Source organism: Bolinopsis microptera, chromosome 2 (genome assembly GCF_026151205.1).
Source record: "Bolinopsis microptera isolate Bmic1 chromosome 2, MBARI_Bmic_1.0, whole genome shotgun sequence".
Taxonomy (NCBI): domain Eukaryota; kingdom Metazoa; phylum Ctenophora; class Tentaculata; order Lobata; family Bolinopsidae; genus Bolinopsis; species Bolinopsis microptera.
This window is the reverse complement of record NC_087073.1, coordinates 4,014,803-4,137,052: the sequence shown is the minus strand read 5'-3', so window position 1 is coordinate 4,137,052 and position 122,250 is coordinate 4,014,803. Positions and strand designations below refer to the sequence as shown.

The following is a 122,250-nucleotide window of genomic DNA, read 5'->3' as shown; positions in this document are numbered from 1 at the left end:
ACTTTGTAGCGCGATGCGTTACTGAGCCGAGCCGCGCACTCAATGAGGCTTCTCACGGCGAGATGCGCTATTGACCATTTAATTGTTAATGATCTGGCCCGGCGCGGGCTACTTCGAAGAAATTTAGACGAGTAACCTCCGTCAAAATGCGCTACTGTGCTGCGCCGAGCTGCGATGAATTGACATCGTCAATTAAGTTTGCACTATATTGACGGATGTTACTCGTCTAAATTTCTTCGAAGTAGCGCGCGCCGCTTTCTTCTCGAAATGGCCCGATGGCAAGTGCTACGAAGTAGCGCGCGCCGGGCCTGATCATTAACAATGGTCAAGGCACTTTACCGAAAATTCAGTCCCATATCTCTTCATTAAGCCGTTCCAAAAACAAGTGCGAATATAATAATTTAATATAAAATCAAAATGCACGGTCTACCTCGAATAAAAGTGTTTTTCGTGATTTTCTTTTTATGTATTTTTACATGGCACGCCAGTCACTAGCGCTTTGCACGGCGCTTTTTTCAAGCTTCATGAACGTCGCGTAACAAGAAGAAAAATACGTGATAGGAGCAAACAATGAACTATTAAGCTAGGTAATGTCTTTTTTGTTCAACTAAAATCGAAATGTTACTTTTGGCACGAATAAAATTAAAATTTAAAATAATGGAAAGCACGATTAAATTTACATTTCCACACAAAGCGTCAAAGCACAATCCCAAACTTTTTAATTGTTAATGAACTGCAGACCCAGCCACTTGCCTCTGGTGGAGATCAAAAGAAAGCAGCGCGCGCTACTTCGAAGAAATTTAGACGAGTATAATTTGTAAATCCCAAAATGTATGCATTGCAATTTTTTGTAGATTTATAACCTACAAAAACGCGTGCCGGACTCGTCGACGGTCTTGGAACAAATATTTTACCAGTATCACCCTTCAAGGACGTTGTCGCCTCGTACGCCGCGCACATTCATGTGCGATTAGGAAACACTTTATTGTCGTTTATAAATATAAGCATTAATAACAAGCGTCAAGCATTGAATATGTTACACAATGGAACGTCGCGTATTTTGCCAAAAATTTTTAAATCGAGCGCTATCGATCGTACCATTTTTATGAAAATATTCACACAACGGTTGTTAAATGTTTCATAGTATAGTACCTGGTACTCAGGGGTCGTTCACATATTTCGTAATCAGCCGAGGGGAGGAAGGTTTCCAAGTGATGACGATAGTGTAATTTTGACACAATAGCTTTGTGTTACTGGGCCGCGCTCAGCCTGTCATTCCGCCTAATCTCTATGTTAATGAACATAATAGCCTGGGGTCCTCAGGTAAGCTTTGTGTAAAACTGATTACGGAGGGGAAGTAAAGGGGGGGGTTAAAAATTGTCCAAAAACTGATTACGTATTATGTGAACGACCCCTAATAGCTTTTTGGAGTCGCTTGTACCTAACAGATACTCCTTTTTTTCGGCGTGTGGTAACCCTGCAATGTGTTTTGTTTGTTTTCTTTTCCTCTGTAGTATATATATTTAAGGAAAACAAATTTTTAGGAAAACAAATTTAAATTTTGGTATTTATTAATAACAATCAAAACATATCATACAAGGGAAGCTAAGTAGTGTAGTGTGCACAGTACACACCCCTTTTGATGAGTTTTCCGAGGTAATTTCCAAGCATACCGTATGTGGCGTGACACGGTAATATGTCAGAATATTTTTACATAGCTGAAGGTACCTGGTTCGATCCCCAGCCCCGCCCCATAAGTATATATACATTTATTGTTTTGTAATTGACACTTGACAGATATTTGCTTAATTTAAGAACCAAATACAACTAAAGTGAATTGATAAAAATTTGGCTTTCTTAAAAGAAATACGTGTCAACAGAATGTAGAAGCTGATAAATATACAGTGTACTCGGTCACGTATTATACTGACTGTTTGATATGAAATGTAATTTTTAGAGAGTACTTACAGGACGGTTACTTTACAGCCTCAAGAATAATACCATAGACCTAGTACAGAATAGTCACGGTAGCAGCTGTGCAATGTATTTGACTCAAATTGAATCTCTTGTCAGGACTGGTCTAGACTCTAGCTATTTTATATTTTCTACAATTATATCAGAAGATCTCAACAAATTGAACAGTGTGCGAGGAATTTTTAAATATAATAACCAATGAAAGATAAAGCTAATTCTTACCTCAATTAGAAGACCGTCCCTCAAGGCTCAACATTACAGCTCAGTGTTTGTCTTTGTTAAATATCTTGATAAGGTATAATTGCGAGCAGGTGCGTGTTTTACTGGACAGTCTCTCTGCGCTCCTGAAACTTTGTTTACACTATCATTCAGCGTTCAGTTGTGTGTTGTGTAAATTTTGACTCTGCTTCAGCTTTAATTGTTTTTATCTTTAACTTTATGCTTAAGTTTTTAATTCCTTTACCGTAGTCGGTCACGTAACATTGACTGTTTGATATGAAATCTAAATTATAAAGAGAACTTACAGGCCGATGCTGATGGTTACTCTACAGCAGCTCAAGAATAATACGTCATTGTATAGCCGTAAACCTAGTACAGCATAGATACAGTAACATCTGTGCAATATAAATTTGACACAAATCTCTAGATATTTTCTACTTTCTAAACTTTTAATTATATCAGATCTCCATCAAGTAGTAGGACGTGATGAAAAAAGATACAACTGCCAGTGCACCATGTTAATTACAGTTCCCAATTCTTTAATCATACCCATAAATATTTGCTCGGTATCAGGCAGCAGTTCATCGATTGATGTTCCGTGTTCTGTTTCCTGGTATTTTGTGAGCGGAATATCTTCTTGAGTAGAATAAGGTGAAATCCGTCACCTTATCCTACACAATAGTAATACTGAATACTGAATGAATACTGAATACTGAATGAATACTGAATGAATACTGAATGAATACTGAATGAATACTGAATGAATACTGAATGAATACTGAATGAATACTGAATGAATACTGAATGAATACTGAATGAATACTGAATGAATACTGAATGAATACTGAATGAATACTGAATGAATACTGAATGAATACTGAATGAATACTGAATGAATACTGAATGAATACTGAATGAATACTGAATGAATACTGAATGAATACTGAATGAATACTGAATGAATACTGAATGAATACTGAATGAATACTGAATGAATACTGAATGAATACTGAATGAATACTGAATGAATACTGAATGAATACTGAATGAATACTGAATGAATACTGAATGAATACTGAATGAATACTGAATGAATACTGAATGAATACTGAATGAATACTGAATGAATACTAAATAAATACTGAATGAATATTGAATGAATACTGAATGAATACTGAATGAATACTGAATGAATACTGAATGAATACTGAATGAATACTGAATGAATACTGAATGAATTCTGAATACTGAATGAATACTGAATGAATGAATACTGAATGAATACTGAATGAATACTGAATGAATACTGAATACTGAATGAATACTGAATGAATACTGAATGAATACTGAATGAATACTGAATGACTACTGAATGAATACTGAATGAATACTGAATACTGAATGAATACTGAATTATATACTGAATACTGAATGATAATTATGATGTATTATTTTAAAAGTTATAATGTAGACAAGGAAACACATGTTTAGATTTTTAAAGATAACTTTAACTAAACTATATTCAATAACTCTATATATATCCAAATACTTATCTCAATAATTATCAACTTTTTGGTTATAGAGTTCAAGAATCTTGCTGACGATATATTTGTGAAAGTTTAAGAAGCTTGATGATAATATTTTTGTTCTCGTTCATTAGTTTGTTGACATCAGATAGACTAGTAGTCGTGATAACTGCAGTCAACAGAGCTTGTTCTTCCATACTTAAAATTGTGGCGATGTCTTGTCCACAGTCAATGAGATGCTGCTCAAATTTCGCAAACATTTCCGTTTTCATTATGTAAGAGAATAAAAAGTCCATACATTTGTTTTCCTCCTTGCACAATTTACTTTGTAACAGGACATCTAGAGATTTGAGTAATTTCGACATATCATTTACCTTTTTATTTATTTGCTTGATTGCTACGCCTTTCCGCTTGCCTTTGTGTTGCCGAACTGAGTCAGATTCAAACTCATCACTACTTGACACACTTCTAGTATCACTATATGGTGTTTTTGACTCATCATCAGCACTTGTTTCCTCAGAGTTAGAACCGTCTTGTTGAGATTCTTCAGATATTATCGTACGCGTATCAGCATCTGAATATGTAGAAGCAGGATAATCCAGTTTTACATCAGTCGCATCCGAGTTAGCTTTTGATAGTGGTTGAATGTTAGAGCTTGTTTCTGACTCTCCGTTCTCTCGATGATACCGACTTTTGTGTGAGGACAGGCTATATTTATTGACAAAAGACTTGTCACAGAATGAGCAAGATATTCAATGAAACAAGAAATTTTTCAATGAAACAAGAAATTTAATTTTTAGCACATTTTACAGAGTAAAGAGATGTAAAACAATTTATAAAAATATAATGCTCATTTGGGGTATGACTTTTTGTCCTTGACTGTTAGTTTGATTTTGAAGGGACAGGCAACTAACGGGGCAGGGAATGTGCGTGCCTGAAAGCTTTTGCACACACCAAAACGCTAGTTCAGTTGAGTTTTTAGAGACAGGGCTCATATGAGGATCAGAAGAAAATTGTTAGCAGACGTTAGGGGTTCTGTTTGTGTTTGTTACTATGGGTTACAGTCTTGTTGTGACAGAAAGTCTACACTATATATATGCCTAAGTTTAAATTGTGTAGTTTGAGGATATAAGATGCAACTTTAAGATGGATATTGGAGAGCTGTTGAAAAATTATGGTCGTTGTATCAATGGTTATAATAAGCTTATATAAATATCTTAAACTATACAGTGCTAATTAAAAATTTCTTTATACTGCATTATCAAATTAAATGTTAAAAATTCAAAAATATACATTCATTTTATTTTATTAAAGACTTTCTCACACATACTTTACTCAAAGAACAAGACTTGGAAAACACTAGACTAGGGGAATTTCGCTGACATGTGTGTGACCAGCAAGTAGACTCATGATATTACAAAGGATACGTTTAGATCGTTTTGCAACAACAGTCTTCAAATATATTATTCAATCTAACGGGGATGATTCAAATTTTTTAGAGTAATTAACTCAGACCCACGTGCTATTTTATACAAATAAAAAACAACTAATCTGCTTTCCCTGATCGACGTGTCTTTTTCTTAACCAACGGTTAGGTCCCATTGTATTTGTATGTACGGGTGTTAAGGACTTCGGGCTCCCTCCCTCCTTTCCTACCCTCCCTCCCTACCCTACCCTCCCTCCAGGGGAGGGAGGGTAGGAAAGGAGGGAGGGAGCCCGAAGTCCTTAACACCCGTACATACAAATACAATGGGACCTAACCGTTGGTTAAGAAAAAGACACGTCGATCAGGGAAAGCAGATTAGTTGTTTTTTATTTGTATAAAATAGCACGTGGGTCTGAGTTAATTACTCTAAAAAATTTGAATCATCCCCGTTAGATTGAATAATATATTTGAAGACTGTTGTTGCAAAACGATCTAAACGTATCCTTTGTAATATCATGAGTCTAATATCTTGCTCATTCTGTGACAAGTCTTTTGTCAATAAATATAGCCTGTCCTCACACAAAAGTCGGTATCATCGAGAGAACGGAGAGTCAGAAACAAGCTCTAACATTCAACCACTATCAAAAGCTAACTCGGATGCGACTGATGTAAAACTGGATTATCCTGCTTCTACATATTCAGATGCTGATACGCGTACGATAATATCTGAAGAATCTCAACAAGACGGTTCTAACTCTGAGGAAACAAGTGCTGATGATGAGTCAAAAACACCATATAGTGATACTAGAAGTGTGTCAAGTAGTGATGAGTTTGAATCTGACTCAGTTCGGCAACACAAAGGCAAGCGGAAAGGCGTAGCAATCAAGCAAATAAATAAAAAGGTAAATGATATGTCGAAATTACTCAAATCTCTAGATGTCCTGTTACAAAGTAAATTGTGCAAGGAGGAAAACAAATGTATGGACTTTTTATTCTCTTACATAATGAAAACGGAAATGTTTGCGAAATTTGAGCAGCATCTCATTGACTGTGGACAAGACATCGCCACAATTTTAAGTATGGAAGAACAAGCTCTGTTGACTGCAGTTATCACGACTACTAGTCTATCTGATGTCAACAAACTAATGAACGAGAACAAAAATATTATCATCAAGCTTCTTAAACTTTCACAAATATATCGTCAGCAAGATTCTTGAACTCTATAACCAAAAAGTTGATAATTATTGAGATAAGTATTTGGATATATATAGAGTTATTGAATATAGTTTAGTTAAAGTTATCTTTAAAAATCTAAACATGTGTTTCCTTGTCTACATTATAACTTTTAAAATAATACATCATAATTATCATTCAGTATTCAGTATATAATTCAGTATTCATTCAGTATTCAGTATTCATTCAGTATTCATTCAGTAGTCATTCAGTATTCATTCAGTATTCATTCAGTATTCATTCAGTATTCATTCAGTATTCAGTATTCATTCAGTATTCATTCAGTATTCATTCAGTATTCATTCATTCAGTATTCATTCAGTATTCAGAATTCATTCAGTATTCATTCAGTATTCATTCAGTATTCATTCAGTATTCATTCAGTATTCATTCAATATTCATTCAGTATTTATTTAGTATTCATTCAGTATTCATTCAGTATTCATTCAGTATTCATTCAGTATTCATTCAGTATTCATTCAGTATTCATTCAGTATTCATTCAGTATTCATTCAGTATTCATTCAGTATTCAGTATTCATTCAGTATTCATTCAGTATTCATTCAGTATTCAGTATTCAGTATTCATTCAGTATTCATTCAGTATTCATTCAGTATTCATTCAGTATTCATTCAGTATTCATTCAGTATTCATTCAGTATTCATTCAGTATTCATTCAGTATTCATTCAGTATTCATTCAGTATTCATTCAGTATTCATTCAGTATTCATTCAGTATTCATTCAGTATTCATTCAGTATTCATTCAGTATTCATTCAGTATTCATTCAGTATTCAGTATTCATTCAGTATTCATTCAGTATTCATTCAGTATTCAGTATTCATTCAGTATTCATTCAGTATTCATTCAGTATTCATTCAGTATTCAGTATTCATTCAGTATTCAGTATTACTATTGTGTAGGATAAGGTGACGGATTTCACCTTATCCTACTCAAGAAAATATTCCGCTCACAAAATACCAGGAAACAGAACACGGAACATCAATCGATGAACTGCTGCCTGATACCGAGCAAATATTTACGGGTATGATTAAAGAATTGGGAACTGTAATTAACATGGTGCACTGGCAGTTGTATCTTTTTTCATCACGTCCTACTACTTGATGGAAATCTAATATAGTTAAAAGTTTAGAAAGTAGAAAATATCTAGAGATTTGTGTCAAATTTATATTGCACAGATGTTACTGTATCTATGCTGTACTAGGTTTACGGCTATACAATGACGTATTATTCTTGAGCTGCTGTAGAGTAACCATCAGCATCGGCCTGTAAGTTCTCTTTATAATTTAGATTTCATATCAAACAGTCAATGTTACGTGACCGACTACGGTAAAGGAATTAAAAACTTAAGCATAAAGTTAAAGATAAAAACAATTAAAGCTGAAGCAGAGTCAAAATTTACACAACACACAACTGAACGCTGAATGATAGTGTAAACAAAGTTTCAGGAGCGCAGAGAGACTGTCCAGTAAAACACGCACCTGCTCGCAATTATACCTTATCAAGATATTTAACAAAGACAAACACTGAGCTGTAATGTTGAGGGACGGTCCTCTAATTGAGGTAAGAATTAGCTTTATCTTTCATTGGTTATTATATTTAAAAATTCCTCGCACACTGTTCAATTTGTTGAGATCTTCTGATATAATTGTAGAAAATATAAAATAGCTAGACCAGTCCTGACAAGAGATTCAATTTGAGTCAAATACATTGCACAGCTGCTACCGTGACTATTCTGTACTAGGTCTATGGTATTATTCTTGAGGCTGTAAAGTAACCGTCCTGTAAGTACTCTCTAAAAATTACATTTCATATCAAACAGTCAGTATAATACGTGACCGAGTACACTGTATATTTATCAGCTTCTACATTCTGTTGACACGTATTTCTTTTAAGAAAGCCAAATTTTTATCAATTCACTTTAGTTGTATTTGGTTCTTAAATTAAGCAAATATCTGTCAAGTGTCAATTACAAAACAATAAATGTATATATACTTATGGGGCGGGGCTGGGGATCGAACCAGGTACCTTCAGCTATGTAAAAATATTCTGACATATTACCGTGTCACGCCACATACGGTATGCTTGGAAATTACCTCGGAAAACTCATCAAAAGGGGTGTGTACTGTGCACACTACACTACTAAGCTAATCAGTTCTTCAAGAAATTAGCGGATAAACTATCTAGGAAATCAGGCCAACGATATAGTGAGGCAATGACATTTATTAGGAAGAGAGTAAGATTTGACCTATTGAGAACAACAGTCATAGCTTTTAGAGGAGAGAGAGGGTTAAAAAGTAGAAGTGCAGTAAAAATAGCAGAATTAGATGTAAATTTGGAGCCAGTTCTTTAAACTGGCTTACTTATACTACTTAAAGGGTGTTTATAAATTTTATTTAGTTTTCTATTGAATTTACATTGAATTTTTATATAGGGTAATTGTTATATTATGTGTATATTGTTTGAATAATTTATATTTGGGTCATAAAATGATCAATTGAAAAAACATATCATATCATGAAAATAAAGCCGCGCGTTGGTTGACTGCCTCAGTAAGGTGAATAATTTAAGCTTGAAGGTGCCCCGCGCATTTACAGAACCTTATGCAGCGATCACATGATCACAAGGACCTGTGAGCACCAAATTTAATTTAAAGTTTCTAGAAATCATACATCACTACGAGTTACTCATACTTTTGGATTATAAGAGTGCGGATTGTTAGGTATTTCATTCATTCATACTTAATCGGTTTAAAGCTGTATATTTAGAACTCACTATTGTTTAAACTACGGAAGCAGAACGTAGATAATGGACAATATACCGACGACAATACCAAGGACCCGAGTGCCGCATTGACTTTTCCGGATCCGTTTTTACCGAAGGCTTATCCACCAGTTACTCATGCTGCATGTATAGTCTGATAATATTTTGTTTTATCTCTAGCAAGCATTCTGTAAATTGAAGTGTCGTATTTATTATAGAAGAGCCAGCCAACCTCCGCATTATAATCTTTTGTGTGCCAAGTTCGTTTATAAAATCTAATCATATAATAAGATTGATCCAATAATCTAAGATGAACGGTATATCATAGCTCATCGTTATTAAAATCCGAATGGATGAATTAATCAAATAATGTTCCCTTTCAACACAACTAAACAACAAACAAATGCTTGCTCACCAGTGGTGACGCAATCGTAGGGGCATGCAGTTGGTTCAGATAACTTTCACCCCGACAACGGCGTGAGATGTTGTTGACACTGTACTTGACCTCACAAAATCGACAATCTTTGCACACAAGTACTACTTGTGCAAAGATTGCCGATTTTGTGAGGCAAATTGCCTCAAGATCTTTTTTTCCAAGCTTCAGGATCCAATATACATGTTATTGGATGCTATCTTCTCGTCAATCGTCATACGACCAGACCATTGTAGCTTGTTCAAACACATTTACTTCAAGGGTAATATTCAACCGCTTGTGTACATCACCATTTGACACGTAATTTAATCTTTGGGATTCTTCTCGAGCACTTAAATGCACAAGCTTTTACTACTTCGCTCGCCCAAACATTATCACGTGACTTTGGTTTTTATTGTTTTGCAGCCGAACAATACGGTTTTACATAAACCCTAATCAGCATCCAAAAATACACCTAATTAATCTTTTGACAAGCTCCCTCCTGTTCTGTTCTTCACCATATACTAGCATACACTTGCAATTAAGTCTCGGGCTTCAGTCATTAATGGGTCTTTATACTGACAAAGTCATTGTCAAAGAATGTCACCCCTTCACAACATCATCCCTAGCTGAAGACGATTTACACATGTATTTTGAAAGCTCCTGCTAAAACAACTTTTCGTATCACTTATATGTTTTAAACAAATCCCCCTCCAGCTGACAAGAATTAGAATGTACATAAGTTATTTAGAACTCCTTCCCAGGAGCTATTTAAGATTACTTTGATTTGTGTCCAGTCAAACAGTTGTGATTTGAGTTTGCATGAAAATAAAGTCACATAGTAAACGCTGTAATCTCAAATTATAGTCATTCATTACTTAAATTTATCATTATTTGTTTTCACCATTATATAAATCTTAAATTAAGTTGTTATGGAGGATGGAGAACACCCCAGCCCAAACGGCTCTCTCTTTTGCAATTGAATCAGATAATTTATTCATTGATAGATTGGGGAGACCTAGAATGAACTTGTTATCGGTTTTAAGAAGTGATTTAAGTAGTAGAAATTTGCAAATGGATAACTTGCATGAATTGAACGAAATTAGAGATATAGCTGCATGCAACAGATGTTGGGAAAATCTTTTTTAAGGGTACAGTTTACCGCATTAAGGTATTTTTAAGAATCATTTTTGTCGGTAAGATCCTGTTTTATAATAATAATAATAATATAATTAAGAGTTTTTAAAGTCACATAGTAAACGCTGTAATCTCAAATTATAGTCATTCATTACTTAAATGTATCATTATTTGTTTTCACCGTTATATAAATCTTAAATTAAGTTGTTTATATAATTAAGAGTTTTTAGCATTACTCTTATTTAAGATATAGAGGTGGTGTTTTGGGTTAAGCTTCATAAACCAAGTTATAATACTTGTATTATAAAGTTAACTGTTGTTCTGATAACACCATTCTCTCAGATTTAGAGTTTTATATCATGAAATTGGGACACAATGCCAAGTTACTACTATGTTTTATAGGTAAGATGGTGATACATTTAATTCAATCGACCATTACTTATGTTAAAATATGTTCAGTAAATCAGTATCTGTGTCCATGTTAAGATTCCATCTATCTAACCAATTGAGCGCTTTAATGGCTCACTCAAACAGATGACATTACTTCATAACAAAAATTCCCTGAAATTAGATAGTTCAGTTTAAAACTTACTTTTCAGGAATATTCTGTTGCTACTTCTACTACGGCATAGTCCAAGAGAAAATAACAAGAGGAACATATGGGGCTGAAAATGAGAGATATTTCTACACCATGTTTCTTGTGTTTTGCCAGTGCATCATCAATGCTATGTTCGCCAAAGGTATGGTACTACTTAATCATGTCTAAAATACCATGTGACTATTATAATTGGCTATTATTTTAGAAGCCAAATAGTGATCATGTAACTGAAAGTGATCTTAAATTTTTTCCTACTATAACTAGATCATTAACACTTCATTTCATTGTGTCTGTAAATACACATTTAATTACAGGAATACTTCTGGTGACAGACTCGCCTCCGGACAAGACACCAGCATACCTGAGTTTTATCTGCGGAGTTACTTACGTTGGAGCCATGTTGGCTTCCAATGCCTCCCTTAAATGGGTCAACTATCCTACTCAAGTGTTGGGAAAGAGTTGTAAACCCATTCCCGTGATGCTGCTTGGAGTGATATTAGCGGGTACGTTAAAACAAAGCAGATGTCTGGTTTTATGGTGTAAAATTTGAACAAGAGAAGCTTTGCTCCTTGTATCACAATTGTGAGTTAATTGAAAATAACATGACATTAATGTTAAGTGACGATAACTTTGGTTTATTTTCAAATTAACTCAGGAAAAAGGTATAATATTGTCAAGTACCTGTCGGTGATGTTGATAGTAGTTGGAGTTGCTCTGTTCATGTATAAAGACGGTAAATCTGACGGCTCTGGATTTACGATTGGTTCTGGTGAAATGTTACTTCTCACATCCTTGACACTTGGTGGGTACACGACAAATATAACTAACTTCTTATCGTATCAGTTAGCTTTTTGATTTATGTGATTGACTTAACATTTTGATCAAATCAGTATAATCTGCACAGATTGCCGTCGTTATACTTATAATTAAACCAATTTGATTAAAATGTTAAATACTTTGACCATAAAATACTTGGCCAAGCAGTACAGACTTCTCATCGCTGACAATATAGCCTGCTCCTTGCATGGCTATGTTTCCATGTCGTACTCACGGATTTCCACTAATTAATATTCACTTACAGACGGTCTAACTGGTGTGGCTCAAGAGAAAATGAGAGGACACGGAATGAAAGCTCACTACATGATTTTAATGATGAACCTGTCAGCGTTGGTAAGATATTTCAAACTTTATATAAATCCTAGCTGTGAGTGTTATCTCTGAACATTGGTTGATTAATTGCTGTCACGTGTCCATAGATTAACTTCCCGTGGCTTCTTAAGTTTATAAATTACAGAGATGTATATTGTATAATCAATTATGAAGTTATGACAATATATTTCAGGTTGTCATGACGATATCTCTGTTGGCCACTGGAGAGATCTGGGAAGCCCTCACATTCTGCACAAAACACCCCGAAGTCGTTCCCGAAATCATCACTTTCGGATTTGCCAGTGCTCTCGGTCAAAACTTCATCTTCATCACCGTGTCTGAGTTCGGGTCCCTGATGTGCTCCATCATGACCACTACCCGGAAGTTCTTTACAATCCTGGGATCTGTCGTTTTGTTCGGTAATGCACTGGCCACCCGTCAGTGGATAGGAACTGCTGTTGTCTTTGCGGGACTAGTCCTGAACGATAGGTTTGGTAAAACTGTCAAGGTTGAGAAACTCTGAAACATTTAATTTAGGTGTTAAATGGGTTTAAATTTTCTGTCTCCACAGGACTGATATAACTTCAATGAAACAAGAAATTTTCAATGAAACAAGAAATTTAATTTTAGCACATTTTTACAGAATAAAAAGATGTAAAACAATTCATAAATATAATGCCCATTTGGTGTATGACTTTTTGTCCTGACTGCTAGTTTGGTTTATGAAGGACAGGTAACTAACGGGGCAAGGAATGCGCGTGCCTGGAAGCTTTTGCACACACCGAAACGCTAGTTCAGTTAAGTTTTTAGAGACAAGGCTCAGATTAGGACTAGAAGAAAAATTGTTAGCAGACATTAGAGGTTCTGTTTATAATTGTTACTATAGGTTGCAGTCTTGTTGTGACAAAAAGTCTACACTAAAACATGATTTAGTTTATATTTAGGATATAAAATGCAGCTTCAAGGTGGATATTGGAGAGCTGGTGAAAGATTATGGCCTTTGTATCAATTGTTATAATAAGCTATAAATATCTTAAACTATACAGTGCTAATTAAAAATTTCTTTAACCTTCATTCTCAAATTAGATTTTTAAAATTCAAAAATAAATATACAACGATTTTATTAAAACTTTCTCACACATACTTTACTCACAGGACAAGACTTGGAAAACAGTGGCCTAGCGTAATTTTAATTGAGATGTGTGTGGCCAGCCAGTTATGTTTGGACAATAACATTTGTGCAGTCAAAATCTTTGACGGTCCAATCAAGCAGGGCGTGATTATGTTGATTAGCTAATAGCGCACGTTTTAACTTACCTCGCAAGCACATTACACTAGTAGTAAAGTCAGTCATTCTGAACTTTGGGGTTAAAATGTTAAAAATTTTGGTTGATCTAGTGTTGTGATTGTCAGGTGGGTCTGCCTGACAGATTAGAAGACAGGGTTTCCTTGAGGAACATGTGTAACCCTCATGTAGGGATATTGGAGCACGGAATTTCATTATCTTGTAGAGCTCGAGGTAACTGTGGTATGTATAGAGATTTTGTATAGAATTAGATAGAATATTATTATGCTTAAATATCGGTTTGGTGTGCTCTTTTATGAAAAATTTTTGGTCAAGTTTCTGGTGTCCTATGGGCCTAGTACGTGCACAAGTCTTGAACTTATCAACTCTCGTTTTTTCATAAAGAATTGCAACCAGTTAGCTGTATTTTACTTTTAAATTCCCTTAAATTTCATCTTAACATTAACAATAGTTTTTGCTGACAGTTTCTGATAATCATATTTTATCTATTCATAACGTTATTTGATTATTAATTATATTGAAGTTAGTTTAATAAAATTTAAGTTAGTTTCAGATGTCTTTTGTTGTACCTTTTAGCTCAATCGGTCTGTTTTAGGGATTTAATATTTAACTATTCAAAATTTCACCTTGGACCCCCTAGACTTTTTAGTTATATTCTCGACGGGATTCAAAATATTTATTTATAGTTGATGTTAATACATTTATTTGTCAAGAACATGCTACATAACAGACTACGTAAAATGATGGTTTGGGTAACCGATATGGTAAGTATTTGTGGATGTTAGTATACGTATGACCAACTATATATATCCCTCTAATTACATTTTCGATGTTAAAACAGTGTGATACTGATAGTGTGAACTCGCTTTGTTCCAAATACACTTCAATATAATTCTTAGTGCCCCTCACTGATGATTTTAATTTTCATGTTGTATCCCTTACATTTCCTCACAGTAACATCCCAACCGAGGTTGGCTACAACGTTTTTTCAAGTCAAGTTCTTAGATATGGTAATGTTTGCACTAGATTGGATATCTTTACCTCCCATCTTCACAAAATATTCAAAATTCTAATTGATAGAGGATATAGCCGTGATAGACTGATTAAAGGCATTAAACGTTGTCTGAGGAAATATGATAACGTTTTCAGGAAGTTCGGTATTCTAGATGACCGTAACATTATTAAAGAACTCCCCTGATATCTTTTGATTTATTGAAACACGGGTACTAACTCTGCTAAACTGAACAAATTCTGAAACTTAGGTGAATAAGTGTACAACGTGCTAAACCGAAGTTCAGACTGACCAGTGAAAATGGGCGAGCGTACCAAGTGTCATTTTAATTAGAAGTTTTAGTCAGTGATTTATTATTGAAGCTTGTAATTACAATATCTAATGCTCCTATAAATACTTTAATTAATTGTTTGTCCCGTTATTCTTTTTCCTTCCTCTTTTCCTTGTCATCCCCTTTAGTTTTAAGATTCTTGCTATAAATGGCTACAGCTAACACTATTAATGCTAAGTACCAAACAACAAGTGGGAGGTGGATCGTTGGTACCATTAAATCGATTTAACACCGCAATTCCAGTCGCAAGCCTGGGACCACTACTAGCATAGTCACAACATCTACAAAGCTGCCATATAGCCTGACTGACAATTTTCTCGACTGACTGACAATGTTTCTTCTTTTTCCCCATTTACAATACAAAGATTAGTACATTTTAGCTTATGATTAATATTATATTTTTACCTATAGTTTACTTAGATTACATATTACGTTATATAGTTATACTTGATACTTGATAGGCAATATTGACTGGGAGGTGGCTAGCAGTTTTGTTGGGAGTCCAATCGACGGACTGGGGAGGGGAGGGGGTGGGGGACTTGGGGTCAGCCCAGTTAGTAGTGCATCACGCTACAAAAAATTTTTCACAGAGATCATGCGTGCGCTTTCATTCGAACGTTTGAGTGAATAAAGAGCTTTATACTGCAATAAGATATTTCCGAACACTATTACTAAGATCACTATTTCTATTTTTAAACACCAGGCACCAGATGTTCACTTACTGCATGGGCCGGGCCGCGCTCAGCCTGTAATTCCGCCGAATCTATATTCGGGCTGAGTGAATTACGACCTCCATCACCCTGAAAAAAGCGCGGATGCTCATTGGATGTTAAAGCGCACGTGACCAGCATTCACGTGATCGTTTAGAACCAGTCACAGCCGCACACGAAATCACGTGCACTTCAACTACCAGAATAAAACAAATATTCAGAATAAAACAAATTACAAATACCAATTGGAAAGAAGTGACGTATACACTACAAGAGCTGCGCACTGAGTTAGATTGTAAAATCTGATTATTTGATTGTAAAATCGCATAAACGCGCTTACTTGCGCGTTTGAGAGGGTTCAAATTCGTCAGGCTATGTTTATGAACATAATAGCCTGAGGTCCCCAGGTAAGATGTTCACATACAACATAGCCATGATAGCCGCCTCTGAATATTGAGATCCACTGCTAAATTACCTAACTATATAGCAAATATCTTATGAGGGGATAAAGAGCGAAAGAGGGAGAGTACTGAGACATTTTTATATCACATTTGGGTCACAAAATGATTAATCAAACTACTTAACACCGACCGATTTTAAACACTTTATTCATTTGGCTTCGTCAAAGTTTTGTCGGCACTTTGTAGCGTGCTGCGTTACTGTGCCGCGCCGCGCACTCAATGAGGCTTCTCACGGCGAGATGCGCTATTGACCATTTAATTGTTAATGATCTGGCCCGGCGCGCGCTACTTCGTAGCACTTGCCATCGGGCTACTTCGAAGAAATTTAGACGAGTTATATCCGTTACTTTCTTCGAAGTAGCGCGCGCCGCTTTCTTCTCAAAATGGCCCGATGGCAAGTGCTACGAAGTAGCGCGCGCCGGGCCTGATCATTAACAATGGTCAAGGCACTATAGTAAAACAAAATTTTAAGTAAAACAAAATTTAAATTTTATTGCCATTACAATGAATAATAATATCAAAATAAATATAAGTAGACATCCGATAATAAACTTGTTACATCCAGTACAACAATAAAGAAAGCTAGCATGTTCATTGTTGATAGTTTTTCTAACGAGCATACTTAGGCTGTATGGAAATAGCTTTAATGTTTAATTCTACGTCATATTAAAAACATTACATCATTTTTGCTAGATACAAAAATAAATTTTAAAATAAATAACTCTTTTGCTGCTAAGGCGCGGCACCGCGCTGGGTCCACATGTTATACAGCGTGTAGCAACACAGCGCTGAAAATATAAAATGATTGAGCTATAACATATAAGCGGTGCGCCGCGCCTAAACCTAAAACCATAAACTTTAAATTGTAAATATTGTCTTGTATCACGTTGCGACCCCCACGGTCGTTTCACTATGTAGCGTCTTCGACGCTACAGGGGGAGCCGCGCACTTCGTGCGCGGCGGGTCATACAACGTATGACAAATATTGTCAAGATATTTAAACGAGTTTTGCGAAATAATATGACATGCTGACTTCGTAGGATATTACAATTATACCCGTGCCAGTTCCAAATGTGAGTCAGCGCTTAAACCAAAAGCATTTTAATAGAGTTTTAATACTTTCAGCGCTGCTATATAACAAATAATTTGAGTTCAGGGATAGCATGTACTAGTACCCCCAAAGGGGAGACGTGAGTTATTTGTTGCTTGATTTGTTTGCTGTGCTGTCTCTATTAGCTGTGTGTTGCTTGGCTGTGCGATGTCAGGTACAGGTATAAAAACACCATCTACCGGAAATAGACGAGGCTCTGTGACAGGAACAGGGCCAACCGCTAAAAAAGAGCATCATAATGTTGATAAATGCCCATGCAGCCAATCAAATGCTGGAAGCTTCAAGCTAATATGCACAGGATGCAAACAGAACTGGCATGCAGATTGTCTGGGACTAAAGGGTATCACGAAGCCGTCAATAATGAAGCTGGAAAAGTGGTTATGTCCATTTTGCTACGTTGCACCCGTACCAACCACCATCAAAGATATCTCATACGACAACTTCTGCTACAAATGTCGGAACACCCTGAGTCTACAACAGTCCAATAGTGATTATGAGGTGCACTCTGCCTGTCAGAATCTCAAGGACATAGAAACCTTGACGAAATCACTATCAACAATTGATGTTGATAAAATGAAAGAGTCGATCCAGGTGATCCAAAACCTCGACCTTCACATGCAACACCTGCTAACCAATGAACATGGTTTGAAAGACCATCAAAACCGAGTCAAAAACATAGAAGACCATTGTAAAGGAGAACTAAGTGAAGATGTAAGTGGTGTCAAAAAGGCTATTAAAGACCTTCAGAAACAAATCACAGATCTTTCCACCAAAGGTCTTGTCTCATCTACTGCTCCCAAGCTTGACACTGAGAAATTGATACATGATATCATAGACCAGCTTGATGAACATACTCGGCAGGAACCGCATATTTCTCTTGAACTGAAGGGAATCAAGCAGTCTCTAGACCAACTATCTTCCCAACAGACGACAATTCCTCATGATCAGCCATCATCTGGTTCTGCATTAAATGATAAGCACCTTCTATCAAAGACCACCTTTAAACCACTTTTAATTTATTGACCTATTATACTTAGTGGTAGTTTTATAGACCACATTTAATTTATTAACTTATCATACTTAGTATTTTTTTTTGGTGACTGTATCACCCAGTTTTAACATTTGATAATTGTACAGTTTATTGACGACACATTGACTGAATGTTATTTTATATTCTAATTTATATTCTAGATATTTTATTTATTTTACAACAGACGACAACTTCCTGTTTTTTCTTCTATATTAGTTACTCATATCTCTTGTACAGACTTTTTTACAAGGACATTGACAAATGATACTCACATTAGGCATTCATTATTGCATCTAAATTATTTCACTTGCATTAGGCTTAGAAATTTATTCTCTGGTCAACAGATTTCAAATGTTTAATTAATTTGTAGTATGACAGTAAGGTATATAAGAAGTTATTTAATTTTGCTTGGGCTATTATATTGACTAGGTATTGAGGTTTAATGATGATATGGAATTTGAATTCTATATAAATTTACACTATGTGGTTGGGGCATTTTGCATAGTAAATATGGTTACTACTCATATATATCATATTATTTGATTGGTATTCGATTTCTGATTATTTCTCTAGGAATATGATTATTATATCTCAATTTGGCTTTAGGTAGGGTGCCCCGCTAAAAGAACTGGATTCTTCCAGGAAGCATCCCGTGCACAGAGCTTGGTCTACATATATATTAAATTATTAACCATTCATTCTGTATGTGCACGAAAATTTATTTCAATCAAAACATGAGGAAAAACCTGTGGTAGACACCGTGGAAGAATTCATCGACAGTGATGCTGAATCAGACCTTCTCCAATACTGCGAATCTCTTCAGTTCAGTCAGGAGAATGGGCATTCAGTATGTTCTTTTGGAGAGAGGTACAAGTATAGCGGATCCAGAGATGAGAATAAGAAAACCGTGGAGATCCCTGATAAAATTGCTACACTTGTCCTGAAAATCAATGAGGAGTTCTGTGCAGAAGGAAACCCTGTAATGAACAGCGTGTTGATCAACCGCTATGAAGAAGGCGAGGGTTATCTGCCTGAACATTCAGACAATGAACCGGTGATACATCCAGAGTCTAGCATATTGACTCTTTCCATTGGAGGTGAATGCAAAGTCCTCTTCACTGAAATGAACAACCCAGTTCACACGCACAAGTGTACTCCAAGATCAGTTTACAGGATGACCAGAAGGAGTCAGGCTCACTACAAGCACTCTATCCAGAAGGGGTCAGTCACTGGTGCAGTACGATATAGTTTCACCTTCAGATCAATAGATGGAAAGAATCGTGCCAGTACTTGTATCTTCTCTGATTCAAATGGAGCAGGTATGAAATTTGGAGAGGATCACAAAAGGAGCTTTGGTAAGTGGCTGCCTGGTCGGAATGTTTGGACTCCTACAATAGATGACATTAACCCATATCTTGCATGTGGATACAAGAACATTGTTATTATGTGTGGTATAAATGATGTTAGAAGACCATCTGTTAAATCTCAGCGTGAAATTTTTGCTATATTTAGTCATCTAGAATTCAAGATTGAGCAAATTCAAGAGGCCAATCCAACTGCCCAAGTATTTCTTTGTCCTCTTTTACCAACTCGAAATGCTGATTTAAATAGGAAAGTTCTTTACTTTATAGAACTTATTCGTCGTGAGCTACTCCCCAAAAACTTTGGTGTCCAGTTCGTTGATGGCTTTGATGACTTCCTTGACAATAACACTGGCTTACTTTGCCTAACCTTGTCCAGGGAGTTTGACAGATATGGCCGAACGGATTACCTGCACCTCAATTGGAAGGGAGTGGCCAAACTTGCTACTTTAATCCGTAATACTGTCCTTGTTAGGATGCATGGAGGGACTGATAGGAGGAAGAGGGGGAGGAGGGACGGTAAGGTAGGTTCAACACTTTATTCTCATGCCGCCGGAGGACAGCCTCATGTTGAAGGCTATCAGCCTCCAACATGAATGTTCTTAAAAAAGAGGTCTGTGCCCACTGTTTAAAAAGTATTTACTTAGGTCAATCTATAATTGAATGCTACCACTGTAATTGTCCCATTCACTCTAGATGTTTTAACACCAGTGACAAACAAAATAAAAAAGTTGACTTGTACTGCAATAATTGTATCCACCTAGCAGTAAACCGTTATAACCCATTTAAGCTTCTGAATGATGACAATGATGACAACACTGATGCAGATGATGTAATACGTAAAATCTCTGAGGTACTTGAAAGCTGTGACTCATATTCTGTAAAAGACATAAACCGCACCTTTGCTAACGAATTACAAGTGCAAAACTCACTAATATTTCAAAATCTTGATGGCAACAAATCAAACTTTGACTCGCTGGCAATTGAAATAGCTAGGTTTACTAACAAATTCTCTGTAATTGGTCTTGCTGAAACGAATGTAGGCCCTGAAATGAAAAACTTGTACGAACTCACAGGCTATGAGAGCTTCTATCAAGATACCTTCGACTCGAAAGTAAAAGGCTCAGGAGTAGCTCTATATGTCCTGAACTCCTTCAATGCTGTCAAAAATAACAACCTTTCACAAGTAACAGAAAATCTAGAAACCCTCTTTGTAACTATAGGTAGTCTAGGAAATTCTACTTCTATAGGAGTAATATACCGCCCTCCAAGTGGCAATGCTGAGCAAGCTCTCCAAGAACTGTCGTCAATACTTGATAAAGCACCAAAACATACACACATTGCAGGTGATTTTAACATTAATCTCCATAGTAACCACAGTAGCATTATTGCACAGTATGAAGATGTCCTATTTAGTAGAGGCTTCTTTCCATTGATATCATTAGCAACTCATGAAAAGCCTGGATGTAATGCCTCGTGCATCGACAACATCATTACAAATGACCTAGACTCTGTTACTGCCTCTGGAGTCATAACTGATCACATATCTCATCACCTCCCTATATTTACAATATTTGACTGGGAAATTAGCAAGACCAAAAATATTCACAAGCACACTCAATATTATGACTATTGTAAATCAAACACTGATAAATTTGCTGAAGTCTTGGGTAACAAACTAGACAATGAACCAATTATAGATTTTACTAACTTTCATGATATCTTTAAAAACAGCATTGACGAAACCTGCAAACTAGCTGTACCCAAAACCACTAAGCGCACTATCCAGAACAACCCATGGATTACTGGCGGGATTATAGCCTCAGTAAACCACTGCCATGGGCTGTATGATGACTGGGCGAAAGTCAGGAAAGTTAAGTGTAAACAAGGCGAAACTGACACAAAAGGGGGCACATGCCTGTGTTCTATCTGCTGTAATAAAAGAAACCGTTATGATGACTACAAAGAATATAGAAAGGCTCTAAAAAAGGTTCGTAAAAAAGCTGTATCTGAATATTATTCTGACAAGTTTCTTGAAACTCAGGGAAATTCCAAGAAAACCTGGGAACTGATAAATAAAATTCGTGGCAAACAGAAACGTGATATCAGACCTATATTTACCATAGACAATGAAAAGATAACTGATCGCAGAGTTATAGCTAATGAATTCAATAAGTATTTTGTATCCCTAGCATCTAACCTTAATGCAGCCTACACAGAACTAGGAGAGATACAAATAAATCAGCTTCCAAGTTTCTGTGACTTCTTACCTAAATCGAATACAGCTAATATATATCTACATGACTGCTCACCTGAGGAGGTGGCTAAGATCATATCGGAACTTAAGAATGGCAAGGCTAGCGACATACCAGTACATATAGTAAAGGCAGTATCAGGCAAAATTAGCCCACTACTATCGGTATTGTACAACGAATGTATGCAACAGGGACTTTTTCCAGACGACCTAAAAGTAGGTAAAATAAGTCCAATATATAAGAAAGAAAATGCTGAGCTTCTTGAAAATTACAGGCCTATCTCAACCTTAGCAATATTCGGTAAAATACTTGAAAAAATCATATTCTCCAGGCTTTACAGTTTCTTTCAGTCGCAAGGATTATTATATGAAAATCAATATGGCTTTAGAAAAAATCACTCGACAAGCCATGCACTCAACTTCTCTGTCGACTACATTGAAAAATCTTTAAGAGATAAAAATCACGTACTAGGCATCTTCATTGATTTAAGTAAAGCTTTTGACACAATCTGTCATGATAAACTGCTTAAAAAACTGAATGATTATGGAATTCGGGGGACTGCAAATAAATTGATAGCCAGTTACCTTTCTAATAGACAGCAATATGTTTCAGTACTTGGAGAAGAATCCGAAAAACTGTCTGTAATATTTGGTGTTCCTCAGGGGTCAGTATTAGGTCCCTTGCTTTTCATTATCTACATCAATGAAATATACAGAGTATCAGACCTAGGTAAGTTTATACTTTTTGCCGATGACACCAACATATTTGTTGTAGATAAATGTATAAAAACACTTTACTGCAAAGCTAATAAAATTCTTAAACTTGTTCATCAGTATATGAAGAGTAACTTGCTGCATATCAACATAAAGAAATGTTGTTATATCCACTTTAAGCCGAACTGTAGAAATGAACCAGATTCAAACACCAATGAATTAGAACTGACACTAAATAATATAGTAATTAAAAAGGTGGAGGAAACTAAGTTTCTTGGAGTCATTATTGACCAAAAACTGAACTGGGATGCTCACTTAAGAGCGTTAAACCGTAAATTGAAATGTGAGATAGGTAGACTATGTGGAATTAGACGCTGTGTACCTAAAAAACTATATAAGGACCTGTACCACACCCTTTTTGAATCACACCTATGTTATGGAATATCTGTTTGGGGAGGTGTATCAAATAATAAACTAGAAGCCATATTTAAAACACAAAAGAAATGCATAAGAATTCTCTTTGGTGATAATGATGCATACTTCAATAAGTTCAAAACATGTGCCAGAGTAAGGCCTATCACTAGGGATAAGACCGGTAAAGTTATCAAGCAGATGTTAGGCAAAGATTTCTTTGAACTAGAACACAGTAAACCAATCTGTAACGAGTATAACTTCCTGACTGTCCACAATCTTCATAAGTTGCACTGTTTACTGGAAATGTTTAAAATTAATAAGTTCCAATCACCAGTCTCAATGTTCTCTTTATTCAACAGGTCACCAAGACGAGACAACTACTTCATCCCACCCACTCCATCCTCACTATTCATCTATCAATCAACTAGTATTTGGAATCACTGCCGTAAGTCAACAAGTGAAATAGACTTCTCCACTCCCATCAGTATATTCAAGAATAATCTTAAGAAATCTTTGTTAGAACTACAATCTAAATATGACCGACAGCTTTGGTGCAGTTACAACTTTGATGCAAATGAATTATCATTGAAATAGGTTGATTTAGTAAACATAATCATATGAGTAAACCACGGTGTTATTGCAAAAAACCATGACAAGGGTATCAGACCTATATTAATCTAAGAGACGACAAAAAACGAATCATCATACAACAAATTTTAAAATCCTGCGGCACAGGATCCTGTTGTTTTCCTACTCTACCTCTCCCAAACCCCTCTCTCCTTCTCCTCTCTTCAGGTTTATTCTTCAATTTTTTTAAAAATTAGATAGCAGATATATTTTCTTTTAAATGAAGTAATGGCATTATACATTGTTTGTTATCGTATGTATGTTGTGTATAGTGTTTGCTGACTGGGTATATGCTATATATTTTGAGGCTCACGACGTCTCGTCCCATGGGTGGAGTTGTAGGCTGAGTATGTGTTCAAATCTCCTTACTTCGTATGGTGAAACACTGAAAGGTTTGCCTTAGCCTTTGGGTCGAGTGTTTGCCCACCGGGGATCCAAATATATGATTATCATGGACATTACTTTGACACATAAACTAATCAAACGACTTTAATGATTCCAGAAAATTTTACTAACTGCATTTAGCTAGTTTATAGTAAATACACACGATCGCAGAATAGAGGAGCACAATTGGGTTCCTTGTTCTGCGACTGTGTTTCCTCGGTGGGCCGACAGGTTTTTGTTGTGTAGTAGTGCTGGGGAAAAAAACGCTTTAACTATCAATGAGTCAATGAGAGTACAAATTTTTAAATTCTTGACCTTAGTGCCACAGTTTCTGTGGTAAAAACAAATTTATAGTTAAACGTGATATATTGTAGAAGGGCATGATTTACTCACATCACTAAGCATCTGGATGGATAATTAGCACACAAAGATAAACTGACCTTTAAACATGACCACCAGCTATACCACGTAACCATAGCTCCGAAATAAATAAATTGCTCTACATAGAAACATCTGGCCTGATCCCATCACATTGTGGTCCCCAGGGGTTCGGTAAAGCCCTTACAGGCAACTGGGTCCTTTTACCAGCCACAATAAAATTGATCATGCCAGTACTGTCATAAACTGTAACCAACTATTTAAAAATTAGATATCTTTTGCTAAATTTTAAATTTTAAGTCATAGAGCAATCTTCTCAATTTTAAAATTTTTAAGAATTATATTTTACCCTAACTATGATGTGGTGGCATTTCATACTTAACTAAATTTCAACTTTGAAAGTAAATAGATTATTAGTGACAACAAAATTATAGTTTAAGACATCCATTCTGCATTGTGTTTCCAATATTAGAATTTATGATATGTATTGATTGAATAATTGGTAATAAATTTAACTTTTGTTTTATTAACTTTTGTTTTATTATTTGGCAAAAGGAGCCAGTTGCCTGCAAGAGCTTTACTAGCACCCGATTTACCACTTTTGGAGCACAAACTCAAACCTAAAACCGGCCAAGCACAAAAGTATGTTATCGCCACGATTGGGTGGATTGATTCCCAAAATATTTATCAGCACGCGGCACTAATAATATGAAGTTCATTATCGAATTTTAGATATGCCATCGATCGTTTAACACATATATAAAAGGTTATTAAAGAATAATTAATGTTTGGTTGTTGGTATATATCGATATTAATCAATTATTTAAAATAGTATTTGTGTTTGTTATTATTAACTATTGAGTTACGTTCGATTTAAATATTAAAACACTACTACAATACATTTCACAAAACAAAACGACGGGGACACAGAAAGGAGAAGGACAACACATCACACGGACGGAAACTGCTGCTGTTGATGAGTATCTGATTATATTAATTATGGATCTCTTGTTCATTAAAATAGGTGTGATCATACTTCTAGAGTATATTGGGCTGGCACAGTTGCTGCAAGGTTAACATTGGGGTCCAAAACCGGGAGTGTGATACAACTTATTTTCGCGTTACGTAGTAAGAGATACAAAATATAAAATATAAGATATAAATGACTGCAAGTTTACGGATATAGCGCGGCGCCATTTCATTATTCTGGCGCGGTAAATCACGCTGGGTAATGAAATGATAAAGTTATACAATGTTTAAGTTTTGCGCGCTATACCTTGATTGACAATGTCAATCCGTCCAGATCGTTGCTCTGCGAAGCAGAGCAACGATCGACGACGACGACGACGACGACGATGACGCGCATCGAAGATGCGAAGCAAGAATGCTAGTTCGCGCGGCGCGTCGAAGCGGCGAAGTCCTCCAACACTATACCAAAAATTCAGTCCCATATCTCTTCATTAAGCCGTTCGAAAAACAAGTGCGAATATAATAATTTAATATAAAATCAAAATGCACGGTCTACCTCGAATAAAAGTGTTTTTCGTGATTTTCTTTTTAGTTTTACTTATTTTTACATGGCACGCCAGTCACTAGCGCTTTGCACGGCGCTTTTTTCAAGCTTCATGAACGTCGCGTAACAGGAAGAAAAATACGTGAGAGGAGCAAACAAGGAACTATCAAGCTAGGTAATGTCAAAGCACAATCCCAAACTTTTCAATTGTTAATGAAATGCAGACCCAGCCGCTTGCCTCTTTAGTAAAACAAAGTATTTTTAGTAAAACAAAGTATTTTATTTATTAGCAGTGCAATCGATTCATATGATATAATTATAAGAATATAATAGTATGTCACACCTATTTAACTGTTACGTTCGAGTAGTCGTGCCATGGCTAAATTTAACTAGGACCAGTGGTGTCGATTAACATTTTAAAAGGTGATTCTAAGTGACACAAATGGAAAATTTTAAGAAAAGACGGATCAAAACACAGATCCAAGGACAAGGAGACCCCACTGCAGGACCATACATGCTATTGGCTTGTGCATGGCCCAAAAGGTTCCAGTTGTCCAGGAAACTGTACGTAGCTGGTCAACTAGTTTTGAATTCAGACTAGGCTTGATGAGTTCTGGGGTTTCTAGAGTAGGATTTGATGGTGCCAGGTTTGTTCAGGCGGACATGGAAATTATGCGAGGAATATATAGGTATATAAAAATCATATCAATATAAAAATAGATCCAAAAATAGATCCAAAGATTCACACGGCAGTCAGGGAACTTCCAGACAGGATGCTTTTGAAACAGGTATAATTAGCGCTTTTGTAATTAGTTGTATGCAAGGGATGGGATGCTGATTGACTAAGCTGGTTCAATGCCCCAGCTATTTAGGGGGAGCCACTCAATTTCACGCCCAGGTGTTGTCAATTGCTGGGTTTCAAGTAAGAGCTTTTTGATACGGCTCTTGATAATTGAGATGGGGGAAGAAAGGTCGGAAAATTTACTAGAGCCAGGGACCATGACATTGTTTTCTGGTGGAGATCAAAAGGAAGCAGCGTGCGCTACTTCGAAGAAATTTAGACGAGTATAATTTGCAAATCCCAAACTGTATGCATTGCAATTTTTGTAGGTTTATAACCTACAAAAACGCGTGGCGGACTCGTCGACGGTCTTGGAACAAATATTTTACCAGTATCACCCGTCAAGGACGTTGTCGCCTCGTACGCTGCGCACATTCATGTGCAATTAGGAAACACTTTATTGTCGTTTATAAGCATTGATAACAAGCATTGAATATGTTACACAATGGACCATCGCGTATTTTGCCAAAAATTTTTAAATCGAGCGCTATCGATCGTACAATTTTTATGAAAATATTCACACAACGGTTGTTATATGTTTCATAGTATAGTACCTGGTACTCAGGGGTCGCTCACATATTACGTAATCAGCCGAGGGGAGGAAGGTTTCCAAATGATAACGATAGTGTAATTTTGACACAATAGCTTTGTGTAAAACTGATTACGGAGGGGAAGGGGGGTTAAAAATTGTCCAAAAACTGATTACGTATTATGTGAACGACCCCTAATAGCTTGATTTTGGAGTCGCTTGTACCTAACAGGAACTCCTTTTTTCGGCGTGTGGTAACCCTGCAATGTGCTTTGTCTGTTTTCTTTTCCTCTGTAGTATATATAAAAGATGTTGTTGACACTGTACTTGACCTCACAAAATCGACAATCTTTGCACAAGTACTACTACAAGATTGCTTCCCAGGAGCTATTTAAGATTACTTTGATTTGTGTCCAGTCAAACAGTTGTGATTTGAGATTGCATGAAAATTAAGTCACATAGTAAACGCTGTTATCTCAAATTATAGTCATTCATTACTTAAATTTATCATTATTTGTTTTCACCATTATATAAATCTTAAATGAAGTTGTTTATATAATTACCAGTTTTTAGCATTACTCTTATTTAAGATATAGAGGTGGTGTTTTGGGTTAAGCTACATAAACCAAGTTATAATACTTGTAATATTATAAAGTTAACTGTTGTTCTGATAACACCATTCTCTCAGATTTAGAGTTTTATATCATGAAATTGGGACACAATGCCAAGTTACTACTATGTTTTATAGGTAAGATGGTGATATATTTAATTCAATCGACCATTACTTATGTTAAAATATGTTCAGTAAATCAGTATCTGTGTCCATGTTAAGATTCCATCTATCTAACCAATTGAGCGCTTTAATGGCTTACTCAAACAGATGACATTACTTCATAACAAAAATTCCCTGAAATTAGATAGTTCAGTTTAAAACTTACTTTTCAGGAATATTCTGTTGCTACTTCTACTACGGCATAGTCCAAGAGAAAATAACAAGAGGGACATATGGGGCTGAAAATGAGAGATATTTCTACACCATGTTTCTTGTGTTTTGCCAGTGCATCATCAATGCTATGTTCGCCAAAGGTGTGGTACTACTTAATCATGTCTAAAATAACATGTGACTATTATAATTGGCCATTATTTCAGAAGCCAAAAAGTGATCATCTAACTAAAAAATGGTCTTAAATTTGTTCCTACTAGATCATTAACACTTCATTTCATTGTGTCTATAAATTCATATTTAATTACAGGAATACTTCTGGTGACAGACTCGCCTCCGGACAAGACACCAGCATACCTGAGTTTTATCTGCGGAGTTACTTACGTTGGAGCCATGTTGGCTTCCAATGCCTCCCTTAAATGGGTCAACTATCCGACTCAAGTGTTGGGAAAGAGTTGTAAACCCATTCCCGTGATGCTGCTTGGAGTGATATTAGCTGGTACGTTTAAACAAAGCAGATGTCTGGTTTTATGATGTAAAATATGAACAGGAGAAGCTCCTTGTATCAGAATTGTGAGTTAATTGAAAATGACATAACATTAATGTTAAGTGACGATAACTTTGGTTTATTTTCAAATTACCTCAGGAAAAAGGTATAATATTGTCAAGTACCTGTCGGTGATGTTGATAGTAGTTGGAGTTGCTCTGTTCATGTATAAAGACGGTAAATCTGACGGTTCTGGATTTACGGTTGGTTCTGGTGAAATGTTACTTCTCACATCCTTGACACTTGGTGGGTACACGACAAATATAACTAACTTCTTATCGTATCAGTTAGCTTTTTGATTTATGTGATTGACTTAACATTTTGATCAAATCAGTATAATCTGCACAGATTGCCGTCGTTATACTTATAATTAAACTGATTTGATTAAAATTTTAAATACTTTGACCATAAAATACTTGGCCAAGCAGTACAGACTTCTCATCGCTGACAATATAGCCTGCTCCTTGCATGGCTATTTTTCCATGTCGTACTCACGAATTTCCACTAATTAATATTCACTTACAGACGGTCTAACTGGTGTGGCTCAAGAGAAAATGAGAGGACACGGAATGAAAGCTCACTACATGATGTTAATGATGAACCTGTCAGCATTGGTAAGATATTTCAAACTTTATATAAATCCTAGCTGTGAGTGTTATCTCTGAACATAGGTTGATTAATTGCTGTCACGTGTCCACAAATTAACTTCCCGTGGCTATTTAAGTTTACAAATAAGAGAGATGTATATTGTATAATCAATTATGAAGTTATGACAATATATTTCAGGTTGTCATGACGATATCTCTGTTGGCCACTGGAGAGATCTGGGAAGCCCTCACATTCTGCACAAAACACCCCGAAGTCGTTCCCGAAATCATCACTTTCGGATTTGCCAGTGCTCTCGGTCAAAACTTCATCTTCATCACCGTGTCTGAGTTCGGGCCCCTGATGTGCTCCATCATGACCACTACCCGGAAGTTCTTCACAATCCTGGGATCTGTCGTTTTGTTTGGTAATGCACTGGCCACCCGTCAGTGGATAGGTACTGCTGTTGTCTTTGCGGGACTAGTCCTGAACGATAGGTTTGGTAAAACTGTCAAGGTTGAGAAACTCTGAAAGATTTAATTTAGGTGTTAAATGGGTTTAAATTTTCTGTCTCCACAGGACTGATATAACTCTCGTTTATTCATAAAAAATTGCAACCAGTTAGCTGTATTTAACTTTTAAATTCCCTTAAATTTCATCTTAACATTAACAATAGTTTTTGCTGACAGTTTCTGATAATCATATTTTATCTATTCATAACGTTATTTGATTATTAATTATATTGAAGTTAGTTTAATAACATTTAAGTTAGTTTCAGATGTCTTTTGTTGTACCTTTTAAGTTTTAGCTCAATCGGTCTGTTTTAGGGATTTAATATTTAACTATTCAAAATTTCACCTTGGACCCCCTAGACTTTTTAGTTATATTCTCAACGGGATTCAAAATATTTATTTAGAGTTGATGTTAATACATTTATTTTTCAAGAACATGCTACATAACCGACTACGTAAAATGATGATTTGGGTAACCGATATAGTAAGTATTTGTGGATGTTAGTATACGTATGACCAACTAAGCTCTTAATTTTTAGTTCATGTTTTTATTTCGCTGATTAATGATCAGAATCGAGTTTTACTGACCACATAAAGTTGGCAATATTCTAGATTAATCAAAGCTTTGGTTATTTTGCACGATTCATTCTATTATGTGAAAGCTCTAAATTTTCGTTCCTGAATTGTTTAATTCATCTTCCTACAGACTCTAAACCATCTAAAATATCCATTGTTTATACAATATCCCACCCTGTAGCAGAAATGTCGAAGGGTTCAGTATCCCCCCAAGCTCGAGATCGCCTGGCTCCAAAACTCCGAGAAAAGAGCAACAAGTTAAAACAACTGGACTTGTTCTACAAAGATCCATTAGAAGATGGTCACGGAGGCAGATCTGAGCAGAAACCTGAGGACTGTGTGCCCGACCTGCCGGAGAACAGCGAGGTGAAGAACGTGTACAAGTTGTTTATAAACATACAAGTGTACAAGTTGTTTATAAACATACAAGTGTACAAGTTGTTTATAAACATACAAGTGTACAAGTTGTTTTAAATACGTCTTTTGATTAATTTTATATTTGTGGCTATGCTGGTACTATTATTTCGAGTAAAATGTTTTCGAGGGAATAAGTTATGGGCACAGAAAATTGATGTTTGTTATTGGTTGCAGGTGCGAGAATTTCTGAAGTCTGCTCCAACAAAAGGGCTGTGGATGCCACTAGGGAAGGAGGTAAAAGTGATGCAATGTTGGCGATGCAAACAGTATGGTCACCGAACAGGAGATAAAGAGTGTACTTTAGCCTCTAAAGGGAACCTTCAGAACGAACAGTTTCGTAAGATGCACGAGGATCCAATGTATCACATGATGCGGCAGAAGGTATGAAATTGCTTTGAGTTAGAGATCCTTCGTTGGTCTACGTGTAATTGCTAGTTTTAGAAGTGTCGTTTAAAATTGTATCGACCGATTTGCCCATCAGTAATGAACGATCAGTATTCTTTGATTCAGCTTGCACATTTATTTTTGAAAATCCAATCAAGCAATAAAAATTGATGTTATAACAATTATCAATTAATAATTAAATAATTAAAATAATTCCTCAGCACGATGACCAGGATGAGGAGGCACACCAAAAAGAGTTGAGGATAGCTCAGATGAAAGCAATGTTGGAGGAAGATACTAGTGGTGGCAGTGATGAAGACTCCGAAAAGAAAAAGAAGAAGAAGAAAAAGAAGAGCAAGAAGAAGAAAAGGAAAAAGTCAGATCAATCCACGGAGGAGAAAGATACAGATCATGGTAAAAAGAGGAGTTCAGAAAAGAAAAATAAAAAGAAGAAAAAAAGGAGACTCCATCCGTCGGACAGTGAGGATTCAAAAGATTGATCATGAGTTTCTGAGTTTCTGAACTACGATTTAATCTTAAAATACTGAAAAAGTATTTCAATAAAGTACAGTCAACTAGAATGTTATCGGGATTACAAGAGTACACTATGATATGGATATAAAGGTATTAACTCTTGAATTAAACAGTTTATTTTGCTACAAAATCTCAAACAGGCTACTGTTTTTTGACACAACTACGACGGAATTACAGTTTGACAAATATTATTTGACTTTAACGTCTACCACAGCATATATTCATATTTATTGTGAGTTTTAAAGTGCGAACTGATTTTATAATGTTAAGAAGATACGAACAGATGTAATTTTCTGTGTTTTATTGAAGGCAAAAATTAGAAGTCATATCATTACTTTTTGAGTGCATAATCACGATACCATGCTTTATATCCCGGACCGTTATTATAATATGATCTACAGATAGCATGCTGTAGACAACAAGTTATTAAGAAACACAAAGCACAATGAAGAAGCCCAAAAGATGTCTCAAACTAAACAGCCTTCCCTTCGACATCATCTCCCATCCGACCCAGGACCTCACAGCAGTCAGCACCATCGAGGGTGAGATCGTCTTCCTCTCCCTGCAAGATGATATCTCCAAAATAGATACTGTTCTACAGCACGCGGACTCTTGTCGGCGTATTTTGTTTTCAGGCACTTCACTCCTGTCCATTTCAAGTGACAAATCATTTTGTGTGTGTGATATTGAGACTAGGAAAGTACAGCATAGGTATCAAAATGCTCACGATAATCCGCTGTATGCACTGTGTGAAGTCAGGGATGGGAAGGTATTCGCTACTGGGGATGATGAAGGGGTAAGTTTGTTTTTACTTTCTTTAGTTTTTAAGCTCAATTATTACTATTGAAGGTTTTTGTCAGTAATTCTGAATATCTTGCTGATTCTCATCAAAATATCATTCAATCTTTGCTAATTATAGCCTTGTGCATTTAACAAACTTTATCTAATGCTTTTCCAATTTACAGGTTATAAAATTGTGGGATCTGAGAAAAGAAGAACCCATCGTGATGATACAACCAGAGCACGACAACTTCATCTCCTCCTTCTCAGTCGACTCCACAGGATCCACCCTGGTAGCTGCATCTGGAGATGGCCGCCTCTCTGTCTGGAACTCACGACAACGCAAACTCATAGCACGTTCTGACGAGTGTGACAGTGAGCTGTTAACATGTGACGTGGTGCGTACCAACAGTAAAGTTGTGTGTGGGGACGGAGAGGGGGTGTTGAACATATTTACGTGGGACAACTGGGGGGATATATCAGACAGGATATCCGTTCAGGAGGAAGTGAGCGTGGATACTGTGTTGTGTTATTCTGAGGATATTCTAGTTTTAGGATGTATGGACGGTGTTATCCGAGCTACCTCCCTCTTTCCTCACAAACCCCTGACCCACATTGGGGATCACTCTGATAACTCTATAGAGGCCTTGTGTTTGTCGCATGATGAAGAGGAGATCTTGTCAATAGGACATGATTATTTTGTTCGGGCGTGGTCCGTTGAGAAACTGGATGAGGATATTAAGAAACTTTCTGTTGAGGACAGTGATAAGGATAGTGGTGATTCAGAGGATAATGATGATGATGAGTCAGATTCGTCAGAAGATGAGCAACCTAAGAAAAAGAAATTAAAACATATTAGTTCGAAGGAAATTAAGTCGAACGAGACTGCTGATTTTTTCAGCGACTTAGCTTAGCTTACTTTTGTAGAACGTTTTAAGAGAATATTGACTACCGGTTTACTTTTTATTTAACTTATTTCTTTTTCCCGTATAATTGACTATAGTATGGTATTTTTACTGCCTAATTAACTGTTCTCAATCAATTTGATTTTATATACTGTATATTGAACGAATAGTTAACAACATTCAGCACAGTTAATTTCCATCTTTATAGTTAGCTGAAACAATGGTTATCTCAATCGGTTTGGAAGGAAGTGCAAACAAGATAGGAGTAGGGATAGTGCGGGATGGTGAAGTATTGTCCAACCCCCGACGCACCTACTGTGCTCCCACGGGTCACGGTTTCTTACCACGTCACACCGCGCAACATCACCGAGACAATATCCTCAAACTAGTCAAACAGGCTATCGATGTAAGTTGCTGTTTTAAAACTTAACATACTCAATCTCTGGACTTTCACCGAGCCATACTGAAACTTTTTGTGTAGTTTTGTATGGAAAAACGTGCAGCTTAACAACGTATCCTCTTCTTTTCAGGAAGCAGGTGTATCAATACCAGATATAGACTGTGTGAGTTATACTAAAGGACCGGGGATGGGAGCGCCGCTAGTCAGCACTGCAATTGTAGCGCGCACTCTGGCGCAACTCTGGAACATTCCTCTCATGCCTGTTAACCATTGTATCGCTCATGTTGAGATGGGGAGACAGGTCTGTATTACATGTTGTTGTGAATTTAATCTTCATTTTCTTCAGAATGATAGTTCTCGTGTTTTGGTGAAAACAAATTTCAATCCATTTCTCAGTTGATTGAGTTGCAGCCTTGAATTATTTGTTTAAATCTACAAATAAATAAAAAGATATTTTACATACTTCTGCACATGGATAAGGAAATCTATGACAGTGTAAATTATTCCGGTATCAAAATAATAAATGTTTAAAATTGATTATAATGCAGATTGATGTGTAATAAGAAGGGTAATCAATACAATATAATCATCTGAGGTATACTGAATACAATATAATCATGTGAAATGTATACTGACCAGGTAACAGGTGCAGATAACCCCACAGTACTCTACGTGTCGGGAGGCAATACACAGGTTATCAGTTACATGAATCAGAGATACATGATATTCGGTGAAACCCTGGATATAGCTGTCGGCAATGCTCTGGACAGGTTTAGTTTAAACGTTTAATCTAATTTTAAAGATGTAAATCTCCGCTTTGTATTTCGTAAAACTAGTTTTTGTTAGCCAAACTTTGTATCTTTGTATTCTAACATTGGATTCTGGCCGTACTTAATCCAAATAAGACGCTTTCATGCAGGTTTGCCAGAGTGTTGAAGTTGAGTAACGACCCCTGTCCTGGATACAACATTGAGCAGCTTGCTAAACAGGGAAAAAAGTTTATTGAGCTACCTTACTGTGTCAAAGGAATGGATGTCAGCTTTTCTGGTTTGTCAAGATGTTTATTCGTTTATTTGATCAATTATAGATATAACTCGGATATTGTTGCATGTAATATCTTATTTCATTACAATATACATCCCATTCTCGACATTCAATTGGCGTCTTTAATTAAGAATTTGCTGCTCATGACAAAAGTGGTGACCCTGAGCCGCTGTCACCCTGCTATTTTCCAGGACTGTTATCGCACATTGAAGGGACTGCTGTAAAGATGCTTGCGGCAGGAGACTGCACTAAAGCTGATCTTTGTTATTCTTTACAGGTTTAGCCATAACAAAATCATCTGTGCGTAAAATTAACATGAGTTCACTTATTAAACGACACCAGTTCAAACTTTCAGTTTTGTGGAAACTTGGCCGGATAATGCATTTATCTGTTGATTAAACAGTAATAATACTTTTATTTCCAGGAAACAGTGTTCGCGATGCTGGTGGAGATAACCGAACGAGCGATGGCACATACCAGGTCAAAACAAGTTCTAGTTGTGGGTGGAGTTGGCTGTAACTTGAGGCTCCAGGAAATGCTCGCTGTCATGGCACAAGAGCGAGGTTTGTTAGATTGATATCAAGTCTCTGGTAATATTCGGGTTATGTTATGTACGACAATAGCAAATATTTCATCCAAAAGATCTTTATCATTGCTCATAAAATACTTGTAACCTTTATCTGTCTTGACTAAGTATTTATACCACTATTCCTTCCTTTTAGGTGCCAGTCTATGTTCGACAGACGACAGATATTGTATCGATAATGGCGCAATGATAGCACACACAGGAAACTTAATGTTTGTTCACAACATGGATACTTCAATAGAGAAGTCAGGGATAACTCAGAGATTCAGGACTGATGAAGTTCATATTGCGTGGAGGGATTAATAAAAGGTTTGTTCTGATAACCACTTTGAAAGACGTACACAACACTTTTGAAATTGACTCGTCGTAATGGTACTGCTTATAAAGACTGTTTAGGTAGATCGCCTTGTAAATCAGTCATGTAAAGTAATGGCGCGCGTATTGTTAGCGCTTTGCACAACTTGTTTCCCCCGTATTTCGCGCTATTATGGTTTATTTATTGAACTATCCAACGTGTCCTGATAGGATTGATTGGGTCTATTTTGATTGACCTGTTTGTCTCCATGTTAATCAGTTCGTTGTGAAACATGGATCAGCCAGGCTTGACATCACACAAATATGGGCGTTCAACGGATCACATCACTTCCTAGGTTTGGCACCGCATCCAGAGGATCAAATCACGATTCTTACTCATTCGATCGCATGCTCACACAGATACCAAATTTTTGCTTGTTGACACCACTTTTCAACCATGTATATATGTCCCTAAACGTCATTCACCATATACATTCGTTTCATCTACTCATCTTTCAACTAAACAACTGAAACCTCAACCATGAAGCTCAAACTGCAACTACCCAAAATTTTCCGCAGGAAGAAGACCACTATGAGGAAACACGAGAGTCAGCCAGTCCTTTCCACTCAGAAAACTACCGTTATACCACTTCGCAGGAGTCGCTCCTCTGGTTCCATGGACTTCGCCACAGCACCTAGAGTCAAATCCTTCACTACCAACAATGGTGTCTCACTAGAACCTTTCATTCTCCCTCCCTCCACCCCCATTAGATTGACTCTTCTTCCCACTACACTTGTTCGGGCAAACTACAGACAATCCTTCACTTCTGTCACACGGAAACGGATAACACGTGGATGTCAAAGCTTTGTGAGGAAAATGTACCACCCAAGATCATTACCAAACCCTCCGAAAAGACATAGTGACACTACACTGATGAACGGAACATTTAGACGCAGTTTGCCTGAGCTCAGCAGCAACTCTGTTATGATGTAATTTTATTGAATAATTTATTGATGTATTTAATTTTATTCTTACAAATTTCCGTAAATACTTGTTTTAATGGTGAACAAATAAAAGACAATTTTTGGATAAAATTAAAAACATTATAAATTATATTCAGCTTGCAACAGCCCTTGCTTTGGCCCTCTTTAACAGAGCGAGTGTGGCAGCACGTTTGGCAATCTTGGCGTAAGGATTCAGTCTGATCATAACGTTGATGTTCTTCAGAGGATTCTTCTTGATAGCGGGTCTCCTTTGGTTCCTGAAAATCAGAATGATTAGCTTCTTCGAACGAAAGATCTTGTATATAAGAAAATATTTTCTTTTGTATGAAATAACGGAAAGAAAAATAACGATGATTAGCTTCTTTGAATGAAAGAAAATAAGATTATCAATTCTATCTGAGCTCTCATTTGAGTTTAAGCTCAAGTGTTCTATCCATGGTATAAATAAAATCAGAATATGAAGGTGGGTATTGTTGGACTTCGTCGAAAATGATTTAATTCTTCTCACGTTCGGTCAAAATCCATCTGTGCGCGGCATCGAAATTTTGTAAGAAAAGTGTTTGCTCTCTAGTGGTTCGAATAACATAAGACAATTCGCGCGCTCCGTGATTATATGCTGTAGACCCTATCGTATCTAAAATTCCGCACCACAGGAATCTCATGTATTTTTCATGTAATACGATGTATTTAAATTTAACTGGGTGCTGGACTTAAACAAGACACCCAGTGTATGGTTCACTGACAAAAATACAGTCAATGAACCATATATATCAATGGGGAAGTTCCCTTCGGTTAATCTTTGCCAGTTATGGTCGTTCTTCTTGGATAATAGCTTTCTATATTTTCATAACACTGAACATTAGAAGTGAGCAGATTTGTGAACGTGACCACGGTATAGTATTAGAAAAATAAACTACGAAGTTTGCGTGCGATATGATCGGCATAAAAATCCGTTATTACAGAGAACCATTTCTTGGTAAAAAATAGGATATTAAACCGTCCTTCTTGCAGCGATAGAAGTAGATATTGTAGCTACCAAAAATAAACTGCCTACTTTTTGACAGCTACAATTATAATTGCCGGCCAAAAACCGGTGGTCAACAGCCGAAAAAGAGTGGATCCTATGACTTTGATGGCAGGCGTGTTAAGCTAGGAGACAAGCTGAAGGAGACCAGCTAACAAATTTAAGCTAGAATTGTGGAGGCGTCTAAAGGAGTGACCCTAAATAATGATACATAAGTGGATGGACCCTGCACATACGATAACTTTTACTCCCTAATCCATTATATAATTTTATAGGAGAAGAAACACGACGCACTCTTATAACTTTTATATCATGTGTTCAACAAAGGAAAAGAGAAACTGTAACATTGATGATTCTATTACTTGCCCAGTCACACGCAGGATTATCATATACATTTTTCATTTTCATTCAATTTACTTGATCGTTCCACCTTAGCAATTGGGATATGGTCCTTTGTTTATATTTTCAGTATTTGTAGTCGTTCAATCCATACAGTAAATTTGTGGGATCAAGTTGATATTAGGATTTTTACTCAAATAACTAAAACTAATCTCGATTTGAAGCAACAACTTTTTTATCAACTTCTTTTTTGGGGATTCGTCAGATAGTCAGCTACTCTTCGTCCACCTCCATAGTGATAGTAGAATCAGAGTCTATAGTAGACATTCCGTTCACTTCGTACGTGCACCTCTGTGTTTTGTGTCTCCACACTTGCTCGTACGGTATCTCCATCTGGTACATCTCTTGGAAGGCTTTACAAGTCACCTTCTTGCCAGCAGCAGCTACACAGGGGAAGTTGAAGGACACAGATTTAGTGACTGTATTTGACTTAGTGAAGCTGTTTGTGTCTGACCGGGACCGGGACACTGAGATAGAACCACTAGCGAACTTAGGGATATTCGCAGTGAATGTCACCCCAGAGGAAACGGTCATTCCTTGTTCGTGCTCGAAGGAGAGTGTATCTGAGATGGTAGTTGCCAGATTGATGGAGGAGGTTTGAGAGGAACTGCTGTCTCTAGCATCCACCGTGATCTCTCCAGCTTTAATCGTGCTTGTCGGGTGCACGATACCTTTATCAGTCTTGTAGTCCATCTTTTCAAGGATCCAGTTATCAGAACCAACAGGGAGGTAGCGATAACATCTGTTCTCACACAACTTCAGTTTACCGTTGTGCGCAGACAGAGGAGTCTCCTCCTTGTTTTCCATGTAAGACCAAATATCAGGCATATTCCTGATACTCCTGGTCACGTAGACGTAGTCCACTACGAGTTCATCAGATCCTTCAGTCTCCAGGGTCACGCAGAGTATCATGCCGATATCTTCGTATCTAAAGAACGAATGTTCGTCGACGCTTCCAGGTTCGAAGTCATCGTACCAGTCATTGTCGAGGAGGTAGGGCGCGGTGATGCCTCGGGTACCATGTATGGTTATGTAAACTTCGTCGTTGGTTCCGGCGTAAGTTTCATCTTTGGTCTTGATCTCAACTTTGTAATCCATTGAGGAGCACAGAGGTAGAAGAAGTAGTAAGAGGATCATGTTGAAACTCGGATTGAACTTAACAATGAAAGTTTTAATTTTGTTGTTTAGAGTTTGGAACTTTATAGGTGGAATAAAATGGGCGTAGTTATTTGTGGATGGTAAGTTTTGACAGGTTGTCCAGATGTTCTTTGTTCAACTTCTGTGAAGTTTTCGAAGCCACCGACGATTTTCTTTCAGCCATGAATGTGGCAAATTTGTCACTTTGTCGGAATCTAATGAAGACACAGCTGTTTCTCTGGATCTTGTTTCAAGGCCTCATCTTATAGTTGAAGAAAAAAGTTTTCGTGTACCGTTCGAATATAACGCATTCGCCTAATAAATTATGTTCATCGTAAATGATGTAAAAGATGCAAGCGACTTTTTACTTTAAAATGAAAGCACATTCCTTTCTTCATGTTCAGAATAATATTAAACAATATTAAAGGTCGGACTTACCAAGCACCGTAATAAATACGTAGTTTTTTTGTATTAAATTGTTGCAAGACGTTAGCAGTCATAGCTATTATGCAATCAACTAAAAAGCGAGAAAATGACAAATCTGGATGGAACTCATTTTATATTAGAAATTGTCATCGGTCATTAATTTCGATTTCTTCTTCAGTGAGCGGATCCGTCTTATAGTCAGGGTTAGTCAGTTACTCTTCGTGCACCTCCATAGTGATGGTAGAATCAGAGTCAACAGTAGACATGCCGCTCACTTCGTATGTGCACCTCTGTGTTTTGTGCTTCCAAACTTGTTGGTACGGTATCTCCATTTGGTACTTTTCCTGGTAAGCTTTACAAGTCACTTTCTTACCGGCTGCAGCTACACAAGGGAAGTTGAAGGAGACAGATTTAGTGACTGTATTTGACTTTGTGAAGCTGTTTGTCTCGGACTTGCTTTGTGAGATTGATATAGTCCCACTCACGATATTGGGGATATTCGCCTCAAAGTTTACCTCTGAGGACACAGTGATTCCTTGTTCGTGCTCGAAGGAGAGTGTATCTGAGATGGTAGTTGCCAGATTGATGGAGGAGGTTTGAGAGGAACTGCTGTCTCTAGCATCCACCGTGATCTCTCCAGCTTTAATCGTGCTTGTCGGGTGCACGATACCTTTATCAGTCTTGTAGTCCATCTTTTCAAGGATCCAGTTATCAGAACCAACAGGGAGGTAGCGATAACATCTGTTCTCACACAACTTCAGTTTACCGCTGTCCTCTGGATCTTTGGAGAGAACGGTCTCTTCCTTGTTCTTCATGAAGAACCAAATATCGGGCTTGGTCCAAAGGCTACTTGTCACGTAGACGTAGTCCACTATGTAGTCGTCAGTTCCATCAGTTTTCAGGGTAATACACAGTATTTTACCAACATCCTCGTATCTAAAGAACGAGTGTTGGTCAATGTTCCCAGGCTCAAAGTCATCGTACCAGTCAAGGTCAAGTTCGTAGGGAGAGGTGCTTCCTAGGGTCGGGTACCATGTATGGTTATGTCAATTCTGTCGTTGGTTCCAGCGAGAGTTTCATCTTTGGTCTTGATCTGAACTTTGTAATCCATTGAGGAGCACAGAGGTAGAAGAAGTAGTAGGAGGATCATTTTGAAACTCGGATAACTTGACTGAGACAATTTATGATGACGCTGCATTGAGTTCGAACTTTAATAGAGGATAAAATGGGCAGAGTTATTAGAATATGGCAACTTTGTCATGTTGTAAAGATGTTCTTTGTTGGTCAACTGGTATGAACTGTTCAAAGTCACCGACGATTCTTTTTAGGTCATTAATGTGACATATTTGTCACTTCGTTGGAATCTAATGAAGATGCAGCTGTTTTGTCGGATATTGTTTCCAGACACATCCTGGAATTTTGAAAGAGGGCTTTTTTACGCAATGCATTCGTCTATGTTAATACTGTTGACCGTAGATGATAATTATCTTGGCACTGACAAAGTGGCTTTTTAAATGGAAGCACAGAACTAGAACCATTTTTGGGATTTTCGATAGTTCAGATCTACCAACCCCTGCGCCGATACCTTGAAGACCCCTTGTCAGATTGATGTCACCACCATGAAAAGATCGGTTCTGTGCAGTCTTCAGAGTCTCACGCATTATTTTATCAAAGAACTTGTGTTCTTCAATCATAATCCTCTTACTACAATGGTAAGAGAAGTTGTTAAGGCATCATGTAGGAACTCTAATTAAACTCCACAATGAAGGTTTCTGAAGCAGCCATTTAGAGTTAGAAACTTCAATAGGTAGAATAAGATGGGCGTTGTTATAAGTAGGTGGCAAGTTTTCAGGTTGTCAAATAGTTCTTTGTTCAACTCCTGTGTCAGGAAGTCAAAGGTTTGTCGTTTCGTCCATCAACAGCTGTTTCCCTGGATACTGTTTCCGGAAATAATCTTATAACTTAGAGCAATTAATTTTGACAAAACTTCTCTATTTTTCATTTCTCTCTGAGTAGAGCAGAGTAAGGAAAGGGAATAGCAGTGTTAAGTGTTTACAGTACACTACAATGTAGATGTACTGAAGGGGTACCCTAGTAAGAATTAGATTACCAGATGAATAGACGAGACTGAAAAACTGACACTAGCTTTATAACAGGGTTAGTAATTTGGTAGCAGAATTATTTAACGATGATAGGCTGTAAGCGCAGATATATCACATGGAATGACATGGAAAAAAGTAACATGTTTAGTGGAACAGTAGTTGTTAAAGCAGATGCGTCTCTTACTCATATCAGCGGGAGAATCCCAACTGATCATGATGGCTGTGTATTTCAGAAAATATCAGACAAATTCGCCCATTCTCATTTACAGCTTCTTTACGGATATAACAACAATACTATGTATACGGAACTCATGATGTAAGGAGATTATCTTATGTTACAAAAAACGAATGCTCATTTCACTAAATTGATTGGCGGATGGAGCACCATGCAGATGGGGGGAATGCAACGTCAATTAATGTCAATTAATGTCAATTAATGTCAATTAATGTCAATTAATGTCAATGTCAGTTTTGCAAAATTTTGGAATACTGACATTAATTGACACGATATTTTTCGACCAGAGATTATGTAGTTCTACCATATTTTTAGCACTTTAGAACGTTTATATCATCAATTTATTCACTACTATCACATATGGAAATGTGAAATGTGAAAAAAATTCAGATCATTAAACAATAAAACTAAAATAATACGGTTTTCCGAAATTTAATTTTCTTAAATGGGCGTGGCCATCCAAGGGCGTGGTTCTCAACATCATCAGAACTTAAAACCCACATTAAACGAAATGCCTTGATGACATTTATGTTTGAATAACGAATCTTAAACAGCTAACATTACTCCTTCATACTAAAAAAGCCGATTCTAGATATTTTACCTGTATAAGAAACCAATAAAATATGGGCGTGGCCGGTGGGGACCGAAGATGGAAGATTTGGAAGCTGAAATTTTTTTTGGTGGTCTTTGAACCTAAGGATCAACAGATAAGAACATACTCATAATTATTCAAGGATATTTTGTTTTTTGAACCGGTCTAACTACATAGACGTGAATATCTTGAATATCTATCGAATAATGATAATCTCAAATTTCAAGACAAATTAATGTCAATTAATGTCAATTAATGTCAATTAATGTCAATTAATGTCAATAAATGTCAATTAATGTCAATTAATGTCAATTAATGTCAATGTCAGTTTGGGGTTTTTATGGAATACTGACATTAATTGACGTTGCATTCCCCCCATGCAGATAGAGGAGTTAAGTAGCAGAAGTGATTACCTTCTAGCCGGTTATTTGGTATTTGCGCGATACAAATTACGCATCACACGGTAAACTACACGATTTGCAGTCCCCTATAATGGCAGCCGAAAAAACATTTGAATAAGGTTTAAAAACATTGCAAGACTCTTACTTGGTAGGTCGGACGACTCTCTGGATCTCATCAGAGTTGATAATCCTGGTCAGGTCAGCGTTCTTCATCATGTCTCTTGGCAGGCTGGAATATAATGGCTTAGAAGACGAACAAAGCACAGAGTATGAAACATGCATAAAACAAAAATTGATTATGACACCCAACTCTACCCAGTTATTATCCAGTTATTACGCTGTTACATACATGTTGGAAGGATAGATCTCTCCGAGAGCTTTGAAAGCGGGCTCGGTCCAGATACAGAACCGTCCGAGGTGACCGCCAGGGGCCAGATGGAGGAGGTTCATTCGGCTCACGTTCAGGAGGGTGACTCCTGGGAGATTCCTGAAAGCTTTGGTGATTCCGTTGTCTTCTTTGTAGATCACGAGAGGTCCTTTCCTCATGGTGTGACGCCTGTTCCTGATCTTGCCGACACCGGTCCTGACCTATGATAAAAGTGGGGGTGTAAGTCACAAAATAGTTTAAACAAACTGAACAAGCATACCACAAAATTGTTCTCGAAAATTGTATTAACTAAGGTCATTAGATATAGATATTTTATTAATGTAGATGTATAGACCGTAAAAGCATGCAGTCAAACCCAGATTTATCAAGGTGGGTGATGCCTAATTTTGACCAAGGCTTGTATTGCTAAGTTTTAGGACGAGAGTCACAAGAGACTAAATCCGGGGGGAATGCAACGTCAATTAATGTCAATTAATGTCAATTAATGTCAATTAATGTCAATTAATGTCAATGTCAGTTTTGCAAAATTTTGGAATACTGACATTAATTGACACGATATTTTTCGACCAGAGATTATGTAGTTCTACCATATTTTTAGCACTTTAGAACGTTTATATCATCAATTTATTCACTACTATCACATATGGAAATGTGAAATGTGAAAAAAATTCAGATCATTAAACAATAAAACTAAAATAATACGGTTTCCCGAAATTTAATTTTCTTAAATGGGCGTGGCCATCCAAGGGCGTGGTTCTCAACATCATCAGAACTTAAAACCCACATAAAACGAAATGCCTTCATGACATTTATATTTGAATAACGAATCTTAAACAGCTAACATTACTCCTTCATACTAAAAAAGCCGATTCTAGATATTTTACCTGTATAAGAAACCAATAAAATATGGGCGTGGCCGGTGGGGACCGAAGATGGAAGAGTTCGAAGCTGAAATTTTTTTTGGTGGTCTTTGAACCGAAGGATCAACAGATAAGAACATACTCATAATTATTCAAAGACATTTTAGTACAGGGAAATCCGTCTGAAAAAATTGATTTGCCGACACACAAAGCTTACAAAGGATTTTTGACGTTTTTGAGTCCTAATAGGTGTCCTTTATGGCTGACCAACTTTTCCAAACTTTTCCACGTGTCTTAAGGCCACTTTTTGCCACTTTACCACTTTTTACCACCTTTCTTGTTTGTCAAATATCTTTAGTTGTGAACATCGTAGAAAGTTGCAGATTAAACGAGGGTGTTCATATTATCAAGAAGAAAAACTTTTGTTGAGACAATTTTTTCCTCAGATAATCAATTAATTGGATAATTATCAATTAGCTAATTAGCAAAAATTTAAAAAATTTTTATTGGCTCAAAATGATTGGAATAGCTTAAAACACGGAGAAAAGTAGTTTTTAGAAAAACTTCGAAAATTTTTCACTTACATTTTTTTTTCAAGACTTAGAAAATTTTTTCGAATTTTCGAAATTTTTTTTCGCCAAAAGTTATCAAATTGCATGAAACGTAGAGAAAAATGCTTTTAAAAAAACTTCGTGAATTTTTCTTTTAAAGAATACTAAAATCACTTATATATTTTGCATACGCCATCTGGGAGCCGTCAGTTGAGCTTGCTCTCTGACTCGTGGGTTAAAAACATCGTGTACAGTACTTCGTGAGTAGTACAGTACTTCACAACGATAACCCGCCTCCCCAACCAAATCTCTTAAATTAAAAACATTACACACAGCTCAGTATGCACACTCACAATTATGGCAGTGAGTATCCCAGCTGCATATAATGCAGTGTACTAATAGCAGCAGATATGAGATAACAACACGATTGCTTACTGATAGGCGTGCAAGAAATTCCTGAGCTGAATAGGGCCGGTAGCTCAATTGGTAGAGCACCAGGCATGTAACTCGGAGGTTGGCGGATCATACCCGCCCCGGCACTATGCCGGCCCATGATTTTCCGAATCGCTTACCAGTGGAAATCTAGTCAATTCAAATATCTGCTTGCTTGGTACTCATGGTCGATACAATCACAGCCCAACCAACTATACTTGATCAGACCGATTCACCTACATGTGCATACGCCATCTGGGAGCCGTCAGTTGAGCTTGCTCTCTGACTCGTGGGTTGAAAACATCGTGTACAGTACTTCGTGAGTAGTACAGTACTTCACAACGATAACCCGCCTCCCCAACCAAATCTCTTATATATTTTGTAGTTGGAGTTCAGTAAATCTCGGCAGATTTTAGTAATCAGGAATTATTAAATCGAAATAGATAAAAGGACTGAAACTGAAAAACGTTAACCACAGGATACGAGAGTTTTATAATTAATTACAGTATATCCTTATCGATTTTTACAGAAACTGCACCAAAGGCACATTTAAGATCGAGCCGATAGCCTGCTGTACTACGATAATATGTAATGAATAAAACATCTCTGAGTCTGTACCGTCAATCGTGCTAATCTGAACCAGCCTACCTGGATTACCATCTACCTCTTCTTTTGATCATCAATAATTAGACCGAGTTGTGCAAGAAATGTGATTTATCATAACTCATATTGCATTTAGTGGGTGATGTAAGTACTTATCGAGCTGTATTCAATCACAATAGTAATATACGACACAATACCTTTGTATTAAATGGCCCTTAATGCGGTATATGAAACGCTTTATACCTCGATAGACCCGGTATAGTTTATCACGAAAACGTCTACTTGGCCTCATGGCTCATTTACAGCTCGAAGAAGGCAAGAAGAGACCATGGATACCAAGGAAGAGCTAGGAAGTAGGAAACAAGTGTAAATACACCTTCCAACATCTATTGTGACTTGTTTTCTATTGTTCTGCATACCACTTCATTCGCTATGCGAGATACCTCATACCTCAAATCACCCCCATATGTCAGGGTTGGCTAAATTCAAAAAGAGTAATATACGGGCAAAGATAAGATCTAGATACGAGCGTCGGACATGGGCAAGAGCCGTGGGGTAGTCAAAAAACGGTAATGATTATGCTGGTTTGCAATCCGGATGTTGTGAAGTAAAAAGACAGGTTCTTGCCGCAGGATATTTGGGGGCCATGATGATAAGCTCGGGATCAATGTGGGACGGATCGAAGAACATTAAAATGAGCGAGTTGACATTTTAGGCTTTCTGATGTTTTCTTGCCTTCTTCGAGCTGTCAATGAGCCATGAGGACAAGTAGAAGTTTTCGTGATACAGTAAAACCTCTCTATACCGGCCTTTCGCGGGAGAAACGAGAAGTGTACGGTATAGTCTATAGATTTATAGAAACACCTCGATAAAGAGCGTTTCATATACCGCATTAAGGGCCATATGATGTACACGTATTGTGTTTTATTGTGATAGTGCGATTGAAAACAGCTCGACATTATTTACAGACCCATCAAATGCGATATGACTCATATTGCATTTGGTGGGTGATGTAATTATTATGAGCTATAATAAATCACATTTCTTGCACAACTCGGTCTAATTATTGATGAAAAGAAGAGGTAGATGGTAATCCAGGTAGGCTGGTTCAGATTAGCACGATTGACGGTACAGACTCAGAGATGTTTTATTTATTACATATTATCGTAGTACAGCAGGCTATCGGCTCGATCTTAAATGTGCCTTTGGTGCAGTTTCTGTAAAAATCGATAAGGATATACTGTAATTAATTATAAAACTCTCATATCCTGTGGTTAACGTTTTTCAGTTTCAGTCCTTTTATCTATTTCGATTTAATAACTCCTGATTACTAAAATCTGCCGAGATTTACTGAACTCCAACTACAAATATAAGTGATTTTAGTATTCTTTAAAAGAAAAATTCACGAAGTTTTTTTAAACGCATTTTTCTCTACGTTTCATGCAATTTGATAACTTTTGGCGAAAAAAAATTTCGAAAATTCGAAAAATTTTTTTAAGTCTTGAAAAAAAAATGTAAGTGAAAAATTTTCGAAGTTTTTCTAAAAACTACTTTTCTCCGTGTTTTAAGCTATTCCAATCATTTTGAGCCAATAAAAATATTTTAAATTTTTGCTAATTAGCTAATTGATAATTATCCAATTAATTGATTATCTGAGGAAAAAATTGTCTCAACAAAAGTTTTTCTTCTTGATAATATGAACACCCTCGTTTAATCTGCAACTTTCTACGATGTTCACAACTAAAGATATTTGACAAACAAGAAAGGTGGTAAAAAGTGGTAAAGTGGCAAAAAGTGGCCTTAAGACACGTGGAAAAGTTTGGAAAAGTTGGTCAGCCATAAAGGACACCTATTAGGACTCAAAAACGTCAAAAATTCTTTGTAAGCTTTGTGTGTCGGCAAATCGATTTTTTCAGACGGATTTCCCTGTACTATTTTGTTTTTTTGAACCGGTCTAACTTACATAGACGTGAATATCTTGAATATTTATCGAATAATGATAATCTCAAATTTCAAGACATATTAATGTCAATTAATGTCAATTAATGTCAATTAATGTCAATTAATGTCAATTAATGTCAATGTCAGTTTGGGGTTTTTATGGAATACTGACATTAATTGACGTTGCATTCCCCCCCTAAATCCAGGTAAGATAGGAACTTATTGTAGCTGTATAAACTTGTTATCATGACATAGTACCAAGATAACTATGGGTACAGCATTTCAAGATCAAATAGAGTGAGTAAGTCCAGATATACCTTTGGGGGCCGGGGGATGCGACGAATAGCTTGAAATCATTTTAAGAGCAGCTAAACAGCGAATTTTGTTTTCATTGGACATGGAGATTTGGGAAGCAATGTTTAACAGTGTTTAAGGGAAGATATTGTTTAAGGGAAGATATTGTTCATAAACACCAGCTTACCTTTCTGGACTCCTTGGCCTTCTCGACATCATCGTAAGCTCCGATGGCCTTCATCAGAGTGACAGCCTGCTTAGTCTTGGTGATGGATTCTACTCCAGCTTCAATAACACAGGGTACCTCAGCGACCTAAGCAATGAAGAGGTTATATCACGCACACAATACAATGACGTTAAACAAGTTCGATCGCTTGTAGAATGAAGAAGTTTTAAGAATGTTTCTGCTTGAATCTGTTCATTACAAACCGATAAAACCAACCTCCCATGTTTGTTAGTCGTATACAGCCATTCACTAAATATAGACTCACCCGCAGAATTAATTATTAAAGTTGTTTTCTCTTACCTTGTCGACCTTGTGTCCTCTGGCCATGAGAAGTGAGGGCAGAGCAGAAGCAGCGACAGCAGAGCAGATAGCATACCTTCTCATCTTCCTGTTTACACGTCTGTGCCATTTCCTGAAGGTCTTGGTGGGGGCGAACATGCGTCCACTCCTGCACATGTTACCGTAAGCTCCCTGACCGGACCTGTGGGTACCACCTCCTCGGACACGAGGAATACGAGCTACAGCACGACCTGTACCCCAGGATTCAGCACTAGTTTGGTGACCGGCTTCTCTAGATACGGCATATGCCTGAAACAAATTGGTTGTAAGAAATGGAGCACATCAGATTAGCTTAGGTCAGGCTGAAAGACAGGTAGAAATAAAAACAGCAATGTTATCAAGTGAGGTAATATCTCAATTCAATGAAGGATTTCACATCGAAGAGTACTGACCTGTCTGTGATTCTTAGCGATATTAGAGTGAACAAAGTGTACAACATCTGGTCTGATAGGTGCTTTAAAGATAGCGGGGAGTGCGAGCTGTCTGCTGATCAGAGCTCCATCCTCACAACCGTGAATTGAGACCTGTGGTCTAGCCTGAAAACGTGATATTTGAAGGCAAACGACAAATTTAGCAAAGTTCGTTGAAGCACGATTGAAAGGTCACGATTGAAAGGTCACGATTGAAAGGTCACGATTGAAAGGTCACAAGAGGGGAATTAAACCAATAAGAGAGGAATAAGTATTGTTCATTCGAACAATACTACGGAACAGTTTAGATATCACACTAGTCAAAGAGACAAAGATAAGTCAATAGATGTACAAACAACATATTCGTGGACCGGACTTACCATTTTGTTATCAAGGCAGTGTAAAATGAGTGTAACTAGTTTTTCGTTCAGAAGTCGGACTAGTATTTATTTGATTGCGTGCGGAGTAAACCGCGCAAGATATATCCTGCGAACGAAAGCTATCATTTCACTGCGCGGCGTAATAAGTTTGATTTCAATAAATATCTGAAACAATTTATTTTTCACTGAATTTGTTAGTTTTTAAACATACTTCAATTTTTAAATAAATTATATTGTATTCTCCATTCAAATCATTTTCAGACTTGAAAGAAGATTAAACTGTCCCGCACTTTTTTGAAAAGGTGCCCAGCTATTGTATTTTGATTATTTTTTATTCTCCGTGACCTTTCTCAGGTTTTATTTTGCATTCTGTCAATTACAATATCGTCAATAACAAACATATGTTAATGTCATTGTCAATTTTGCAACACGCAATAAACATTTTATTTATAGTGGTCGAAAAACTAAATTGAACCAAAAAATTTAACAATGACTTTTATGCTGTTGTAGCTTTTTATGATTATCTTTATTTAAATTAATTCCTTAGGCACTTGCAAATTGGGCATTTTCAATCCATATTTTAAATGGATTTTATCCATTTGCCACCTTTTCCTTCATCTTCACATACGTTTTAATTCTCGGTATCCTCTTCTTGGAGGGTTGTCATACCACAGCGGCAGGTAGTAAAGCATCGTCATGCTATTCAATTTTATATTCTATTGATGATTGAGGGCCAGTTATTACTGTCACCAAGATGTAAATCAGATCGAACGAGAAATTAGATCGAACGAGGAATTAGATCGAACGGCGTCTCAATTCGATCTGATTTACATCTTGGTGACAGTTAATCTTGGTGACAGTAAGGTCAAGCCTTTCTAAAACATAAAAAGACTCGAGAGTGGAAAGGAATTTAAAAGACGCGCGCGGGTTTAGTAAAATTTTGACGGACAAATGCCACTTGAAATCGAGCGCTGAGCCAGACAATTTTTTGAAGTTTCAACTGCAATCCACGGTTTTCCTCGTAGTTCGATATTTGCGGAGTTCAGACTGTTTATTGACTGTGTTAAAATGAGGTGAGTATGTTTTCTTAAGAAGGTTGTCTTATCATATAGTGTCAGATCAGTGTCTTTTGTGACCTGCCTTGAATTATTAAACCAGAACGATGTTCAATCGCCCAACAATTGGCCAAATGACGGTTAATCACACTCTGGCTTCTGTCCTACTTTGTGTGAACAGAAAACAGTCGTAATATCATCATTAATTATGTTAAATTCTCTTCAGTTATTCTGGTTACTACAGAGGAAGAGGTGGTGGCCCTCGAGGCCCACCCCGTGGTGGCGGACCTCGGCAACCTGGCGGATATGGACCGTGAGTCTCTTGTGATTATATGTTATGATATGATCAATTGGACTTTTAATTACCATCAGATTATCATTCTGTTACAATATAATATGAACTTTTCTTATTTCTGACCTCTGATTGATCTCGCAGACCCCCACTACCACCTGACATGATATACAAATCATTTGACCCTCTAGAGGTATGTTGTATTCTTTGGCAAGTCTTGGGGGGTTTCTCATCTAACTGCATCATTGGCCGGTCATTGCTTTTCTCAGCCCTCTATCGCATCAGTTTACATAACAATAACATACTACGTGGAAAATTAATTATGAACTGCGTCAATTATTTAAAGTCAAATTATTCTATATTTTATTGTGGTTCAATCTTTTGAGTTCGAAATAAAAATTGTCCGCTAAATATAACATTCATAAGTTTTTAATGTGGATTATAAATAAACAATTAGATCACTTTAATATTGCACTCTTCCATTCCCCTGATAAAAGTCCTTGTCGATCATCCCATTTGGCTACTTATTTAGAATGAACTTGGCATTCCTCACCTTCTGATCATTGACTTGTGTTTAGACTCGGGGTTAAGCTTGCCAAAGAATACTATTTTTTCTACGCGGAATATCGATTCGGATATGCGACCTCGGTTTTTCGTTTATCAAGATTAATTCTGATTTTCTTCTGTTTTAATCCTTATCTATCAACAAATCTAAGACCCAAACCATCTTAGTCAAAGCACTTGTTCCAACGGGTAGCACCTGAGAAAGATGACACAGAACTGTCTCAAGCAATCATCGCCAAGAATCTGGAGCTCACCCCGCCTCCTGAAGAGCTTGCTAAGCTGCAAGAACAGGTTTGTACTTTGTTAGCACTGAACAGGTTTGTACTTTGTTAGCAATGAACAGGTTCGTACTATGTTAGCACTGAACAGGTTCGTACTATGTTAGCACTGAACAGGTTCGTACTTTGTTAGCACTGAACAGGTTTGTACTTTGTTAGCACTGAACAGGTTTGTACTTTGTTAGCACTGAACAGGTTCGTACTTTGTTAGCACTGAACAGGTTCGTACTTTGTTAGCACTGAACAGGTTTGTACTTTGTTAGCACTGAACAGGTTTGTACTTTGTTAGCACTGAACAGGTTCGTACTTTGTTAGCACTGAACAGGCTTGTACTTTGTTAGCACTGAACAGGTTCGTACTTGGTTAGCACTGAACAGGTTCGTACTTTGTTAGCACTGAACAGGTTTTTACTTTGTTAGCACTGAACAGGTTTGTACTTTGTTAGCACTGAATAGGTTTGTACTTTGTTAGCACTGAACAGGTTTGTACTTTGTTAGCACTGAACAGGTTTGTACTTTGTTAGCAATGAACAGGTTCGTACTTTGTTAGCACTGAACAGGTTTGTACTTGGTTAGCACTGAACAGGTTTGTACTTTGTTAGCACTGAACAGGTTTGTACTTTGTTAGCACTGAACAGGTTTGTACTTTGTTAGCACTGAACAGGTTTGTACTTTGTTAGCACTGAACAGGTTTGTACTTTGTTAGCACTGAACAGGTTTGTACTTTGTTAGCACTGACCGGGTTTGTACTTTGTTAGCACTGAACAGGTTTGATGAACATCTGTACATGATAATGTTTGAGGATGCAGGGTTACAACAGTCTCCTTACCCAGCTTTATCGCAGGTTACAAAGTTAACGAGTATAGTCGACACTCTGGTCGTCAGTCCTGCACCAGAAGTCGATATCGGTAAAAGACCTACATAATATGATAAATCACTAAATTGTATTGAAAATATTTCACCTCATGATCTTCTCTGACTCAAGTAATGGCGTTTATTGAGTTTTAACTTTCACAGAGGAGATGCGTGTAGTGGGTTCCTTCAAGAAAGGCACTATTCTAGCCGGTCATAAGACAGCTGATATCGTACTGATCATCAAACATCTTCCTACTCTCGAGGACATCACCAACATTCAGGTTCGTAGATTTACATTGAAAACCGCGCCGTACATTGACCCTACTTTGAACATATCGTCAAAATCACTAGATTGTCCCAAAACAGTTGCATTGATGGTCACCTCACAATCATTATTTATTATCTTCTCCAGAACCTGATGAAAGAGAAGATGAACGCTCAGCAGCCAGAAAAGAGCGAAAGAAAGCGACCACTAAGTCACATGAGTCTGGTTTTAGCTATACCTTCAATGGATCCACCCTGAACGTGTTTGTTACGACCCTTCCCAACAACACCAAGGAAACAATCGACCCTGAAAAACATCGTGAGTTCATTTTAATGTTCAATTATGCTCGTCCTAGGATTTCACCGATATTACAACACGAAGTGAAATACCAACCCTTGGACAACCCAATCCTGGACTTAGTTTATCCCAATCAGCCTAATTCTAGTTTTTTATGCAGCAAATTTAGATCAAGCATTAAAAAAACTTAATCCCGGTTAATATTAGATTTGTGAGGAGTTTGAAGAACTATAAGTATTGTCATTTTAGAACTTCCCTTATGAATCCTTGACTCCACTCAGTGAAATTAGAAAATTTAAAGAACAGTTTGGCTGCAATTCGTCACGCAAGATGGTTTGAAGAGAATGCTTACCAGTCTAGTATCAGAATCTTGGTGAGAATACTCAAAGACTTCAAGAAGAGGATCCCCTTCTTCATGAATGTGAACCCTTGGACTATCGACTTACTAGTAAGTAGGGGGGGGGGGGGGGGGCAACGTTTTGTAGATTAAGGTAGATAAAAGTAGAATGTCATCCATTTTTTTTGCGAATTCTACTCTACTTTATTCTACTTTATTCTACTTTATTCTACTTTATTCTACTTTATTCTACTTTATTCTACTTTATTCTACTTTATTCTACTTTATTCTAAGTTGGCCCCCAAAGTTTTTTAGATTCAGGTAGATAAAAGTAGAATGTCATCCATTTTTTTTGCGAATTCTACTCTACTTTATTCTACTTTATTCTACTTGCCCCCCCCCCCCCTAAGTAGGGATGCAATTTTTGAAACCTATTAAAATTCTAGTTCAGCATCCAAGCCACACGTTGCCTGCGCCATTCCTGGAAACAGCATTTAAGTGGCGATATTGAGAAATGGGGCATGAGGCATGGAAAGCGCCCTTGTATAGATCTTGATATTTTAAATGACGTCACGATTCAGTAGCTGAGTGGTTTAGGAACCGTCAGTTCGAATTAACCCGCCAATGTTTTCTTTAAAAATTTGTTAAAATATAGCCATTTTCAAATCACATAATGTCACTTGGTGTACGAGTATGAAGTTTTTACTTGCAATAGAAATGATAACAATTAGGATAGAAGAATTTAAAATTATATTGATCATTCATCATCAAGTTCGATGCTTTAACAGTATTAATTCTAAAAAACTGCTAATATCTTATTACGTTAGACAAAGGTTCCAATGCATTTAAAAGTCCTTTCATGTAACGTATATCACTCAATCTACAACCCCTTTCTGGGTATATAAAAACAGAGCACTTCACCCTTGCTCTGGATATTGAAAGGTAGAGTGAAATCAGATTCTTCTCATAAATCTCTTTCGACATTCGACATAATACAATAACTACAGGCCACTCAGCTGAGAAGCTATGGTTACAGTGACACATGGTTATCTTATCAGTGTCATTGTCATGTGCGTCAATTATAAATCCTGATATCCCGTGATTCCCGTCATCATTATAAACTACTGCTATTTTAATACCATCACATATTTTTCTTTGTAGCTTAACCAAATCTTCGTTTATAATATGGCAAATGGAATCAAAATCATATTCACTAAAAACATGCAACTGTGTAATTACACCTCGAATAAAATGACCAGGGTCTTGCTTCGGTAAAATCATATTTCTAATGTCTGAATCATTTGATACTAATTCTATGTATTGATTTCTAATAACGGATAGAACATTTGAAAGATCGTAGGTGTTCCTCAAATTCATAGTCAAAGTCACAAGTTGATCTGAAGAAAGTGTTTTGGAAAGTACCTCAGAAAAATGCACATAATTTACTGCATCAGAGCGCCAATAACTCTGTCCAAAATCACACGCTACTATTACGGTACTGTTCTCTGAGAACAATTTCAGTATGTCTAAAAACGCAGACATATCACGAGGACCTCTATTCCGCCAGCTGCGTCTTATCAAACACTGAATATCATCAATTAACACATGACAAGCATTTAGTAAGAGAAGTGTTTCTATTACCAATCCTGTAAAAAAATAAGAGCCATGTATTTCTGTAATTCCTGTGTATATATGCACCTCTACGATCACTACTTTATGTTCACTGTTCAATATCAATTTAGATAATTTCGAGGGAGTGTGATGATAACGGTCCACATACTGTAACACTGTGAACTCCACAGCAGCTTTCTTACAGGTGTCCTGATATGTTGTTGAGTTATTTTTAATTCCACCAAATTTAAAAACGACAACTTGCTTATCTGTATTAGATTTGGCAAGTTCTATTAATTTCCCCAATAATAACACAGTTTTACCACTCCCTGCTGGGCCGTTAATCCAAAGCAGTTTTTCATCTGATTCTGAAACCCTCTTCTGTTCTGCTGTTAGATATTTGACACCAACATATTCTCTGATGACATCACAAGCTTGAACAACTCCAGGATTGAAGCTCTTTTTACATTTAGAGTTTTTAATTCTTTGCTCTAAAGTGATTTCTCCTTCCCTCAATTCTTTATCTATCCTCATCACAGTTTTCGCTAGACTGAACGTAGATTGGTCAGGTATATCTACTTCAGTACATGATATTGTTAACAAAATGTGTTTCACCTTGTCATGCTCATGCTCCGATTTCAGTAGTTCTTGACTCAAATTTCGGCGTCTTTTAAAGATCCTGTTAAATATTTTGACGATGAAACTTGGCCGAATTTTTGCTGTAACGTTGTTGTGCCACCACTTTGGAAAGTCATCAATATCTTTTTTATAGATTATTGAATTCATCTGGTCACTGTCCATGTCTGTTATTGGTGATCGACCCAGAAAATCACAGCTTAAACTTGGAAATGCCGTGAAAAGTAAAATGTTTGCCTCTGGACATAAAGCGTGTATGAGTTTCTTGACTCTTTCTCTTTGTAATAATGAATTCTGAAATGCCACAGTTGCAGTTTCGTTAAGTATCGTGTTCTTGACCTCAATAACGATAAAAAAGTCCTCTCCAATTATCAAGAAATCACACTCCTCTGAGTTCTTGGAGTTGTGGCACTCCTCACAGGTCTTCTTGTCGTGGCTACTGTCACACATAGCAAACTGGAAATGTGTAAACTTAAACCCGTGAAGAACTATCATTGTTTCATTCACTTTCTCCAAAACTCTATAAACTACAACTTCGGCTTCGTAATTGTCTCGCAATATTATGTTATCTGCAATACGAGAATCCTCTTGGTGAGCGTTGTCAGGATACTTATCTTTGTAGGTTTGTTGGGGTGCTGGGGGCGACATCACAGGTCGTCTTTCTTCTGATAAGCAGAAACGAGCAAGGATTTCTTTTCCTCTCTGTTCGTAGTCTGATAGTTTAGTCATCGGCTCTGTGGATTCATTTTGTTATATTTTTGAGATTAACATCTTAAACTTAGTAAGTGATTTAGTAAACTCTATATTTACTATAATGTGTGAGGACTGAGGATATCAAAAATATAATTTTTGATTTTACGTGTCAAAAACATTAAATTTTCGGCCCATTGGTTGGGATTATTTCCATTTAAATATTTCTGTATCAAGTATGAAACAAGACATAATTACAGCAGAAAAACTAATACGCTGAGCGAGTCGAGTGATTTATTACCCCACATAGTTGCTAGAGGATTTTTGTCAGAGTTTATCAGTACAGCTTTTCTCTCTTCAAGAATGTATCTTAACTCGTGGACAGTGCCATGAAATTTTGTCTCCAAGATCCTCATATCGTTTCTAAGTTTCCAGTAACCCTGCTTTTTTCCTTTGTTCCACTTAATGGTGTTATCGTTGAGGAACTTGATAGATGCTTTGGGTGTTGCTCCATCATCTGCCCACTTCCACACAGTATCTGCTAGGTCAGGAAACTTATACCAGGTCTCAGCAGGGGCATCTGAGGGGTATAAATAGTTTAGTTAAGGTATTATTCTCTAACAGAAAACCTGTGCAATGCGATCGGGAATAGGAAAAATAGACACTGTGTAAGTTCGAATTAGTAAATTGTATCTCGGCTATGGTTGATGTGGATAAAACAAAATAAAACAAAATGTTTGTACTTTGTGATACTCACAATCAATTTATATTTAGTTCAAATATTTATAGTCAAAATAACCACTTCACAGAAGTGTTTTTATTATAATAAAACTATTTGTGATAAGTGTACAAGTGATAAATTAATAAGTTAATTTACACTAAAAATGTACAAATGAAGACACAATTTTTACTTTCCGGAAATAGTAAATACTGAATGTTCTAACCTTTTAGTATTGAACGAGACGAAGTTGTTGGCTTTTCCCCGTCCATTTTAATTTGCTTTTAAAACAATGATTTTATGCAATTTAGCTATTATATTTAACGTTCCAGCATTTAATATTTTCTCGTCATTATCGCTAATATGATACATACATTTAATAATAGTTAATGCATTATATAAAGTTAGGGAAGTTACGATATTAATTGTCGAAGTGCGAATTTAAAGGGAGCCCCTGACATAACTGGATCGAAAAAGGATGGCATGAACGATTGATAAAACACAATGAGGTACAGGTGATCCCATATTTAGCACAGAACAGTAAAACACAAACAGAGAGAGAGAGGGAGAGAGAGAGCGAGGCAGTTAATTATGTGCAGAACTCGGGACGGGAAATATGATCTTGCGAATTACAAACATGTGTCACCTGTGTGTTATATGGCGTTGTAAGCCGTTGGAAATTACCATTGGGTGGTATACCACTGGCCGGATTTCTGGTATTAACAATGAATATTGATTTAGCTCAAGGTAGTTCAATATTGACAAAAAAGAAGCTACAAAATTCCACAGATCATTCATAAAGGTTCTGGAAAATCTGGTTTGACGCGGACGCGTTATTTCGAGTTAGGGGTCGTTCACATATTACGTAATCAGTTTTTTGCCAATTTTTAACCCCCCTCCCCCCTCCGTAATCATTTTTACACTTAGCTATTGTGTCAAAATTACACTAGCATAATCATTTGGAAACCCCTCCCCCTCGGCTGATTACGACATATGTGAACGACCCCTTACTGCTAAAACCTTTTCGGTTTTGAAAAGTTTTGACAGTGGACATAATTAGAATTAGGACAGAAGAATTAAAAATTATATTATTCATCATAAAGTTCGATGAAGGTTCTGGAAAATCTGGTTTGATGTGTTACTTCACTTACTGCTAAAACCAGTTCGGTTTTGACTTTTGACAATTGAAATAATTAGAATTAGAATGGAAGAATTAAAAATTATATTTATCATTCATTGCATCATCAAGTTTCATGCTTTAACGATCCTAATTACAAAAAACTGCTAATATCTTATCACGTTAGACAAAGGTTCCAATGCATTTAACAGATCTTTCATGCAATACATATCACTCAATTTACAACCGCTTTCTGGGTATATAAAAACAGAGCACTTCACTCGTGCTCTGGATATGGATAGGTAGAGTGGAATCAAATTCTTCTCATGATTCCTTTCCGACATTCGACATATTACAATAACTGCAGGCCACTCAGTTGAGCAGCTATGGTCACAGTGACACATGGTTATTTTATCGGTGTCATTGTCATGTGCATCAATTATAAATGGTGATATAGCGTAATCATTATAAACTACTGCTATTTTCATGTCATCTGATAATTTTCTTCGTAACTTAATCAAATCTTCGTTTATAATATGGAAAATGGAATCAAAATCATATTCACTAAAAACATGTAACTCTGTAATTACACCTCGAATAAAATGACCAGGGTCTTGCTTCGGTAAAATTATATGTCCAAAGTCACAACTTGATACCAATCCTCGGTATTTATTTCTAATAACCGATAGAATATTTGAGAGATCGTACGTGTTCCTCAAATTCTTAGTCAATGTGACAAGTTGATATGAATAAAGTTGTCTGTAGAGGTGACCACTAAAAGCCACATGAAGCACTGCATCAACATGATAATAACACTGTCCAAAATCACACGCTACTATTACGGATCTCTTATTTTTGAACAGTTCCAGTATGTCTAAATACACAGGCAAATCACGATGAATCATAGGCAACCAGCTGTGTCTTATCAAACACTGTATATCATCAATTAACAAATGGCAAGCTTTTAGCAAAAGGAGTGTTTCTATTACCAATTCAGTAAAGGAATATGATATCTCTGTAATTTCTTTGTATACATGCACATTTACGATCACTACTTTATGTTCACTGTTCAATATCAATTTACATAATTGCGAGGGAGTGTGATCTTTACAATCCACGAACTGTAACACTGTGAACTCCACAGCAGCTTTCCTACATGTGTCCTGATATGTTGTTGAGTTATTTTTATCTCCACCAAATTGAAACACAACAACTTGTTTATCTGTATCAGATTTAGCAAGTTCTATTAATTTCCCTAATAATAGCACAGTTTTGCCACTCCCTGCTGGGCCGTTAATCCAAAGCTGTTGTTCAGCATACATATTATATGGGTATTTTGGATTTCCAAAATACCCATATGATTCTAAAACCCCCTTTTGTTCTACTGTTAGATATTTGATTCCAACATAGTCTCTGATGACATCACAAGCTTTGACCACTCCAGGATTGAAGCTCTTTTTACACTGAGAGTTTTTAATTCTTTGCTCTAAAGTGATTTCTCCTTCCCTCAATTCTTTATCTATCCTCATCACAGTTTTCGCTAGATTGAACGTAGATTCATCAGGTATATCTACTTCAGTACATGATATTGTTAACAAAATGTGTTTCACCTTGTCATGCTCATGCTCCGATTTCAGTAGTACTAGACTCAAATCTCGGCGTCTTTTAAAGATTCTGTTAAATATTTTGACGATGAAACTTTTGGAGAGCATGTTTAATACTTTGTAGAAAAAACTTGGCCGAATTTCCGCTGTAGTAACCGCTGTAGTAACCGCTGAAACCTTGTTGTGCCACCAATTTGGAAAGTCATCAATATCTTCTTTATAGATTATCGAATCCACTTGGTCACTGTCCATGCCTGTTAATGGTGGTGGACCACCATTAACAGACCTGTTAATGTACTTAGAGCTCAAACTTGGAAATGCCGTGAAAAGTAAAATGTTTGCCTCTGGACATAAAGCGTGTATGAGTTTCTTGACTCTATCTCTTTGTAATAACGAATTCTGAAATGCCACAGTTGCATCCTGGTAAAATATCGTGTTCTTGACCTCAATAACGACAAAAAAGTCCTTTCCGATAATCAAGAAATCACACTCCTCTGAGTTCTTGGAGTTGCGGCACTCCTCACAGGTCTTCTTGTCGTGGCTACTGTCACACATAGCAAACTGGAAATGTGTACACTTAAACCCGTGAAGAACTATCATTGATTCATTCACTTTCTCTAAAACTCTATAAACTACAACTTCGGCTTCGTAATTGTCTCGCGATATTATGTTATCTGCAATACGAGAATCTTTATATCGAGCGAGGTCAGGGTACTTATCTTTGTAGGTTTGTTGGGGTGCTAGGGGCGACATTACAGGTCGTCTTTCTTCTGATAAGCAGAAACGAGCAACGATTTCTTTTCCTCTCTGTTCGTAGTCTGATAGTTTAGTCAGTGGCTCTGTGGATTCATTTCGTTAGATTTTTGACATCAACATCATAAACTTACAAGCGATTTGGTAGACTCTATTATGCGAGCGTGACACTGGATAAGATTGCTACAAATGTCCAAAACATAATCACAGCAAATAAAACTAATGTGCTGAGCGAATAGAATGGATTATTACCCCACATAGTTGCTAGAGGATTTTTATCAGAGTTTATCAGTACAGCTTTTCTCTCTTCAATTATGTATCTCAACTGGTGGTCCGTTCCATGAAATTTTGTCTCCAAGATCCTCATATCGTTTCTAAGTTTCCAGTAACCTTGCTTCTTTCCTTTGTTCCACTTAATGGTGTTATCGTTGAGGAACTTGATAGATGCTTTGGGTGTTTCCCCATCATCTGCCCACTTCCACACAGTATCTGCTAGGTCAGGAAATTTAGACCAGGTCTCAGCAGGGGTATCTGAGGAGTGTTAATAGTTAATTTTACCTCAAATAGCCCATTTTACCTTTTTTATCAAGACACTTATTTTACTTCGGAGTATTCCAACAGCCACATTGTTACACAAGTGCAACCAGCCAATTACAGGAAGCCGAAGGATTTGTTTTTAGCCAGTGACGGTTAAGGTAGTGTATACCATACTTTCTTCGCCCGAGACTTTGCTGCAATGTGCTGCTCCTCATTTAACCCTCACACCCGATTTCTCGAGTATTCGGCTGAGTAGACCGGGGGCTGCATAGACCATTCTTGATCCTTAGCTGAACGTCAACGACGCTCACCCCACGACCAGGCAGACAGTGGGATTTGAACCCGCAACCTCACGATTGCAAAGCTGGCGTTCTAACAACTGCGCTACCTGGCCGTTCAAATTTCAATTTTGGGAATGGGTTTTTTTGAGGTTTTTCTTTTGGGGTTTTTTGATTTTTTCGCCATTTTTATAACTTTTTATCTAATTCGACTACATTGAAAAAAAAACCCCTAGGCACTCTTTTAAATTTTGTCTAATCAAGATAGAGTTCACTGACCTATACTGGCCCCTCCCCTCCCCTCTTTTAACTTACGTATTGATTTTAAGGGAATTGTTTTACTTCCTTACTGTAGTAAATAATACAAATGACACATATAATTATTGGCAATGGGTATGACCGATGATGGAGGATAACATAATACATAAACATGGTCTTAAATGAATGTAGGTGTAAATCAATTCTAACAGTTTTTCTTTAAAAAACCCAACTTTACCTCCTGAATTTTCATTTTGGGAATGGGTTTTTGGGTTTTTTTGGGGGTTGGACACCCCCCAGTTAAGGTATCATTGCCTAGCAGAAAACCTGTGCAATGCGATTGGGAATAGGAAATATAGACACTCTGTAAGTTCGAATTAGTAAATTTGATCTCGGCGATGGTCGATTTGGATAAAAGAGAAGTTCCAATACTCCGATTCAGTTGAGTAAAGTATTGTTCAGTATTAGAGTGGGACGTTTCAAGAACTCTCTGAAATAGTAAATACTGAATTTTCTTACCTTTTAGTTCTGATTGGAACGAAGTTATTGGCTTTTCTCCGTCCATTTTAATTTGTCGTCTTCTTCAAACAATGAGTTTATGCAATGACGATTTAGCTATGATATTTTTACGTTCCAGGATTTAATATTTTCTCGTCATTATCGCCAATATACATAAAATAGTTAAATACATAAGTTACAATATATAAGTTACACATTAATTGTCAAAGTGCGGACTCAAAGTGAAAAAAAACAGAATCGCCGAAAAGAGCGATTACATACACGGTTGATAAAAGACAATGAGACACAGGTGATCTCATATTTAGCACAGAACATTAAAACACAAACTGAATTAAAACATTAAAACACAAACATTAAAACACAAACAGAGAGACAAAGAGAAAGTTGGTTATGTGCAGAACTAGGAAGAGAAATATAACGTTTAAAATAATGTAATTACAAACATTTTTCACGTGTGTGTTATATGGCGTTGTAAGCCGTTGGAAATTACCACTGGCCGGATTTCTGGTCGTAACATTGAATATTAATTTGGCTCAGGTAGTTCAATATTGACAAAAAAGGGGCTAAAATATTCCACATATCATTCACGAAGGTTCTGGAAAATCTGGTTTGATGTGTTATTTCGAGTTACTTCACTTACTGCTAAAACCAGTTCGGTTTTGACTTTTGACAATGGAAATAATTAGAATTAAGATGGAAGAATTACAAATTATATTATTCATTCATCATTAAGATTGATGCTTTAACGATCCTAATTATAAAAAAACTGCTAATATCTTATCACATTAGACAAAGGTTCCAATGCATTTAACAGATCTTTCATGTAACGTATATCACTCAATCTACAACCCATTTCTGGGATATAAAAACAGAGCACTTCACCCTTGCTCTGGACATTGAAAGGTAGAATGAAAGCAGATTGAGCTCTTGGAGTCTTATCCGACATTCGACATAATACAAAAAGCGGTTAAAAAATTCAAGTTCAGTTCATTCACGAAGGTTCAGGTAAATCTGGTTTGACGCGTAATTTTGAGTTACTGCTGCAACCTGTTCGGTTTTTAAACTTTGTTCTTTTCAGGCGCATCACTCTGCAGTTTCTAACACTAATGGGAACACACTATCTGTGCCTCAAGTTTTCAGGTAATAAGACGATAGGGACAATTTAGTGACATACCCATTATAATAACCCAATTGTCGTGATATTCGAACAAACATCTTTAAAAACTAGCAAATTTTGCGAAAATTTCCCAACAAATTCAATTTTGCGCGCACGTTTCGAATCGTCCATTCCATGCCTTGTCAAGGTATTGAGCAGATGTTTGACCTTGATTATCAAATCTCAAGATGTGATTGATATATTTCTATTTCAGACGATGTTTGCAGTTACTGGCAGCTGGTATTCTTCTCCCTGGCTCAGCCTCTATCTCAGACCCTTGCGAAGTGAGCATTTACTTTGAAATCTCTCATATAATACCCATTTTAAGGAATCAACTTCTCAAATTCTATAATATGAAGTATTCCATGTCCTTGATAGAAAATCAAATGAAATTTCATTATGAATGAGCGTTTAACACTCCTGTAATTCAGCCCGGTTTCGTGAAAGCACACTCCTTCATGAGTTACGAACATCAAGATGAATTGGCCTGCGGAGCTCAAACCCTACTCAGAGCCCTCTCCCACGGAGGCTACAAAGAAATCCTGGCCATGAAAGGAGCTAGGAAGATTACCTTTGAGAATGCTGTGATGTTTGATGGAATAATTGTTACCCCCTCCAAGCTGGCTTACGAGAAACCTACAGAACCTGCTGGTAAGGAAATTAGGATTGTTCGAGGAATTTGACGAATCGTTGTAAAATAGTGGCAACTAAATTATGTCGTTGCAGTTTGATTGTTGTCTCTAATTTGAAAGTTTGCTTGCTTTAGTACGGATTTATATTACTTAAATACTGTTTTCAGAGGCTATGGAGACGAACGGCTCATAGTTTCCACAACCAGAAGAGATTTCCAGATAGGAGATGTTTCATCAACAATTAATTGTTACATTCAGTGGTTCATTTAACCTCAGAAAATCGTGGACTTCGCGGATCTATTTTCTGATGTTCAGCCTACATTTAAATATTTTATCTCTGCCATTGTATTGATGACTATTTCATTGTTATTTATTTTATTTCTTCTAAAAATGCGTGTCCATGCTGTCCTTTTACCGTTTTAATCGTCAAAGCTGTTAAAATTGATGATCGGCACAATGATCCACAGAAAATACCAGGACTAATAGACCAAATGTAACACTTCCACCTGAAATCGAGGACATCTTTGGACCACTACAATTATAATATAGAGATAGCAAGTTGACCTAGCCTATGATATAGTGAGTGCACTGGTTATGAACATTTAAAAATTAGCCGTTGTGTGAGTAATTTCCGCTAGCTTACACGTTACCCCCTTATATCTATGGTCACTTTTTATTCTAGGATCAACGCCCAGAACAGGTTCATGTTGTTCATGGAATAAATGTAAACAGATAATTGTAAAAATTTTCTGCCAAGAAATGTTGTGGACTGGTATACCATATACGACGCATCAGTGATTAAATATCAAGGTTTGTTTCAAGGCACTCATACATGATAAATGCAATTTAATAATAAATTGGGCAGGTGCAATTTCCACTATGCAACTTTTTATGTCTAATATCTATAATCACGTACAATGGAGGATGGATTTAAATACTGCCGAATGCCGATATTTCAAGCTGCGCTGGTGGCGTGGAAATCGATCGTACGTGCGCGCGTTACGATGGCGCGTAAATTACCTTAAAATTTGATGCATGGCGTACGCGCGTTACGTACAGTCAGCGTTGCTAATGAACCAACACAGAAGTTTGCCGGCATTCAATTTGTTTAACAGTACAGGGTAGTAATTACTGAGAGATTTCATGGCAAATATCTATTCTCAAGAGAATTGAAAGAGGAAATTGATGAAAAAATTGAACAGGTAAATACATTCAAATTTCAATAAAATGAAAATAACAGCCTACGTAATGCAATTGTAAATAAATATAAGCAGAGAAAATACGGTCTCTCAAAGTTTCAAGAGAGTAAAATAATAGTTAACAAAAGCAAATCACATTTAATTAAAGAACAGTTTCATTAATCATTGATAAGTAATCGTTTCTTGTTTTAAAAATTAAAAACAATTCCAACAAGCCTACAATCAGATACAGTCGCATAACAGCGTGAACTGTGAGGTCGCTGATCAACGTACAGAGCGTTAACATAAATTAGATGTCCGTATTAGAACTTCATAGATAGTCCTTGGTTGTAAAATGTAGAGATAAAACATCTTACTCGAAGATCTCAAAAACTTGGGTTAAAACTCTATGTTTGCTATTTTCTAGTGCTGGGGTTCATATTTCCCGTTTGTAGCTGTAGGTGTCCAGACTTTCCATGCTGCCGAATTCGGTGACGTCGAACGTCTTAACATCAAGTGATGTACTGAACCCTGAAAATGTAACATAAGTTTAGAGATTTAGGTTATTGTAATATTTCATGCATGCATACACGTGTCTTGATAGTCATTCAATATCCAGATACACATAAACTTCTCTAAAATTATACCTATATTGAGGAGGTCTGGACATGCCGGACCTGGACCAAGTTTCTAACTTAATCAAATCATAGATCCATGAGATTTAACGTACTTTGGTTACAATGACCACGATGAAGTAATATAATCATTGTCATTGGTACACTATGAAACAATCTTTAAAGTTCAGAGCGGCAGATCGAATTTCGGTCGGGCCTAAAGCGATCAAGGGTACAGTCTACAGCGTGAAAACTACACGTGTCTTGATAGTCATTCAATATCCAGATACACATAAACTTCTCTAAAATTAGACCTATATTGAGGAGGTCTGGACACTGAGATCTTATCAGTACAGATTCTTGGAGTAATTAACTTGGAAGAGGGTGGTAACTGGTAAGGGTGTCATTGTAATTCGATAGCCAAGTCACATTTCAGTGCTAGAGCCACGTGTTCTCCAATAATTGAACGATAATTACATTCCACTCACCGAGTTCCACACACCGCATGAACTCTCGTTATCAGTTAATTTAGTGCTGATGGTATTCCCTAATTCCCAGTCAGGTGTACGTGAACACATGCCTATTTCCGTACAAATTTGCAGTTTTCTCTCGAATAAAATAACCGATCTGTATCGCAATTTATCAGCCTCAGTATTAACATAAGGTAAAGGACTGATAAGTAATTGAATAAAGCTGATAAGTTAAGAAGTACGGGGTTTATAGTCCATCAATCCTTAATTAAATCCACGAGGATCAGTTGCAGAGCAAGATTTAGAGTACTCAATCAGGAAAGCTTAGAGTATTCAGTATTGTAATACGGACTTTATTATATCAGCTTAAAACTTTCAAAAGTAAGAGGAAATCTCCAATATTCCTTAATGTATGATTACATTATTACACTAAACATTATCCGTGATCCTTGAGTGCTAATATGCGAGAGCAAGCTTACAGCATCTCCAATCTGCACTGTGCATTGTTCCCCACATCAAGTTTAAGAGTTCACGCACTCTTCCTGTCTCTGAATAGCACTCTTTACACACTTTCGGTGCCTACTTTGTGTTCAGAAAATTAGCCTTACAGCTTACGTCTTCTACGTGTAGCTTGAAGATATCATGTGACTCAAGTTTACAGAGGCCTCACTGTAAATACAGGTCTGAATTTGAGGGCCATTGTTATCAGCCACAGTTCTTCAGCCGTACAATACAATTCAGAGCCAGTAGGGCTGGGTCAAATCATAATCTAACATTTAAATCTGAATTGCTTCAGCATCAAGAGTTGTCTTTGTTCTAAGAATAGCACTGAGATCTGAATGACTACTCACTTTAAATGCTACCCGGATGTACGAGTATGAAGTCTACAGTACGACAATTTCTTATAAATCTACATAACAACCAATAGTAATAACTGCTGTTGTTACAAGGACTAGACAGGGCAATTTGTTAGGTAGCGAAGAAATGCAGTGAAATGTACCGGAAGTCCACATTCTGTTAATATGGACCTGGATTACGCCGTTATATCGTTACAATATTATAAATATCGTTACTAACCAGACATTTCACTAATTATACTTGTAATTGCAGGATTAATACTACGAACTCTGCCTGATCGACCGTTAGTAAATTATGAATCGATCACTATAACAACAGTTACTTTATCTAAGTAACTCGTAAACGGTATGACTCAACCTAATTGTATTATGTCAGCTAGACTATATATTCAAATTGTGACTTTATTGTTACAGATTGCAAATTTCATAAAAATTTCATCAGAAATTATTTAAACCATAACATAAAACTGAATCATCCAAGAATCTAACCTACATTGTGGTCTCTAAAATAACCACAAGAATCTAATCTACATTGTGATCTATAAAATAACCGTAAATAAAGCAAACCTGCGACAAAGTATCCCAGAAGAGAGCAAGCTATGGCGAGGTAGAGAGAGTACCCAGGTACACAATCCCCCAACACAAATATCTTGCTGCTCTTACAAACGTTTGTTACCCAGTCCTGCTCCCAGAGGATCGGGAATAGGAACACCCCTATCAACACCAACACAGCTGAGGGAGAAAGAGGGGTTAGTGAGGGGTCAGTAGTTAGTGGGGAGGCGGTGATGGAAAAAGAAGAGAGTCGATATATTTGGAAAAGTAAGGATTCGTTAAGCAAAACAAGATATGTTTACCGACAAGACAGTTGATAAAAAGATTTAACATGACATGTCCAGAACAGTTTGATTGTCCAGTGAGCGGTGAACGTCTGGATTTGATAATATCACACTGTTGAACGTTGACAAACCAACTTTTAACACTAAGTCACCAAGTATGTCATGAGTACATTAAGATAACCCTTTAAACTGTAAAACCCTAGAAAACTGTCTTAATTTCTTCGGTGTGTTGGCCAGGTTTCTTATTTATACTGAATTGCACTTGTACACAAGTTGAATGCTGAATACATATACTATATACTTTCATGATAAAATAAGCTCACTCAAGTATTTAGCCGAGAGAGATTACACTGGACCTATAACCAGTACACTCGAATCCAGAGTACTGAGTCTGTCTAGAATCTAGATAATAGCCAGTAATGCCGTGCCCAGTGCTACACCAGGATCTAGCCACTCAGAGCCTTCCCCGCATGTCACATGACTCTACTCCAGAGAGATAAGTTTCCGCATACTCTTAATCAATCTATAGCTCTTCAAAAAAGTTTCACAGTCGTGAGTCGTTGAATGAATAATAGCGTGTAGTAGTCGAGGAAATATCCTACTCTCGAACGAGTAAATATATCAACATGCCAATACCATATTGATACACGCTCAGTTTAAACAACTCCATCCTACAGCATGATCATAAGCACCACCATTAATTTAAACCGTGTTATTTTGCGACATGCACACTGTAAACTGTGCACGGTCTTGTTTAAGTCCAGGTTTCTCAGTTGATCCAAAATCAGGTACAAACCCCGGCGGTAGACAGGTAATCGCTCATTACGCAGACGACCTGGACTAAGTTTCAACCTTTTAACCTTCTTCTCTTTGGTATAAATACCCAGGTAAACGGCACATTTCTCCCTCTCCCTAGTCTCCTTTAGTTGAACTGTGTAGATCAGAGAGAGAGAGAGAGAGAGAGAGAGAGAGAGAGAGAGAGAGAGAGAGAGAGAGAGAGAGAGAGAGAGAGAGAGAGAGAGAGAGAGAGAGAGAGAGAGAGAGAGAGAGAGAGAGAGAGAGAGAGAGAGAGAGAGAGAGAGAGAGAGAGAGAGAGAGAGAGAGAGAGAGAGAGAGAGAGAGAGAGAGAGAGAGAGAGAGAGAGAGAGAGAGAGAGAGAGAGAGAGAGAGAGAGAGAGAGAGAGAGAGAGAGAGAGAGAGAGAGAGAGAGAGAGAGAGAGAGAGAGAGAGAGAGAGAGAGAGAGAGAGAGAGAGAGAGAGAGAGAGAGAGAGAGAGAGAGATTGCTGCTTGAGGGAGAGCTGCCAATGTTCAATGATTGGGATATATTTGAATAACAGATGTGTGAACTCTGAGATTATGCATACTATAGGTAGGTAGGCGCTGCGGGTGTGTTATTGCAGGTATGACAGGGACCTAATGACAAGTGTTTAGCAGCGCACGGTATCTAACTGTCATAGTTGCTCTTCACAAAAGGAATCATTGCTCAGGCGAGCAGCCAAGTTCAAGCTCAGCTGACCTCCCAAATTGCGAGCGGTAAGATTTGTGAATTACTATAATTCTGCGTACAAGATGTTCTTTATAGTATTACATTATACGCACAAGACTCCAACATGGCTGAGTTTCTATAGAGCAGGCAATTTAGGAGAAGTAAACCACGCCCACATCAGCATGGATAACAGCTGACTCAAACACAAAATATCTATTAGGAAACACGTTATTGTACAGAGGCCTGATATTTGTTGGGAGCTAACTGATTGGAAAGCAAATACTACCTTGTGGTTGTGTGGCAATGTGGGCAACGTGGCAATGTGGCAACGCCCATATTCTTGTAGTTTTAGGTGATGATAGTTTTATCAGAGTGTTGAGATTTTGCAGGTGGTTATGATTGGGAAATGCGGGAACTATTTACAGAGGTATTTAACAGATGATGGAGGAGAAAATATGAATAGTTGAACAACACATTCTATATAATACACCAATACACCTTAAAAATGTCTCTGGTAACTTATGATGACTGAATACTGAACAGCTAATCGTACTAGAGAGTTAAGACATGACGTATAGAATCATTGCATAATATATAGCACTATAATTATAATTTAAATATAATTTTGAGGTTATACTATACTATACAGCTATACTACTAAGTATGGTTAGATTTACAGCATGGAAGTACCATTGCATGGTACTGGTACGTGAATTTATACTCACATGATGTGGCTTGCCAGATACCAGCAAGGGTATGGAAGGAGCGTCCACAAGCGGTCAGCTGATCACAGAAACAGTAGACCAGAGTGAGGATGGTCAGGAAAAACAGGGACAATATCCCTACTCCTAGTGTAGCGGTCACTATCAACAACATCTGAGGGATATAGCGGTCACTATCAACAATATCTGAGGGATATAGCGGTCACTATCAACAACATCTGAGGGATATAGCGGTCACTATCAACAACATCTGAGGGATATAGCGGTCACTATCAACAATATCTGAGGGATATAGCGGTCACTATCAACAACATATCATCTGAGGGATATAGCGGTCACTATCAACAATATCTGAGAGTCTGAGGGATATAGCGGTCACTATCAACAATATCTGAGGGATATAGCGGTCACTATCAACAACATCTGAGGGATATAGCGGTCACTATCAACAACATCTGAGGGATATAGCGGTCACTATCAACAACATCTGAGGGATATAGCGGTCACTATCAACAATATCTGAGAGTCTGAGGGATATAGCGGTCACTATCAACAACATCTGAGGGATATAGCGGTCACTATCAACAACATCTGAGGGATATAGCGGTCACTATCAACAACATCTGAGGGATATAGCGGTCACTATCAACAATATCTGAGGGATATAGCGGTCACTATCAACAATATCTGAGGGATATGGCGGTCACTATCAACAATATCTGAGGGATATAGCGGTCACTATCAACAATATCTGAGGGATATAGCGGTCACTATCAACAACATCTGAGGGATATAGCGGTCACTATCAACAATATCTGAGGGATATGGCGGTCACTTATTATAGTGGTCACTATCTAAAACATACTTTATAATGGAAGCGCGATTTGATAATTCATGCAAAACGTTATCTATTTTAAACATCTGAGGAATCTAATAGCTGTCCCCAGTCCCTGTTAATGCATAATATGACGTAATTAGTCGTAATGTAATGAATAATGATCATTACTGAATCAGTCAAGTATTTCAATTCCAGACAAATAGTTCGGACCGTGATTGGTGGCGAAATCTAAGATTTTGGTCGTTGTAAGAATTCGAACAGGTATTTAAAATATTTTATCACATGCTGCCTGTTGCTGAGCATGTGTTTGAATTTCAGTGAGTGTGATTGGTCTGTGTTTCGAAGCCATTGTTTCAATTGCAAGGTTTCAATAGTCGGTAGAAAGCCTTTAACAACTTTAGTAAAAAGTGTTAAAAAGTATTAAGGTAATGGCACAAATACCCCGACATGTGATAAATACAAGGAATGAAAACTATTTACATACCAAAAACCAGCCTGATGGCGACTAACATTTAACACTTGAAAAAATAATTAAACTTAATACTTAAAATATTAAATAAATTAAAACAGGAGGACCGATGACTTACAAGCGACTGAAAGTCCGTCCTGATACCATTACAACGGAATAAGGATTGAGTGAGCTCAGTCCCATTTACTGTTTTATTAACATCTTTAACTGAGCAGTCTTGGAAGAAGCCGATATGTGTAGTTTCTCCGTCTGAGTCGGGAGGTCCTGTAAAGAGATAATCTTAAATATACAGTTATACATTTCAAGGAATTTACCTATGCTATTAGTACCTAATATAATACCTATAGGCCTTGCGAAGAGATGATCTTAAATATACAGTGGAATTTACCTAGTATAGTGCCTAAGGCAGCTAGCAGAGATCTTAAAGTAAATTGTTAAGCTAGACAACAGAGGAAACTAGGTGAACAATTAACTTAGCCGGAATGTAAAACATGTTTCTTTTTACACGTGTGACAATGTTCACTGTGAGTATTATATAATAAAAATAGTGTACCCCTTCCCAAAGTGTGTAAACTCGGTAAAGAGCACTGAGAATAGACACAAAAACAGTGTGTGCTCCCTACACACTGTACAGTATGAACTATGAAGAGGGGGTAGTGTGTAAACTGTAGAGTGTATAGTGTAGAGGGGCCGGGGGGGTGTTGTGTAAACTGTAGAGTGTATAGTGTAGAGGGGCCGGGGGGGTGTTGTGTAAACTGTAGAGTGTATAGTGTAGAGGGGCGGGGTGGGGGGGGGGTGTTGTGTAAACTGTAGAGTGTATAGTGTAGAGGGGTGGGGCAGGTCGTGAAGTGCAAAGTGTGCAGTATTAACTGACCTACAAGCCACCAATTAGTACACGCACTGATTAACAGGCCTATAGTAAGTAGCCACGTGAGTAGGAACCAAACTACACTCTTCCACGTCTTGTAAGGCAACATTGCTGAAATAACAAGCGGTTAGTTGTTGTTAGTAACAACTTTCTAGCAGGGCGTGGTTAGGTGCTGTTAGTAAGACTACAAGTAACGCCTGAGTGAGCTCAACTTGTGAGAATCAACAGGTTTCCTGTTAATTTGTTAAACTTAACTTGATAACTTCGCACTTTTATTAAATTAATCACACCTTATTATGCTAATATTCACGATGACTTGTTACATACAATTTTGTCACCAACTACTTATTATTGGTTACAGAATATTACACAACACCGAAAATAGTAATTTACAAAAAAAAAGAAGAAAAGGAATTTGTCAACTTCAAATAATTATAGGTGAGTATACTGAGTAATTGTAACTGCTTTGCATATCTTGTTTACTGCCAGATTATTGCACTAGGACAGCAACTAATTTAATGGGATTAGCTCTAATTTCAGGGCAATTAAGAACAACCGCACACCCCGTTTTATGTTAACTTACACCATCTGTAATTCACGTCGCTCTTGCAATCGTAATAAAAGTAAAGACAGCTGAGAGGAATCTCGTAGGGACACTTCATATTCTCACTTTCACTTTCGCTTTCGCTTTCGCTTTCTCTTTCCCTCACACTGTCTCACACATCGATTTTCGTTTCTCGCACATTTAAGCACAGTCTCACATTATATTTTTGCACGCTAAATGAGCTACATTGCAGAATTAGACGTATAATTAAACGCACAGTAACGTTACTGTTAATTACAAGGACTGGCTAAAAGAGGAAAACAGGTTTCCTCGCACTACATTCTGCTTACACTGTACTGAGTTAGAGTGGTGATTATTACAGTGTACCCACACATTCCTATACGTGCTGTAAGTACAAGATCAACCAGTGGCCTTGCCTTGATGATTTATTATAGAATAAAATTATTAAATTACAAGCTTACAAGCGTGATACTCAACAGTGAAAATCGTAGGCTATCGATTGATGTCTCAGCAAGGCTCATGACCAATAACTTTAATAGTTAATGGCTGACGGACAACTAGGAACCTTTCAATTTTACCTAGTTAACTAATTAACATGCAAGCTTGGGAAATCCAATCAGCTCCGACAACTAGGAACCAATCATGACATGTCCCCGACAACTAGGAACCTCTGGAGATACTTTAAACTTTCAGGTGTCCACCGATTTCACAGCTGTGCTGTATATATTTCTGCACTCATTAATTAAGACAAAGATTTTTTTCAAGATAATGATAGTTCAAACCAAACATAATAATTACATACAGAATACATTACTCAATATCAATCTCATGGCCAAAGTATTTGGCAATCTCAAACAGATAGTCAACCTTGCTAGAGCAATCCGAGTATTTGGAACAGATCTGGAACAACTGGTCATTGGAAGTTTTCCTTCTAATCCTTTTCTTAGAAGGGGTTTTTCCAACACCCAGTCGATCGATATGGTAATCAGTGATCACCTGCTGCTCCCGAATAGCACGGAAGTACTCTTGCACGGTCGGCTTGGGTCGATTCACCCTGGATTTAAATCCACGATGAAAACCCTCGACCATGTTAGAGGTCCGGGGAAACTCCGGATCCTCCAACGTCTTGGAATAGTGATTCCAAAACGTCAAAGGAAACTTGGGAGGAACCCTTTCCTCACTGTCGACAGTTACTGACCCAAGGTAGGTTTTCTCGAAATAATTTACCACAACCATTAACTGAGGATAGTTAGCTTGGATGTAGTATGTTATTTGGTAGAACACCTCCTCAACATCAGCAACTGGGACAAAGGCGAGAAACACAACCAGCCTTGCGGCTCTAGCAAACATCTTATCAGAATAATATAAAACTTTAAACTTCTTCGAAATGTTCTTCTGAACAGCTTGACAGAGATGGAAGTAGCAATTGCTGATATCCCACCCTGGCAAACTGTTCTGAAGCGCATTCATCACCGCTTTCTCAAAGTCAATCATTATTGTACCAGTTTCAAGCATGAATCGTATAGCTCTGGGTGAATATATTCGGGGCGACGTAAAACGTGCCGTCTGCAATCCAGTTGTTGTACTCTGCCAGCGTAGCAAGGTTCCGGGCTGTAGAGAAGGCAACGACTCGTACGTTCCGATCTGTCTTTCCGTCGAAGAGAACAAAGGGCTCGTCCCGTCTCGTGGAGGTGCAGGTAGATGGGAGGAGGAATTCTTCTGAGGTCTTCGCTTCAGAGTGCTGTGCAGATCCGGACGCCTTGGCTCTACTGCGTTGTACCACCCGAGCGAGGGATTCCATGTTCGGTAGCGTCTGATTAGCTTCTGAGGTTGAATCTGCTAGGACTTCAGAGAGGAGGTTCTGGGTCACCGACAAGGGCTGTTCAGCAGCTTTCCGCTTCAGTGAGGAGAGGACTTCACGCTTCTGTGGTGCAGCGTTGTCAGCAGGGTGGTTGTGGAGTTTGGAGCCAAGGGATAAAGCGTTATCTGACAGGTTGAGGTAGGCATGATTGGGACACTTGGTAGGAGGGTTGTGCTTCCGGCATCGCCAAGCAGAGTGGATGGCTGTATCTTTAGCCTTCTTTCTGGAGTAGATGTAACCGTCCGTGTCCACCAGCTGTTGAGATCCTCTCTGTCCTTCGATGAATTTGGAGAAAGCAGGCATGTTGAATTGAAACCGATACTCTTCATGTTCACGTTTCAGTATATATACCAGAAGTGCGGTTGTATATTAACAGCTGATCAACTCCCGCACTTGTGATTTTATGTCTCGTATCACTCCCATTGCATGCTCGGCTCACATCCTTGGATACGAGAACCAGCCCCTTTCGGACCCGGCTCACATCCTTCGGACCCGGCTCACGTCCGTAATGTGAACACATACCGAGAGCTCAAACACTTCTTAATATACTTCATAATACACAGCTACTTACTAAACTGACATGTGAACCCTACCCAGGTTCTTGGTTGCCCGGCTGTTAGGATGGTTATAATATGGATCACATCACAAATGATACGTCACTGATTGGGCCATGTGATGTGATACCTGTGGGAGGCCGAAATGAGAGGTTCCTAGTTGTCGGTCACCGACTTTAATATGTAATAATGATCAATTATTTTACTCATTAACGAACTACTCAGCCTCACAGTTAATTACCCCTACTAAGGAGGCCACTTACTTGCGTGATTTCCTGGTTTTCACTAATAAACACTTTCAGTTTTCTACTAAAATCATATTTACGATCATCAAAATGGACTAACAGCAAATAAATTGGACGACACGAAACTGGATGTAAGTGATCTGATTACCGGTTTTTAATTACAGTACGGTTAATGATTAGCAGCACAACCAATGACGTTGTTGCAAAGCTTACATTCCAGAACTCAGCTCAAATTCCAGACTTAAACTCAGGTAAGATAGATGTGCAACTAATGATAATAACTACCAGTAAACAAACTCCTCAAGGATTGCCGCTCCAATTTCTAAGTAGACTGTATCTTGGGGTAAGAGTTGACCAGGCTGTGCCATAACAATGAAAACTTAACTAAACCTGAACACTCTTGAAAATGAACTGAATTGAGACAACATGAAGACAGATTCTTTACTTCAGGAGAAAACCAGTCCAGGAACAAGCAACCTAAAAAGACGAGACTAGGAACTACCTAGTAAAGATACCCTAGACCGCTAACTTTAGTGAAGAGTTGATAATTTGTGCCATTAACCTGAGAATTTACCCAATCAAATTTGAGCAGGTAGCTACAATTGGCAGGTATAAGTCTGGTCTAAAGTAGAGAAGTAGAGAGAAGCCAGGCTTGTTCAGCTTTACTACAAATTAGTAAATGTTCAACTGTCATCAAAATACGTAAAACCTTTTATTTGCACTGTTGCAGTCATAACATGCCCGTCCTGAATGAATATGCAGAAAATAAACTCCTGCCAACCCTCAAAGGAGGGCGTGGTAATTACATAAATTGGGTACAATCTAGCTGGATTATAAGTCTATTTAGTGTTTACTGTCTACCTGTATTTACTTCAGTATTCTATATCTGTCAGCGTCGTAGTTTTGTTTCTGATGGCAAAAATGTGGCACTTTGAAACTATTTAACGCTTTTAAGCGGATACAGTCACGATTTACCGAGCATACCAAATAACAGGACTGTTCGTTATTCGCAGTAATTGTCACGTGTCATGTCGTGATTGTTTCACAACATCTGTTAGGAAAACTGTTCCTAGCAACGACTTGGCGACAGAGAGTTATCCGATCGTAGTTACAGACAGTAACTACAAATAGTAATTACGATTACTATTCAGAGTGTTAAAGATAGGCTTGCTAATCAGACTTCTCACCACACCGTTTAAGAAATTTAGTGCCAACCTCTTTTTTTGCGTTTTTGACTCAAAACGAAGACAACTTACAAGGCAATACCTAGCAACGACAACTTATAATGATATACAGTAATTACATAATTTCACACCCAATTCAATTGCAATGACTTTACACTTTTACACACGACTCGATATTGTGAACCATATAGACTTTCCGGGTCAATTCAATTATGTTAGCTTGTTGTATCTTGTATCTTTGTTGTACGTGGCTATTTTCGTTTGATACTTCTAATCTGCAATTATTCGATTGAAATCTTGATATCTCTTAAAAATGTGTAAGACAACTTACACGCCCAAAAAATCTACACGCCCAAAAAAGCAACGACCAACAGAAACAACATCTCCGATAAACAAAACCCTCAAATAAGCAAAATCTCTCAATCAACCACCCTCTCTCTCTACACTGACACAGATTACAAGGAGCACAGAAGACAGACTACACCGACGACACACGAGCATGTCGATTAGAATATGGAGCGCGCATAATAGCAGTTGTTGACGTGTAGGAGCTTAGAACGCGTCTTTAATCTACACGACCAGCCTCAGTCCTTCATATCACAAGATGGGATATATACTTTATATAATCGGCTTAACGATATAGTTTAAATTCTGTTGCATTGTTAACAAAACTAGTTACGAAGAAGCTGAAGAATGCTAATTATGCGGAACTGCAGGCTGAATACCAAGGAATATGGACGGGAAATTTTCAGAAAGTCACGGAATCTAATAATGGCCAGAATTTATCTGGGTTCATCAACTCTCAAGAAAAACGCACGAACGAGTACGAAATGGATATCCAGCGGATAATATCGTACTGAACGTTAGAAAGAACCGAGACGGGAAGTAAGCTAGTAGTGTGAGCGAGTAGAAAAGAATGCGCCGAGCAAACCCAATTCCAGGCAAATTCAGTACACTGAACTACACAAAACACTGCAAAAAACATTTACAGTTGTCTCAGAAGTGTGTAGGTTGCCGACTGAGCTCTCGTTCACAAATAGAAAGCTGGAAAGTGTCAAACATTTATTTATACGTGTCCGTATATAACAATGTGTCACGTGGCCAGAAACTACTTATGTCACACGTTGTACAAGTTAACTAGCGACATTAAAACACCACGCTAATTTAAGACAAGGCTAATTTTGAGGTATATGAAATAATTCCACCGTAAATATATGTGAAGTAGACAGTATTACGGTTGTGTGCGTGTATCCTGCCAGCAATCAGCAGCTGCCGGTCAAACTGATAATATCAAATAAGTTAATCTCATATGTAAGGAATGTTAGAATTGGTGGTGTTGTGACGTTTTTGTTGTCTAGACGCTGTGGTAGGTGGTTGAGTAGGCGCTAACGGAGGTGGCTGAGGTGTCAACCCCTCTACTCCTCTACAAGTAGCGCTAACGGAGGTGGCTGAGGTGTCAACCCCTCTACTATTCTACAAGTAGCGCTAACGGGGGTGGCGCTACCCCTCTACAACCCCTCTACAAATAATGGCTGCTCAGTAAATCTGACCTTTTAACATTTCCTAAAAACACATACATCCAATAACTAACATATGTTAAGCCTTCAAATGTCACATACCTACCGCTTTAAACAACCTATAAACGACATACTTGACAAAATATTATAAACGTTTTATATAAGGCTTGATGTTTTTTAGCGTCTCGGCATGCTCCAGCTTACTCGCAAGTCGCGACTTACCTGTAATACCAGCCAAAATTGACACCTGTGTCCTATATCTATCGCTTTGGGTAACTGTACATTTTTGCTCAATTAGTGGGTCATTTCCAAATCATACATCAAAGTCCCTCGCTACTTTGCAAAAACAGCTGAATCAAGCTTGGGCGTCGTGAAGTTGTTGAAATGTCCGTTTTTAGCTTGCTGTACACTTTATATTATATATTATATATGTGATATTAATTATGCCATGTATATTTACTGGTTTGTCAACAGGACCACTATTAAAGACCAGAATAAACAGCGCGGGAATCGTTGTTTGACAACACGTGTGTATTGGTGGCGCGGCGCTAAGGACAAGGTTTCGAGCCGTTTTAAACTTAGTCGATGCTGGTGATGTGTTAAAAAACTTATTAACAGCTCACACGCGGTAGGTTGTAAGTTTAATTACTACCATTTAATATATCACATACAGTAACTAATGTAATGGGAGTCTCTAGTGTTTATATTTCTTGTAACTTTAAATCTAGAGAGAGACAAATAAAAATATCAACAGATGAGTAGACACTAAGTAAATAGAAACTAAACTTTAATCAGTTTATTGACATTAATAATGGTTTGTGTGACGCAGTTTGTTGAGTTTATACATGATTATTTCACCACGTTTAATATTACAATAACATTGCAATAAAGGCAAACTTTAAAAAGGTAGTTAGGATGTTGCGGCTTATTCTTTTATTTCAAACTTACTGGGCAGTGGTCGGGAAGCACAGAACTGCATAGTAGTAACTCTTAAGGTTTTCAAGTTTAAAAACAAACTGTTGCAACTTCAGAGCTCAAGTGAGAGTTTTCTTAATTGAATACTTCATTGTACAAAGACTACTAAATTTGACGAATACCAAAATAATTTAATAATCGCTGCGCCACAAAACCTCAAACTGAAGTATAGAACATGCGAATTGCTATTACAATAGTACCTGTCTGTGTTCCTTTGTTTAGCGATGCTTTGTTATCATTAAAATAGACAATTAACGGAAACAATGCCAATACAGACAGCCACATTGAGGGGTACATCAACCATTATAATTTCCAATTTCTATTATCCTTCCAACATTACTGCATGCCTTGCAGGTTCCTACAGACTGTAGTACTATAATTCAGGAGGATAAGATAATTTTAAACGATGTAAAATGAGAAGCAGAAAGCACTCTAATTCCGACATGTGTTTGAAAGTTAATGACAGGTATCTTTTTGAATTAATTGGGAGTTTGTTTAGAGTTAGAAAATTAAAATGGCCCACAAGCTTTCGGCATCTGTATTCCCACTCCAATTATTGAATAATTTTACGGCGTTTGAATTGAGGTGATTTTTAAATTAGCATGGTTTAACACCTAATTTTGAGGCAAATCAGCTTGAATTTTAAAATGTCAGTTTATTCTATGAAGGACAACAAGTAATTTGATATGATTAAATTGCTAAGCCACTCGAAGAAAACCCAAAATTTTACATAATATGTCAGATAAAATGTATAATGTATATTCGTACCAAAATTCTTTCACGGGAAGGTGGCTATGGTAATTCAACGTATCGTATATTTAATAATCGTACAGAAATTATCATTTTGAATATTGGCCAGTATCAAAAACAGAGAATGACACGGTATAAAAGATGCTTTTCAATTTGTATCTTAAAGAGGATAATTATTAATGAAAAGTGCTGCGATATCAAATCTTCGTGCATCAACATTAGAAGATCTAGAATGAAAGATGAAAGTGAATAAAACTTACTCTGATGGCACACGAACTGTGCTATCTGTTCGATGCAGTCGTCAGATGAGCAAGGCATGGCGACTTTAAATGAGCTGAGAATTTACTCCTATCAAAAAAACAGTAACATGACCAAGTTCCTACATTTCCTGTACATATCATTAAGCGGAAACAATCGTGGAAACTTACGGCAGTGCAAAAATACACACTTTTCAAAATTGGGCGGATCGAAAAGAAAAGAAGTTCGACAAATTACGCGGCGTATGTAATCAGGTAATTGGTCACATTAAGCATTAGATATTATGCAGGATAGCTATCAACCAGAGACAAGTCAGTGCAAGGCATAGAACAAACTGCAGCGAGATATGACATGTGTTGCTATGAAATACAGAATATTACAGCGCCGCGCTGTATACTGTACTATACTATGTATAAGATATTAATATATTATATATTATGATAACAGCTACAGTCTATTTTTGTCGGTAAACCAAAATGAAATCTAAAACCGAGTACACTGTTATTATTATCTAATCTGGGGAGACAAATCACATCAAAATTAAAAATCACGCTCAGAACTGAAGAAACAGAAGGAAAGATTGAAAGCGTACATTGAGAGTGAGCATTGGTAACAAGCTCACAAGAAATTTGACTACGTGAGCAGTTGCTCGATGTATCTCTCAATATAATACCCTCAGTAGTTCTCTCTCTCCCTCTCTCTCTCTCTCTCTCTCTCTAGGAGAGTCGACACCGGTGAAACCCTGTAACGTTTCTCTCCGTATCAACACCTAGCAGTTTGTGAGCTACTCTAAACCTGGGCACCCGCCAATCAGCGAGCGGTATTTCCTGGCTAGCAGCCAATTACAGCCGCCTGAAGCAGGCACGTGACCTGTTTAACAGAGGGATCTGACAGGTAGGACATGCTTCTCAAAGTAAGGTTAAAGGATTTATCGGCTCAGGAGAAAAGGAGACATAATCCTGCGTCAACAACACGATCATCACCAGTGGTGGGGTCTGGGGAGGAGATCATTGAGCTCATATTTCAGTGAACAATGGCTGAGCACAGAAGCAAATATAAACCTGCTGCCAGATCAATTTAGCAAACAATTAACCAATTCCTTTCCATACTTAGCACAATGCGTACCACAAATCTGCCTGGATCCAACCGACCTCTGATATATACAAGAACAAGGCAGAACAAATCGTGTAGTAAATTATGAAGCATAATTATTTCTCCTAAGACGCGCTGATGACTGATATAATACCGTAGGTAATGTTAGCTGGTGATCATTCCGCAGAGAAAGGCAGACGATAAATACCAAACTTGAAATACTCTCATCTATGATTATAATTATCTACCAGATATTATCCAATGAGATCCCAATTCTTGGAGGCAAGTTTGTGAGCAAGGGAATTGGAAGACGATTGAAGTACATATCTCGTTTTTAATTTCCACGGAGAAAAGGTTTTAAACACTCGAGACATTTAAATTATAAAATTACTGTGCGCAACCAACTGCTTAGTTGACCAATTTAGGCTAGCACAAAAAAGTAAACTTACGTTTAGATATGCTTTGAAGCGATTCTATCCGGGAGTATTGCGGCTCCAATTCCACCAATTCAGACATCATTCTAATACTTCTGATTAGTGAAGCACTCATCGATATAAAATTGAAAAAATAAACCAAACAAACATATAAACAAAGATCAGGGGGTAAGCAAGGCAGTTTAAATCATATCAAAACACGAGAACAAGAGCAAGGTATTCGTTCGGAGGACCAGTATAATATAAACTATCATTTTCTGATCACCGGTATTGGGTCCAATCATGTAATTCAATATTCTTATAATCAGGTTACTTGTGAATGATGTACTCTCAGAGTCCTGGGACGGGTATTAGCTTCCCATTTCAGGCGTATATTAGCCTCATTTTGATCTGTTCGTGTTTTTTTGTATATCAAATTTACTGAGATAATAGTAAGTTTAGGCGACCTTGATGTCGGATACTGACATTGAAATTTAAGAATTAGTAGCACTAATTTGATTGTTTGATCACAGGAGGATTTGCGTAAAATGCTCAAATAGTTGGTAGTATCAATCTCCAGTCAAGAGTTGCTGATTTACGTTAAATCACTGACAAGTTATTTAATAATGGTACATGTAAGGAATGAAGATTATGCTATGACGAATAATACTCGGTGCAACACAGTAAAAATGCGATAAAACACAGTTTATAACAAGTAGCATGCCTTCACAAGCAGGGGAACATCCTGAGAGCTAAAAATAGATGTGTCTATCTTCGCTAAACATGATCAATATTCGGAAACGAGAACAAAACTAATTATTTCTAGATAGAGGAATGTAGACTTTGTATAAATATTAAAACTAAAGTTTGGGACTGAAATAGGATGGAAATTAAAAGATTACATTCAGTTATGATTCTTTGTCTTGCTTTATCACATACTGACCAACGTGGGGCGTTTAGAGGGGCACCCTTCAAAGAGGGGCATGTTGGTCACTCTGACCACTGACCAGTAATGTGATAAAGTTTATCACATTACTGGTTTTATTTCAGCCTGATCGTTACGAATCAATTTAATTTCTAAGACTTCTAAAACTTTATTCTTTTTTTAAATTTAATTCAAGTTATTTACTCGACAATGTTTGCTTGAAATTGTTAGTGTTAACTGTTAATTTTATTCTATGCAGATAAGGTTTGATATTACTTTATCACAACTACAGGACAGTTGATGATGTGACTACATAATTACAGTCGGATTGCACAGTGTAGACAACATTGAAGAGCTAGAGCCAATAACATCGTGTACAAAATCAAAAACAATAAAGCTACATCCTCAAAGCAAAATAAATTGTCATAAACGAATATTTTTAGCCGCATTTTTCCCATATTTGTACGATGCCGATTGTCGTCGATGCTGCGCAGACAAAATAGATTACATAAAAACTAACCTGCACATGAGGCGCAGCAGGAAGTTGTCCTGGAGTTCTGATTTTCAGTGCCCAGATTAGTTTTGGAGGTTGTCTGAGGTGGCTCATAAGTGTTCAGGTATTTAGACAACCGTATATCTTCCTGAGCTTCGTAAATCCCATCACTTTCAGAGCTGTCATCACCTGATCCCAACTCTCTGACAGTACTGTGGTCTGATCCGCTGCTGGTTGCGGGGTCTGCAAACTTCACTTGAAGCGGTATTGGGGGAGAATCTAGTGGTTGTGAGTGGAAAGAGGTTGTAGCGAGGATGGGAAGTGTATATCTTGGAGGGACGAGACTTTTACTGCCCAGGGACTCCTTGTTAATGATATCCTTATTAAGTTGGAAGTTGTCATACCGTTCCGATTCCGAATCAGAGTCTACAACAGGGAGGGGTTCGACTGAGGACGCGTAGGACACAACACTCTCCGAATCAGAGAAGACCACGACCTTCATCAATACGATTCATAGGATCAAACAAGCTGGTGTAGCTAACTAATTTAAACAAAACTGCGATACATTAACAACAGGCAAAATGACAGGTTACAACATTAAACATCCTACTCAGGCAGGGAAAGTTATATGTGTGAACGTCTTACTGTGGCTAATGCTGGACGTGTGGTTTGCTGACCAGAAGTAACGTCTAATTGGTGCCAAAATCTAATTGATCTGCGGGTCGGCGGAAAAGTAAATATTGGCACAAAGACGGTCCTGATTTTAAAATGGGGTAATTTATTAAAAATATCCGCGAGGCTTATTAACTCACGGTTTGTAACTGTCCAACTGTTTAAAGAAGTTAAAAGTTTTATATAAGAAATGTTCGATAGCTTGTAACAGCTTCTGTTTATTCTTCCTTGTCATATTAACACATCTTGGCTTGTAGTTGTAGCCGATGAAAAAAGCCACCATAGTTTTCAATTTTCTATAGTCCATGGCCGTGACATGTTCCCATAAATTTGTCTTATAGAAAGTCAGGTGGTAACACGAAAACACACATTAACCAAAGACTTACATTTCCGTAACAAACCTACTAAATGAGGCATACCACCCCTGATTAAAGCGTCAACATTTAATTAAAACATAGGAGGTGATATTGATAAAACTGTCACAAGTCGGAATCTATACATACCTATATGTATAGGCATGCTTATGTAATACCTGCATTTAGAGATATGGAGTTTTAACGGTATCAGTGACAAATGCATCAGCTAATAGATGTCCCTTACGAAATGGGGATTTTGGACTTGTATTATATAATCGATACGACAGGCTGTCATTTTTAGAAGCTTTCAAACAAAATGTGTAAGATAATCTTAAGCAACTAACTATGTTCCATTACTTATGAAGTGGCAATGGCATAGGGTTTTGTAAGTGAAGATTGATCAGGTCATCCTCAAGATGGTTTTAAAAACAACAACAAAAAATATGGTCGTGTTTGTATTTCCCAACTTAACAGCTTTGACTGCAGCATTTTGTAGTAATAGCTTCTCGCCGATACCAAAGTATAAGTCATTACAATAACCTAGATATGCCACAACTACCTACCTATGTGACCTATGTTGAGTTTCGTCAAGACTTGACGGGGCCATCACATCTTCTGACCACCCCATAGCGAAGTAAAGTCTCGCTCGTTGCATTCCACAATTTAGGACCCTGAACTGCAAATGAGTTGTCAAACAAGGTGAGGTTTGCTGTTGAAGTGGTTCTACGTTTTGATGGAATTACTGCAAGGTTTCCAAGCCTTGGGCGTGAAACAAATAGAACGTTCAGATCATTGCTGGTCTTTCCGTAGAGGATTTTCCACATGTGGAGAATGACGAATCGCTCCCGCCTTCGTTGAAGAGACATTAGAGATAGATATGATAGACCAGGCGATCCCAGTAGTGGAGATCGCGCATTCCTGATATTCTGGCGGTGAATGCTTTCTGTACACTCTCCAGTTCTTGAACATCGCTGATTTTTGAGGGATGCCATAATTGATAATGGACAGACATCGAACCATTGATTTGTATAGCGTCAGCATGATGGAGTGAGATCGTGTGTGAAATACACTGAAAACACATGATGTTTTTTGGCGAGCTTTATCTGCAATGGCTCGTATGTGAGAGGACCAAGAGACATCACTTGACACTCTGACACCTAAATCCCTGAGCTGATGTATTGGCTCAAGTGTAGTGTCTTATGAAACTGACTATTGATAATGTTCAACCACAAATGGAAGCTCAGATAGTACATATATTGGTGGTTGAATTTGTGACACAGGTACTCAAATTTGTCTTTGTGAAGGGCCCTGGGCCATATTATTTATTTCAGACCAATCAGTGACATTTTGCTGTTAACGATGACCTTTATCTGTTTGGGACTCAGTAGGAATCCGATTTTTTCTGATATTACTTATTGAGTTAAAGTTCTACCCCCCAAAACCCATTGTGATTCGTTATTTGTTCGTTACATTTAGTACTATTGGATAGCCAGAAAGGTAAAAAGCTGCGTAAAATAGATTGGTGGAGGTTGGTATCCTCCTCTTCATACATTCGGAATTTAATTTTTAACTGTCAGTATTATCTTGTTGAAGTACAGCCATCTTTCAATATTAACACAGCGTTTTTCTAAAAAATCCGATTTATTGGTCATCCTTCTTCCAAGACTGTTTATAGAAGGCCCAATTTAAAAAAGTATAATGTTGGCCGTTTCAGAAGATAAATAGTGAATAGAGGCGCTCTAAAAACATTCTCTATTATACAGCAGATGGTGAAAAGAGCATTGATGTGGACAACCTTTGTGGAGCTCAACAAGAGATAAGAGAAAGATAGAGAGAGAGAGAGAGAGAGAGAGAGAGAGAGAGAGAGAGAGAGAGAGAGAGAGAGAGAGATAGAGAGAGAGAGAGAGAGAGGGAGAGAGAAGGAGAGAGAAGGAGAGAGAGAGAGAGAGAGAGAGAGAGAGAGAGAGAGAGAGAGAGAGAGAGAGAGGGAGAGAGAGAGAGAAAAAAACGTGAAAACAAAAAGATCACTCAAGAAAACAATAACATGAAACGCCCATCTTTATACTTTTTTTTTTTTTTTTTTTTTTTTTTTGGGAACCAGCTTTGTTTACTGGTTAATGTTTACTCAAGAATTTATACATACAATAATATACAATAATTATATACCTAAATCTGCTAATATAAAACCTAAATAACTCTAAAAATATACTCCACACGAAATTATGGACCTGGAAGTAAGATTAAATACATCAGCTTAATACACGAATCAAAACAAAATTCTAGAAGACTGACAGTCTTGTGTTGAAAGACGAATATGATTTAGAAGCTTATCAAAAAAAATTAAAATCTTAGCGAACCAGGAATCCATAAATCCAAGCAAAACTCGGTCTTAACACATTTCAAACAACAATTTTGTCCACACTACATACTTTGCCTCCTTTTATGAAGTGTCTCTTATCTGGCTCGTCGTTTGATCTCTTCTTGAGTTCTAAAACAAGCTTTTGCTGTTCGGCACGTTCCTCTGGAGACCTATCTGGACTGATAAAAACTTTACTGAAACGTTCTGAGCTACGGAGATGCCTTGCTCTAGTCAAAATCTGCTGCACGATTGTGGAGCTCGTCAAAGTCACCTTAACAGGTCTGTCAGCCACTTGTTTCTTATCCTTGGGTTTGTTCAAACCAATTCTGCTAGCTTCTATTTTTGGCTTTTCATTAAGTTCCAACAACACTTGAGCGACCTTGTCGCATAACAGCTCACCTTTCTCCTCTTTAATACCAAATAACATCAGATTCCGACTTCGGTCTCCTTCTGCCACAACATCCTTGATGACATTCTTCAAAATGTTTCTATCCGAATGCAACAAAGGACCTGCTGCTGAGGTTTTTGATGCCTGTACTGCGGCGCTGTATGTCTTCAACTCTGATTTCACAGTATCCTCGACTGATGCTACAACAACAGATTTCAAGTCATCAAGTTGCTTGTCTTTGGCAACTAGCAGCTCTTTCTGCAATACAACTACTGTCCCCTGATTGTCAATTACATCGGAATGCAATTTCTGATTATATTTCTCTAGCTGATTAATGTACAACGACTGTCTATACATAACTTTTAACGCAGCGTTAAGACTCTGAGCCATGACTTCCCTGGAGATTTCTCTTTTACCACTGAAACTCTGAACTGCACACGCGTTAACATGATCTACTTTAGCAAGCCCAAGAGTTTTCCGGATCCATTCAGCTGCATCATCTTTCACTTCATCAAGCTTATAAGCCACGTATTTCTCCGATTTATACATCACACAACCACGGCACCGGTTAAACAAGCAAGTCTTATCAACGTAATGATAAGTAACTGATAAGCGAGCACAAACGTATTGAAAAGTGTAATTACTGAACTGAAATACCAGGTGCTGAAACAACCATCTTTTTACCTTTATACCAGGCGCTGAAAAGTTTTGAACCACGTGAATCACAAAGAAAAAACATTTCAAACTTTTAATAAAAACGGAGCAACTCAACAACCAGTTTAAAAGAATAAATTTGCCATCAGATAATGTAGAATAAAAGCACAGGAGTCAAAGCATGTGTTATTGAAGTCAAAGCACGTGTTGGATCATACTGTTGTGCCCAATTCTTCAACAGCAGCTGCTTTCGATGCTCCAATGAAAATTACTACAACGCCCCACAACTCATGATTGGTTGAGTTTATATTTTCTAAACTCAAAGCTATGAAAGTGCAGTTTTCATCTGTGCTGATGCAGCTCGGTGTGGTCTGACATTGATTCTGTTTCATTAAATTGGTGATGTTTCTTCACACTCTCGTTTGTTGCTCAAACATATTTCATATTCAAGTTACAAATATGTAATTTAGATTTTTAAGAGTTGCTCGGTACAAAACAAAAGTATCAATAGTCAATACATCTTATAATAAGTATTATATGATTCGATTAAAGTTCATTCAATTTTACTTTTAAAGATACGTGAAACCATCGCTGCACATTTTAAGTAATTTTTCACTGTTTTAGCAGCTGATATGCTACGAAGACTTTGCATCACTGTAGTGGTATTGCAAACACTATGCAATCTGATAGTTATAAGTGATGACAACGGAAAGATGGGTAACACCGATGACATCCAACTTTCCGTTTTCCCATCAATGGATGATGGTCCAATTGTTTGGCAGCAGGAAGTGACCATTTTATGCTCATGGAAACCTGGAAATCGTATGTATGGCGACATGGTAGTCGGAGAAACGTCAGAATCCATTTATTCGGATCCAATCTACGGAGACATTGTGAGCCTGGAAGATCCAGAACAAAGAGTTTATTTTTGGTCTGATGACGATATTGGAGTTGCTTCCCTCGTCATTAAGAACGTCACGGCCATAGATACAAGAAGGTTTGGTTGTATGGTATCTCGTAAAGGAAATTCCAATGACATCACTCTCCATATCCTTGAACCCCCCACCGCTGGAGTAACCAACTTGAATGCTTTCCCGGAATTCAACAGCGCCCGCCTGACTTGGAATTTCGTTGAGGGAGCCACAAATTACAATGTCCAATGGCAATTTGTCGGGTCTACCAACTGGACAGAGATTACAACTTCTAATAATGATTACAGGATTGCGGACCTACCTCTCAGGTCTGACATAATAACTCGAGTCAGTGCTTCAAACCATGCTGGAATACGTGAGGGCATTGATCCTGCCGAGGTTTCCTTTAGGACAAAGGACGATATACAGGATATCATAATTTCTGTTGCCCCATCAATGTATGATGGACCAATTGTTTGGCAGCAGGCAGTGACCATCTTATGCACTATTATATACGTATACGATTATTCTTGGACACCTGGAAAGCCTTATACTGGTAATCGTTATCATGGCGACATTGAAGTCGACAATGAATCCATTTGGTCGGACCCAATCTACGGAGATATTGTGAGCCTGGAAGATCCGGAACAAAGAGTCTACTACTGGATTGATAACGATAGTGGAGTTGCTTCCCTCGTCATTAAGAATGTCACGGCTATAGATGCAAGAAAGTTTAGCTGCACTCTGTCTCTATCTCCTATATTTACTTATTCTAATGAGATAACTCTCAATATCCTTGAACCCCCAACCGCTGGAGTGACCAATTTGAATGCTTTCCCGGAATACTCTAATGTTACACTGACTTGGGATGCTGTCGAAGGAGCTACAAATTATAATGTCAAATGGCAATTAGTCGGGACTGCCAACTGGACAGAGATTGAAACTTCTAATAATTTTTCCACAATCTCGGGCCTACCTACTGTTTCTTTCTACATTACAGCTCGAGTCAGTGCTTCAAACGATGCTGGAATAAGGGAGGGGATTGCATCTGTCGAAGTTTCCTTTAGGACGAATGAAGAGATAGGTGGTATCCAAATTTCCGTTCTCCCATCCATGGATGATGGACCAATTATTTGGCAGCAGGCAGTGACCATTTTATGTTCATGGCAACCTGGAAATCGTATGTATGGCGAAATTGTAGTCGGAGAAGAGGAAGGATCCATTTGGTCGGATCCAATCTACGGAGAGATTGTGCAACTGAACGATCCAGAACAAAGAGTTTATTTATGGACTGATGACGATATTGGAGCTGCTTCCCTTGTCATTAAGAACGTCACGGCCATAGATGCAAGAACGTTTGGCTGTTCAGTATCTCGTAAAGGAAATTCTAATGCCATCACTCTTGATATCCTTGAACCCCCCAAAGCTGGAGTACCCCACTTGAATGCTTTCCCAGGATTCACCAGCGCCAACCTGACTTGGGATGCTGTGGAGGGAGCCACAAATTACAAGGTCCAATGGCAGTCAGCCGGGTCTGCCAACTGGACAGAGATTGCAACTTCTAATAATGTTTACTGTATCTTGGGCCTACCTACTGGTTCTTTCTTCGTGGCTCTGGTCAGTGCTTCAAACGATGCTGGCATTAGAGAGGGGATTTCATCTGCCGAGGTTTCCTTTAGGACAAAGGAACAGATAAGTGTTATCCAACTTGCTGTTGTCCCATCAATGGATGATGGACCAATTACTTGGCAGCAGACAGTGACCATTTTATGCTCGCTACCTGGAAATCGTTTTCATGGCAACATTTTTGTCGACGATAAATTCCTCCTGGAGGATCCAATCTACGGAGATATTGTGAGCCTGGAAGATCCAGAACAACGAGTTTACTACTGGATTGATAACGATATTGGAGCTGCTTCCCTCGTCATTAAGAACGTTACGGCCACAGATGCGAGAAAGTTTGGCTGTTTTGTACCTCGTCATGGAGCTTCTAATGAGATCACTCTCGATATCCTTGAACCCCCCACAGCTGGAGTAACCAATTTGAATGCTTTCCCAGAATTCACCAGTGCCAACCTGACTTGGGATGCGGTGGAAGGAGCCACAAATTACAAGGTCCAATGGCAGTCAGCCGGGTCTGCCAACTGGACAGAGATTGAAACTTCTAATAATTTTTCCACAATCTCGGGCCTACCTACTGTTTCTTTCTTCGTTACAGCTCGAGTCAGTGCTTCAAACGACGCTGGAATAAGGGAGGGGATTGCATCTGCCGAGGTTTTCTTTAAGACAAATGAAGAGATAGATGGTATCCAACTTTCCGTTTTCCCATCAATGGATGATGGACCAATTGTTTGGCAGCAGGAAGTGACCATTTTATGCTCATGGAAACCTGGAAATCGTATGTATGGCGACATGGTAGTCGGAGAAACGTCAGAATCCATTTATTCGGATCCAATCTACGGAGACATTGTGAGCCTGGAAGATCCAGAACAAAGAGTTTATTTTTGGTCTGATGACGATATTGGAGTTGCTTCCCTCGTCATTAAGAACGTCACGGCCATAGATACAAGAAGGTTTGGTTGTATGGTATCTCGTAAAGGAAATTCTAATGACATCACCCTCCATATCCTTGAACCCCCCACCGCTGGAGTAACCAACTTGAATGCTTTCCCGGAATTCAACAGCGCCCGCCTGACTTGGAATTTCGTTGAGGGAGCCACAAATTACAATGTCCAATGGCAATTTGTCGGGTCTACCAACTGGACAGAGATTACAATTTCTTATAATAATTACAGGATTGTGGACCTACCTGTCAGGTCTGACATAATAACTCGAGTCAGTGCTTCAAACCATGCTGGAATACGTGAGGGAATTGATCCTGCCGAGGTTTCCTTTAGGACAAAGGACGATATACAGGATATCCTAATTTCTGTTGCCCCATCAATGTATGATGGACCAATTGTTTGGCAGCAGGCAGTGACCATCTTATGCACTATTATATACGTATACGATTATTCTAGGACACCTGGAAAGCCTTATACTCGTAATCGGTATCATGGCGACATTGAAGTCGACAATGAATCCATTTGGTCGGACCCAATCTACGGAGATATTGTGAGCCTGGAAGATCCGGAACAAAGAGTCTACTACTGGATTGATAACGATAGTGGAGTTGCTTCCCTCGTCATTAAGAATGTCACGGCTATAGATGCAAGAAAGTTTAGCTGCACTCTGTCTCTATCTCCTATATTTACTTATTCTAATGAGATAACTCTCAATATCCTTGAACCCCCAACCGCTGGAGTGACCAATTTGAATGCTTTCCCGGAATACTCTAATGTTACACTGACTTGGGATGCTGTCGAAGGAGCTACAAATTATAATGTCCAATGGCAATTAGTCGGGACTGCCAACTGGACTGAGATTTCAACATCTGATAATTTTGACACGATCTCTGGCCTACCTTTTAGTTCTTTCTTTATAGCTCGAGTCAATGCTTCAAACGATGCTGGCATTAGAGAGGGGATTGTATTTGCTGAGGTTTCTTGTAGGACGAAGGAAAGAGATAGTCCCGAGTTGGCACTTGTCTTCTACATGATTCGTCAAGAGGAGGATATCGACAACAGATATGATGGACAAGAGGGCTTGGTTATTGCAGCTCTAATTACAAAAGAGACGGGTGAACTAGTAGATATTGGAACGGTGGGGGCTTCTGGAACCAGCTCCAAGGTGGCTGATCTGATCTGTGAGAGTCGTGGATACAAGAAAATGCAACAAATGAGAACAAATGCGGATTACCTATATTTCCCTGAAGAACTCTATAAGATGGGAGGTGGGATCAACACTTTGATAAAGAGAGTAACATGCCCAGATAATGCAACAGATATACCCCACTGTACATATGAAACTGAAAAGAATGGACAATACTACAATGACTTGTATCTATACTGTGAGGAGAACGGTGACCCTACAACTGATTTCTCGTCCATATACTATACCACTGAACATCCCACAGAGCCCATCACTAAAGTTACAGATGATACATCCTCTTCGCCTTTCACCAGTGAACATCCTACCGAGGAAGAGATCCCTACCGCTGATAATGGATTGGAAATAGAGTTTGGGGGACTGAAGTTGAAGACGTATTTAGAGAGACTACGTGAACAGTGGCACTTTTAATAGTGAAGCAGTGATTCAATATTGATCACGAAGTGTCATGGACACTTCAAATAAGGGAATATTCAATTATAATAATGTTTGATTAAATTTAAAAAATAATGTACTAATAGCTGTTACTTGATTTTTTTGTTGAATAACTATCGGTTTCTCTTCCTACAGTGATTCTATAAAAATGCACAAATTTGGCATTCAGAACTTATGGTAATTCCATCAGATAAAAATTGAAATTAAATTAAATTTTGATAAAATTAAATATCAAAGCATGCTGTGATGGGTTTTTATTCGCACCTACACTCAGAACAGTTAAATTGCGAATAATTCTTAAAAGGAATTATAACTTAAAGGTTACTTACTTCAAATCGAATGAGTTGTTGACAGTTTAACACAAAGCCATTATTTGCTTTGATTGTCCCAAAGAGTCATCAGTACCTGGTCAGACAGTTTAGGGTAAAATTCAACTGTGACAATATAATTGGTATGTATCAAAGTAAATGCATTATTCACCTCCCCTGCTGAATAGTATAATATACAGGGTTGCCCAAAAGTAACTGCCCACACGCAACCGTTTAATAACTTGAACGTAGAATTGCACAGAAATTTCAGAGATAATAGATATGGATCAAATTTAGATTTCCTGAAAGTTTCGTCAAATTTAATTATTACAGTGGGTTTGGCACACCAATCCCCTTTTGTTGCTATTGTCACCATAAAGTGAGAACGCTTTCAGCTAGGAACTTCAAAGTTTCTAGACATGTTTGGTTTGATAATTGAACTGCTTTCCTAAAATTTCAAGTTGGTTGTATATAATTTCGTCACCCAATCATCACCCAATCAGTAATCTCATCGGGAGCTATTCGCTAGCGAGCAACAATGAGACTCATTAGGCGGTAACAAGCATGTTGGTGGATGACGATTTGATCACTTTGAGTGAATACTGATAGTGACATTCCTTAAAACCGAAGTAATTTGCGTTATAGGCTATAGCGCTTTGGTTGCTGTCCTATAAGCATTCTCCAACCAATTAAGGCATTGATCGAGTAAAGATATCGCTGATTAAGTGCTGGATCACGTATCTGCAAGATCTTAAAAGGGTCATAACGCAGTTAAATTATAAACAACCAACTTGAAATTTTGGGAAAGCACTTCAATTATCAAGCCAAATGTGTCTAGAAAAAAGCACTTCAATTATCAAGTGAAAAAGAGGGAGTGGCGTGCCACACCCACTGTAATTAATTAAATTTTACGAAACTTTCAGGAAATCTAAGTTTGACCCATATCTATAATCTCGAGAATTTCTGTGCTATTCTAAGAAGAATTACATGAGTTATTAAAGGGTTGCGTGTGGGCAGTTACTTTTGGGCCACCCTGTATTATATATAGTACTAATATACATATTTATGGTGCACAATGTACTGAATAGCAGTGGCGTAACGTTGCATGTTGGTGCCCCCGTTGAAAAAGCAGCCCCCTATTGGTGCCCACTCCCCCTCCCCCCACCCCTTTTAGCGCCCCTCCCCTTTTAGTGCCCCTCCCTAAAATAAGACAAATTAGGTGATCTTAGAGGATACACCGGCAAGATCTCTAAAAAAATGTGTTTCTAGTTTCAAGTGCACAGTATTGCTAGTACTGAAGTTAAGTTTTTTTAAATTGTCCCACATTCAAATGATGATTTGGCGCCCCCCTTAAATACCCCCTCCCTCCTGCACAGCGGGATTAGCGGGGCCCTTCGTTTTCCACTGCTCACTGCTGAATGGGTTACATTCTAGAAAAATTCTTGAGCTTTTGGCAGCACCCTTCCTCATTTAACCCTCAATTAGGGTATTCCAATCATTTGGCTGAGTTAACCAAGGAGAAATATTACACTAATGTGTTATTTAGCACAGATCCAACGGATCCTAAGCCATCTCCCTAAACTAGAATAACGAACAGACATTTAGAGGTAGACTCATAGACTAGCCAGGGAAATTTTCAAGCCTTTGATTCAGTTTTTAAAACAGTATGAAGTCATGAAAAATAAAGCCAAAATCAGTCAACCTTTCATCCTGGCAGCAACCATCAAAATTTCATGTGGAACACTATCATGACAAAATGACTACATCCATCATCCATGACATGACAAAAGAACAAACAATAGATTTCTCCTCGCACCAATAGGAGAAAAGACAATTTTATTATTTATCACCAATTTAATACATAATCAATAAATATATATGATATATCCGAATAAATTTGATTTAAAATTAAATGATACAAGTATGCTAGCAGCTAGCACGCTTTGTCATACGTTGTATGACCCGCCGCGCACGAAGTGCGCGGCTCCCCCTGTATCGTCACCATAGTGAAACGACCGTGGGGGTCGCAACGTGATACAAAGCACGCTTACATTTGATAAATATTCACGCTGTTAAAATGGGTCTTACCGCCACTCACATTAGCACAGTTGGTGAACGGTCCCAGGCGCTGTTAAGCTTTTATGAGCCTTGTATCACCTGGTGACCCCCACTGTCGCTTCACTATAGAGTTTCTACGATACAGGGGGAGCCGCGCACTCGTGCGCGGCGGGTCATACAACGTATGACAATATGAGTCCTGGTTGACTGCTGAGAGTGGCGACGGATCTGACATTAATTTTATTTTAGTTTAACCTATATTCCAATAAAATTTTTGTTTTGAGTTATAATTATATGATTTTTATGCGATATTGGATAATTAAGTTACAGCTGCTCGCAATACATTATTGCTTAAAAATTGTTAAATATGCTCGCTATACGCTTAATTTTTAGATACCGTATGACAGTATGTACTAATGTATATGTACATATCAGCTCATAATACCAAATAACAATAATAAATAAATTAAAAGCACGAAGAGGTCCAAAACCAATTCAAGCATAATACTAGGTTGAATACATTGACATCGGAAGCTGCAAGCTTATTAACGTTTGATTCCACGTTGATCCGTTATTATGCAGTCACCTTCAGGCGGTGTTTGCTCTAACCAGAGCCCTCTCACTTGAAACAATGAAACAAGCGCGTCATGCAGTACGCGTATACACATGGCTATGTGAAAGGCGGTGTCGATGGATCATGCGAAAAGGGTTTTTGACAGGCTGTGCCCTTACCATAATTAAATTAAACCATTGCCTAATACGATGTAAATATGAGTGTTGGATAAGTGAGCCGCGCAAGCGCTCGCGCATTTGTGTCGCTCTGACAAATAGCGCATAAATAATTTAGCATCCCTATTAAAATTTTAAAACCATTTAGTGAAAATTGATAAACGAAGATCTAGATATTGATACATATTATAACCAACATTGCTTATCCTCTGCCTTGTTAACAAAGAGCAAATTTTCTTAATGCCTTCTCCCTGTCCTAAAACCAAAACTTCATCCTATTAAAGTAATGGAGTGCTCTAGTATGGAGTGCTCTAGTTGGATGGGGGTCTAAACTGCTTTTTGTTGTGATGTGATTTAGTGGATTTTATATATATTATTACAAAGGGTTTTATTTTTACCTCAGTTTTTAAATTTGTACCATTTTTACAAAATTTTTATATAGGGTCATTGCTATATTATGTGTATATTGTTTGAATATTTTTTACATTATGGTAACCTTTTTTACCTGCTCAAAAGCAATTCTAACTGCACATCTACATTCTTTTGTTGATTAAATTGATTTAAATTAATCCTATTAAAGTAAAGGCCTGTTGTTACCAGAAGCTATTATACCGTCCCTCTCAAAAACATGCCTCAACCTCCATCAAAAACAATTTTAGTTTTCAGTCCTTCTAGTTTCCAAAAATGTACCGAGCTAGTGTTCTGGTGTGCACAAAAGCCCCTAAGCCCGTGCATTCCTTGCCCCGCTAGCAGCCAGTCCTTGAACAAACTTCCAATAGCAAAGATCAACTAGCCATTTACAAATTGAGCACTATACAATTTTAATTGTTTTAAATATTTGACTTTGTAAAATGAGCTAAAACATCGATTTATTAGTTTCATTGATTTATTAGTTTCATTGAGCTACCAAGATGTAAATCGCACGTTACGTAGAGTATCATTTTCCCTTCGGATAAAGTTTGTTTTGTTTGGGAACCAGCTTTGTTTACTGGTTAATGTTTACTCAAGAATTTATACATACAATAATATACAATAATTATATTCCTAAATCTGCTAATATAAAACCTAAATAACTCTAAAAATATACTCCACACGAAATTATGGACCTGGAAGTAAGATTAAATACATCAGCTTAATACACAAATCAAAACAAAATTCTAGAAGACTGACAGTCTTGTGTTGAAAGACGAATATGATTTAGAAGCTTATCAAAAAAAATTAAAATCTTAGCCAACCAGGAATCCAAAAATCCAAGCAAAACTCTGTCTTAACACATTTCAAACAACAATTTTGTCCACACTACACACTTTGCCTCCTTTTATGTAGTGTCTCTTATCTGGCTCGTCGTTTGATCTCTTCTTGAGTTCTAAAACAAGCTTTTGCTGTTCGGCACGTTCCTCTGGAGACCTATCTGGACTGATAAAGACTTTACTGAAAAGTTCTGAGCTACGGAGATGCCTTGCTCTAGTCAAAATTTGCTGCACGATTGTGGAGCTCGTCAAAGTCACCTTAACAGGTCTGTCAGCCACTTGTTTCTTATCCTTGGGTTTATTCAAACCAATTCTGCTAGCTTCTATTTTTGGCTTTTCGCCAAGTTCCAACAACACTTGAGCGACCTTGTCGCATAACAGCTCACCTTTCTCTTCTTTAATACCAAATAACATCAGATTCCGACTTCGGTCTCCTTCTGCCACAACATCCTTGATGACATTCTTCAAAATGTTTCTATCCGAATCCAACAAAGGACCTGCTGCTGAGGTTTTTGATGCCTGTACTGCGGCGCTGTATGTCTTCAACTCTGATTTCACAGTATCCTCGACTGATGCTACAACCACAGATTTCAAGTCATCAAGCTGCTTGTCTTTGGCAGCTAGCAGCTCTTTCTGCAATACAACTACTGTTCCCTGACTGTCAATTACATCGGAGTGCAATTTCTGATTATATTTCTCTAGCTGATTAATATACAACGACTGTCTATACATAACTTTTAACGCAGCGTTAAGACTCTGAGCCATGACTTCCCTGGAGATTTCTCTTTTACCACTGAAACTCTGAGCTGCACACGCGTTAACATGATCTACTTTAGCAAGCCCAAGAGTTTTCCGGATCCATTCAGCTGCATCATCTTTCACTTCATCAAGCTTATAAGCCACGTATTTCTCCGATTTATACATCACACAACCATGGCACCGGTTAAACAAGCAAGTCTTATCAACGTACTGTGCTGTGCGTAATACATCACATGAATCAGTTTTTAATCTATTAACTTATTACACATTTGTGCTCTGCTTTAGCATCACTTGACTATATTTAAAAAAATTGTTTGTTCAGGCCATGACTTTATAGTCAGCCAATTGGCCATTGCTGAAATTGAATGTAATTTATTCGATATCTTTCTGTTAATAGGGTGAATGACATATTTAGGCCCGTGGCCAGTTTTCACTCTTTTCATAGGAAAGTGTTGAAGTTTAAGTCCTGCCAGTTAATATTGTCAGGTTGGTGTTGAGCCTTCATGATAGAATGCTTCAATTGGGATTTAATTGAGCCTAGTGAACCTATTTTACCACGTGCATTTGACTGCTCAAGAAACGTATTCCATAGATTTGCCCCTTTATATGCGAAATTGTGAGATGAGTGTGGTGTCACAAATCTGTCATCTCTGAGCTCAGACTTCTTAAAGAGAGAATACATGGATATGGCAGTGGCGTAACGTTGCCTGTTGGCGCCCCCCCTGCCGTAAAGGCGCCCCCCTGTTGGCGCCCCCTCGACTCCCCTTTTGGTGCCCCTCCCTAAAATTGAACAAATTAGGTGATTTTAGAAGATACGCCGGTAAAAATCTCTAAAAAAGTGTGTATCTAGAGCAAAACGCGCAGTTTTGCTAGTACTTTAGTTAAGTTTTCGAAATTGTCCCACATTTAAACGACGATTTGGCGCCCCCCTAAGACGGCGCCCCCCTGCACAGCGGGGTCAGCAGGGCCCTTCGTTACGCCACTGGGATATGGGCTGATGACTCTTCACTATCTTCATTGTTTCAGTAATGCATCTGTATCTATATATATGTTATGTATTGTCATTAGTTCCTTATGACAATCGGTTTTGTTGATTCTCTAGAGTGGAATTCTGCCCCAAGTATTTGGCAGCGATGTGGCCTTACTTGTCTATTACCAGTCTTCCTCAAGCCGATACATATAGAACACGGTTTAATGTGAGGTATAGTTGATTCATTGGATATTTGACCTTTCTTGTTTATACTGCACTGGATTGGCCTGCTACGAGAACAAGTTTTAAACATATTTTTAAGGGGCGTAACTCTGGCTCTGCTACGGCTATGCAGCTTTGCTATGTGTACGGTTGGGTGGACGGGTGGTTTGAATGTTTCATTGTCTCAAAATGGACTTATTTTGTCTGTGCATATGGCACAGTTTCCCCCGTGTGTCTGCCACATGTATAACCTCCTAATTCAGATATTAATACATTTGATTATAACCTATACTGAATGTATACTGGAATATAAATCAAATCAAATATATGAATCAATATTTGGAAACAATACAATATGACTTTCGGACAAAAACCTAATTATATCAAGTATAAATAATACTTATTTATTAACTAATTCCTAAACATTTAAGTACTTATTATTGATATTTTTAATTAAGGTGACAGATGTGTGTGTTGCCATCACCTTTTCCAACAACCAACCTTATTTTATCAAACAAGAGCATTAAATAATACTATTTAATCTGATATTATGCTCCTTGTCCAATGTCCCCTTGGTGCTGCTTGCTTAAGTTCTGCGAATCAATCCCTCTAATCGTTGTGACAATCTGCCTCTATTTCTGTATACACTTTAAAAGAACTAGCAGTAACCTGTATAACCCTGAAATGGTGTCAAGGCTCAAGAGACTCAAATAATTATTACCTATTTAATTCGCGTTTTTGACACCACTTGGGGGTCCAAATTTTGGGCTCTAAAATCACTATTCCTTGGCCAATTTTTTATTTTTTCATGCTGATTTGAAAGCCATTAAAGCATTTGACCCAGTCAAAAAAGTTTCAGTTGTATATCTTTTACGGTTTTTGCGGAAAGTCACATTAAAATTGATGCTGTGGTGTCAGTAAAATGGCACGTTTGGAGGAGGATTTTAAATATATAAAAGTGTATACATTGTTCGTAGTGTATTATTTGTAATAGATGCGAGTTATCGAATGTTTTATAGGAGTAGTCAAGAAGCTTGAGTTTTGGTGCTATGACGTGCTCCAGATTTTAGAAGATCTAAATACAAAATCTTTTAATGGGAATTGAGCAGTGAGATTGGTTTCCTTTCTACATGATAACTCATATTGCTGGTGCAGTGATGTTAGGCGTCTGAGTTTTGGTATTTTAAGGAGCGCTCTCTTTGGGAATCCAAGCAACAACTATTTATTATATATTATATATACTAGCAGGAACCCGTCTAACCCTAAAATGGTGTCAAGACTCAAGAGACTAAAACAATTATTACCTATTTAATTCGCGTTTTTGACACCACTTGGGGTACCAAATTTTGGGCTCTAAAACTCCTATTTCTTATTTTTTCATGCTGATTTGGAGGCCATTAAAGCATTTGACCCAGTCAAAAAAGTTTCAGTTGTATATCTTTGACGGTTTTTGCAGAAATTCGCGTTAAAGTTGATGCTGTGGTGTCAATAAAATGGCACGGATAAATAAATATATATATATATTATATCGTCTCGCTTTATATATAGTAAGATAGTAAGATGAAAAATATTTTAACTTGATTTGATTGATTGATTGAAATAAATTTACTATTAGATTTATTTTTAACATGATATTGATATTCGTTGTAATGGCATTGATAGTTAATTATCTCAAATTTTCACTAAATATCAAAACATCAATGTATTTAAAGTAATTGTAAAGTGACCTTAGCTTGTAAAATGGGCGATTCGGAGGAAAATGATGAGGATCAAACAGCTGACAACATGGGAGTGAGTTGTTTTTTATTTATTACTTTTAATATAAATAGATCATAAGCAGTGATTGAAAATCAATGGACTTATTTCGAATACTTATCAGGATTTTCGACAACTCATTAGTCAAGTTGATAATAAGTGCTGGACTCAATGTTTCATGTCACAAAACATATAAACATATAATTTGGTTACGTTGATAATAGAAGTGGCATGAAAACGTTAACCGTATTCTATCCAATTTATCTCCGTGTAGCGAAAGAAGCTGTTCCAAACAAAATTGAAATGGAAGCTTTATCTCATATAAGTCAAAGATTAAATGTATCCCATTCTTTAAATTGTCTAGTGTGGGGCTGTTATATAGAACTTCTTTGACATTGTTCGTTAATTCGATCATCCCATCAATTTAGACTGCAAGTCTTAACATTCATAGTTTAACAAAATAATGTTTTTCGAATAATCGTGGTATAAAGTAAACTTCCATGCCAGAGGGGCACCAGAAATATATATTGAACTTCAACCAGACATGACCTTGGGCAGGATCAATGTCTCTAATGAGGTGAATACCCTGAAAAGTATTTTTTAAATACTATAAGTAGATCTTTGCTATTTTAAAATTATTGCAATTTAATCAATTTACATGATACACCACCGAGGCCCTCTTAAATCACTGCATTAAACAACAAACATGTATGTTGAAGTACAGCTCTAGTTCTAGCAAATATTAAAATAAATGATTGTTTACCTCGTCTTAACTGCATGGCAGTTAATGTGTTATGTAAAATTCCACCTCGCCATCATTCTCAAAGATATCTTATTTCAAATATAAGTTTTCAACAATTTCTGTCACCAACAGAGGATGAAGCCCACTGCAGTGCTCCGGCTGCCACTTCTTGACTATGTGACTGAGGCCCAGGGCAGCATGGGAAGTCTTGCTGAAACACCTTTTGACTACACAAGTTCTGATGAGGAAGGACGCTTTCGAAGCCTATCCAACAATGATAGTCCAGACAGAACTAAAAAACTTAGTGTGAGGATAAGTGATGTTGTTGATGTCAACATGTACAGAAGTAGTCCGCCAAGCGGAGATAGCTCCAGTATAGATGAGGGTGATGAAGACCTCTCCAGTTCTATTGATGATATCAGGCCGGAGAGAGACCAAGAATTTCCTGAGTCACACTACGATGTGCCTGCTTCTTCTGCTCGAGAAGAAAGACTCAGTGAAAGTGACAGTGTTTTTTCTAAGGATAGCATCACTCCTGAAATTACTACAACTATCGATGGGAAAACGTTTGAGGATTGTGTAGCGATGATGGATGATGGAACCTTCTCAGTGGCCAGTAACGCCAGTGATGACGAAGGGTTTGCTAAACGAAGCAAATCTTTCCTCAATTTGTTCTTTGGAGTTGGAAATGTATGTATTTTGGAGTGAAGTATTCATGGGTTGATCTAGCTGTACAGAAAAATCTTGTAAAACTTGTAAAATTTCAGATCTTTGAAGTAGCATAACATAATTGTGATCATAAATCTTTGATCCTTGTAGTCTAGATATAATCCTTGTAAAAACATGTCTGATTTTAAATGGTGTGATACGTAATCCGTGTTATTTTAACTTATGAATACCTAGGTACTAGTAGGCGAATTTGCCAATTCGTGTGCTTGGCTCAATTATTACGATACAGACAGAACATTTTGTGTGTATACATACAGTGTGCTGTCATTTCTTTGTATCATCTCTCAATACTCTTTTAGCTCTTCCTCATCTGCCTTTTCTTAAAGGTTCTGTACTTTATACCATGTTCTGTGGATGCAACTCTCGTAATTTGGCTGACAGTCCTAACTTTGAGGTGATTTCCATTTTGTTCAACAACTGGGATTTTAAATCTTGAATGATTTGGGAATTAAGTTTGATAGCCTGTTAATTGACAAAATTCAATTGGTGTACGATCGAACTTAGGTTACACAAATGTCAAATACGCAAATTTGAGAAGTTGAAAATGATTGCAGAGTAGCTTCGGATCTCTTGCTTCTAGAATTACCAAGTACTATTACATGCTGCTATTTTGGTTTCTGTAATAGTAGGGGTGGGCACGAATATGCAAATTCAGTAACGATGAAATTAGACACTATTACTAATAGTGTCTAATTTTATCGTTACTGAACAACCTGAAACTGGGTAAGTTCGTTGAACTACGTTGATATCTGATCATGTTGATAGGTTCTACCACCTTCATCGGCTCCCCCAAACCACACGAAAAACGATTGGCAACAAAGTAACTTTATATAAAAGCGGACGATGAAATAATGAATTACATTTAGCTTGCATCCTGACCTAACGATGCAATCAATACCGTACCTACGTACAGAATCCAATTGAAATAACCCTCTCAGTTCAGGTTACATGATGATATGATCTAAAATAACTATGCTCGGAGGTACTCAAGTAGATTGGCAACCTTGTGATAGACGTTTAATTTACAACATAAAGTCAAAAGCGTGTCTATAGCTTTAAGGGACCAGGTATTGTGTTCTGTGTAAACCCAACACCACCCCACGTGATACATGGTCCTTGGTTTCATGGTAAATGTTGGATTGTGTTTAAGCCACTTACCGATAATTACATCTGTAATTAGACTAATTAGAATAATATGATAGTTTAAATTTGAAATTAGTTGGAAATGCTGCTAATTTCCGTAATGTAGCCTAATGTTTTACCAATAAACCAGTGCTTATATTCTTGCTTTGACCTCCCTGAAAGTTGTATACAAGTTGGAGAAGCCTGGCGCCTGTTCTCTAGTTGTAACATGATATAATGTACTCTACCCAAGATCATATTACACTGAATCACATTCTCTACAACAACTCAACAATCCAGCTTCAACAAGTATAACAACACTGCGCTCTGAAACTCTTGTTACATCTATTTACAGATGACATGTTACACACACGTACATGATACATTACATCAAGCCTAATATAAACTGTGTTCTAATGGGAGGGGGGGGGGGGGGGGGGTGAACCCCATACTCATTTATTCTTTAACTTTTTCGTCAAATGGGAATGGGCATTGCTGTTTTTAAGGCTTTGTACATTGGGCAAAGCCTTAAAAACAGCTAAATCTTGAGTTGTGATGAAAATAAACATCACCAATCACAAATCTGTCCTCTAATTAGCAAGCACAGCTATATTTCAACTCAATAAGAGTATGGCATCAAAAATATTGATTTCTTTATTTTTCGATTTCGACCGAAAAATTGTGAAAATAATGCCCATTTTGCTTCTTTCTTCTTAAACTTTTGTTCAAATGGGTATGGGCAACGTTGGCCCCCCTCCTTCAATGTACAACTACAGGTTTTCATGATGTTGGAGGAGTACATTTGTAATATTTTCATAATATGTCTGCATAATGAGGTCTCGTAAAACACAAACAATATGATAATATTAACTACAATTGAACACAATGGTAGAGGTCGCCCTGTGACTTACACAAAATGAGTAACTTTCAGCATTAGACATTATATTATATATTATTATGGGCCACTAAGATTAAGTATTGTAGATAAGAGCTACAATTGTATTGTTTCGTCTTGTCATGAATTTTGCATACTATTCCACTGCACTAAATAAAGTAGCTCTTCCTTATTTTAATTGTATATTTAAAGAATAATTAATTAATATTGTCCGGTACATATTTGCAAAGGAACTGTACGGATGGTCTTCGGCAGTATCCAGATAGCCCGACTCGTGTTCACTGTTCGTGAACACGTGTCCATGTCGGGTTATCTGGTCGGCATATGATATTATATATTTAAGGGCTTAATATTGCCATACTAATTCTCGCTTGAATGACTTAAATGTATTTTGAAAGGGTATATTTCTAATATAATCGAAGTGTGTAATAAATGTTAGAATTAATTAATTAATTAATTTACAGTGTATTAATATCTACCAGTACCATACTTATTACTTAATCGCTGATCAGGTGTCTCTGTTATCTTTCATATTATTTAGTTTTGACGGTAATAAGTTAATTTCTTATCTCCTTTCATGTTACCTCATCAGTTGTCCTAAATCTTTAGAACGTGTAATTTTATTTTTGCTTTTGTCGCTCTGTTGTAAGATAATCTACCATTGATAAAGTGCCGGATTATAGTATAGCGACAAAATAAAAACTAAAATTGTGATATAAGAAAGTGACAGATTTAAGAGGTTGTTTGGTACGAGGTAAACAAATGTGGACAATGGCCCCATTTTGTAATCCATTAGAAAGTTAGAAGTATCATCTTCTGTAAAATACTTTCTTTAGAAACAATATAAATTTTTGTAGCAAAAATATTCATCACCTTCGTTCCCATATCTAACATCACATATAAAGATATAAGACCAAACTATGAAGAAAGTCAGCGCCTCTTAATAACCTTACAGTATATCTACCTAACTCACACACCACTGTGTAGTGTGTACAATGCATTATGTCAGTGTAACAATGTAGTTGTATACATTATCATTTATCAAAGCTCTATGATATATGTATAATTATTCGATATCACACCGGGTATTTCTTCACCTAGCAGATAGTGTCGGAACGGTGATACGTTAGTGCTTATATTTAATACTTGAATAGTAACACGTGGACTCATATTAATAAATATAATGATGGTGATATTTGAAAAGGTGATATTAAATTATGTGTTCGATCCCGTGGGCCTCCCATTGAAATTAAATAGAAATCATCTGTCGAAATTGATTCATATTATACTGTGGCCAGGTGTAAATATTAATATTATTATATGCGATTTTATTGAATACGTGTTCAATCAATAACTTAATTTCTAACATCAACACATTGAACCTGTCTAAAGAGCATGTACGTAATTGTACATTGAGCACATTTGTTGTTTACATAAACTTTACCGTCAAGTTGCCGTATTTGTGCACGCCACAACTTTGCAGCGTGAGAATAGTTTTATATTCTTTTAATTGGTCGTCCGTTATATCGATCATGTGTAACGTTGCCGAATAATTAATTATGCACATCATATTTGATTATCTGTATTATCCGAAAATTTATCGCTGGTCCAATGGAATAATTCTGTGTTTTGTAAATGTACAGGGTATGGTAAAATGTATTGTATTATTAATAGTGTTCAGTATAGTATGTATATACTGAATCCGTAAAAATTGATGATACATTTATGTGTGTAATTCATCGAAAGACGAAATACCTATCTACTAGATCATTCTACATGATGATAAAAACTAAAGTCAAACATGACGAAGCTTTTTGACGAACAAATTATTCTATGAAGCAATCATCAACGTGACATTTTGAATTTTTGAAAACGTGTTACTTTAACCGTTACTGAAAGTTCCATATTCCAAAAGTGTATTATAAGCTCACTGTTGTGTGACCTAATATATTCAACTTTATTTCCGTCATAATCCTATTCTTGTCCAGCCACTCCCTATTAATATTATAAGTGTAAAGTGATTCCCTTTCAATGTAAATAATACAACAAACTGTTTCAGGAGAGAGGAGAGCGGGGTCCAGGACAGAAACACAAGAAAATAGGGCATCGCAGAGTCGACAGCAACACTGGAGCTGTCTCTTATAAGAAGGTTTGTGCCATTAGGTTTGTGCCATTAGCATCCTAAATTGTTGATTGATAAACGATGTTGTAACTTGTTTGAAAAATCTTCGCTGATTGGTAGTTTTTGTTTTTATGCTAGTCAGTAGTCATTTGTCACTGTTTTATGTAACACTGTGTCTCTCTATACAGTGAACATGTTTATAGCATTATTGGCCGTTCCTTTCCCCCGAAATGATAAATAAATAAACAATAAAAACTCTATTTTTATATGTAATACAGTTAATTTATCGTTCATCCGAGAATCACATTATAAAGAGTTGTAACTGTAATCTAGAAGGCGGTCCTGCCTGCAAATAAAGAAACTTTTACTCTGAAACCATAATTAAAGTTACAGAGTTCTTACAAGGACTCGGTAGTTAAAAACTGAACAGAAATAAGGAAGTACTCAGTGTATATATGTATTATGACGCAGTGAAACTATCGGACTACGATGTATGGGGACTTGCCACCCCATGGCAAGTGGCAACATTAAAATATATTGACTATGATAGTTTTATATACTAACTTTTCTGCATAATTAGACTTAATTACTGAATTATTATTGACTTTTATTTCGTTATAAATGCCGAAAACGGGAAAAAATACACGTCTGTTGCTAGGAAACCAGCTGTGGTTGCTATGTTGACCATTGCAATCTACAGAACTTAGATTCCACCACTTCCTAATTTGTGTTGATTTATGTACAAGAAACCTTGTACATAAATTAATATAAATATAAGTTAATTATCTTAATTAAGGTTTTTGAATTATCCAAGAAGATCATTGCGTGCGTGCGTGCGTGCGTGCGTGCGTGCGTGCGTGCATGCGTGCGTGCGTGCGTGCGTGCGTGCGTGCGTGCGTGCGTGCGTGCGTGCGTGCGTGCGTGTATATGGAAAAATTGTGTTAGTATACATTGTACAATGTACATACTAACGACACTACATTGTACTAATGTATATATAGTGTACTATATATAGAGTATAATATAGTGTAGGGTGTGAAGTGTGGATATGATAAAACCAGTTCGTACTTCGTACCATGGCTTAGCTAAACACCACTTATCAGCTCTCTTGTATCTCAAGGAATGACCTCATTTGTGATTTGAGTGTCTACAACATAGTGCCTACAACTCATTCGGGAAAGATCTGGATCTAGAAGGCAGAGCCAGAGAGCCGGGCCCCATATTGTATTATTGTATTCTAGATCAGTTCTTTTTTTAGGTGCCTTGTACATGTACAGTGGGCTGCCATATGTCTTGGTCATTTCTAATAATGACAATACAAACAGTGTTAAACCGATAATTTTCATTGAACCATAACTCCGCTTCCGAGAAATTTGCGCACTGAACGACCAAAACATATGGCACCTCAAAATTCTCAATCGTGAAGAATCTGAAAATGTGTAGACGTATTATAAATATATAGGTCAGGGGCCTGGTTGGTATGAACATTAGAAAAGATATGAAAATGAAAAGAAAAAGTGTTAGAAAAAATCTAGAAATCCTGCTCATGTTTAAGGATTAATGCAGCAGAACTGATATTTGCAAAGAGTAGATACTTGTTCGTAAACGCTTTAACAGGAGTTCGGTTAATTAAAACAGGCCTTTGTAATCGGAATATCTTGACAGACATAATTATATATTATATATAAAATATTTGCAATAATTAGACCAATCTTTATAATTCAATTACTGAAAATAAAAGTCAACACAGCATTGTTTATAAATTGTTTCGCTGTCTGGATGTCTGATTTCCTTGTTTTCGTCACTTTCCCGCAAATTTCTTAGTTAACTGATCCATGATCTTTGACATATTCTTCTTAATCTTTATTAATATCTGTTCCTGTTTCTAGCAAACGTTTCAACTTATTTCTACCAAAATTATTCAACCTACTCACCACTTCCTACCTACTCACAAGTTGCTTATAAACAAAGCCAACTGGTTGTACTGAACTAGGTTTAAGCTACATATGATAATATTCACATTAACTTACTCAATAATGTATTTCAATACTGTGGACACATCTGTAATCACGCATGTATTATTGTACTTAAGTCATCAGTCATCAACTAGTCGCTGTCACAAAACTAAGAAAGAACTAACAACTTTTCTGTGTGAATTTGTTAAAAATGTGGAATCGTACGATTGAAAAACTCGTAATATAACCCGAAATCACATGTTCTGATATTAACTACAATTACAACTATTACGTACTGTGTCACTGTATATGGTGCTGTCAATACTCAATATGAAATATCAGTACATGTCTACTCCCACTACCTAATTATGACTACACAGTATACATGCCTTCCTCTGCATGTCAGTGTCACGCCTCCATTTATGAACCGATTGGTACAATTACTCTGGGTCAAATTCCAACTTAACTATTAGACAAAACCGTGGTCTGCGACTGTATAATTGCATTAGTGTAACCTCTGCTTTAGTATTTACCATACTATTGAAATTATTCATACAGCCCGATCAAATGCGATGGCATGAAAACTGTATGTGTCCGTTGGGAAACAGATTTAAAAGTTGAGCGTAATTACACTTGCAAGACAACATTTGACACCCAGCATGAGCTGCTAAGTTTTGCAAATTGTGCCCGGAGGTTTTGTGCATACCAGCGCGATGGTCTCTAATTATTATATATCTTGTAAAGCCCTGGATCTACGCCACCGGAAGGTCTTCTTGAACGGATCGACGGAGCGCGCTGTTGTCGTTAGCGTGAACAAATGTCGAGATATTAAGCAGTAAGCGTGATATAAAGTGTTGTGATGGCGCGGCATGCTGTGGTATAGTAGGCCGTGATACAACAATTGTCGTTCTGTATGTACCGGCATGGTAAATGTACAGTGACGTTAGGTTAACGTGTCGTGTGAAGTAACTCTCAAGTGTTTAATGCTTTTAGAGCGGTATAATGCATACTAATTTCAAGATCAAGCACACTGAATTACTCTTACTATAACAGTATGGCACCGTGCCAATAGATTCACGCACTTGGATCTGTCGACTTATCAAATCTGTAAATGAAGCAGTTTGTAATTTACAGCTTTGATGGTTTACTAATGTCAGCGAGATAAACACAGGAATTTTAAACCAAAACAGAAACTTGTTTTTTGTAGTCCTTAGTCCGGCTAACAGATGTAACGTTGGTACGTAATAACATATTATAGCAGTAAGTAGTACACTTGTTGGTTTGTTTGTTAGTGAGTTTACCCACAAGTAGTACAATTGTTTACCAGGTATTATGTTGAAAGCAACAATATATTCCATGTGGCTTTATCTAGCAGACTCTTCATGTTTTCCTTCCAGTTGAAATAAGTCATGTGTGGTATCTACTTTTTTTACAAATTGAGGCCTCGGCAATGAAATAGAGTGTCCCACTATATTAACGGAGGAAATTATACTAAGAGTTTTCACTTATCACTTTATCTCAAGGTTAATTTTATTGTTAGACAGTGACAGGCAACTATTATGAACAACTTTACAAATCAAAAAGTTACCTAATAAATCTAAAAATGAAGATAATCCCCCTCCCTAGCTAAGGGAGTTCTTTTAAATGATTGGTCATCAATTATAGATTAGCTGTTGTGGAATTTAGAAAAATCACCTTTTCGGGACGCCATAAACTGAACCTTGTTGCTCGATAAGGTCCATAGCATCTCTGGTTCGAATGCTATCGTGTTGAATCATTCTCCGTCATGTTCATAAAGATAGTCGTTTGGCTCTTCATATTCCTTAGAATACATGATTATTGTTCATGCACTACGAAGTTTGGGAACTTTTCGAAAAAATCCACTAATTTTCGTCTATCTATTTCGGTTTAGCTGACGTAATCGAATATTTCAATATTAGCTGCCTGCAGCTGGTGCTCTTTGCAGTTAACAATTTATATTGCGTAACCCTAGCAGAACTGGTATCTTAAGCAAATATTCAGCCCAAATTTGGACATACTTAAACCGTTCCTGAGAAATCATAAAGCTCGCTTCAAAGTTTAGTGATTTTCAGTAATAATGGACTCACGTGGAAGACTGTCAAGTTCGCACTCCACCGTCCAGATAATTGGTTCATTCCTTCTGAGTGTAAACAAATCTTGTCATTAATTAATTGCTCTGCGTTCAAGAATACATAATGTTGACATTTTGCGTAGACATCGCATCACATCTTTCACCTTTGGCCAAATTATGCCAAACAAATTTACATTCCATCAAAGTCAAAGATAATTCAGGTATTTAGGGCTTAAGTCTATCGACCTGCTAATTTTGCTTTCGAGAGATCAATTTGCTTTTAATTTTAATTGTTAGTACACAGCGGTCCTGCTTCCACGCTTTTGTCTCAAAATCGAAGAAACTCACCTTCCTGTATATTTGACGTGCTATGTTTCTTATTCAATCAATATAATAGTAGCGTGCTCCCCCTGGATCAACCCCGTATGGCTGTACACGCAGACCTAGCAGCATCTCCTTTGTATATTTTTCTAAAGAAGTGAAGCCGAATCTTCTATATATGGTAAAAAAAAGCTCGAGCTGGGTACTTTTTAGAGCGATCGAGAGCATGCAACACAATGCAGCAGTGTGGCACTTTATTTTTTCTGGTTCTTTGTAAAAACACTCGACAGTTTGTGATGCCCCCAACCAGAAAGGTTTGTTGTTGTCTGGTGCAAATTAAAACACGTTTTTTGTACAATACACCGCAAGTTTAAGATGTTTAACTACTTTTGTTGTGTAGCGGTTTGTAACATTTGGTTTTAACTCTCATTCGTGCGAAGGGCTACTGTTTTAAATGGTTTGATTGCATGACCTGACTTTTGAAATTTTCAGATCCCGGCCAGCGGGCTGATGGAGGCACTGCAGATTGGCATCGGACACTCCATCGGTTCTATAACCCCACAAGAAGCTCGAGATATACTTATGAAAGATTTCAGTGAACTGGAAATCGTACATTTTCCTGCGTGAGTACCTTCAATAGACTTAGCTTTTGTTAAGTTTGGAGCTTATGCTTATTTTTCGTAATCTCTACTGTTGGGTATTTTGTATTGATGCAGTTGTGCAATACTCATGTACCCTTGTGCGTGGAGATACATCAAACTCTTAAAAATGGTGTCAGCAATGTCCATTGAGATGAGGTTTTAGAGGCTTCACTTTCTTACCTGGATAGACTTATAAACCTTAATGCTATTTGGAATATATTAGTCTATGCCACTCAAGTGGAAGCCTACCCCCTAGATGCAACCAAAATAATATCAGTACCATATCTTGTTATCAGTGTTTTGCCCTGGTCTCAGATGTAGTTGAGATAGTGGCACCCCTCTCCGAGCGGCGATATCACGTGATATCACGTGTTCCGGTGCTCCGTCACTTATCGTCACTCCACGATCCAACAAGCTCGGCGGTGTCAAGATTATATTAGACATTATACTCGGGCTACTGAATTATCTATTCAATTGTTTACTTTCAACTTCTACCCTTATCAATCCTACATCTACTTTTAACATGGGAAACGTATGCCGAGCTACGAAGTGCAGTCAAGTTATCGACCCAGTATCCACATTTGACGAGAGGTATACCCTGATTGACCGCATTGGAGAAGGAGGATTCGGAGAAGTCTACACCTGCTTGGAAACTGAAAGTGGATCTACCTTTGCTGCCAAACTTGTCACCAACTCCCGAGTTACAGAATGGAGCAAGTCTGACGTGGAACGAGTCCCGATGGAGGTGAAAGCCATGGCTTCCTGTGATCATCCTAACATCATCAAGCTTCTTGACTACTTCATCTATCAGAGACATTCGGTCATTGTGATGGAAAAACCCCTCGACTCAGCGGATCTGTTCAACTACACAGCCTACCTTGGTGGAGTATCAGAAACAGAAACCCGAAATATAATGAAACAGCTAATTGAAGCCGTGTGGTACCTTCACTACGATGCTAGGATCGTCCACAGGGATATCAAACCGGAGAACGTACTTGTTGACGTCCGTACCAAGTCCTGCAAGCTGATAGATTTTGGAGCTGCTACCTGGTTTCATCCTAATACTTACACGGAATTCTCTGGCACCAGACTATACGCTCCTCCTGAGGCACTTCTTACTGGTAAATACAAAGCTGAAACCCTGACTACCTGGTCTCTTGGAGCTACCCTCTACTTTACCCTCTTTTCTAGACTACCCTTCCCCAACGAGCAAGCTATAGTGGACTGTACCATACGCCTTCCTTCAAATTGCTCCCTCTCTCCAGATTGCCTTCTGTTCCTGCAATCCTGTCTTCACCCCAATCCTGCTCGACGACCCTCTGCTGATGGACTACTGAAACACCCCTGGCTAGCAAACATTGGATTCTTCCTCCAATAAACATTCCAACTATGGGATGTCTTTTATAATGATGATTGATGTATTTTGATTAATATTTGATTAATAATTGAATTTATTATGATCAGCTATGTCTTTAAATGCATTTGACGGAAAGTAAGCAAATTAACTTTATTTAGAATAAAGTATGACGTTGTGAAGTGACAGGATGGTAATGAAGTGTTATTCCTCAGGTTGGGCACCTCAACGACGCCAGCACATAGATGTAAAGACTTCATTTTTAAAACATACGCCGCTCGAGCTTTCAAGAAATTCCGAAAGGAATTTAGTATTGAAGCCGACGATTTTTTAGTGAGCTTAACTTTGACTTATGACCTTCATTGATTGCGTATGACTTTCTTTGTCCATTTACATATTTGACAACCAACACATCACCACGATTGTCAATTTCGCAAACCGCACCAAACGCTTAATTGTGCCGGAAGACCATATCATGGTCCAGCCTCTCTTTAAAAAAATGTATTCACAATCATATTTTAGGCATTTCCTAAAAACCAGATCCATTTCAGGTATCATTGTGTACACATAGGTTAAAAGAGTTGTCCAATCCTGGTGCTAGCGGATCGCTATTCTTTTTATCACACGACGACAACTTTATTATTAAAACAATTACTCGTAAAGAAGCGATATTCTTGCAGAAACTTTTACCAGGATACTATCTTGTAAGTTTAATTGGCTAGAAGTTAATGACTTAGGTACAGTAATTATTATTGTACTTTTTTTCCTGGTTACTTAGAAATACTCATACGAACTGCTATGTAAATTTCCTGTTCCAAAAATACTTATGTTTGTTAGATTGAGATTGGAATTAAAGTTTTAACTAATATTTGCACTTGTTCTAATTCCACATATTTTTTTTCAGAATTTAACACAGAATAAAAAGACGACGCTGCCCTGTTTTTACGGTTCGTTCCAGTATGAGAGTATGGGTAAAACCATTCGAATCTGTATTATGAACAACATCCTTCCATCTAATATAAAGTATCACGAAAAATACGATCTAAAGGGCTCGATGTTTAAGCGGCAAGCTAATCATAAAGAAAGGACGAAGGCCTCTCCAACGCTCAAAGATTTAGATTTTTTAGAAGAGCATCCGGGAGTAAGTTTTCACGGGAAAAGTTTTCCATAAGTTGATTCTTTCCAAACTATCGAGCTTCACTGTTGATAATCCAATACAATCAATATGTATTTAAGTTAGTTTTGCTAGATAATTGTCTCCATCTATTTTATATTCGGGCTTTTGGTAACGATGATGATTACTATATGTTATAATTAAAGTTTTAATTTTTTCTGAATAGATTTGTATTTGAGATGATTTAGCTGTTTGTTGCTGGATATTTTCACCTCACCCTTTAGAACCGCTCTGACATGGTTAGTACCTGACACTTGTGTCAGTTGCTCATCATATGGGCGGTATACATTATACAAGCACATTATTTCATTTCATTTAATTTCATTTCATTTCATAACCTAAAAGAGCTCTACCAAGATCTTTTTCCAGGGTTTGATTTTAGAACCGGATTTATACGATGATCTGAAGAGAACTTTAGAACGAGATATTCGTGTTTTGGAGAGTTTCAGGATAATGGACTACTCCCTCTTGTTGGGTATCCACAACATTTCTCTCAATAAACAGGAGACCCTTAAATCTCGGAAACCCAACTTGGAAACCAGGCCATACTCTGACCAGGTAAGAATCGTAATTCGTCAGTATTTTAATTCGAACGAATTTTTATGGGCCAACTCGGTGACCAAATTTAATAAGTCGAAGGAGTTATAAATCTTGAACCTTAGGAGATAGGTTACGATCAAGACTACGCAAAACAAGTACTCGATAGAATCGGTAGTAAGCGTCTGAAAGATAATTGGAAACAAGACGACAGTATACCCCAGTAAGTATTACTAGAATCATTACTTTTAGCTAATTGTCTCTTCCTTTAACTACCAGGCTTGCCACTATAACCCTACCATTTGCCCCATTCTCTGTAACGTATACTCCGTACCCTATCCCCATGCAACGCTATGCCGATAATCTCTTTCCCCGTCTATTTTCCACTTATTTACCCACGCCATGACATAAAATCTTTCAAGTTGGGCCAATGTCAGCATTGCCATTACGCTATAAAATAGCATGTTAACAGTGTGGCCAAAATTCCGTGGACCCCTTGGCATTCTGATCTTAACACAATAGCTAGTTATCTACATAGTTGCTGTAAATGTAGCTTTCGCCTGGTGGCTGGTTTCGAAATGATGTCAATAAATTAATCCTAGTTGGTTTACAAAGCAAGAATTGCCTTATCTATGACGCTGGTTAATATTAACGAAATATGTATTGTATGCATATTTATCAACATCATGTAATATATTTATTTTAACATATAATTTGTTTAACGAACATTGGGGGACATTAACATTAATTATACATTAATTATACTACATTAATTCTACTCTCCATTTAAAGATGTTATGGCATGGGAAGGCTATATTGCAGCTATTCAACTTAAAACATTTATTTCTATAAAATTGGCTGTTACGTATAGCACTCTCGTGAGCAAGCTAGAATTCTTTCTGAAGGACTCGAGTTCAACTAGTTACCCAACTAGCCGAGGAGCTTGCTTCTAAACTGTTGGTATTCGTTCCAGAACCGTACCTCCTCCGCCACCAGAAGAGCCCAAGCCGGTGCCGCGCTTGGTGCAAAATAAAAAACGCCGGAAGGCCCGGTCCGCTGACGCAGGGGGTAGTGCCGCTGAGCGCGCTCAAAGAGCTGCAGTGTCCACTTCCAGCTTCAGGCGGTTCAAGTAATTAACCCGATCACTAAAGCACGATAAGTCTAGTACCGCATTTTAGGGTGCAGCATGGTTTTCTTTGCAAGTTGATGTTCGGTTGATGTAATGATGTATATTCTTGTGTTATTAATAGCATCTCCTGTCTGTGTTGAAAGTGCACGTTCGCCTGTCAGTCTACTTCATATTTTTTAACTGTTGGGTTTTGAATGTGTGGAAACAAGAATGTTATTATAAGATTTTCTGCCCTGTAAGTGTACAAATATTCGATGACCGTCGTATTTCTGCAGATTTCTTTTATCTTTCACTTTTATCTGTGATTATGATTATCACTATTTATGATGTTCCTTATTCGATCGGCACGTCTTTTAGCATCTCAATTTAACTATTTTGTAGTTGCCATGACCTTACAAATTGTCCTTTCTTTCTTGTTTAAAATAATATGATGTACAGAATTTTAAGAAATGTTTTCGATATAAATTGTACATTATAAATGTAATTTAATCCTGAATCTTACATTGTGAGATTCCTGATTTTTCAAGACACTTATTTCAGCGGTGGAACGCTGGCTGTTAACGAACGAGGTGAACAATGTCTTATTTTCTTGGGAATCATCGACATTCTTCAGAGTTACCGGTAGGTCGCTGCTTCAACAGTTTAAAGTATAAATTCTTCTTCATTGGGGAACTGACGTTAATAACCAGAGTTAAATTGTTAGTATGATAATTGATATGTCGGTAACACAAACATCATTTAGTGAGTCATGCGAGCGTTCATCCAGTGCACACTACTGCTTCTGCGCTCGGCTACTTAAATTTGATATTGATATTCATATTATAGGCGCTTGTAATTAAAGCATTATGTAGTTATTACGAAATTAGTTTGATGGCAATGTCAAATGTCAATAACGGTTACGTATTCAAAAAATAATCATCAGCAAACCATTTAAATTCAAATCAATTCAATCCAATCCCTATAAATTCTATTCCAATTACTTGAAATTTGTATTCGACTTGAAATGATCGGATTATTACTCGGCCCCGCTGAGAACCCGGCGTAACAAACGGTTATTTAGATTTTCCTCGAAAGAATTTAAAGCTGTGACAAAAATAATTCCTGACGTCCCCCTCCTTTAGACTCCTCAAAAAGATGGAACATTCGTGGAAGTCCATTATAACGGATGGAGACACTGTGTCAGTCCATAGACCAGGCTTTTACGCTGAACGATTTAAAAACTTTTGCTTTGATCGTGTTTTCAAGCGAGGAGGTAAGAAAATAATTTGCAAGTGTTCCTGAGAATATAGTTCTGAGAATAAACATAGAGATATTAGAGGAATATGACAAATTCAAGAATGAATTGGTCCTTCTTTTTTGAGAGGTCTTGAAAAATGATTACCTGTTTGAGATAAATGCTTAAACTTCTGATAACACATCCTTATCTCATTATTTCAGACGATTCTTCACCTCAAGTTCGACGCCAGAAGTCTGGAATCCGACGACAGACGTCTCGAACGGGCAACTCAAATATGGTCAATAATCCAGTTCCCAGAGCCAAGCCTAAGGAAACTGTAAGCGCAGAGCCATCTCCTGTTATCGTAAGTTTGGCAGATATGATTTCAACAGTTGTTGAGAATATCGATAATAAATCAGAATTAAGTCAAACAAACCAAGCCTGATGACCCGCCTCTTGTATAATGCCATTCGACAAAGGTTGTTTTCAGGAACCAACTGACGATGCACCAGGACCCTCAAAAGAGCCTGACGAGCAACCAGCTCCCAGTGTTATAAAGTCCTCTCAACCTGCTTCCAGCGAACCTGCTGACGCTGTAGAGCTGGAAAGCGTGTCCATTAGTTTAGATAAGAGTAAGGAGGAAAACAATCACACAGCGGAGTTGCGGACTGTTTTAGTAAGTCCTGTGAGTATGTGACGAAATCTCGCTGTTCCACAATCCACAGCACGTGGTGTTACACGTGGCGTTACACGTGGCGTTACACGTGGTGTTACACGTGGTGTTACACTCGCTGTTACACTTGCTGTTCTACTGGCCTAGCTGTGACATGTTATTTCAAAAGTGCTGTTAAACGTGTTGTTACATATTATTGTGATGTAAGATTTTTCTGTGTGTTTGGAAATTGAAAGTGTTGGTTCCAGCTCGTGGAGATATTGCATGCTCCGCAGTAGTTTATTTTTTTCTGTCCTGTTTCGAGCTGTGAATATGTCTATTTTTGGATGTGTCCGTAGTTTTTTCTTTTCACCATGATGCTCAACTAATTTCCACTAATACTTCATAAGTATATTAAGTAATAATTAATCAGCTCAACTTCATTAAATTGATTAATTAACCGTTCTCCTTTAATGTTTTCTAACCCACCATTGCCAGGTGTGAGGAACTGACTAGCTTTAATGATAGCGAGAAGACATCGCCTCCCCAGCAATGTCCTGACACACTCCACTATTAGCTCCCATTTAATTGCACAGCCCGTGAGCAACAACTGTAGTTTACTACGTGAACTCAAATTAGAATTCAATAGTTAATGTAAGTACTGTAGACTTGTCGTATATTATAATACGCGTTTTGTGTTCCATATAATATAACTTATATGGTTAAATAATTAAACTCGATAAATTTGATGATGATATGAGTTTAACGTGTTTTAGAGTTGCAATGAGATGTATAATGTTTGATTAATGATTATACTGTAACGGGGAATGCTTTATGTGGTCGTGTGTGGCTTACCTCAGCGTTGGTTTTCACTGCTAATTATTTACTCGATTACTTAATTAATTGCGTAATTAACTGTGTTCGTGAGATGCTGTAAATTAGGTCCTCTCTTAACTTGCTTAATGCTTATAACCGAGTTTAACAAAACGTTAATTGATTGAATCTGTTGCAAGTTCTGTCATATATCAGGTATTACGTTTTATTTGCCTATTGCCTATTAGTTTTAACCACAGTTTCCAACCAACTGATAAGCAACATTATATCCTCAAGATCTGATGGTGCATATTTCAGGCTGACACTTTCAAGTTGAGATCATTTAACCCTCTGAATCTGATTTAAGTTAAACATTTTATGTTTTTTTACCTCTTTAACGTCTCTTACAATTGAGCTTGGAAACATCGTACATCCATGAAATGTCGGATTTTTGGTGATATTACGGGACATTATTTTTTGACACTTCAAATTTTTTGCTGGACAACTTTTGTATTACATTTTTGCTGTTGGGTCTCTTCGAAATAAAAAACACTGAAGAAAAAGTGCACTACACCTTTGATTCTTTGTTACAAATTTTCTGTGATCAACTTTCTTGGTTTTTTATTTTATTTTCACTCTTACAAAATACGTAGGAACGCCGAACGACATTAGCTCTTCTGTAAGATCATCTCGGAACCATCATAATTTCGATGTGTGTTCCATGAAGTAGGAGACTATGAATAGATGTGATTATCTTTGGTTTTTCGAACATTGTGTTATTGTATGATGTATCTAGATTTTAAATTCTGGAACGAAAGTTCATATTATGCATGGTAATATTGGTTTGAGGCCTGCGTACACAGCTTTCGCGGAGGTTCAAAACATTTTGCAACATTCAAAGATACACATTTAGGTAACTCACCAGGAGATGAAAGTGCTGTATTTTACTACGTATTGGAACAGTTTTGAGTTGAACATTTTTAAAATAGATATGATTCGAAATATGTATCTCGCGTCTGACCGTCAAAGTACATTATAATAATTGACTTTGCAGTTGAATTCAGAATTTGTAATATTTTTATTCGTATCACACGGTTTTGTTTTAGAGATGTTTAAAAACTGTCGTTTCATTGTTTTGGAGAGGAAGGGGTCATTCTGGGGAGGGATTTTCAAACGAGAAAGAGTTCAAATAATTAGAGGCTCGGCTGGTGCGGGAGGGAGATCGAGTTCAAAGAGGAAGAGGCCGGAAGCAGAGGGTAACAAGTCTTACTCGGAGAATGATTGTCATACGTTGTATGACCCGCCGCGCACGAGTGCGCGGCTCCTCCTGTATCGTCGAAACTCTACAGTGAAGCGACAGTGGGGGTCACCACGTGATACAAGAGAATGATAGGACTAGGAGAAGGGGAGATACTGATTACTGACAAACAGAAGACTAAGAGCATACGACTACGAGGCTGGAAAAGGACACAATAGTTATACTTATAGTACTAGTGGATCAGAGATTGCATTTGTAGGTTTACAACCTACCAGGACGCGCGCCGAGTTGGACTCGTCGACGGTCCAATATATGGAACAGATATTTTACGAGTATCACCCGTTAAATATTGCATCAATGATCAATATTTCCCGATTCATGTGTCATACTGCAATGGCTTCTGATGCGAAATTGCGAAGTGACGTGGTAGCTTAGTGAAATATATAAAAATCGTATTACGTTGCAAAGTTATTTTACTATTTACTAATTAAATTATGTTGTATATACCGTTTCTGCACCTTGACCTAACCATGGGCCTTCACGCGCGTACTACGTGACGTGGGCCCGCGCTACTGCAAGCAGCAAGGTCTTTGGTCAGCTATACTTACTGGGCGGCGCTGGCTAATATTAAATACTAGTGGACTCTATGCAGGTCTCCCAGCGCCACTAATTTTACAGATCTGGAGGTCACATTTTATTGAGCCAGTACAGGCTAATATTAAATACTAGTGGACTCTATGCAGGTCTCCCAGCGCCACTAATTTTACAGATCTGGAGGTCACATTTTATTGAGCCAGTACAGGCTAATATTAAATACTAGTGGACTCTATGCAGGTCTCCCAGCGCCACTAATTTTACAGATCTGGAGGTCACATTTTATTGAGCCAGTACAGGCTAATATTAAATACTAGTGGACTCTATGCAGGTCTCCCAGCGCCACTAATTTTACAGATCTGGAGGTCACATTTTATTGAGCCAGTACAGGCTAATATTAAATACTAGTGGACTCTATGCAGGTCTCCCAGCGCCACTAATTTTACAGATCTGGAGGTCACATTTTATTGAGCCAGTACAGGCTAATATTAAATACTAGTGGACTCTATGCAGGTCTCCCAGCGCCACTAATTTTACAGATCTGGAGGTCACATTTTATTGAGCCAGTACAGGCTAATATTAAATACTAGTGGACTCTATGCAGGTCTCCCAGCGCCACTAATTTTACAGATCTGGAGGTCACATTTTATTGAGCCAGTACAGGCTAATATTAAATACTAGTGGACTCTATGCAGGTCTCCCAGCGCCACTAATTTTACAGATCTGGAGGTCACATTTTATTGAGCCAGTACAGGCTAATATTAAATACTAGTGGACTCTATGCAGGTCTCCCAGCGCCACTAATTTTACAGATCTGGAGGTCACATTTTATTGAGCCAGTACAGGCTAATATTAAATACTAGTGGACTCTATGCAGGTCTCCCAGCGCCACTAATTTTACAGATCTGGAGGTCACATTTTATTGAGCCAGTACAGGCTAATATTAAATACTAGTGGACTCTATGCAGGTCTCCCAGCGCCACTAATTTTACAGATCTGGAGGTCACATTTTATTGAGCCAGTACAGGCTAATATTAAATACTAGTGGACTCTATGCAGGTCTCCCAGCGCCACTAATTTTACAGATCTGGAGGTCACATTTTATTGAGCCAGTACAGGCTAATATTAAATACTAGTGGACTCTATGCAGGTCTCCCAGCGCCACTAATTTTACAGATCTGGAGGTCACATTTTATTGAGCCAGTACAGGCTAATATTAAATACTAGTGGACTCTATGCAGGTCTCCCAGCGCCACTAATTTTACAGATCTGGAGGTCACATTTTATTGAGCCAGTACAGGCTAATATTAAATACTAGTGGACTCTATGCAGGTCTCCCAGCGCCACTAATTTTACAGATCTGGAGGTCACATTTTATTGAGCCAGTACAGGCTAATATTAAATACTAGTGGACTCTATGCAGGTCTCCCAGCGCCACTAATTTTACAGATCTGGAGGTCACATTTTATTGAGCCAGTACAGGCTAATATTAAATACTAGTGGACTCTATGCAGGTCTCCCAGCGCCACTAATTTTACAGATCTGGAGGTCACATTTTATTGAGCCAGTACAGGCTAATATTAAATACTAGTGGACTCTATGCAGGTCTCCCAGCGCCACTAATTTTACAGATCTGGAGGTCACATTTTATTGAGCCAGTACAGGCTAATATTAAATACTAGTGGACTCTATGCAGGTCTCCCAGCGCCACTAATTTTACAGATCTGGAGGTCACATTTTATTGAGCCAGTACAGGCTAATATTAAATACTAGTGGACTCTATGCAGGTCTCCCAGCGCCACTAATTTTACAGATCTGGAGGTCACATTTTATTGAGCCAGTACAGGCTAATATTAAATACTAGTGGACTCTATGCAGGTCTCCCAGCGCCACTAATTTTACAGATCTGGAGGTCACATTTTATTGAGCCAGTACAGGCTAATATTAAATACTAGTGGACTCTATGCAGGTCTCCCAGCGCCACTAATTTTACAGATCTGGAG

At 37.5% G+C, this 122,250-nt stretch overlaps 12 protein-coding genes across 20 annotated transcripts; 8 read left to right on the top strand and 4 right to left on the bottom strand.

Annotated features, from left to right (window-relative positions):
* Positions 1-11,047: 11,047 nt before the first annotated feature.
* Positions 11,048-13,028, top strand: LOC134811511 (solute carrier family 35 member B1-like). Its single transcript, XM_063818359.1, has 6 exons — positions 11,048-11,112; positions 11,310-11,450; positions 11,623-11,811; positions 11,964-12,110; positions 12,390-12,478; positions 12,651-13,028. The coding sequence occupies exons 1-6, from the start codon at positions 11,070-11,072 to the stop codon at positions 12,978-12,980; spliced, it is 939 nt and encodes a 312-aa protein (XP_063674429.1). The 5' UTR covers positions 11,048-11,069; the 3' UTR covers positions 12,981-13,028.
* Positions 13,029-17,407: 4,379 nt separating this feature from the next.
* LOC134811711 (phosphatidylinositol 4-phosphate 5-kinase type-1 alpha-like) lies at positions 17,408-119,510 on the top strand. Of its 6 annotated transcripts, none has more exons than XM_063818738.1 (16): positions 17,414-17,428; positions 100,879-100,937; positions 101,776-102,333; positions 106,449-106,538; positions 111,372-111,502; positions 113,090-113,207; positions 113,426-113,578; positions 113,779-114,015; positions 114,418-114,606; positions 114,711-114,808; positions 115,559-115,714; positions 116,255-116,335; positions 116,836-116,966; positions 117,152-117,294; positions 117,421-117,606; positions 118,081-119,510. In XM_063818738.1, the coding sequence occupies exons 2-16, from the start codon at positions 100,887-100,889 to the stop codon at positions 118,084-118,086; spliced, it is 2,328 nt and encodes a 775-aa protein (XP_063674808.1). In that variant the 5' UTR covers positions 17,414-17,428; positions 100,879-100,886; the 3' UTR covers positions 118,087-119,510. The 6 variants fall into 6 exon arrangements, with proteins under 6 accessions (XP_063674812.1, XP_063674811.1, XP_063674808.1 ...); XM_063818736.1 differs by having other exon boundaries at positions 117,421-117,615; positions 118,081-119,509; XM_063818742.1 differs by lacking the exon at positions 101,776-102,333 and having other exon boundaries at positions 17,408-17,428.
* Positions 28,126-30,617, top strand: LOC134826689 (solute carrier family 35 member B1-like). Its single transcript, XM_063839169.1, has 6 exons — positions 28,126-28,181; positions 28,379-28,519; positions 28,687-28,875; positions 29,023-29,169; positions 29,449-29,537; positions 29,710-30,617. Exons 1-6 carry the CDS (start codon positions 28,139-28,141, stop codon positions 30,037-30,039), a joined length of 939 nt encoding a protein of 312 aa, XP_063695239.1. The 5' UTR covers positions 28,126-28,138; the 3' UTR covers positions 30,040-30,617.
* LOC134811155 (retinitis pigmentosa 9 protein homolog) lies at positions 30,782-31,897 on the top strand. The gene is made up of 3 exons (XM_063817893.1): positions 30,782-30,962; positions 31,188-31,394; positions 31,619-31,897. Exons 1-3 carry the CDS (start codon positions 30,783-30,785, stop codon positions 31,895-31,897), a joined length of 666 nt encoding a protein of 221 aa, XP_063673963.1. The 5' UTR covers position 30,782.
* On the top strand, positions 31,985-33,733 carry LOC134811153 (WD repeat-containing protein 55-like). The gene is made up of 2 exons (XM_063817889.1): positions 31,985-32,727; positions 32,897-33,733. The coding sequence occupies exons 1-2, from the start codon at positions 32,377-32,379 to the stop codon at positions 33,623-33,625; spliced, it is 1,080 nt and encodes a 359-aa protein (XP_063673959.1). The 5' UTR covers positions 31,985-32,376; the 3' UTR covers positions 33,626-33,733.
* On the top strand, positions 33,688-36,989 carry LOC134811154 (tRNA N6-adenosine threonylcarbamoyltransferase-like). The gene is made up of 8 exons (XM_063817892.1): positions 33,688-34,022; positions 34,147-34,317; positions 34,656-34,786; positions 34,936-35,063; positions 35,252-35,337; positions 35,485-35,623; positions 35,783-35,955; positions 36,520-36,989. Exons 1-7 carry the CDS (start codon positions 33,837-33,839, stop codon positions 35,947-35,949), a joined length of 1,008 nt encoding a protein of 335 aa, XP_063673962.1. The 5' UTR covers positions 33,688-33,836; the 3' UTR covers positions 35,950-35,955; positions 36,520-36,989.
* LOC134826438 (large ribosomal subunit protein uL4B-like) lies at positions 37,023-49,772 on the bottom strand. The gene is made up of 7 exons (XM_063838813.1): positions 49,686-49,772; positions 49,288-49,431; positions 48,857-49,144; positions 48,518-48,643; positions 43,611-43,849; positions 43,407-43,490; positions 37,023-37,202 (listed from the first exon to the last, which is right to left on the bottom strand). Exons 1-7 carry the CDS (start codon positions 49,686-49,688, stop codon positions 37,058-37,060), a joined length of 1,029 nt encoding a protein of 342 aa, XP_063694883.1. The 5' UTR covers positions 49,689-49,772; the 3' UTR covers positions 37,023-37,057.
* Positions 40,060-41,625, bottom strand: LOC134811956 (uncharacterized). Its single transcript, XM_063819123.1, has 2 exons — positions 41,499-41,625; positions 40,060-40,949 (listed from the first exon to the last, which is right to left on the bottom strand). Exons 1-2 carry the CDS (start codon positions 41,623-41,625, stop codon positions 40,144-40,146), a joined length of 933 nt encoding a protein of 310 aa, XP_063675193.1. The 3' UTR covers positions 40,060-40,143.
* On the top strand, positions 50,692-64,420 carry LOC134811073 (interleukin enhancer-binding factor 2-like). Its single transcript, XM_063817786.1, is given in 13 exon segments — positions 50,692-50,758; positions 50,967-51,053; positions 51,177-51,225; positions 51,765-51,887; positions 52,718-52,781; positions 52,891-53,009; positions 53,141-53,221; positions 53,224-53,311; positions 53,572-53,738; positions 63,427-63,488; positions 63,719-63,788; positions 63,936-64,155; positions 64,304-64,420. Coding segments are annotated over 13 exon segments (1,161 nt in total). The 5' UTR covers positions 50,692-50,753; the 3' UTR covers positions 64,330-64,420.
* LOC134811954 (uncharacterized) lies at positions 58,567-62,450 on the bottom strand. The gene is made up of 3 exons (XM_063819122.1): positions 62,349-62,450; positions 61,009-61,287; positions 58,567-60,842 (listed from the first exon to the last, which is right to left on the bottom strand). Exons 1-3 carry the CDS (start codon positions 62,392-62,394, stop codon positions 58,567-58,569), a joined length of 2,601 nt encoding a protein of 866 aa, XP_063675192.1. The 5' UTR covers positions 62,395-62,450.
* Positions 65,319-93,257, bottom strand: LOC134826556 (LHFPL tetraspan subfamily member 6 protein-like). 4 transcript variants are annotated; one of them, XM_063838959.1, is made up of 7 exons: positions 93,180-93,257; positions 80,387-80,460; positions 72,482-72,586; positions 71,726-71,871; positions 70,304-70,454; positions 67,823-67,987; positions 65,319-65,845 (listed from the first exon to the last, which is right to left on the bottom strand). In XM_063838959.1, the coding sequence occupies exons 2-7, from the start codon at positions 80,442-80,444 to the stop codon at positions 65,751-65,753; spliced, it is 720 nt and encodes a 239-aa protein (XP_063695029.1). In that variant the 5' UTR covers positions 80,445-80,460; positions 93,180-93,257; the 3' UTR covers positions 65,319-65,750. The 4 variants fall into 4 exon arrangements, with proteins under 4 accessions (XP_063695029.1, XP_063695026.1, XP_063695027.1 ...); XM_063838956.1 differs by lacking the exons at positions 80,387-80,460; positions 93,180-93,257 and adding an exon at positions 83,335-83,843; XM_063838957.1 differs by lacking the exons at positions 80,387-80,460; positions 93,180-93,257 and adding an exon at positions 81,926-82,128.
* LOC134811953 (serine/threonine-protein kinase pim-2-like) lies at positions 111,879-112,898 on the top strand. Its single transcript, XM_063819121.1, has one exon. It carries the CDS (start codon positions 112,044-112,046, stop codon positions 112,896-112,898), a length of 855 nt encoding a protein of 284 aa, XP_063675191.1. The 5' UTR covers positions 111,879-112,043.
* Positions 119,511-122,250: the final 2,740 nt, after the last annotated feature.

Coding starts and splice junctions, on each gene's coding strand:
- LOC134811154 (XM_063817892.1), top strand. CDS start 33,837: ATGGTTATCTCAATCGGTTTGGAAGGAAGTGCAAACAAGATAGGAGTA. Junction 34,787..34,935: donor GTCGGCAATGCTCTGGACAG/GTTTAGTTTAAA, acceptor GCTTTCATGCAG/GTTTGCCAGAGTGTTGAAGT. Junction 35,338..35,484: donor ATCTTTGTTATTCTTTACAG/GTTTAGCCATAA, acceptor TTTTATTTCCAG/GAAACAGTGTTCGCGATGCT.
- LOC134811511 (XM_063818359.1), top strand. CDS start 11,070: ATGAAATTGGGACACAATGCCAAGTTACTACTATGTTTTATAG. Junction 11,113..11,309: donor GTTACTACTATGTTTTATAG/GTAAGATGGTGA, acceptor CTTACTTTTCAG/GAATATTCTGTTGCTACTTC. Junction 11,812..11,963: donor GCTTGGAGTGATATTAGCGG/GTACGTTAAAAC, acceptor AAATTAACTCAG/GAAAAAGGTATAATATTGTC.
- LOC134826438 (XM_063838813.1), bottom strand. Junction 43,850..48,517: donor AGGCCAAGGAGTCCAGAAAG/GTAAGCTGGTGT, acceptor CTTTTATCATAG/GTCAGGACCGGTGTCGGCAA. Junction 37,203..43,406: donor AGAGTCGTCCGACCTACCAA/GTAAGAGTCTTG, acceptor TCTGATTTTCAG/GAACCAAAGGAGACCCGCTA.
- LOC134811155 (XM_063817893.1), top strand. CDS start 30,783: ATGTCGAAGGGTTCAGTATCCCCCCAAGCTCGAGATCGCCTGGCTCCA. Junction 30,963..31,187: donor ACCTGCCGGAGAACAGCGAG/GTGAAGAACGTG, acceptor TATTGGTTGCAG/GTGCGAGAATTTCTGAAGTC. Junction 31,395..31,618: donor ATCACATGATGCGGCAGAAG/GTATGAAATTGC, acceptor ATAATTCCTCAG/CACGATGACCAGGATGAGGA.
- LOC134826556 (XM_063838956.1), bottom strand. CDS start 83,809: ATGAAGGTCGTGGTCTTCTCTGATTCGGAGAGTGTTGTGTCCTACGCG. Junction 71,872..72,481: donor TACTAATTGGTGGCTTGTAG/GTCAGTTAATAC, acceptor ATCTCTTTACAG/GACCTCCCGACTCAGACGGA. Junction 65,846..67,822: donor TCTGGGATACTTTGTCGCAG/GTTTGCTTTATT, acceptor TTACATTTTCAG/GGTTCAGTACATCACTTGAT.
- LOC134826689 (XM_063839169.1), top strand. CDS start 28,139: ATGAAATTGGGACACAATGCCAAGTTACTACTATGTTTTATAG. Junction 28,876..29,022: donor GCTTGGAGTGATATTAGCTG/GTACGTTTAAAC, acceptor AAATTACCTCAG/GAAAAAGGTATAATATTGTC. Junction 29,170..29,448: donor TCTCACATCCTTGACACTTG/GTGGGTACACGA, acceptor ATTCACTTACAG/ACGGTCTAACTGGTGTGGCT.
- LOC134811953 (XM_063819121.1), top strand. CDS start 112,044: ATGGGAAACGTATGCCGAGCTACGAAGTGCAGTCAAGTTATCGACCCA.
- LOC134811153 (XM_063817889.1), top strand. CDS start 32,377: ATGAAGAAGCCCAAAAGATGTCTCAAACTAAACAGCCTTCCCTTCGAC. Junction 32,728..32,896: donor CTACTGGGGATGATGAAGGG/GTAAGTTTGTTT, acceptor TCCAATTTACAG/GTTATAAAATTGTGGGATCT.
- LOC134811956 (XM_063819123.1), bottom strand. CDS start 41,625: ATGATTGAAGAACACAAGTTCTTTGATAAAATAATGCGTGAGACTCTG. Junction 40,950..41,498: donor AGGTATCGGCGCAGGGGTTG/GTAGATCTGAAC, acceptor ACCCGACCCTAG/GAAGCACCTCTCCCTACGAA.
- LOC134811711 (XM_063818736.1), top strand. CDS start 100,887: ATGGGCGATTCGGAGGAAAATGATGAGGATCAAACAGCTGACAACATG. Junction 106,539..111,371: donor GAGCTGTCTCTTATAAGAAG/GTTTGTGCCATT, acceptor TGAAATTTTCAG/ATCCCGGCCAGCGGGCTGAT. Junction 116,336..116,835: donor GACATTCTTCAGAGTTACCG/GTAGGTCGCTGC, acceptor CCCCTCCTTTAG/ACTCCTCAAAAAGATGGAAC.
- LOC134811954 (XM_063819122.1), bottom strand. CDS start 62,394: ATGGACGGAGAAAAGCCAATAACTTCGTTCCAATCAGAACTAAAAG. Junction 61,288..62,348: donor GTTCCAATCAGAACTAAAAG/GTAAGAAAATTC, acceptor AACACTCCTCAG/ATACCCCTGCTGAGACCTGG. Junction 60,843..61,008: donor TCCTCTAGCAACTATGTGGG/GTAATAATCCAT, acceptor ATGAATCCACAG/AGCCACTGACTAAACTATCA.